Here is a 141954-nt window from a genome sequence, read left to right as displayed (position 1 = left end):
ATGCTCAGTTAAATTTGAACTTCAGATCAGCAATAAACTTTTTTTTAGTATACGTATGCCCCATGCAACCTTTGCAACATACCTATACTAAAATATTTTCTTCCTTTATCTGAAATTCTACTTTAACTGAGCACCCTGTATTTTATCTGGTAACCCTACCCACATGCTTTGACAGTGGCTGTCTAAGGGGCTTGCATTTGAGTTCAGGTTCCTCCTCTCCTGCTTAGGTGATTCGGGGTAAGCCCTTGACGTTCTTTGGGCTTCTAATTGTGCATAATAAATAACAGCGTGAAGACTCAATGAGACAATATATGCAAAGAGCTTAAGACCAAGCCCGGCTCCCTGGACGCGCTCCGGAAACGTCGGCTTCCGTCTCGTCATTGTTGGTGCCTACCCAACAGCCACCCCTTTCTTCTTGGCTGGCCGAACCCCGGTTTGTGCCAACCGCGCTGTGCCCCGCCCCAGATCATGGATGTGATTGGTCTAGCCACCACGACACGCCCATTCTGGCCTGCCAGTGATTGGTCCGAGATGAGCACGTGACCTGGTTCTGACCAGTAGGACGCACCGGGGGCAGAGGCAGGAGGAGTGCTCCCGGGAGATTTTCTCAGTCGGGGAGGCGTGGCCGTGCTGCCCCCGCCCCACTCTTCCCGCCTTGGCCGCAGCTGTGGGAGAAGGGGACCCTTGACCCTGGCTGCCATCTTATGCCAGTGACGTGGCACCGGGCCAGCGTGCTGAGGATGGCAGAGGGCAAGGTCGGAGGGCTCCGTGGCTGACCACACCGAACTTCTTTTAAAAGAAATGATAGATTGGGGCGCTTCAATGGCTCAGTTGTAGGAGCGTCCGACTTCGGCTCAGGTCATGATCTCAGAGTTCGTGAGTTTGAGCCCCGCCTCAGGCTGTGTGCTGACCCCTCGGAGCCTGGAGCCTGCTGCAGATTCTGGGTCTCCCTCTCTCTCTGCCCCTTGAACTTTGGAGTCAGGTACCAGGCGTCACGTTCCAGTTATGTCACCCCAGGTGCCCTGTGCCTCAACTTCCCTATCTGAAGAATGGAGGAAAGATAAGTATCTCCTTAATGGGGCTGTTGTAAAGATGCAATGAGTTAGTGTAAGCGAAGTGCCTGCGAAAGTACGTGGCAAGCTGTACCAAGCACGTCGCTGTTAGTCATCGTGATTCTTCTAGCGTCAGAACCCAAGTCAAACATCCTCCAAATGCTGCGCCACTCCGAGTTGATAATTCCTCGAAGAATCGAAGCTCCAACGTAGAAGCAAATGTTGCACCCCTTGAAGTTGAGTAAATGTCGAACGTCCTCCCAAGGAATGCTTTGTAGGTTTCTTTATATGTCATTCATCCTGCGAGGATCCGAGCAGACTCATTGGACTGCTCTCCATTAGCTTCCAAGGGAAGGGTAGGGTGTTGGCCACTCACGGAAAGAAGGGACAGTCCTGCCATCTGGGATTTGGGCAGAAACTCCAGGGCCAAAATATGATGGGCAAAACGTAAGTGTACCAGTTAGGAATGCCTTCGTCCGAAAACTTCAGAACATTCCACTAACACTGGTTTAAACAGTAAAGGCATTTCATTATTTCAGAGGATGAAAAGCCTGAAAGTAGATGGTGTCAGGGTCAAGGCAGCATCTATGTCGGTCATCTGTCTGTGTCATCCAGTATCCAGCCATTTGCAACCCATCTGCTTGGCCATCCTGGGTTTTAGCTTTTGTCTTTGGTCTTGTTGCCTCATGGTCACAAGATAGTTGCTCCAGTTCCAAGTGTCACATCATTTAAAAAGTTCGAGACACGAAGGAAGGGTTGGGGAACAGTGGAATCTCCCTTCTCCTCGAGCTCTTTCAATCTGGAGAGGAAAGTTTTCTCCGCAATTTTTTTGGAGGGATTTCCCCTTACGTGTAATTGACCAGAACTGGTCATGTGTCTGCTCCACACTGCAAAGGAGGCTGGGAAAGTGAGTTTTAGCAAACGGGAGGTGTGACAGCAATGGTAACGTGACTGTTTTAGCCCAATCTTAATCCCTCCTCTGGGGCCGAAACTATCCGCTCGTATCCCTAAATAAAATCAGAGTGTCTGCATGTAAACCTCAGCTTCTGCCAGAAATCCCACTAACACCACAGTAAAGAGATTAAAACAGAAGAGGATGTAAACACACAAAGGTAGAGAATAGGCAATGAGAAGGTGAACGAGCAATGGTGTGGCCCAGGTTTTGGAAGCTGGATGACAGTGTTTCTCCGGGGCTCCTCATCCGGGGGTCTTAATCCTGTGTCTGCCAAGAACAAGCTGTGCAGCCTGGGGAAAGATGCTTCCCCTCTCTGAGCTTCAGTTTTCTCGAGGTTCAGGGGAATCTTTCTGGCTGGGAATTTGCCTCAGCACATCTCCTACTAGGGAATGGAGAAGAAAGCAGGGCCATGAGTCCCTTGCTCTGCTTGAGAAATGATCCTGAAAACGAGGTCACACCTGGATGACCTGAAAGGTGTGGGTTTCAGACGCTGAAAGAAACTCATCAGTCCGGGAGGTGCAGGGAGACTTCCAGCGTCGTCCCCCAAAGGAGACCCTTGAAACTGATAAATTGCAGTAGACGATACTAAAAGGATGTGTGTGAATGGGGTTGAAGGATAAGGCTCGCTTTAGGCACCTACGCTTTATATACATGTTTTTACTTTATTTAGTTATTCTCTGTGGGACCTTGAAGAAGCCACTCAACTGCTCTCTGCCTTACTTTCTCCATCTATGAAATGGGATGTGGTCGAGACTGCCAGTTGTCGCTTAGTATCCATCCTCCCTGGTCGCCTAGCAATAGATTTGTAGCAGATCCTGGCACTGCCTCGATAAAGACTACATTTCCCAGCTTCCCTTGCAGTTAGATGTGACCAATGGGATGTGATCCTAAGATCTGGGGCCAACTTCCAGGTTGTAGTATACAGGGGAGGGAAGTGCCTTTCCCCCTTTCCTTTTCCCACTGGCTGGAGTGTGGATGTGAGGTCCAGGCATCTTGCACCAAGAGACCAGGGCAACACCCCAAGGGACTGTGACCGCATCACGCTTCTGCGGCTACCCCCCGCCGTCCCCAACCTCTCCCAAGGCGGTGAGGGACACGTTCAAAACCCTGCCTTCCTCCCCACCTGCCCGTCGCCACCCAGGCCAGTTTCCGGGTGGTGGGCAGGGGGCACGGTACCACCCAAGTGCGCTCCAGCATTCCCAGGCAGGGGAAAGAGAGCAGGGCTTTGCTCCTGGAATGCAGGGCCCACACCATCAGGCCGGCCCAGCCGAATAAGAGAGGGCCGAACGCTGAGAAAGCCTTGTGGACTGTTGGAGAAACTGTGTCCTAGAGAAAAATGCAGAATTTCCTCTTCCCAGTTTCCCGGGGTGTGGTGAGCCCAGCCTCCTGAGTTGGGAGGGGCAGGCTTCCAGAAGCTTCCATCCTGGCCACACAAAAATCAAGAGACTGGAGCAGCAAGTAGTCCTCCAAGGAACTCTGAGGATTCACGAACACTCGAGAGGAAGTGGTGCCCACACTAATGTGCTCGGAGGCACTTTTCTCTCTGTTCGTCCATCAGTAAGTAGTCATTTATTTACTTAAATATAGACTGCGCCCCTCTGCTCACCGACCCAATGGCTCCCAGTCACCAGCGCCTGCGTCTGTTTGCTAAGGACTCGCTTGGGCCACCAGAAAACCCTTGGAGCTCATGCGGGATGAGCAGATAATGCCCAAGGGTTCATGCGTCTGGCAGCCACCAATGACGGGTGGGAGATAGTGGACAGAAACCCCCGTTTCCTCACCTCTTGGTGGGAATACCATGGAGGCATGTTCACACAGGTTCCAGGGCTCCCCAGTGGGATAGAGCCCCAGTTTCCCAGCAGTAACTTGTTCAGAATGTACCCTGGATCGGCTGCCTTCCCTTCTCTGTCTCCTGTCCCCACTCCCTTACTTCCTGGGATCACCTCCCAAACAGACAACTTGAATCCTTGCCTCAGTGTCTGTTTCCGGGGGCACCCAGCCTGAGACCTACATGTACTATGAGTCAGACACACAGCTAACTTGGGGATCAGAAGGGACATGTGTGTCCCATCTGGGAACTCAGAAGGAGACCCAGACAACACCCCAACAGTTATGCAGAAGTAGAATTACAAATCATGATGAAGGTTGCAATTGTGAAGAAGCACAAGACCTCGTTGTTAAAACCCTTTGATGGCAGCCCTCTGCTCTAGGTCAAAACCCAGAGTTCTCACTGAGGGCCCAAGGCCCTGCACAACCTGCCACCACCTTACCTTTCTGGGCCCACTTCTCCCTGCAGTGGTCCAGCCACAATGACCTCCTAGCTGTTTCTCAATGTTCCTGCCTCAGGGCCTTTGCACTTGCTGTTCTCGCTCACTGCTATGCTTTCCCCAGACCTTCCCATGACCAGCTGCTGCTTCTTGATTCAAATCTTGATTCAAACATCACCTCCTTAGAGAGGTCTCCACCCCCTCCCACCGGTCATTCTCACAGCATCGCCCTTTCGGTTTCCTTCTCAGCACATGTCTGTGTACTTGTTTATTGGATAATCCCTAAATGTGAGCCCCGTGAGGGCAAAGGTGGTGTCCCCAGTGCCTGGAACGAACCCTAGGGCTGAGTAGGTGCTGTTCATTGGGTAAGTGGTTGGATGTTGAAGTGATGGAAAGAAACAATGAATGAATGAATGACATAAGAACATTTGACAAGGGGACCAAATCTTGTTCGGAAAACCAGGGAAGGTTTCCCTGAGGAGGTGACATTGGGGCTAAGATATGAACAGGGATGGGGTATTAACTGGGCCAAAGAGGCTGCAAAGACTACCCAGGCAGAGAATGTAGTGTGTGCAAATGCCCAGAGGCAGATCTCAGAGGTGACATCAAAGCTGTGCAAGGTAACAAACCAAATATAACCCAGGACTTTTTAATATTTTTTTTGAGGTACAATTGACATGCAATATATTAGTGTCAGGTGTATGACATAATGATTCAATATACAAATATACTGCAAAATGATCACCACATAAATGTAGTTAGCATCCATCACTAGGAATAGTTACAAAAATTTTTTCTCGCCTTGAGAACTTTGAAGATCTCTTAACAACTTTACGACATGCAAAACAGAATTATTAGCTATAGTCACCATGCGGTATATGACATCCTCATGACTTAGCTTATTTCATAACTGGAAGTTTGTACCTTTTGACCCCTTCGGCTCCCTCCCCCACTGCTGGCAACCACCAATCTGTTCTCTGTATCTATGAGCCTTTTTTTTTTTTTAAGATTCTACATATAAGTGAGATCATATGGTATTTGCCTTCTTCTGTCTGACTTATTTCACGTATAGCATTATGTCCTCAAGGTCCATCCACATTGTCACAAATGGCAAGATTTCCTTCTTTTTATGGTTGAGAAATATTCTATTATATATGCAGATGTATATATATACATATAGATGTATATCTATGGAAACATCTTTATATCCATAGATCTATGGAAACATATCTGTATCTATCGCATGTTCTTCATCCATTTATCTGTTGGTAGACAGGTTGTTTCCATGTCTTGGCTATTGTAAATAATGCTGCAATGAACATGCGAGTGCAGATATCTTTTTAAATTAGTGTTTGCATGTTATTTGGATAAATACCCAGAAGTGGATCTGCTGGATCATAGGTCAGTTCTGCTCTAATTTGTGGAGGAAGCTCCATACATTTGCCCCAGTGGCTGCACCAGTTTACATTCCCCCCAACAGCGCACGAGGGTTCCCTTTGCTCCGCGCCCTCGCCAACACTTACTATTTCTTGTCTTTTGGACGATGGCCATTCTGACAGGTGTGAGGCAGTACCTTACTGTGGTTTTGATTCGCTAACGGTCGGTGATGTCGAGCGTGTTTTTGTGTACCTACCTATCGGCCGTCTGGATGTCTCCTTTGGGAAAATATCTGTTTAGATCTTCTGCTCGTTTGTGAATCGGATTGTTTTTTTGCTATTGAGTTGTGTACGTTCTTGATATAGCTTGGATATTAGCTCCTTATCAGATGCCGGAGTTGCAAGTATTTTCTCCCATTCGGTAGGTTGCCTTTTCGTTTTGGGGATGGTTTCCTTTGCTGTGCAGAAGCTTCTTTAGTTGGATGGAATCCCACGTGTTCGTTTTTACTTTTGATGCCTTGGCTTCCGGTGTCAGGTCTAAAACGTCACCCCCTAGGCTGATGTCAAGAAGTTACTGCCTGCGTTTCTTTCTAGGAGCTTTATGGTTTCGGGTCTTACATTCAAGCCTTCGATCCACTGGCATTATTTTTTGTGTATGGTGTACCTTCACACCTACACACGGGAGTACCCGGGGAGCAAAGCAAGCCTGTTGCTCTGCCCCTGGAGGTACGAGCAGGGAGGGCAGACCGCAACCAAAGAGCTGGAAAGATGTTTGTTCCCAAAGATGGAGTTGCCCTGCAGAGTGAAATCACACTGTAGACTCTCATTTTCTAAAACACCCAGCTAGATGCTGTATAGAAACACACGTAACACACACACACACAAAACAAATGAAGAACTCCCTGAATTTTCCCCATCAAAAGGAAGTACTGCGCATAGTTCCTTTTCGTTTTAGTAAGTCATTTAATCATCCTGCACCAGTGCGATCACTGTGAACACGGGGTTGCACTTTCCTAAGTTCAAGGAGAAACGAAACAGGTCTGCACCGTTTAGATGTGCGGCATAGGCCCACAGACGTTCTCCCCAGTTCCGCCCTCCAGTTTGGCACGGCCAGGCCCAGTCACCTAATGGGTTCTACATGGAGAGCTGGGAAGGTGCCAGGTTCCATCTCCTGGCCTCCCAGTTTGGAGCCCACATCTTGCCCCTGCCAGCAGCCAGAAAAAGGCTCCAGCTGGACAATCAGGCCTCCCCTCCCCTGTGCGGCCACAGCAGAATTGGCCTCACTCCATGGCCCCATTTCCTCCCAGTGTCCATTACCAGCATCTCCAGAAGGGACTTTTCCCCCTGCCTCACTGGGGCCTCCAGGAGAGTCTGCCGGCCGCGGGCTTGGAGATCAAAGATGCTGTCTCTTCCCCAGGGAGCTCAGCAACTGGCAGGGACCAGAGGACTCTGAGACCATCAAGCCTGACTTTCTTCTGTCTCCCGGAGAGGAGGAGTCACTTGCCTCCACACATTCAGGTCCTTCAACAGAGGGAATTTAACATGGGAACTGGTTACATGTAGAGACTGTAGAGACAGGAGACAAGACAGAACCTCAGAACCCAGCGGGCCGCTGAAGGCTAGGACAGTTTGCAGGCACCAAGGAGCATGTCTGATGCCTGAGGCATGGGTGGGGGAGAAATGCCCTGGCTTCTCTCCTCCCCTCCCCTCCCACCCTCCCATGCCACCTCCCCCAGGCCAGACCCCGGAGGAAGCCAGAGGGCAGGGCTTGCCATAGACATGCTCCTCAGATCTCCACCCTGGACCTTCTTACCAGCATATCCTGGGGATCGAAAGCCCAAAAGCCTTTAGGAGCCTGGTAAGAGTGAAGGGGGCCAGGTGTAAGGAAACCACGTGGTACCGAACAGCAGCTGACTCTCATCTCGAGGTGGAGCAGACAGCAGGGAGGGGTAGAGACTGGGGCAAACTGGTGAGCGTGTGTCCCATCTGAAGGGGCAGCTCCTCCCCAGCTGCACGTGACTCCTGCCAGTGAGGAATGCAGGCCCATGGCTGCCAGATCATTCCCTTTTGTTCCAGAGAAGACGGGAATTCAGATATTTGTAGGAAGTCTCCCAATTTCTTAAGGTTGTCAGTCAATCTAATCCCTGTGTGTGTGGCTTTTCAACACTGTGAAGAATAACCCAAATACGCATCCGTGGCTGGAACTGGCAGTTTGTGACATCTATCTCACAGCCTTGGGAAGGATGGTGTCCCACCACAGCCTACCAGACAAGACTATGCACTGGATGAATGTTTGTTGACTGACTGACTGACTGACGACTGGCAGTGGGCTCCCTGAAAATCTCTGAAATGGGACCATCAATCCAACAATCCCCATCTCCATTCCAACGCAACTTTACTTTTCCACGTCACCCTGTCAACCGTGTGCCTTTGCATTTCCATAACTACTTAGGTCAACAAGTTGTTGAACTTGTTAAATACCTACTCTGTGCCAGGGTCTGGGAAACAATTCTGATGTTAAGTTGAATTAGCTGAGTCCCTGCCTCCAAACTGCTCAGAGTGCGGGACCGTCCCATGAATAGGTGACCAGAGCCAGGGGCTGCGTGTACCACGTGTCCTCTGTGCCTAGAGCAGGGCCCAGCACGTGGTGGGAGCACGACGCATTCCGTACAACCGGGTGAACGCAGGACAATAAGTTACACTAGCGTGTATTCTCAATAGGGGCAAAAAAAATTGGGTATTACAATGGCCTGTGGCCCTCCAAAGGACCAGAGCACATAAGCAGGTACATAGTTTTTCTGTGTATTAAAATTTCACTGCGGGAGAGGAGACGGCAGTTAGGAAAAAAGTATATTAAAAGGCTCCTGGAGTGGGGGTAGGTTGAGAAACACTATTTTAGAAGGAAGCGTGGGGCTATGGGAGCACATAGTAGGGGCTCTTAATCCAGCCTGAGAAATCACAGAATGCTTCCTGAAGGAGGAGGCATTTCAACCCATTCTGAAAGGATGTGACGGTCACCTGGGTGGCTCGGTTGAGTGTGCGACTCTTGATTTCGGCTCAGGTCACAATCTCATGGTTCGTGGGATCAAGCCCTGTGTTGGGCTCTGTGCTGATAGCACGGAGCCAGCTTGGGATTCTCTCTCTCCCTCTCTGCCCGTCCTCTGCTCACGCGTGCACGTTCTCTCTCTCTCTCTCTCAAAATAAATAAACATTTTGTGAAAGGATATGGAAAAGTCAGCTAAATCAGCAGTTAACAAACCTTGTCTGTAAAGAGCCAGAGAGTAAATATTTAGTCTCATCAGGTCCGTTGCAACCACTCCATTCTTCTGTTATAGATCAAATGCAGCCATAGATAAATACGTCGACAAATAGATGTGGCTGTGTTCCAGTAAAGCTTTACTTACAAAAGCAGGTGACGGGCCAGACTTGGTCCCAGCCTGTAGTTCACTAAACCCTGATCTGAATGAGGAGAAAGGGAAAGACACCAGAGGGAACATCTTGAGCAAAGGCACAGAAATGTGAAGGAGTGTGGAGAATTAGGGAAGAGTCGATGTGGTTTTTCTTGTCCCTCAGGCACAGAGACACTTATATTTACACAAAGACTGTGCTCTCCCACAGGCTAAACACAGCATCCTGAATTAGTTCAGTCCCCAAGTCTTTATCAAGTGCCTGCTACATGCCAGGCACTGTTCTGGGCACGGGGGACGCAGCAGTGAACAAGATCACCCAGTGTCCTCAGGGCCTAAAGCCCAGCCAGGTACACAATTTTTGTTAAGTTAATGTATTGAGTAAATGGGTAGATGATTGGATGGATGGATAGATGGATGGATGGGACAATAAACATTCAGACAAATGAACTAACAAATCAGCACAGTGCTTCCTCACTAGCTGTGTGACCTCGAAGAGGTTATTTAACCTCTCTGTGCCCCCAGGAGTTGATACGAGCGAAATGCAAGACCAGCACACCCGTGGCTGCTTTATAAATATAGCTGCTGGTATCATTGAAGGTTGACATGCTGCTAAGTAAATACGTGATTTAAAAAACTGCTAAGTGCCACACAGAAACAGAGCAGGTGCGCGCACGAGAGGTGAGGAGGGTGAGAGGAAGAGGAGGGGACTGCTTTGGATCAGGTAGTCCGGGAGGGCCTCCGAGTGGGTGGCGGTCAAGGCCGTCCTGGCCACATCCTGTGAGCATATCCCAGAATTGGAGGCGTTTGTAGCCCCATGCCCTGCGGCCTTGCAGAGGCAGTTAATTACAAATACCTGCCTCTTGGGAGTGCAGGAAGGTGTCTTCTCTAATTAGAGTGTGTGTGGAAAGTGCTTTGAAATCTGAGGATAAAAGGGAGGAAGGGGTGAAGCTCTGGTCACAGGGCCAGGTGAGGCCCGGACTCATGCTCTCTCAGGCCTGTCCGGAGCTGACCCTCTCTCAGGTCCTAAGCGGGAAATACACCCTCTTAGGGCAGGGGCTGGGGGGGTGGGGGTGGGGGGCAGCAGCGCAAGGGTGTTGGAGCCAAAGTGGGGATCACGCACTTAAAGCGGCGGGCCCAGCGTGTGCCCGCTCGGGTGCTACGTCGGTATTAGATGTTCCCGACCTTTTCACGTTATCGCTTTCATTGTTAGTGTTACTGTTGTTGCCACCTACTAGCTGGGCAACACCGGGCGAGTCACTACCCTCTCTGAGCCTCAGTTTTCTCTTCTTTAAAATGGGCTGATCATGGTACAGCAGGGCTAGATGCAGGCAAAGCACGTGGCACCGAACAGAGATGGGAATGCTCCTCTTGGTGGACACTCAGGAAACCACTGCCCTGCACCAGGCACCGCCTCAAGCGCGTTGTGCATGTTAACGCATTTCATCCTTGCAGAGACTGTCCTCGTTTTCCAGACAAGGACCTCAGGGCCACCAGGGCCGGCCGTGCCCCGCCCAGCTCAGGGGGCACCGATCACACAGACCATGACAAGAACACCACCCTTGAAGCTCCGACGCACAGAGAGGTTGAGTGACTTGTTCAAGGTCCCACAGCTAATGTACAGCTCAACCGGGATTCCGGAGCTTGGCTCCTGACCCTGAATCGCCATTGGCCATCAAGACGGTTGTCGTCATGGCGGGTTTCTGAGATGCAGGGAAACTGGTGTTCCCTTTGCCCGGCCGGGCAGGCGCCAAGTCTCAGTCGGTCTTTTGTTTCTCTCTACCCCAAAAGTCTGCATATTTCTGGGGACTTTTGATATTTTTCTTGTTTTTGAATTTTACAAGAGCAATACATCTGTGCTTTGGTTTGTTGTACGTACTGTAATCTAAGGAAACGTGTGAAAATGCCAGGACCTCAGACCTCAGACCCCGGCACTGGCCGGGTCCCCCTCCATAATCACGTGCATAAGGCCTCCATCTGACAGACGGGTTTAGAGAGGCAAGGAGACTAGCCCAAGGTCACCCAGGTAGGAAGCGGCAAAGCTGGAACGGACCTACCTGATGCCAGCCTCTCCTTAATCCCCGTGTCTTCCCTCTCACACTGGAAGCCCGTGAACCAAATGCAGCCTGCAAACTATCTGATTTGCCCGCATGGTGTTTTCATAAATTTAGAACTTCTCATCAGCATTTAAAGAAAGGGATATTTCTAGGAAGAATGTTCAAAATATTTAACCAGACTGGCATGGGCATCGGCTGTTCAGCGTGGACACTGGCAGTCCAGTCACAGCTGTGGGTATTGCAAAAAAAAAAAAAAAAAAAAAAAAAAAGGTCTAGAAAAGGTGAAATTATGGGCACAATAAAAAGATGAGTGGTTGTTGCTCAGGGTGAACTGGGAGAGGACGATGGATGGGCAGAGCAGAGATTTGTAGGGCAGGGAAACTACTCTCTATATACAATGACAGTTACACGTCATTGTACCTTTGTCCAAACCCACAGAATGTGCGACACCAAGAGTGAACCCTGACATGAACCAAGGACTCTGGGTGATAATGATGTGTCTGTGTGGGTTCACCGATTGTAACAAAGGTCCCAGCCTGATGGGGGATGTTCACTGTGGGGGGGCCTGTGCCTGGGGGGGTGGGGGGCAGGGAGTATATGGGAACTCCCTGCACTTTCCACTCCATTTTTCTGTGAACCTAAAACGCTCTAAAAAATGAAGTCTACTTAAAACAATCAGGTCGGACTACCCTGCTCCCACATTGTCATGGGGCCACAGTGGGCTAGGGCCGAGCCCCAGCTGCCCCCTTAGATGGAGTGTGTATGCTGGGTCCCGCCTCCCTCCAGACGTCACCTGCCTGGTCCCTGCCCGTGACTCAGGCACAAACAGGATCCTTCAGAAGTTCTTGGTGTAGAAGAGAACGGGACGCGAGTGTGAGGAGGAAAACGAGGAGGAAAGAGACCCGGTGACGGCTGCTCTCTCAGACCCTGCTCATCACCTCCCTGGGCTAGAGGCTCCCGTGTGCTTCCCATGGGTTAGAGTGAGCCACTCCTGATTCACCGACATCTGTCCGGGCCTGCGGCGGGCGGGGACCCGCTGTGGGACCGACCATGAGACAGCGGCGCTCTGCACCAGGGTGGGCAGAGTCCAGGCTTGGCAGTTTGGAATGATGCCAACCTGTGCGTTTAGAATAACAACAAACAGGGGCGCCCGGGTGGCTCAGTCGGTTGAGCGTCTGACTTCGGCCCAGGTCATGATCTCGAGGTTCGTGAGTTCGAGCCCTGCGTCAGGCTGTGTGCTGACCCCTCGGAGCCTGGAGCCTGCTTCAGATTCTGTGTCCCCTTCTCTCTCCACCCGACGACCCCTGCTTGTGCTCTGTCTCTCTCTTTCAAAAATGAATAAACTTAAAAAAAAAAAAAAGAGTAAAAACGAACGGGATGTAGGCAATCAGAAGGTGCCTTGCTCCTCCGAGGAACTTATCCCCAAAAGCACGCCCTTCCTGATAAATCAGATGGACTTTTAGTAGTTTACTTATACACTCACTCGTTCATTTAAGAAGCACTGAGCTCAAAGCATGTCCGAAAGAGGCCCGGGAGCAGAGATAATAGACAGTTGAGGGGGGGTGTTCAACTGTTGTTTGTGCCTGACCACCGTCCATCCCCTCACCTTCTGGAGCAGCACCCTGTTTTCCTTTGGAGAACCACTCCTCCCCAACTACCACTCCACGTGGCTCAAGAGGGAGCAGGCATTCTTTACTACAGGAGCAGTAGGACAGATCAGGCGTGGGTAATGACCATATTCCATCCCCAGAGCCCGGAGATTGGTTCTGACAGGACATGTGACCCACGTCAGGCCAACCAGAGTCAACCCCCAGACATGCGCTGGGGCAACACAGAAAAGTCTGTTTCTATCTTCTTGGCTGGCTGACCTGGCAGAGTGGGAGCCCAGGGAATGCTGAGGACTATCTTTGCCACCCTGTGGGGTGACCCTGACACGAAAGAAAAAGGGGTGAGAGTTGGAGAGAGCATGAAAACAATAGGGACGCGTCTGGATCCAGCCATTCCTGAAGCTGAAGCCCTCTCTAAACTTCATTTGTGTAAAACCAATGCGTTCATACACACGTTTTTGTTTTTGTTTTCCTTATGTCACTTTGAGTTGGGGTGGTTTCTGTTGCTTTTCAACCAAAAGATCCAGACTGTACAAGTGGGTAAAAAGCTATTTCCAGGCTGGAAAACAAATAGCTACAGCAAAAACAGACCATGAGAAATCCATGTCAAGTGCTCTGGGAGTTAAGAGGAGAGAAAACTAGACACGCTTCAGGCAAGGGACAGCCCTTTGTTTTCATCCCACAAAAAATGTATAATTCATTCAGAGTTTTGATATTCTCCTACCAACTCTTTGCTGAATGGCTCACCAGGCATCAGACCCTGTGCTGAGGCTTCTCCCAGTCTCTTCATCCTCACAAGCACCGTGAAGTAAACACCTCTGTCCTTGTTTTGCATAAGACAAAAACTGAGGCTCAGAGAGGTGAAGTGACTTGCTCAAAGCCACACAGCAAGATGAGGAAGCACGGACTGCAAAACCCAAGCTTTTCGCCGCTCTGCCGCCCCGCCCCATTTTCACGTTGCCAACCGTCTAAAGTTCTGCCCCCAAACGTGTTACCAAGCGGTGGGAAACAGACACCTGGAAGCAAAAATAAAGTAGGCATGGAGATGTGTCACCCACAGCCCCTTCCAGGAAAGGCCTTGCGGGCTCAGCCACGGCGACGGTGGTCCGCACGCAGCTGCCAGCTCCTGCAGGGAGTGCCTCGGCTGCGGAGTGCCACCTCACCCCGGATCATGCCCTTTGGAGGTGACCGCTCGGAACATTTAGAAGAAGGGTGTCCAGCGGGAACGGAGCGAGCGGGAAGTAGGGGAGGTCAGGAGACGAGGCCAGGGAGGAGCAAGGAGGCGGCTCACGCAAGGCCTGGAGAACCGTGCGGCCCCCCCCCCCGGCGCAGGAGGAGCACGCAGGGCCCCCGGCTCCGCAAGGAAGAATTTCTAGATGGCGCTCGCAGAGCATTAGCCCAAGCGCAGGGCCCCGGGAGCGTGGGGCGCCGTGACGGCCGGGCCGCTCCCCCCGGAAGCCAGCCTCGGAGTCACGGTTTAGGAGTCGGATTTTATTTTCCGTCCAAGTGAGACACGACGCGTCGGAGGCGGGATTCAAACTCCGGTCTTAACTCTCACAACTTAACGCCGTACCCGGGAGGCCCACAGGTGGAGCGGCGGCTCCAGACGCCCAGACCTTGGGGGACCAGAATGTGGGGTTTGCTGCCCTGGGACCCTGCGGTCGGCAAAGCCCACAGCCATCGCCTCCTCCCGCCTCTCGCCTTTCACAGCGGGGCCCACGTCCTCCCTTTCCCAGCATCCCCTGCAGCGGAGGCGGGCATGTGACGGGTCATGTGACGAGCTCTGCCCAATGAGACGCGAGGAGAGCTCTTCCCAGGGTTCGGGAGAGATTTCCCTTCGGCGTCAAGGGGGCCGGGGTGGGTGGCGCTGCCGTCCTTCCTCCTCCTGGTGCGACAGGGCCTGAAGCGGCTGTCCTGGAGCCAGGAGGAGAAGGCGTGAGAATTGCGGAGACGCTAGCAAGAGCCCTCATTTTCTGGAGCGGCTAACTCGAGACCAACAGCCGCCTCCCTCTGAACGTCTTAGTACGTGGGGGAAGTGAACTCTGGCTTGTTTGAGCCGCAGTCAGTTGGATTTCCAGTTCCTTGCAGCCAGATGCACTTCTCTCGGTCTCAGCCACCTCCTCAGAACTGTGGGTCGCCCTGGGTCCCCGCAATCGATATGGGGATACTGAGGTCTGGCACGGAGAGAAAACTTGCTCGGATCACATGGTGGAGTCACAAGTTTACTGACTCACTGTCTAGTGCTCGCTCCTTCTGTTCACGCCACACCTCCTGTTCTGTTTCCTTCCATTCAGGCTGCCCGTAGACATGACCAACAGCTGCTTGGTAAAGTAAACATAAGGCAGAGATGACCTTGCTCTTGAATCCTTCCAGTCTCTTACATAAATAGCCCCCAGGCCACTGTCACCATGCCTTTGGACCCAGGACAGCTTCCCACTTCCTTTAAAAAGATGAGATGACCAAATGTAGGGCCTATGCTCCTGGAAAGGTGTGAGTCATGAATCACGGAGCAGAGAGTTCACAGCCAGGATTCTGCCGATCACACTGGTGGTCCAGTCCCCCGGGCTTGCTCTGAGCCTGTTCTCTGAAGCACTGACTCATCCGCAGCTTGCGGTCAGCTCTGACGCTCAGATCATTTTCTGCTCTTCTTGTGCCCAGCTGGTGGCCTTTAGTGAGGGGCTGTCAACTTTCTGTCTTTGCCCATGTTGCCTTTCCCCTGTTTGTAGAGGATTATATGAATACTAGAGAAATCAATATCATAATAATAACAATGACTATATTGAAGCACTTAATTTTTTTTTATTTTTTTTAATGTTTATTTATTTTTGAGACAGAGACAGAATATGAATGGGGGAGGGACAGAGAGAGAGAGGGAGACACAGAATGGGAAGCAGGCTCCAGGCTCTGAGCCGTCAGCCCAGAGCCCGACGCGGGGCTCGAACTCAAGGACTGCGAGATCGTGACCTGAGCTGAAGTCGGACGCTTAACCGACTGAGCCACCCAGGCGCCCCTGAAGCACTTTAAATGCATTAAAATTTTTTCATTAGAAATCACTAAGATAAGTATCGTTACTGTTTTTTTTGGTTTTTTTTTTAATGGACAAGAAAACAAAGGCTTTGAAAAGTTAAGTCACTTGCCCAGGGTAACAGAGCTAGGAGTATTTGGTGGAACTGGAAGGTGACCATGAGTGTATTTGACCCTAGGGTTTAGCTCTAAAGGACAAATCCAATTGGATCCATTAGGGCAGTTCAGACACCTCACTAAAGCAGGTGAGACTATAAAAACTTTGTTTATGTAAAAGACATCTGGACACTCTAGGGTGTATTTGCCATGTTAAGGTTGTCATAAAGGACCAAGGCTCTTTGTACCCTCCTTCTCCCCCCCCCCCCACCTCCCATTTAACATCAAGTCAGCAACTTATCCTCAGGCTGGTCACCTAATGGCACAAGATGACTGCCATAGCTCACTCATCACCTCTTCACACACCAGTGTTCAAAGCAGGAAGGAAAGGAGAGGAAGGTCTCTCTTCATGTACCTCTTTCTTATCAGAGAGGAAATTCTTTCCCAGAAGTCCCCAGCAGAGTTTCCCTTGGGCCAGAACTGGGTCATATGACTACCCCTAGACCAATGTCAGGTCTGGGAGAATAGGTTGGCCATACTTGGCTTAAACCAAATGTGGCTTAATTCCCCAGTGCTGGGCAGTACCTTCCTCAGGGTTCTGTCAGCAGGAAGGAAGGGGGAAATGGCAGTTGGCAAGGCAACCCCTAGTGTCTGATACCCCAGCACTTAAAAATATTTAGGACAGTCGCCACTGTTGGTTTGCAAGATTATTGTAGGTGGTACACGGATGAAGTTGTGTGTGTGTGTGTGTGTGTGTGTGTGTGTGTGTGTCTGTGTTTTAATTTTAGTATTTATTAAGTATTTACGAGCATTTGAAAAATTACATATATAACTAATTCATCAGAATCGTGAATTCATGGATATCACTTCTCCAGATGAAACTATCTAAGGGTCTTAAATATACATATATGCACTAAAGAAAAATGTTCAGTAAATAATAGTTCATTTACCTCAAGATATGGCAATTGGAAGGGTAGGAAACACTGTTCTATGTTAGCCTGCTTGGCATTTTTTCCAGCTTCTCAGAGGCCTTCTGCCTTCAACCTCCCTCTTGAGGAAAATAAACACCCACAAAGATTTTTGCATCATCTGCAAATATGATTCAAATGAAGCCTCCAGCTCAAATCTAATCCAGGCTTCCTCGGCCGGGAAGGGCAGGCTTCTTGACTCCCAGCCTTTGCTGGTATTTCACCTCTGCCTTAGTGGTTTTATGGTTTTACTGGGTCTGCCCCTCCTGTTGTAAGCTGCAGCAAATCCTATTTCTGAAAGAACGAGATATAAATAATAAACAAGTTGACCACCTGAGATTTCTTGTTCTTGTCAGGAATTGTCAAGCTTTCTTACAACACGAACTCCTTTCCACTTAAGAATTTGGGGCTTCGTTGTAAGAACCGGATAAATAAAGCATGGCCCAGCACTACAGTGAGAGATGCAGGAGCTTTTGTTAAAAGGAATGAGGTAGATCAGTGCGCTGATTCCAAAGATCTCCAGGCCCCCAGGGTTATGTGAAAAAAAGGAGAGCAAGATGTATAGCCTACACCAGGAGCCAGAAACTTTTTCTGGAAAGGGCCACACTGTAAATACTTTGGACTTTGCAGGCCATGTGGTCCCCGCTGCCACTGCTCAACAGAAACAGTGTTACTACGGCTCCCAGCCCAGGAGCAGCTGCAGATGACACATAAACACACGGACAGGACGGTGTGCCAATAAAACTTTATTTATGGACGCTGAGATTTTAATTTCATATAATTGTCATGCGTCATTATGGCACTTTCCTTTTGATTTTTTGCGACCGTTTAAAAATGTAAGAAAATGTAAAAACCGTTCTCAGCTTGTAGACTCCACAGAAGTGCACAGCGGGACAGATTTGGCCTGAGGACTGTGGTTTGCTGGTCCCTAGTATAAACCTTTATGGTGCAAAAAGACATGATAAAGAAACATAGGAAACGTAGGGTGCTCTACTGCGGCACGTACACGTGTGTGTGTGATGTGTGTATTTGGAGGAAGAGAGAGGAGAGAGTTGTTTAGATATCTAAGGACACACAAGAAACTGGCAACGGTTAAGTGTTTCTCGAGAGAGGATCTTGGAGAGGTCAGATCAACGTACGAAGGACACATTTTTCACCTCAGCCCTTTTATACTGTATGGATTTTTCTCCGTGTGCTTGGTTCCTTGTGCAAAGCAGAAAGACTTTGCCGAAGCAAAACAGGATTCCACTGGCGCCATCAGTGAAAATGGAATGATCTAAATAGACACATACAGGGGCGCCTGGGTGGCTCAGTCGGTTGAGTGTCTGGCTTCAGCTCAGGTCACCATCTCACCGTTCATGAGTTCGAGCCCTGCATCGGGCTCTCTGCTGTCAGTGCAGGCCCGTTTTGGATCCTCTGTCCTCTCCCTCTTTCTGCCTCTCTCTTTCTCTCTCTCTCAAAGGTAAATAAACATTAGCAAAAATTTAAATAGACACCTATATAGGCCACAGCACAACTCCAGGGGGCGCCACTTAGCAGGTCATTCCTAGAATGGAGCCACCAGAGTTGTGCAAAGCCCACCCTGCATAGCAGCCCTGTTGGCGACAACATTAACACCAAGAATTCGTACCAAGTAAAATTAGTGAGCAAATATTGTGGGAGTCGATTTGGAGTGGAAGCGGGAGGAGGATCAATAAAATCTCTCCGTTTCCGTTTCGTGCTGTTCCTCATCCGGGCCACAGGAAAACTAATGTTCTGGCAATGTTCTCTTCTGATCTTTGCTCCAGGGTGGAGGAGAGATGCCCGGGGCCCCGTACAAATATGAGGGTGGGATCATGAGTTTTGAGAAGAAAAAGGAACCCGCCCCAAATAAGATCATCTCAAGAACCTAAATATGAAAGTGTCATTTGTTTCCCAAAAAACACTTCGAGGTCAAGTCTACTCGTTCAGCGCCATATCTTGGAACTCCGGCCAGCTTCCCCAGAAATTCGAGGTTCTCTAAAGTTCACGTGGAAACATTTTGACCCAGGCGAGACCATGAAAGGCAGCCCCCCACCTAGGTGAGCAACAGGTGTGGATTTTTGATCAGCAATGGTTTATCGAGACATGTCACATAAATATAGAGGTTCTGGCTTCCGCTGAAATGGAGCTCAGCCACCTGGGCCCACATTCCCACCACATGGAAACTTTAGGCTGTGGGCAGGCGGGAGTGGCTCCTTTCAGATAGGACCAAGGCCACCAGCCTGCCAACGTCCCCACCATTCCCCATCGCCCTCCATCAGAACTGCTTCAGTCACTCCTTTTTTATTTACTTCTAATTTTTTTTTAGAGAGAGAGAGAGAGCACACGTGAGAGTGGGGGAGAGGGGCGGAGAGAGAATAGCAAGCAGGCTCTATGCTCAGCGCAGAGCCCGACGTGGGGCTTGGTCCCACAACCCCGGGATCATGACCTGAGCGGGACTCAAGAGTTGGATGACTGAGCCACCCAGGTTCCCCTTACTCCTTTTTTATTTATACTTCATTCACTGAGTACTGTGTGTCAGGTACTGGGTTTACGTATATGAACAAAACGCACAAAAATTCCCTACTTCATGGAACGTACATTCCAGTTGAAGAGCAGACAGAAAGGGAACACGGACAATGAGTTAAAAAAGAGAAGAAATTGTGGCGCCTGGCTGGCTCAGTCAGTGGAGCGTGTGACTCTCAATCTCGGGGTTGTAAGTTTGAGCCCCATGTTGGATGTAGAGATTACTTAAAAATAAAATCTTTTTTTTTTTTAAGAAGAAACAATACATGTATATTTAATGCTAGATAGTGATAAATTCTATGGAGAAAAATAATACAGCAAAGGTGGAGAGGAAGTGTCAGGCCAAGCAAGGCCTGACTGGGAAGGCGACATTTGAGCAAAGACCTGAAAGAGATAAGGAGGCGAGTCTTGAGGAGACCTGTGGGAAGAATGCTCCTGCCACAGAGAATAGCATGTGCAAAGGCCCTGAGACAGGACTGTTCCTTGTATGGTCTGAAGAGTAAGGAGGCCAGTGCATCTAGAGAGGAGTGAGAGAGGAGGCGAATGAGAGAGAGAAGTCAGGGAGGTGACAGGGGTGTGATTCTTGAAGGGCTTCATAAGATCTTTGACTTTTACTCTGAGTGAGGTGGGAGCCATGGAGGTTTCTGAGCAGAGGACATGGTTGGGCTTAGGTTTTGACAGACTCTGTCTGGCTGCATGAGGTGCATGGACTGTGTGTGTGTGTGTGTGTGTGTGTGTGTGTAGAGGGCAGGGTGGGGGACAAGACCAGAAGCAGGGAGACCAGTGAGGACCTACTGTAATCATCCAGGCACAAGATAGCGGAGGTGGGGAGAAGAGGTTGGATTCTGGACATACTATTTCCCACCTGCCCCCTTTTGGCTTTTGTCAGAAACTTCCCTCACTGACTCTGCTCCAGCCACAAATGTCCTTCCATAATGAGGCCTTTAATCCCCTGAAGACACAATGAGTTCATTTGATTATTAAATAGTCCCATTTTACAGATGAGGATACTGAGGCATAGGAAAATTGCTCCTGTACGCATCACGTATGTTCTAAAGAGACTCACGGAAGCATCTCCTCTCCCTCATGATATTTTTCTTCTTCATTTTTCTTCAATAGCTTCATTGCGATAAAATTCACATACTGCAGGACTCATCCTTTTAAAGTATACGATCCAGTGGGTTTGGCATATTGTCAGAACTGTGCAGCCATCACCACGAGCTAATTTTAGAACACTGTCATCACCCTGAAAAGAAACCCTGTGCCCTTAGCAGTCACTTCCCATTTCCCCCTCTCCAGACTCTGGCAACAGCTAACTGGCTTTCTGTCTCTGCGGATTTGCCTCTTGTAGACGTTGCATATAGTACTGTGTGTGTGTGTGTGTGTGTGTGTGTGTGTGTGTGACCAGCTTCTTCCACTTAGCGTGTCTTTGTGGTTTGTCCGTGTTGTGGCATGTACCTCATTAGGTATTCCTTATTAGGGCTAAATAATACTCCATTGTATGGGCATGCCACATTTTGTTTTTCCATTCATTTGTTTTTGTGTGACATCCATTTCATTCCTCTTGGGTGTGTGTGTGTGTGTGTGTGTGTGTGTGTGTGTGTGTGTCTGTGTGTGTTCCTAGGAGTGGAATTGACTGACTGGGCACAGGGTACCTCCGTGTCTAACCTTTTGAGGAACTGTCAGACTGTTTTCCACAGTGGTTGCACCATTTTAAAATCCCACTGGTCGTGTGTGGGGTTCCAGGTCCACCACATCCTCCTCCTGCTTTCGTACAGAGTGTCTTTGAGTGGTGAGGTCTCTCCCTCCCTACTTGTCTCCTCCCCTTGAACCTTGGGTGACCTTTACGACTACATCAACTGACAGAGCACAGTGGAAATGATCCTAGGTGACTTCCAAGATCAGACCGTAAAAACACCCTGCACTCCCAACTTGCTCTTTGGAAAGCTTGCCCTGGGGACCCAGCCGCCATGTTGCAAGGAAGCCCAAACTAGCCCGAGTGAAAGGGACACGCGGAGAAGTCACATATAGGGTGTCTGTCTTGGCCCAGGCAAGGAACCAGTTGCCAGTCAAACAAGGAAAGGCTCCAGAGGATGCCAGCCCCCGGTCACCACGTCATCCCCAGCCTTCAAGTCTTTCCGCTGAGACTCCAGACCTCGTGGAGGAGAGACCAACCCTCTTGCTGGGCGTTGTCTGAATTTCTAACCCGCAGAATCTGAGAGATACAAATCCGTGAGACTAGGACGACTCTTTTACGCCACTAAGTTTTGGGGAGTTTGTTAGGCAGCAGTGGTAACCAAAACACACAGCGGGCAAGGGGCAAGGTCAGATTCCATCCCCAGTCTCTCTGCCCTCAGGGCCGCCCCTTGAACCACCATAACGGCTGGTGACCCGATGGGTACCACCCCACAGCACAGGCCGGGAGGAGGAGGTCAATGCTCCCTTCCCTGACCTCAGTGTGCCTGGTGACAGACATCCCCTGTCTCAAGCTGACCAGAAACGTCTTCCTTTCGCGTGTCAGTTTGTTGCTGCTGCCGTGGTTGTTGTTCAGTACACAAGAATGGTTATTCTTTGTAGAAAATCCAGAATAAACAAATAAGGAAAAATAAAGTCCACCGGTCATCCTCACCAGGCAGGAAGAGTCTCCACGAAACCGTCGACTCTGTGGTAGAATCATAACATACAGGCATTTAATTCACACAATGTCACCTTGCATATGGGGCTGAAAAGGGAGGGGGGAGGGGCAAACGAGAGGGAGGGAGGGGGAGAGAGAACGGATCTAAACAGTGCGGGTGAGCAGACAAAGCCTGTCTTTTCTCAGCCTAGTTCCAAACACAGAATACCCAGTGGCTATTTCGATTTGCTCGGAGATCATAGCGCACCATGGCTGAGAGAAAATTTGTTTCCCAGGACCACTTTGACTCGACATGAAAAGAGACCTCCCCCGCCCCGCACCCCGCCAAGAAATGGGACTGCTTTACACGTATAATTTTGTACCTGCCTTTTTGCTGTAATGACATGCTCTGAGCTGCTTCCTGTGTTAGCTACTTTCTCCCGGCCTTCTTTGCAAAGAGGGAAGTTTTCCTGGGTTCACGCACTAACTTGGTCCGTCCCGGAACACAGTAAAAGTAAAATTCTACTGAAATACCGTGAATTTCCCCATCATAAGGTTCAGTGAAGGACACCAGACAGGAAAAGAGCACATGTTGTATGATTCCCTCTATATAAAGTTCAAAAGCTGTAAAATTAATATATGGGGTTAGAATTCAGTACAGTGGTTAGCTGTGGGGGGAAGGGGGATTTAAGGGGAAGGGACATGAAGGGGGCTTCTGGAATGTTCTGTGTTTTCATCTGGGTGCTGAGTTTGTCCCCCTGGTAAGGAATCGCTGTTTGATGTGTGCACTTTTCTGTGCACTTAGAAAACACACACACACACACACACACACACACACACACACGGTGTTCTCAGAATATGGGCTGTGCTATCTGGAAATGCGTGTTTCATGTTTGTGCCACATGAATACATATGTGGATGTTTAGAGGACTGGATATGGAGTCGGGAAAGCCCGGTCTGAATTCTGATTCGGCCACTCTTACATGTGTCACTGTGGGCCAATTACTTAACCTCTCTGAGCCTCAGTTTCTTCATCTGGACCCCTTACCATGTCCACAAGGCCCAAAGGATCGGCCTCTGCCCAACCCCCCAGCTGGATTCCCCACCGTCTGTCTGGCTCCAGCTCGAAGCTCCAGCCACACCTGCCATCATCCTGTTCCTCCCACAAGCAAAGCCTACTTTCAGGGCCTTTGCACTGGAACTACTCTCGCCCCGATTGTCCTGTGGATGGTTCTTGTTTTTCATTCATGTCTCCGTTCAAGGGTCCCGTCAGCCATCCTCGACTACATTCCCTGGTCTCGTTTTCTTCTCAGGGGCTCTAACCGTCTGAAACCGTCATATTTGCTTTTTGTGTGGCTGTTTCTATCTACTTGTTACTGTTCAGTACTCCCTGTAAACCCATCCACTCCATGAGATCAGGCATCTTGATGAACTTGTTCTTGGCTGTGTCCTCATCACCTAAAACAACGTATTTGTTGAATTAATTAAGCAGTCTACACAGTGATCTGACTCCACTTTATAGAATCCTCAAGAGGTTCAATGAGATGATGTTTGGAAAGTGCAGCTTAAGCAGCTAGGTTTATAAAACGCAAGAAAGCACGAGAGAGCTTTGAAAGCCTTGTTTGAATGTGGTTCCTGCCACTGAGGGAATCTAATGACGCTTAGGTTTCCCCTTAAGCTAGACCTTCAATAAACTGATCTGTGCAGGGGCGCCTGGGTGGCTCAGTCGGTTGAGCATTCTACTTCAACTCGGGCCATGATCTCACGGTTTGTGAGTTCAAGCCCCGCATCGGGCTCTGTGCTGACGGCTCAGAGCCTGGAGCCTGCTTCGGATTCTGTGTCTCCCTCTCTCTCTGCCCCTCCCCTGCTCATGCTCTGTCTCTCAAAAATAAATAAATGTAAAAAAAAATTTTTTAACTTGATCTATGCAAAGTCTCTAAACCTTCTGCAGTCATTCCCCGCCCCCTCATCTTTGATGTTATTGGCCATTTACCTAGAATAAAAATCACTAATACTCTTATTTAGTTTATTTATTTAGATAACAGTACGTTGCCATGGTATTCAGTAATTCAAAAGGTACAAAGAGTGTATAATGAGAAGTCTGTCTCCCTTTGACTTCTGCCCTGGAGGCAGCTAATACCTCCAGACACCCCGTAAATGCTTCCAGAAATTTTTTCTGCATAAACAGGCATGCAGAGATATATGTGCCCACCTTTTCTGTTTATACAAAAAGGATCTGATTATACACAAGGCTTTATGGCTTTGCTTTTTTCTTCCCCCCACTTTACAACCTAGTTCCATATCACCGCCTATGAAGTGGTTTGTTCTTTTTAAGGGCTGTATGCACTTTATTATTTATTGATCCGTCGTAGTGACAGACGCTGGGGGCGGCCGGTCTTCTGCCAACGTGAGCAGCGCTCCGGTGAACGTCTGGCACAGGCATCTGGGCAGGAGAGTCCTGGCATCCTCCTGAGCCCGGTAAAGGAGGAAGGAGCCCTTCCTTACCCTCATCTCCACCCTTGCCCCCTGCATCCACCCTCCCCGGTGTTTGTGTTTGGTCTTTTAAAGACTTTTTCAAAATTGACTTTGGCTTCTTGGCCTGAACTCTGAAGTGTTTGAGCTGATAAGATAGCGTGCTTGGCTGAGGGGGACTGGAGTAAATAGTTACCTTAGAGGCCCTGGGCCCGAGCGGAGCGGAGGAAGGGGCCGCGGCCCTCAAAGCCCCTCCCCACCTCTAGCAGTGGGTGGTGTGGACGGGAGGAGGCCGAGCCCCAGCCAGGTGCCAGGTAGCCTGGGGAAGGGGAAGGAGTGGGAAGGTGGCTGCACGCAGGCCCACTCCTCACCCCTTCCTTGCCACCTTCGAGAGCAGCACGGAGAGGGCCCAGCAAAGGTTGGCTTATTCTCCCGGGCTTCTCCTAAACCCAATAAGACCTGTGGGCAAGTTAGAGCAAAGTCTTGGCACACCTCGAGACCCGGGTACATCGTGAAGAGGCCTGGCACCCCGAGGGGCCCGAGGGGGCCACAGAAGGGGCCCTGTCTCCACGGCTGTGGCAGAGAACATTGGCACTATCTTGAGACACCTCGTGTTGTCCGCCGTTGTCTCATTCCGAGGATTTTATGTGCGCAGCGTTGATCTCGGTCCTGGGCCACGGTCGCGAACAAAGCAGTCCAGATTCCCACTTTCCAGAACTTTCTTCACTCTGGAACAGCAGACAGGCGACAAACAGGCAAGAAGTGCCCAGGGGGCTCTGTGCTGCAGTGGGGGACAGACTGGCCGTGGGGGCCAGAGCGAGTCGGGGAAGGCCTCCCCAGTCCCGCCACACCCCAGCTTCACAGCCCTCTGCGGCTCCCCGGGGTTCCCAGGGCCCACAGCGCCTGCACGATCTGACCCTGCCCACCTCTCCAGCCGGATTCAGTGCCATCAGCTTGTCAACCCCCCATGCGTGCCCCTCCCTCAGGTTCTCGTGTCACAGCCGCCCTCTGCCTGCAGCGCCCTCCCCTCCTACGTCCCCCACCGGAGTATCGTCTCCTCCAGGAAGACTTCCGTGATGTTCCTGCACGGACCGGGAGCCTCCTCGGGGCTGACACGTGTTCCTGTACATTCCCTGTTCCAGCTCTGATCACTCTGGGTAGGGGTCACCTGTTTGTGGGTGACAGAGTGGCCCAGCATGACCAAAATCTGGATTCTGTGACCGGCCCACCTGGATTCAAATGCTGGCTGCTGGTCTTAGCTGTGCTGTGTCGGGACACAGCTTTCTCATCTGAAGCTGTGGGCATTATGGTGAGACGCACCTCACAGGATGGATGTGAAGAAGAAGAGAGATCATGCAAGTGATGAGAACAGTACCTGGCACAGAGTTTGCACTGGGTAAAGGTTGGCTCGATCGTGACACTGTCCCCCTCCACAGCCTGTAGCTGGTGCTCGCTTCACGTTTGCTGGAAAAATAAACGCAGCCCTTCAAATGCGTTTATGAAGATGAGCCATGGAGGGAGAATACTTGGGATAGAATGGAGAAGTTTCTAAAAACACAACACCAAATAGTTGGGCAGTATGTTTTCTAACTATGCGCACACACACACACACACACACACACCCATACCCCGGTGTAGGAGAAAGAAAAAAACAGAACGTTCAGCGTGGTTGAATTAGAAGGATAGGACAAAGAATAATTTTTCTTCTTTCTTGTTTGATGTGTTTTTTTTCTAATCTTTAATAAGCATGTTTTCAATTTAAAGGGGAAAACATAACAACAAATCTGGAGAAGAGAGAGCCCGCGAGCCCTTTCTGTTCCATACAGTTTTCCCACAAACCCAGGGCGGGGTGGGCGGGGCGGGGCGGTCCGAGAAAGGGCTGCCCTTTAGAAGTGAAGCAAGAGTGGGAAAACCAGCGCCTTCGGGGTGGCGAGGGTGTCGGCCGACCAGGAGGAAGTTGTGCGGAAGGAGGACACAGCATCCCGTCTCCCAACATGGGGCGCCGTGGGACAGTCTGGGCGCCACTGCCCCCAGGAAGCCTCCCCAGACCGGGCAGCCACCCTGCCTGCCGCCACAGCCCGTTTCCCTGCAGCTTAACGCGTCGCATACCGCTGTGTCTGTCAAGGCCTGCCTTGTGCCCCACTCCACATGCATTGCAGGACCTCCCCTAGTCCTGACAGCCTGCCGGGGAGCGAGTGGGAGGTGACAGCTGCTAGCCCCATTCCACAGAGGGAGAAACTGAGGCTCAAAAGATTTAATACTTGGCCCAAGGTTGCCCTGCTGGTAAATGTCTGAACTTAACACCGTTTGGTTCCATCCTCGTCTGTGATCGGCTTCCCTCTCGTTTCTCCTAAACTAGATGATGAGTTTCCAGAGGAAAGGAACTGAGTCACAGTTTTCACTACGTCCCCAAGGCCTGGCCTAGGGTCGAGCACACAATGCGGGCCTAATAATAATGGTTGAGTAAATGAACCAACAAATGGATAGGTGACTGATGGATGGATGATGGATGGAATGAATGGATGGCTGAATATGAAAAAGAATTAATTACATAAAAGACGATGAAAGGCAGAGGACTCTAAAAGGATGAAAATGTTTGTTCCTGTACATCGAATATGCCCTTCCAAAAGGTTGCAGCTGTCAACTCTGAGGCCAAGTCAGGCTCCAGACGTGTTCTGTCTGGTTGTTGCAGGGTTTTAAATATTTTAAATTAATTGCCATTATATAAAAATCAGAAAAGTTCACATTAGAAATCTAGATGTCTGGCTTCTCTTGAACAATCAGGCCAAAGAGACTCTTAAAAACTGAGAACAAACTGAGGGTTGATGGGGGGTGGGAGGGAGGGTAGGGTGGGGGATGGGTATTGAGGAGGGCCCCTTTTGGGATGAGCACTGGGTGTTGTATCGAAACCAATTTGACAATAAACTTCATAAAAAAAAAAAAAAAAGAAAGAAAGAAAAATCAGGCCAGTGCATATACTAGGGACCCCAGGGCCAGGGCTGGTGGGGCCACGCCCTTTAGGACACCTCAGGCTCCCCCGGTCCCCCCTGCATCGCTGATCTTGAGGTTCAGTATCAGCTGCCGTGTATCATTACACTTTGCGCTCGTGTTTTCTCATAGCACAAGGATAAGGAGACTGAAAAATCTGTTGTACATGACTCTCCATCAAAAGTGGGAAAATGAGGGGCACCTGGGTGGCTCAGTCAGTTGAGCATCCGACTTTTGGCTCAGGTCACGATCCCACGGTTCGTGGGTTCGAGCCCCACGTCGGGCTCTGTGCTGACAGCTCGGAGCCTGGAGCCTGCTTCGGATTCTGTGTCTCCCTCTCTCTCTGCCCCTCCCCCACTCATGCTCTCTCTCTGTCTCTCCCTCTGTCTCTCTCTCTGTCAAAAATACATAAACATTTAAAAAAAAAAAGTGGGAAAATGAGGGGTGCCTGGGTGGCTCAGTCAGTTAAGCATCTGACTCTTGGTTTTGGCTCAGGTCATGATCTCACGGTTTGTGGGTTCGAGCCCCACATCGGGCTCTGTGCTGACAGCATGAGCCTGCCTGCGATTCTCTCTCCCCTCTTTCTCTACCCCTCCTCTGCTCTCTCACTTTCTCTCAAAATAAATAATCTTTTTTTTTTTTTTTTTGAAAAGTGGGGAAACGAAAACAGGTAAAGAGGAAACCTGAAAGAAGTCTTTCTTTGGAGACGTAGAGGATATTCCTGCAAATCTGACCCGTGAGCCGTGCCTATTTTCCCGAGGGCCAGGAGAGGCCAGTGGTTAAGGGCACAGATGCCAGAAACCGACAACATGGGTTCAAGCCCCGGTTCCAGCACACACTGCTGCTTGCGTGGCCTCGGGCAACTCACCGAATCTCTCTGGGCCTCAGTTTCCCCCTCTGTAAAGCAAAGATGGTGTCGGTCCCCGCCTCCCAGGATGTTAATGAGTAAGTTCCTATATGTGAGGCTCTCTGTGTGCTTACTTATGCACCACTGGCTTTGGTCGTTGATGGGAACTGCCTGGGCCCCATGGGTCCACAGCAGGGGTTCTCAACCAAGGGCCATTTGGCAATGTCTAGATTTGGCAATACCTAGAGACATTTCGGTCTGTCACAACTTGAGGGGAGGTGCTACTGGCATCTAGTAGGTAGAGGCCAGGGATGCTGTTAAACATCCTACATCACACAGGACAGACTCCCACAGCAGCAAAGGATTATGCAGGATTCCTGGTCCCAAAGGGGCCACATTGGGGTCAGACATGTGGAAGGCCCTAGGGCTGCCAGCGGTGGTTCCCTCAAGGGAGATCAAGGCTGAGGCCACTGCCTTGGGGGGTAGCAGGAGATACTCCCTCTGGCCCTGAGCCACCCCAGCCTCCAGGATCGTCAGACCCCAAGGGTGGTCCCGTTCCAGGATGCCTGGACCCAGCCTGTTCCCAGAGCCACGGACTGGGCGAGCGATGTGTCCCTGGCGCCACCTGGTGGCTCCGTCCCTGAACTGCATGATACTCCCCAGCCTGAGGTAGTGGGAGGGAGGAGAGGAACTTGTCCCAGGGCCACCTTCATCCAGGTTAGTTGGAAATATGGGGATTTAAAGTAATGGAAGGTGGCAGCCAAGGCCTGGGAGACAAACTGACATGGGTTTGAGCTCCAGCTCTTCCACAGACCAATAGGGAGAACTTGGACACATCCCACCGCCCCCCTGGACCTCAGGTCCTCTCTGTAAGACAAGAATGATGTTACTTACTTCACCACGGAAGATTAGATTAAGTGACAGACAGAATAGATGGCACATATTACATGCTTCCTAAGCCTCCTCTCTGACACTTGTGTTCACATAAATCCATAATCTTGTACCTTTGATAAACTCCCAAGGTACCCAGGGGACTTCTAAGTAAATATCAAGTACGTAATTTTGGTGCCACTGACACATCCACTGACATGGAAAGGGATCCACAATATATTGTCAAATACCCACAGGCCTCAAAAGCATTGTGCACAGTGGGACCCCCATTTTTGTTTGATAAATCCATATTTTTTTTAATTTTTATTTTTTTAGAGAGAGACAGAGAAACGAGCAGAGGGGATGGGCAGAGGGAAAGACAGAATCTTAAGCAGGCTCCATGCTGAGCGTGGAGCTCGATGTCATGACCCTGAGATTATGACCTGAGCTGAAATCAAGAGTCGGACGTTTAACCGACTGAGCCACCCAGGCGCCCCGATGAATCCATATTTTAAAATACGTACATTTGTAACATATACGAGAAACAAAGACCTCATTGTCTTAGTGTAGAAAGAGCCCTTGCAGATGAATAAAAAAGATGATCACGCGACAGAAAACCAGGCAAAGGACGTGAGTGCTTTGCTACCAAAGAAATGCAAATGGCCTTTACATATATTTTTAAATTCTGAATGTAGCACAAAAGGAAAGACTATGTGCATTGGAAGTATGATACATGCCTTTATCCCCATCTGCAGGGCAGAGATGGAGAAGTCTGATAATAGTTGGCCTTGGCTGGAGTGTGGGGAAACCAGTGCTCACGTAGGTTATTGGTCTGAATGTCAATTGGTAGGTATGACCTTAGAAAGCATTTAGGCAATAAGTGTCAAAATTTTAAAATGCACTTGCCCTATGACTGGGTAGCTCAGTTACTAAGAATTTATCTTACAGAAATAGATCCACATACATAGAAAGACTCCTGTGAAAGGAACACTAATGGCAGCATTGTTTGCACAGCGAAAGACTCAAATCGCCGACCTGACTATCACCAGGGACTGTTTAGATAAATGATTATATTCAGACAATGGACTATGTGAAGAATGCTCTCCTACTGCTGATCTGGAAAGATCTCCAAGGTATATTGTTAAGTTTAAAAAAAAAAGAAAGAAAGAAAGAAAACCAGCGCAGAACAGGGTGTGTAGTGTGCTTCTATTTAAAGAAACAACCACAGGAATTCATGCACATGTTTGCTTATCTACATTCTGGATATCTCTGTGATGATCCCCAAGAAGCAAAACCAGGATGGCTTCTGGGGAGGGAGCTTGGAGTTTTGGAGCTGCTGGTGGGGGCAGAGGAGGGGGGTGAGGATTATGAGATTATCCACTACAAATCTTTGGTACCCTCTCAATTATTTTTCATATGAATATGTTTCCTTATTTATGTTTTAAAATGTTTAGGGCACCAATCGATGAGAGAAAGAGAGAAAGGCCTGGAAGGATGTGCTCCAAAGTATCTCTGGGAGGCTGATGTTGTGACCTTTATTTTCTTCTTTTTACTTCGATAGTTTTCTAATTTTTAAAAATAATTATCAAAGGGGCGACTGGATGGCTCGGTTGGCCAAGCGTCCAACTCTTGACTTCCGCCCAGGTCACAATCCCAGGGTCGTGGGTCTTCGCTGACAGCATGGAGGCTGCTTGGGATTCTCTCTCTCCCTCTCTCCCCCTCCCTTTCCCTTCCCTCCTTCTCTCTCAAAGTAAGCAAGCTTTTTCTTAAAAAGTGAGAAATAATGCAGCCCTCCTACCATGCACTCGCTAGGTATTAAAACCCAAGCTTCTAACTCAAATCTGGGTTCAAACCGAATTCAAATGGGCATTTTCTCAGCTGAGCATGTGTTCTAGGCTCTTGACCTGCGTTTCCTCCGCTCTGATATGGGAAGACCATAGAGGTGCAGGGAGGCTTGTGGGAGACAAAGCCGGTCAAGCACTTAGATCCTGGTGTACGCAGCGCGACGCGCACGATGGGCACACAGGGAACAGGAAGGAATTCTGCGCACGCAAGGGCGACAGGACGGATGACAGGATGGAGGCCCTTTGCTTCCCTGGGGATCAGTTTGCATCTACTGGCTCTGTCCGGAGTCCCAATTCCGCGGGGCAGTCTCCCGACAGTTTGGAGAGAGTGACACCAAGTGGCCAAACTTGGAACTACACCCTCAGGCGGCAGGTTTCCCCGGAGCAGCTCCCAGTCCCCTCCAGCCGTGGTCTTGGCGCTGGGCCTGAACCTCCCTGGATCTCAGTGTTCTCAGCTGGAAAATGGAGATAATGCTGCCTACCTGGCAGAGCAGAGGCGAGGATTAAATAAGGTAACCCGCAGACCTCGTCTGCGGGACCATTACGTCACGCAACTTAGGGTGGGCCCCTGGGGGAGGGGTGGGCATTCAGGAAATTGCGCAACAGAGCAAGCACCTCCGATGGTGGGGCCTTCGAGATCATCGTCCCTCAAACTGTTCGTTTCCTTCCACCCTCCCCCCAGAGTGATTCTAAAGCGGAGTCGCCCGAAGTGTGGACAAGTACCAACGGTGCTTTGCGGGAAGTTTTTAGTGGGTACAGAGCTGCCCCCATCAAATAACATCCCATCTTCCTTCGATCTTTCTGATTACATCTCGGCAACAGTGTCAGATTGATACTGGTGTGCCTTCATGCCTTTCCAAGGCTCACCCATCTCCCGTTTGAACGGAAGGAGAGCAGGCCTTAGAGCCTTCGGAAGGCACGGCTGTTTGGCCACAACTTAATAAAGTAAATGTTTTCATAAATATTTATTTTTTGTGGTCACCTTCTACTGAGGGCAAGTGGTGCTGGTTTTCCATTTGTAATAGATGTGGTAGATTGTGTGATGGTCAATGTTTATCAGTCCTTCCTACTGGCAGTTCCCTGGTGACTCTCTACTGACGTCAGGCTTGGCTGCGTGACATGCTCTGACCAACAGAATGCGCGTTCAGCTTCCAGGCAGAAGTCCTGAGAGCCAGCATGTGCTTCTGTCATTTGCCCTTTTGTGTCTGTCAGAGAGATGGGCAGGGGGGAGGGCAGGGATGGGCTGCTTCTTCAACCTGATTCCCAGAGTGTAAAATAGACACATGGACCACAGCTGCAGCCAACCTGCAACCAAAATGAAATATGCATGAGAAACACACCTTTGTGGTTAACAGCCCGCTGGGCTGTTTGTTATTGCAGCCGAACCTAACCTGAGTTGCCTGCTACAGTAGAGATAAAATGTCTCCATTGAATATAAATACACTTAAGTAAAATTGCCATGTTCATTTAAAGAAAAACATTAAGTAGATAAGGTGACATGCATGAGGAAGGTCGTGGGTGGATGACTAAAGTTTAGAAAACACCGGTGCTGGAGTTTTAAATGTGAAAAATTGTTACCCTAGGTTGCAGGTGGCTCATTCCAGAGCCCCCAAATGCCTCCCAGCTCACATTTTAAACTCCCGTCCTCCTCCTACCACATAGCCAGAATGAGTTTTCTAAAGCGCCGATCTCATCGGTTTCCTCTCCTGCTCTAACTTCTTTGATGACTCCCTCGTGCCCTCAGATATGTCCTCAATCATCCTCATGGCGTACCAGGCCTATCATAGTCTGTCCATTCATCTACTTCTCTCCCTCCTGTGCTCTCTGCTCTAGCCACACTGATTTCTTTGTTATTCTTCAAACACAGCAAGCACGCTCTTGCCTCAGGGCCTTTGCACCTGCCATTCTCTGCACTTGTGATGCCCTTCTTGGAGATAGGAACATGACAATTCCCACACTCCATAAGGTGTCTGCTTAAATATTATTTACTTGAAGAGTTCTTTCCAGACCATGCAATAAAAAATAGCAATCCCTTATTCTCCTGCCTCCGTATTCTGGATTCTTTCTCCATATCACCAATTACCTTCTGACCATTTTACATATTTCTCTCGTGTCTGTATCCCCCATTAGAATATTTGCTCCCTGAAGGCAAGCATTTTGTCTGGTTTTTGTTGTCATTTGCTCGTTTGTTTGTCTTTTTGCTGTTGTAGTCCCAGTGCCTAGAACACCACCTGGCACATAGCAGGTGCTCAGTAAGTACTCGCTGAACGAAGGGATGAATACGAGTTGGCAAAGATGGGACACCAGCAGTGCTAGGCCCGTGGCGCCAGCTCCAAATCCCTCTGATTAAGAACTCCTGTTGCTAATGGTTCAGAATTGAGTCTCATTGGCTACCTCAGATCACATGTCTCCCTGAACCAATCGCCACGGCCCAAGAGAATGGAATACACTGATTGGCCAGGCCCAGGTCCAATGCCCATCGTTCAGTCCAGAAGTAGGCTGGGACCGAGGAGAAGCAGGAGTGTTACCATGAAAACTGTGACGCTGTTGTCGGAGAAAGAGGAAAGGGATGCTGGGTAGGCAAAACCAAAAAGGTAAATGATTCACCTGGCTGAGCCCCCTCGGACTTAGCGAGGGTTCTGTGAATGAGTAGCCTTATTTGGGATAAAGTTGTAGTCAGGTGGGGGGTGGATAGGTGTGGAGAAACTCTGTAAATACCAGAGCCAGAGCTAGAGTAAGGAGCAGGTGAGCGCGGCAGCCCCTAGATGCCAATGTATCCATGGCATTAAAACCTTGTTGAAAGAGATTAGAAGTTTGGATCTAGAAGTAATCTTGGGTTTCCGCATGCGCTTCTTACATAATCAACAAATATTAATCTCTCTTCTGACACTGAGGATGACACCCTTGAGAAGAAATTTAAAAATAGACATTGTTGGCTCTAATCTGTTACTGTTGATTAGTTTGAGAACCCACATGTGCTTATTGCATGATATGACCATAAGGCAGACCACAAACCCCACAACCAGCCAAGTGGGGCCTCCTGAAATTGGCAGTCATGGTCAGCTGAAATTCTGAAACCATATGGCATCGTGCTGTTATTGGGAATGAGTAATCTATTTGGTTCCAGCATCGAAATTCTGAGCTCTTTAATAATGTCTCCAGTGGTAGAGTCTGAGAGTTGTCCCCCGATATCAGTTTTCCCCTTTTATAATTATAAAGCAGCACATGGCTGCTCAGAATGAACTACACTTCCCAGCCTCCTTTGCAGCAAGGAGTGGCCATATGACTGAGGCGTGGCCAATGGGATGTGAGCAAAACCTGGAAATGCAAACATGGCGGTCAACCATTTGGCTTTCGGGATGGGGACAGTATGCCGCGGCTGCTGGACAGCAAGTTAGGGGCCCAAGCCCCTGACAACCTCATGGTGTAGAGCCACCACCTTAACGCAGGCTTTTGGGGGAAAATGCACCTTGTATTGTAATTTCTGTCTCATGTCTCTGGACCCCACAGATGAAATTGTATCCAAAATAATACACCTCTGAAGAAGTTGGTCTGGCTTGGAAAAGCCCAGAAAATACACACATGACAGAAAAAAAGGAACAGAAAGAAGCACGCAGCTTTGATTCCCGTGTACCAATGTATTCCTTTTCAATACACACATACATAATACATACTTTCAGTACGTGCTTAACACCATCTCAAGGGACATACCGGGCCCGGGGCCCCCCTATAACTTAGCTTCTGTAACAAAACTGTGCTTTGGGACCTTTAACTTAAGTCCTCCCGCCTTCTCATTCCCAAAGTTGGCCGGCTACCGGTTGCATATGGGCTGTCTTTTAGAAATACAGATTCCTGGGCCTTGGCCAATTCATTTGAAGACGTGGAATATTAGGAATTTGTAATCTTAACAACACTCCCCATCTCACTAGCTGTGTGGCCTTGGGCGAGTTATTTAACTTCCCTGTGCGGCTGTTCCCTTGGCAGTTGGAGGGAGACAGTCATCGTGCCTGCCACCGCGGAGCTGTTGTGAGGGCACGTGTATGTCCCGGGTACCAAACACCTAGCCTAGTAGCTGGAACGGAGTGGGAACGACATGTGTTACCTACCGTTACGCCCGTTGGTGGCAGTATAAATCGATGCAAACTTTCTGGAAACCCATTTGCACTGTCTACCTGTTGAAAGCTTAGCCTGCGATCACTCTCACCGTCTGCGTGCACAAGTACACAGCACACACTTACTCGACGAGGGTGGATTGAGCACCCACAATTTAGTCAGGATGAAAGAGGCAAGGCTGCAGTAACAAACCCCCAAATCGCAGTGACTTAATACAGCCAAGGTCTATTTCTTGCTTTCGCGTCATGATGCAGGCTGAGTACCCTTCACCTTGTTGCCGTCTAGAACAGGTGGTCTTGGAGGTGGACACGGTGGGCAGAGCGAGCTAGAAGGTTTAATGGCAGGTTTTATGTTTTTTTAATTTTTTTTAACGTTTTATTTTTTGAGAGACAGAGCATGAGCAGGGGAGGGGCAGAGAGAGAGGGAGACACAGAACCCGAAGCAAACTCCAGGCTCTGAGCTGTCAGCACAGAGCCCGACGCGGGGCTCGGACCCACGGACTGTGAGGTCATGACCTGAGCCGAAGTCGGAGGCTCGACCAGCTGAGCCCCCCGGGCACCCTTCTAATGGCAGTTTTTAAAGACTGGGCCGGGAGCTTACATCACTTTTGCCCATCCCGTTAGACAGAAATGAGCCGCACGGTTGTAACCTAATTGCAAGGGAGGCTGGAGAAAACAGAGAGAGTATGGATGTTGAGTGACTGTCGTCTCTGGGATATCTATTTACAGGGGACTGTTGTGGGAGCTGGGGACCCAGAGGTGAGCAAGACCAGGAGGCTCCCAGCCTACACAGAGCTTCCCTTATAAAAACCTCTCTTCTGAACATGACTCCAGGTATATATCATTTTGTGCTTGAGCAAGATTATCTAAAGGAAACATTTGCAGAAGACATATACATTTGTCACTTTGATAGATACAGTCCAACTGCCCCCCGGTAGGATTGTGCCAGTTTTCACTTCCACCGACAGGGACAAGAGTGATTCTCGTCCCGCAGCTTTGCCAACACAGGGTGTTATCAGACTTCTGGATTTCTGCCAATCTGATAGGTGAGAAATGATCTCTCTGTGTACTTTTAATTTGCATTTTTCTCATTGTAAAGGAGGTTGAACACCCTTTCGTATGTTTATGCGCAATTTGTATTTCCTTCTCCGTGAACTGTGTGTTTGGGTCCCTTGTCCATTTTCCTACCAACATTATTAAAAGACAAAATGAAGGGGTAGAATAGAACGCATGTTGGAATCACTGTGGTAAATTAAGAGCAAAGCAATATTTTGGCATACACATGTACGTATTCTTGCATAAAAGGTTGCCACAAGCAACCACGGGAAAGTGTTAAGAAGGGAATAAGCTTGATGCCATTTTTTTAAGGCGTGAGCTTTAAAAAGGTTAATTATTTCCCGGCCCCCCGGGGGGCTCAGTCGGTTGAGCCTCCGCCTTCAGCTCAGGTCACGATCTCACCGTTTGCGAGTTCGAGCCCCGCGTTGGGCTCTGTGCTGCCAGCTCGGAGCCTGGAGCCTGCTTCCGATTCTGTCTCTCTCTTTCTTTCTGCCCCTCTCCTGCTTGCACTCTGTCTCTCTGTTTCTCAAAAATAAATAAACGTTAAAAAAATTTTTTTAAGGTTATTTCAGTTCCCTGAATTTGAGGGTGATTTGTTTACGCCTGAGTGCTATTTTTTGAGCCTTTCTGAATGACATCACTTTTCTAACCATGTACAAGCATTACTTATATTTTTTGTTAAATGTCAATAAGGGTTATCTGAACTTTGTTTTGCCTTTATATTTTTTTCTAGTTTAAAAGTTCTAATATATGTTATTTTAATTCAAAAGATTTTTAGAAGCACGCTGTATCTGCAAAGAATCACCATCAGGAATTGAGGCCAGCCCCAGAATTCAGCTCAAGTCCTACACTTTATAAGTGCTCAAGAAAATTTGTTGGATCGAAAGAAATGGAAGCTTCTCTTTAACTGAAAGATCCCAGATGTGGAATTGCACTATTCTTTTATTTTTAAGATCAACAGGAGAGAGAAACTGGAGTTGCCTCGCCTGGGTTTTTTCTTTTTTTTTTTTTTTTTTTTTTTTTTTTTTTTCCCCAGGTGAGGAGCCTGGTGCCTTTGTCCCGTAAAGTCAAAAGCTTTAGGAAACACTGGAAGGGAATCTGAGAAGGATGCCTCCCTCTCAGTGCTGCCTGGGAGTCCCGAGGTTTTATATCATTGGTTCCATTGGGGTCACGTGCCCGCCCCAGCCAATCACCAGGGAGCGGACCACTGATTGGTCACACCCCGTTCCTGAAGCCAGAGGTGGAGTTTACACTGCCCAAACCAGGTGGACCAGGGAACCCTGGCTGTGTGGGTTTTGCCCAAAGGAAAATGGGAGTGCTGATGCCGGAAGGAACAACAGATGCTGGAAAGCAAGGGCAACGTCATCTCTGCCGCCACATCACCTCCGCCGCCACAGACACCTACCATGCCAGCTGCTGGGGACGTGGTGGTGAACAAGGCAGACATTGTCCCAGCCCTCAAGGAGCGAACATCTTAGAGAGACGGCCGGGGAGCGGGGGGGGGGGGCACCCAGATGTTTTTCAGCTTACAGACTGCAGTCAATTCTGCAAAAGCCACAGACAACGGGCTGAGTTAGAAGATGCCTTGACTAGGTTGGTCAGAGCGGAAGTGAGACAGGACGGATCAGAAGAAACAACCAAATAGTCACAGATGAAAAAAAAAAAAAATCAAGGTGGATTCCTGACTTCACACCTCAGCCAGGACGAACTCCCAGTAGATCATAGATTTGAACATATAAAGTGAAACCACAGATGTAGTAAAATAACTCAGGTATTGAGTATTTTGGAACTTCAGACTGTAAAAGACGTTTTCAATAAGGAAGCAAAGCCCAAATGTCCTAAAATGAAAGATGGACAAATTTAACAGCCTAAAACTGTTAAAAACAATATTTATGGCTAAAAATAACCTTACTAGATGAAATGCCAAAAGACAAATTGGGCTTATTTGGGCTAATCACAAAGGGCTAATTTACTTAACATACAAAGTGCTCCAAAAAATTAATAAGAAAGAAACCACAGACAACTCAGTAGGTAAATGGGCAAAAAAGACTGTTCACAGAGAAGGAAAAACAAATGGCTTGTCAGGTATGAAAAGATGTTCAATTTCATGCATAATAAGAGAAATGAGATATCATGTTCCTCCCCATTAGATTAGCAAAAATCCCAGCTTGACAATCCACTGTATTGGGATCAGAAAATGAGTGGGGCGCCTGGGTGGCTCAGTCAGTTAAGTGACCAACTCTTGCTTTTGGCTCAGGTCATGATCTCCTGGTTTGTGGGATGGGGCCCTACACTGGGGTGTACTCTGACAGCTCAGAGTTTGCTCGGGATTCTCTCTCTCCTCCTCCTTTGCCCCTCCCCGGGCTCATGCTCTTTCTCTCTCTCAAAAATAAACAAGGAAACATTAAAAAAGAAACTGAGCCACTCCACATTAAAAAAAAAAAAAACAAAAAAAAACAAAAAAAACAAAAAAAAAAACTTTAGCAATATTCGTTCAATGTAAAATGCCCATATCTGTTACCCTGACAATTCTAGTTTTAATCATTTATTTTACGGGTTCGTCGATACATACACTAAATGACGTATGTATATAGTCATTCACTGTCATGTTGCTTTTAATTGCAAAAAAAAAAAATAGGAAACTGCCTACTGATAGCAGAATAAATGAGAGTCTGTCTGCACGAGACAGTGTTCCCTGGTATAAAAGAAAGAGGTGGCTGTGAGCGGGTAAGTGAAGCTCATGCCAGGGTTTCCTAAGAAAACAAAACAACTTGCACAACCATGTGCTTGGCATGTCTCATTTGAAACATTTTAAGGGAGTGGAGGGGAAAAGAATATGTATTCGTATTTGCTCATACATGCAAAAAACATATTAAAAGGACAAGGAAGGGTCTAATAACTGGGTGCTAGAGGAAATAGCATATACAAAAGGCCCCAAGGTAAAAAAAAAAAAAAAAAGTGAGGGCGTGTAAATTCCAAGGATTAAGAGTGTGCCTGGGAAAGATGACATATGTTACAGGTGGTGGCCAGATGCTCCAGAGCCTTGTAGACCACCATTTAGGAGACTAGTCTTGGGTCCACATGCAGTGGGAAGACATTCCAAAGAACACGACCCAATTCAGATTTTAAGAACATCTTGCTATCGTTCGGGAGAAATTGTTGGAGAAAAGCAAATTGGAAGCAGGGGGACCAAGTAGGAGACCGGACAGTTTTCTACCGGAGAGAGAAGGTGGACTGGACCTGGCCGTGGCCATGGAGATGGCGAGGAGTGGACAGGCTTAAAAGAGAGCTCCAAGTTGGAATCCGGGTTTGGATGTGGCACCAGAAGGGGCAGTAAAGCCAAGGGAAGGCTGGAGCCTGACCTCTGGCTCACGTGTAGGTGGTGACAGTGTTGACTGGGCTGGGAAGGGGCCTAGGGTTGGCTTGGGATGGAGGTGCCCTCCAGGATGGGGCATGTTAAGGTCGAGATGTCAAGGTCGGTAACACGTCTAACTGGAGACATCGAGTGGGCAGTTGGGTGCTTGAGCCCGCAACGGGGGAAGCCGGGAAGAACTGACGCGACCTTCAGAAAATAACAAGGGCAGACCCTGCGTGGATTCCAAGTTGGGGCCCCACGCCTACCCTAGACAAGGGTGGACGCACACCTACCCAAAGTCAGGTTCCAGAGTGTTCATAGCAGCTTTAGCCACGACAGCCCTACGCTGGAAATGGCCCAGGTGTTTTTCAACAGCAGATGGATAAATAAATTAGAATAGAGAAAGAACAGATAGATAGAGATGATAGATAGGAGATACAGGCTAAAATAATGAAAAAGAAAGCTACTGACACACCCAACGCCATGAACGAATCTCACAGACTGTGCAGAAGAAACCAGGCCCAAGGAATACATACAGTATAATGCCAGTTATACAGGGTTCGAGAATCAGCAAAACTAATCTCTAGTGATAAAAGTCACAACACGGGTTATGTCAGGTGGGAGGGAGACAGGGAATAGACTAGAAAGGCAAGGGGAATTGGGGGGTGGGAGTTGAATGTTCTAGAAATGAGTGGTGATTACCCAGGTGCGAATTTATGGAAGAAGCGTTTTAGTTATGTTATACCTCAATTTTAACTAAAAGAAAAAAAATCTTAAAAGGCGGGGGGCGGCGCCTGGGTGACTCAGTCAGTTAAGCGTCCAACTTCAGCTCAGGTCATAACCTCGCATGAGTTCGAGCCCCGCGTCGGGCTCTGTGCTGACAGCTCAGAGCCTGGAGCTGCTTCAGATTCTGTGTCTCCCTCTGTCTCTGCCCCTCCCCTACTCATGCTCATGCTCATGCTCTGTCTCTCTCTCTCTCTCAAAAATATTAAAAAATATTTAAATATTGTTGAAGAATAAGTGGACCAGCATTATCATCTTAGTAAAAATCAACATAATTCACTTCAAAAGAGAAATAATTTCAAAAGTGCTGCAATTATCTTATTATTTTTATATCACTTTTCCTCAACTTTAGAAAAAAAACTAAATACTTCTAGGGATAAAAGATTTTTTTTAATGTTTATTATTTTGAGAGAGAGAGAGAGGAAAGAGAGGGCATGAGCAGGAGAGGAGCAGAGAGGGAGAGAATTCCAAGCAGCCTCCATGCTGTCAACACAGAGCCCGACGCGGGGCTCAATCTCACGAACCATGAGATCATGACCTGGGCCCAACTCAAAAGTCGGATGCTCAACAGACTGAACCATGCAGGCGCCCTGGGATAAAAGTTTGTTTGACTTGAATTTTGAAAATTCCTTCATTGTCATTTCTTTTTCTCCTGTTAAATGAACAAAATTAAATTTAAACATTTTTTTCAATAAGTCATGTCCTCCATTTAAAAAATACTATCTTGGTGGCCCAGATGCTTCTGAAGATGGGGGGAAAGGGCCAGACTGAGCATAGGGGCCTCGGCTAGAAGTTGGCGTAAGGCACCCAATCCCCCAGCCAGTCTGTAGAGCCAGGCGACTGCCCCTCCCTCTTGGCAGAGGTCTGGGGGCCACGTGCTGCAGACACTGGGATAGAGAAGAGGTGGGCGTTGGGACATCAGCCATTGCTGAAGCTAGGAACGAGGCAAGGAGCTAAAAAACAAAAGGGTCAGACCCAGCTCCCTTTCCTAATTCAGCTTCTAGAACACAGGCAGCCTGGCTCCAGCAGGAACCCTGGAGAGCCCTCTGTGGAGAAGTAGAAGTGGGCCCACTCAGCAAAAAGTCTGATCGATAATGACATTCGGGTCCCAGAGTGAAAAAGCTGGCTCACTGCCCAGCCACATTACAGGCAAACACATGCAGCTTCCAGACAGTTCTTAGAGCCTCTCCTCAAATACGAAAAGAGCTCCAAAGAGTCCCTGACATCTGAGAAACACTTCTAGCATGAAAGACAGAACAGCATCAACGAACAGTAAAAGGGGTCTGGGAACAAACGGAGACGTCGCAGGGAGCAGACGAAAGGGCACCCAGGGAGGAACCCAGAGTCCGAGATCTGCATCCCAGCTCCGTACCCTTGGGGTTGCACAGTGCATCACTGTACATGGGACCCTGTGCCTGGAAAGTGTTGACAATAGAACCCCACGCTGAGGGGCTCCTGGAGGGCAGAAAACCATGCTGGCTGTTTCGTAACACCCAGGTCTAACATAAGTCTATTGAGTTGGCTCCTTGTAAATGTTTGTTAATCAAATACACGAATTCATAAGTGAATCGGTAGGTGAGGAGAGAGTGAATATGTGTCCAGTGAGTACGGTGTCCTTAGCACTCCCACAGCCATCACAAGAGCATCGTAAAACAGGCAGCATAATATGGTAGCTATGCACACAGGCTCTGGAGGCAGAACGCCTATTTCAAATCGCTTTGAGCCGCTGTTCCCTCATCTATAAAATAAAAGTGATAAGAATGATGGAAAGTGTCATTGTGAGGATTAACTGAACGCATAATAAGCACTTAACAGGGGTCGGACCAAATCTTGTCAGTTAGAATTAGATCTGGCTATATAAAACAGGAAACCCAAATCAGTGACTTAAACAAGGTGGAGCGCCCTCTCTCCCTCCGTGTCCCTGTACACACGTACGTAAGAAATCAAAAGGTGTGGTGTCCAGGGTTGGGATGATGAACAGTCATCGGAGTCCTAGACTTCTATTTTTTTGCTCCACCAGCTTCAAGATTGCCTCATGAACCAGAACAGCTGCCAGAGTACCAGCCATCAGGTCCACAGTCCAGGCAGGATGAAGAAGGAAGCAAGGGTGTGTACCTGCCAACTATCAGCTCCACCCACCAACTTCTGCTTGCTTCTCCCCTAGCTGCATGGGAGACACATTACTGCCCAGAAGGAAATCAGGGTCTGTTAATGGGGAACGCACTGAGAGAGCAGCCAGCCATCTGGCACAGGAAGGCTCAATATTCACTGTTATTAGTGTGGTTAGCCCAATTTTAGAGAGGAGAAAAGTCAAGCTCAGAGAAATTAGGGAATCTGCCCAAGGTCTCATTCAATTCATTCAAGAAGTGTTAACTATATGCCTACTATGTGCTGGTCTCTTAGGATACAAACGCGGAATAAGACATGGGCTCTACTCTCAAGGACACGAAACCCAGTCATTTTCAAAGAGCATGGCAAGAGCCCTCGGCCAGTGGCCCAAAGGACGGAGCACGCAGCCTGGAGTGAGGGCATGGTGCTGGCGTCAGGGAGGGCTTCCTGGAAGAGGCGGCGATCCTCGCCACGGGGATAACAACTACACGTATTTCACAGGGCTGTGGAGATTAAATGAGATCTGTGAGTGCAAGCTCAGCACAGTGCTGGGCACACAGTGTTCAAATCAAGGCAGCGCTTACGCTCCTACATCGTCCTCATTATCTTGCTCTCTTTGCAGAAGTAAAAATGGCCACGTCTTAACTTCAGAATATCTTACAGCTGAAATTGTCGTCAAAGGGCATTGACCTCTAATATGTATTTAAACAGCAGAACAACAGGAAATGAAAATTCCTCCTTTTCTGTTGACTCTAGGCCAGAAACCGACCTTTAGGAATGATAAATTCATACCCTCTCGGGAAAAGTTAGATTTTTGAAAGCCGGTATCTGAAGTTTTTATCTTAAGCATTTAACCACCGTCCTCTCTACTCAGTCATAGGAAAGAAACAATAAAGGATTAACAAAAAAAAATTTTTTTAACATCAAAATAAGGTTTGGTCCTCCAGAAAAGGCCAGAAGGACTGAACCTCATTCACATTTTACTCAAGCAAGCCCAAGAGAAACCAAGTTGCCTAGAAGAACAAAAGGCAAAGTCAGGAGCTGTTTAAAAGCAAGCTCAAAGTGAAACCAGATTACGTGGGGGCCACGGGCGGCCTTTAAGCTGAACCTCAAAAATAGCGTCTGTCCCTGGATATTTTGGGAGTGTCCTCGGCAGAGCGTGGCAGGAGCCCGGGGCCTCTTTGGACATCTCCAAGGACGCACCCAAAGAATGTATCACCCGGCCTCCCCTTGACCCCAAGCCCCACCCGGGGCCTAGCGCTGTGTCAGCAGCAGCATAAACAGTACAGAGATAAAGGGAGATATTTAAACACCCAGAAATCATCTTCTAATTTAGGAACTGAGCTACAAAATATCTGTCTCCCTTAATGGCTTGAGTTCAGAATTTGGATTTTGAACCTCTTCCCCTGCCAGGCTGCCAACGCATTTTCATGTATTAATAGACAGCAAGCGTGAGGCTTCAGGGACAGGAGGGCTGTTGGTCTTGGATGGTCTGGAATCAGAAGACGAGGCCCATCAGAGCCCTTTCTGGGCCTCTTTGTTTACGCTGCACCTTCCGGTGCGGCTTCGAATCGCCTCATCGTGGCTGCTATTGTCACTGTGATAGATTAAGTACTTTAAAACTTGGAGTGTGGAATCCTTTAATTACGTCCCTCCCTGCATCCTTGTCGGAGGCAAGTTAGAATTGCTCTCCCTGTTTTGCACAAAAGAAGATGAAGGCCTGGGTGAGTGAACAAGTTCAGGGTCAAAAATTAGCACGAGGGACATGGCAGGATGTGGGTGGGAATCGGGCAGGCACTGATTCCAGCCCAGTTTAAAATCCTGGCAGGTCTAAATTCGAGACGTGTGCTTTATTCCCCACAAGAGGCGGTTGAGGAGTGTGTGCGTGTGTGTGTTTTCTGCGGGTGTCTGTGTTTCTATGTGTGTCTGTGTGCCGGGATGCCTGTGCGATGTTATGTGAGTTGGTTCGTGTGTATTTTGGTGTTTGTGTGTCTGTTTGTGTAAAAGGAGGAGGAGAGGGAGGACGATCCAGAGACAAGGAAGAGAATCAGTTAGTAAAGTTCAGAATGGCAAAGCCAGAAGGCCCTTAAGAATCATCTGGTCGAAACTAAGATCTCCCTGTTAATTTCGGCAGGTGTGAGAATAGCAAGGCGATTTCATTAAAAATGTGATTATCACATATTTACTGGTGAAATGACAAGGTCCCTGCTTTAAATTTGCTTTAAAATACTCGCGCAAACTGAGGAGAAGGAATAAAAATGAGATGGGCAAAACATGGGTAATTATTGAAGATGGATACTGAGATGTTAATTACATGATTCTATTTTTGTGTATGTTCGAGATCTTTCATAATACACTGTGTTTTAAGTTTATTTATTTGTTTTGAGAGAGAGAGAGAGAATCCCAAGCAAGTTCCACACTATCAGCACAAAGCCCCACACGGGGTTCCATCTCATGAGCCATGAGATCATGACCTGAGTCACTGCAAACTATCATCCTGCAAATGTCACTTGCCAAAACCTTTGTAAAAATTGAACTAGTTGCCGGTGCATACGAGGGGGGGGGGGTGCACCTGGATTTCCAGCTTTTCTGGAAAAAAACAGAAGCTCTAGTGACTCTGATCCCATACTCCCTTTCAGTAACAAAGCTGGAAAGCACCCCTTTTAGTTGGGAGCTTTTGTTCTCAGTTTGCCACAGTCCCCACCATCCTCTATTACCCCTGACATTAACACTGCCTGTCATCATTCTTCTGTCACTGTTTCTCTTTTAGTAGAAATAAGAGGAAAGCGAACACATTCTCTTGGGACAAAGACTGTTACTTGCCACCCAAATGTCCAGTCTCCGCTTCCTTCTTACTAACAGAAACTCCTACGCTATGACGGGTGATGGACGGTATATTCAAAAATCACATTGCCCAGCTTCTCTGGACTCCATGAGTGCCCTGATTTTTCTCTCTCTCTCCTTTTTTTAGAGTTAGCTAGGTTTATTTTGTTTAATATGAAATTTATTGTCAAATTGGTTTCCATACAACACCCAGGGCTCATCCCAACAGGTGCCCTCCTCGATGCCCATCGCCCACCCTCCCCTCCCTCCCACCCCCCATCAACCATGCCCTAATGTTTCTCAATCAGGGATGATTTTTAGTTGTCACAACTGGGGAGGGGGAGACTACTGACATCTAGTGGGTAGAGGCAGGGATGCTGCTGAACATCCTACAAGGCACAGGACAGCCTCCCATAATGGAGAATTATTCAGTCCGACAGGACACGTCCCTAGTGCTGCAGTGGAGTGGCCAGTGTGTTGTAAATTAAGCTGATGGTGGGGCTTCCAAGAAAGGCCTTTGGCGTCTTGCCATTCTCCTCCATTTTCCCTACGACGCAAACGTGGCTGGAACTCAAGTAGCCGTTTTGTGACCTCAAGGAGGGGCGTTCCATGCTAAGGACGGAAGAATGATAGCCCCGACGACATCACGGGGCTACCACAACTGCCAGAATGCTCGCCTCCAGCCTGGTTTTATGTGAGAGAAATGCATCTCTAACTTGTTTAAGTCACTGGAGTCACGTCTCTGTTACTGTCAGCCAAGGGCGGAATCTACATGATGTATCTCTGTGCCTGATTCTCTATGCTAGCGAGGCGAGGAAAGATAGACAAGAGGGCCGAATGTTTACAATAAAAAAAGGGGAGGGGCGCCTGGGTGGCTGTCGGTTGAGTGTCTGACTTCGGCTCAGGTCATGATCCCACGGCTGGCGGGTTCGAGCCCCGTGCCGGGCTCTGTGCTGATAGTGTGGAACCTGCTTCGGATTCTGTGTCTCCCGCTCTCTCTGCCCCTCCCCCACGCATGCTCGCTCTCTCTCTCTCTCTCAAAAATAAATAAACATTTTTCTTAAAGTTAAAATAAAAAAGGAGGAAGCATTTTTCTCTGTGGCAATGACCCAGCCCACTTCCCTCGTTGACGTCACTTTTTGGCCCCCACAGCATTTGGGTTTGCAGCGCCTGGACGGGTCCCGCCCCTTCACCAAAAATATGAGGAACAGAGACCCTTAGCAAGTTTCTGGTGACCTGAGGGCTAAGCCACAACTGGTCCTTCTCCCCTCACGTTTCTAAGAAAGCAAGTCTCAGGCAGTGGTGAAGCATGTGGTTTCCAGAGGGGTGGAAACCTGGGTGGCTCAGGTGGTTGAGCATCCGACTCTTGACTTCAGCCTGTTACGTCCTGCACTGACCACACGGAGCCTGTTTTGGATTCTTTCTCATTCTCTCTGTCCCTCCCCTGCTTGTGCTCTCTCTCTCTCTCTCTCTCAATACATAAGTAAATTTGAAAAAGCAAAAGGAGAAAGAATGTGGTTGCCAGAGCCACGCTGCCTTGGTTCAGACGCTGGTGCCACCATTGACCGGCTCTGTGACTTAGCTCACTTCAACTCTCTGTCCCTCAGTGTCTTATCTGGAACATCGGGATGATGATAAAGGCATCTACTGCTTGGGATTGTTAAGAGAACTCACATCAGCCAGGGTCCCGGCAGGAGGAGAATTGTAAGAATAAACTGTAAATGAAGGTGTGGACGGGGTGCAGGAACCTGCAGGGACACAGCAACACCCCAAGGCTAATAACAGAGGGCATGTTACCACCAGGTAGCAACTGGGGGGGAGGGGGGGCTCCAACCCCTAGATAGAAACAGTGGAGTTGTTATCACTTGGGCCTGAAGGGCCAGATCTGGAGAGAAGGAGCCCTATGGAGAGGGAGTCTGAAGGACTTGTGGCCTTCAGTTGAGGGACACAGGAGCCCCTGGTGACCCAACAGGACAGCTGGGCAATAAATACCCAGACCTTCTCTGCTTCCTTCTTCCTATCTCTTGCCAATGTCTCTCATTGGTCAAACCCAACCAGAAGCCAGCAGGCATGAGAGCCCGTTGGTGTTGTCCACACAGGCCACTGAATGGAGTGCACCGAGGAGGAGGCTGGAGACCAGGGCTTTGCATCCCCTACTGTGTGACCGCAAGCTTCTGGGTTGTGCAATTGTAGGGAACAGAAATGGCCTCTCCCTCTCCTTTTCTCACTCGTAGGAAGGGATACGGATATGATGGCGGGAGCTCAAGCAGCCCTTTTAGACCACAGAGTGGAAGTCACGTGTCGAGGGTGCTGAACAAGATAGTAAGAATCTGAAACCCTCACCAGGTAGAACCACTGAGGCCTACCGGACACTAATCCCCAGACTGTTTCACGAGAGAAGATTAAACTTTTATTTTGTTCAAGCCAGTTATTTTGGCTTTTATTACAGCAGCTGAACTGATATCCTTAGTAGTACAGGATTTAAATCAGGGATTTGCTCAGCTTTTGGAACTATTTTAGGCTGAGCTTTTTAAAACAAGAAGTGACTGGAAAGTTACCGACTCTGCTCAAAAGTACCATTAAGGAATCTGTTCTCCAGGGAAATGCAAAATAATACAGTAGGGGGCAGTGTTTGGTGAAGAAAAAAAAAAAGGACATCAAAAACTCCTTTGGAACTGAGATGGTCAGTAAGTCAAGATCACTTGCCAGGGTCGCAACCACTCCAAGCTCCCAGGAGATAGCTCCCTCCCGCCAGCTACCAACCAAACCCTGAGATGAGATCAGCTTGCACCAGTGTATTGCGGGCGTCCCTGAACCCATCGTGACGGCCATTGGACTTCAACTGCTCTGATTGGCTGGTGCTAGGTCACGTGCTCTGTGGGCGTGGGGTGTAGCAAGAGCCTCCTGGACAGGGAGCCCTCCAGGCCTGGGTAGTTGGGCTCCGGGATGGCAGGGACTTGGCCCAGGAGGGACCGCGGTGGATGCAGGAGAGTCCCAAGTAGCCAACATCGTTTATACTCACCTGTAGAAAAGAAGCAAAATCTAGAAAATAACCTAAAGTATCATGGTGGCGGGAATAGTTGCTGTGGGATTTCCCATCAGCCGCTCTGCAAGATTTGTTTTTGGCAAATGAGAGTATTGAGCCAGACTGGCTAGAGACCCAAGGGGCATTTCCAAAGCTGCAAACAGAGTATCCCCTGTGTTTCCGTAATTTCGTCAAACTCAACAAAGGAGTTCAAGGGAAATACAGGAGGCGATCATGTACCCAAGGGGAGGGTGTGAGGCTTGTCATGAGGGCTGTCCACCCAGTGAATGAGAGCCACTAGCTTCGGCTCCAAATGCAGTTCCTACAGGAGTGCGGTTTCCTTGAAAAACGGCATGTTCCGCCCTGTTCTTTGGGGAGATTTAAAGCAAGACTGCGATCGGATCCAATCGGTATCTTAGTCCGGAAACCCCCAGAAGCCGAGCTTGTGTCTTCCTTGTGGTTTCCCCAGAGGAACCCTCCGGGACAAAGATTCAAGGACAAGTAATTTACTTGGAAGGCGAAAGATACACCAACAGGGAAGAGGAAAGTGAGCCGGGGAAGGGAGGGCAAAGGAAGTCAAGCAAGTTATCAAGACAGTTACTCCTGTGGGCAGCTGAAGTCTAATCCTGCCAGTGTAGAACGTGTGCCTAGGAGTCACCGTGCCTGAGGGAGCAGGGCACCGGGATATCCATACGGCACCTCCTTCCAGGCGCTGGTTGATGGCTGGCTGCTGGGGGCTGGGGGAGGGAGCCCGAATTCTCCAGCACTTCTAGCCCGCTCGACTCCAACAATGGGGGGAGGGCAGGTGTGCAAACTCACGCAAAAGAATGCAGATGCTAGCAACTGGAAGCTGGCACATGACCCAGGGCGTACAGATGGTCACTGCTGGTCCCGAGAGGCAGAAGTTTCAGGAGACAATCTCAGGGAGTGGGAAAGGGAGATGGGGAAGGGAGGACCGCCAGGAAAGGGCATGTCAATGAGCTGGTTCCCTTCCTGGGCACCGGGGGCCCAAATCCCAGGGGGGACCTTTGGGGGACGATGTGGAGCGTCCTTCAGAATTGTCTAGCGCAGCAGCAAGGAAGCCGGGACACTTAGGAACAGCGCCCGTCTCTCCGGTGGAAGGCTGTGGCTAGCGTCATCACCTCTCAGGCGCTTCTCCTGTGACCTGCCGTGTGCGCGCCAAGCACACAGACCCTAGGCAGGGAAGCCGATGCTGGAGGTTGGAAACCATACGCAGCAAGCTGCAGGCAGTCTCCCACGGTGGAGGGGTCAACGGGCGCCCGTGCTTGGCCAGGAAACACAAGACGAGGGGGGAAAAGGCACAAAACCAACATGGACAAAGTGCAGAACACTTGACATCCCTTAGCGCACTTAGGCGTGTTTTTATAATTCCCATTTTACGGATGAGAAAACGGGGTCAGACGGGTGATGGGACTTGCTCTCGGTGGCCTGGCGGTTAATGGGCAGCCCGGGGAACTCCAGCTTCAGGTGTACCTGTGGCCCACCCAAACCCCAAGCGAAGTTCATCTTTCCAAAATTTTCTTTAGCGTTTGTTTATTTTTGAGACAGAGAGGCAGAGCACGAGCGGGGGAGGGACAGAGAGAGAGAGGGAGACACAGAATCCGATGTGGGGCACGAATCCACAAACCGCGAGATCATGACCTGAGCTGAAGTCGGCCGCCCAACCGACTGAGCCACCCAGGGGCCCCGAAGTTCATCTTTTCAAATGAGATACTTCGGTGCCGATAACAATAAAGACGAATGAGTCAATGACCCTTGCAATTTCAAAACTGCAGTTTTCGTATTATGGCTCATGGGGACTTTCTCAGTGTTGGCACTGGAACAACTAAAAGAAATATAAATCGTATACTCGTGGTATTTGTGAGCATAACCATAAATGGCAAGGTCAGCATATGTCCCTGGCTCTGCCATTTAATAGCTGTGTGGCCTGAGGAAGTCCCTTCATCCCGCTGAGTACCAGCTTCCTCAATTCTAAAATGGTAGTAAGACCTGCCTCATAGGGTTGTTGGGAGAATTCCGAAAGATTCTGTGTGTAAGATGCTCAGGGCGCGATATGGTAGTTTCCTGTGGCTGCTCTCACAGATTAGCACAGATTTGGTGGCTTAAAACAACAGAGTTATGATCTTATACTTCTGGATGCAGGAAGTCCAAAAAATGGGTCTTAAGGATCTCAAGTCCAGGTGTTGGCAGATCTGCATTCCTTCTAGAGGCTCTCGGGGTGAATCCGTCCCCTTGCCCTTTCCAGCCTCTACAGACCAGCTTGGCTCACGGCACACCCTCCATCCTCAAAGCCAACGGCATGGTGTCTTCTGATCGAATATTTGTGAACATTAAAATGGAAAAATCTTAATTATATATGTATTTATTTGATATTTATGTCGATTATGTATTGTTTTGGCGGTCAACTGATGCAGGGCAGACCACCCCAAAACTCAGTGGCTTAAAAACAATTAGTGATCACTCACAGTTCTGTGGGTTGACGAGGCTCAGCTGAGTGGTTCTCACTTGGGGTCTCTCATCCGGTTGCAGACTGATGGAAACCAGGGCCCGTGCCACCTTGACTTGGATGGGACATCCAAGGTGGCATCTCAGTGCTCTCTCACTGGAGTAGCCTGGACTTCATCCACCGTGGCTCAGGGCTACATGAGACAGGAAGCCCAGAAATGGCCCAACATCAACTCTACTGTGTTTGATTGGTCCAAACAGACACAAGGTTGTGGCCAGTCCAGATTCAAGGGGGTGGAAAACTAGACCCCACATCTCGAGGGGAGAATTGATGGCAGCCATCTTTGAAGGCAAGTTAATGTCTGTTTTACTCTTCCTCAACCCACCCCTCCCCCATACCATCCCAGGAGGTTACATGCTATCCCCCTTCCCCCTAGCATTCTGGGGTGTCTCCCTCTTCGCCTTTGAGGGGAATACCACTGAGGAAGTGCATCGCAGTTTTGTGGGTTTCCGGACAAGACATGAAACTTGCCCCCTCCAGCAGCATCAAGAGTCAAGTATTCTTTGAGACATTGAGGTGGGCTTTTTCGCTTTGTTTTGCTTGTTTAGTATCCCTTCCCACTTCCTGTCCCAGGATCCCAATCTTCCTGTGGGGGAACTTGGGGGGGGGGGGTTGCACTCTATTAGCCTCTGAATGGGCAGGTGACCTAGACCACCAAAAAAACCCAAAAAAAAAACCAAAAAAAAAAACTCTCTGAAATTTTCATCTCAAATGGAGTGACAAAAAAATTCTGAAAAAAGTTTGCAATGGACACTGTAGGTGACTCCCCACCAGTTATATTGTACCCCAGGTGCAGAGAGGGCCCGATTAGTCTATCTAGAGGTTCCCCAACCTCTGTACTGTTGACATTTGGGACAGATCATTTTCTGCAGTGTGTGAAGAAGGGGAGGGGCTGTTCCGGGCCTTGTGGCATATGCATCTGTGTCCCTGACTTCCACCCGTGAGAGGCCACTGACACGACCCAAAAATGTCTCTCCACGTTGCCAAATGTCCTCTGGGGGGCCAAGAGTCACCCGCTGTGTCTCTTGCTGATGACTGATTCAGGGGTGAACAGGCCCAAACCAGCTGGGCCACTGAGACACCTGGATAGATTTCCTGGGCCTCTCTTTCTTCCCTTATTGGATGTTAATAACGTTACAGCCTGATTACTACTGGCAGCCATTTTGCAGGCATGAGGGAACGAGCTTTCAAAGGAAGTTAATATGTGGATGGTAGAGGGAAGAAAGAAAGAGAACCTGGGTTCTCAAGTACATGCTTAAACCTCTGAGTCAACCAGCCCCAGAATTGCCCTACCTACCAACTTCCTTTCTGCTTGAGCCAGTTTGAGTTGAGTTTTCTGTTACTTGCAGCCAAAACATCCTAAGTGACACATCCTCAGAGAAGAGAATACTAGCCAGTTTATGCAACCAACCCCCCACCCCCACACCCCTCTCCCCGCCCAGGGCATCCTCTTTCCAATCCTTTCCAAACTTGCTTCGGGAGCTTTCCCTCCAGAAAGTTCTTTCTCTCCTTCCATTTCTACAAAGTGCCTTGCGTCCTTCTAGCAAGTTCCTCTTCTGTTCCTGTTGGTCAGAACCAATTTCGTGAGTTGTAGTGGGAGAATTCTATTACCTCAGTTGACTAATTTCAGCCCCAACCCGCGCCCCTCCCACCATTCCCGGCCACCATAACACCACCACAGAGCTACCTTGGAACCCGTTTGCTGAGTGTGACCGACTCACCTCGTAATTCACACATTTCTTGAGACCTCAGAAAGACTGAGCCTCGTGTGATCAGGTCGATGGGCAAATCAACACAGAAAACAGTCTGGTAAGTTCTAAAGACAACACCACACAGCAGGGTTCGTGCCAAAGGCAGCCCGGTGAAGTCACCCCAGAGCATCCGGAAGACTGCTAGATCCAGCAGGGGCTGAGAACTGGGTCAAAGGGCAAAGAGAAGGGCAGGATTCCATGGTCAGAGAGAGTCCCTGGCTCCACCATCAACCCCGTCTATGGAAGGAGCTGCTTCGCCCTCAGACCTTCAGCTGCCTCGTCTGTCAAATGAGCATTATTGTATTAGCTTGTCAGGGTCGATGTGCACATTCACTGACATGACATGTCAGACCGGTTTAGTGATGTGTCCTGACTCGTTGAGGTGCAACTATGAAATCGTTTTCTTTTTATGATAACTATTACCCAGTATTCTAGCATTGGCAGTAGAGACCAGAGTAGAGGTAGCAGCAGGCTCTCACAGAGCGCCCCCTAGGCACCAGGCACTTCCTTTCTGCGTGAGCCAGTTTGAGTTGAGTTTTCGGTTACCTGCAGCCCAAACACCCTAAGTGACACATCCCCAGAGACGAGAACACTCAAAATGACCTTAGGAGGTAGGGATCCACGTTATTCCCATTTTATAGAAACAGAGACACAAGAAGGTAGGTAATTTGCCCCGAATCGTGCAGCTCTCTTGGGTTGGGTTTCCTTAACCTACTTTCTGCAATTCCATGACTCGTCAGGCTCTGGTGGTTCAATTCAGCTTTTAAAGCTCAAAACGCTTCAGGGCACCTGGGTGTCTCCGTTGGTTCCGCGTCTGACTCTCGATTTTGACTCAGGTCACGATCTCACGGTTCGTGAGTTCAAGCCCTGCATTGGGCTCTGTGCTGATGGCATGGAGCCTGCTTGGGAGTCTCTCTCTCTGTCTCTCTGTCTCTCTCTCTCTCTCTCTGCCCCTCCCTGCTTGTGGTCGTTCCCCCCTCCCTCTCTCAAAAGGAATGAACTTAAAAAAAAATCAAAATGCCTCAAATTAAACTAGTAGTCTCCACCACTGAGCCACAACTACCCCCAACACAAATGAATCTCATGGCCGTGATGTTGTGTGAAAGAAGGCAGAAATGAAAGTGTGCACGCTGCATGATTCCATTTACGTAAAGTTCGAAACCAGACAAAATGACTCCAGATGTCAGGATCATAGTCGTCCTTGAGCAGGGGAAGGGATGGGAAGGGGTGCAAGGTGGCTTTCTAGGGGGTCTGGTAGAGTTCTGTATCTTAGTCTGGACGCTGGGTATAGGAGCATATTCAGTTCGGGGAAATTCTTTCAGCTGCATACTTACAATGTATTTCTTCTTCTGCGTATGCGTTCTGTTTCAACAAGGAGCACTTGAAATAATTTCAATCTCAGATTCAATTCAGAGTTCTTTCACACCCTCCTTCCCTTCCATCACTCAGTTCGAGCTAGACTCACAGCTCTAGGGACTTGGAACCGGGGGCCAGGTAGGAATGGGATGGGATATGCCATTTCACTGAAATGGCTGTACAGCGAGCCCTGAAGAAAGGCGGCTGTCCCCAACTGCTGGATGACCTCTGGACTTAGCCGAGTGATTCAGAGGGCCAGAGGGCTCCTAACATCACTTTGTTGTATACGAAAAGAGCCTGGCACAAAGCAGATATAACTGGGGACCCTAGATGAAAACCCAATATTTGTAACATCTTGAGGACTAGAGGCTGGGATGCAGTGCTATTTTAAAGAGGCTAGAAGTTTGTGGAGTCAGAGTTGGTCAAAGAGGTCGCTTCTATTTGAAACCTGTCTGTTAGACAAAAGGAAAAGTCAAAGTGTTCTCTCTTAGGCTGAGTGCCTCTAAAAGCCAACTCCGAGGCAAGGATTTGAATGCAAGTAACTTATTTAAGAGGTGATCTCCGAGGGCACCAGTTCAGGAGCGGGGAAATGAGATGGGGAAGGGAAGGGACATTCATGAGCAGATCTGCCACTCTGGGCAAGCGGGGTTCCCTCCCCTGGGGGGACCACTGGGAGACATTGCAGAACCCGCCTCTGAGTTGCCCCACCTGAGGAACGAGAAGCTGGGGCACTTCTTCACCAGCTTCCACGTGTCACTGGTTGAGAGCTGTCTCTGGAGACACGAGCTCCCCAGCACTCCCGGCCAGACCCTGAGGGGAGCCGAGCCCGCTCCTGTGGCCAGAGAAAGCTTCCAGCCGGGGAGCTGCAGGCACGCACACGGTGTGCCGTGGACGTGCGGGCAGGTCGTCAGCACCACCGCTGACCACCTACCCCCAGACCTCTTCTGCGGAGAAAACAAACGCTGACCGGCTTAAGCATGAGTCAGACTGGGTGTTCCTTGCGGCCAAAAGCATCCCACACCGGTACGTGAAGGGCAGGGAGGAGCTGGAGAGGAGACTGAAGCAATGATTTAGAGCCAAGAAGAGGCAGCGGCAGCCAGAGTTCGAGGACATTGTATTTGGATTTCTAGAAAGCACCATGGAGCAAGGTGACTTGATTTGCAGCTGCCTCATAAGATGGGAAGTAGGCCACACTGATTGGTTCTTTTTTTTTAATTTTTTTATGTTTATTTTTTGAGAGAGAAAGAAAGAGAGCAGGGGAGAGGCAGAGAGAGAGAGACACACACACAGAATCCGAAGCAGGTTCCGGGCTCTGAGCTGTCAGCACAGAGCCTGACGCGGGGCTTGAACCCATGAACCGTGAGATCATGACCTGAGCTGAAGTCGGACGCTTAACCAACTGAGCCACCACACTTGATTGGTTCTTAAATGGAGGAATGACCCCCTCTCAAGGGCGAAGAGCTTGGAAACAGTTAAGTTTGATAGAGAAGAAGAGAAAGTGTCAGAGACCTGGAGAGAGACAGAGAGAGACAGTGGAAGAGAGGAGAGGGGCTGAGGTGGGGGAGACGGAGGGTAGAGAGGAAGAGGCAGAGAACTCAAGCCACATGAAGACACACACACTAAAACGTTCACAGTGAGCCTCATAAGCGGTGTCTCCTTCACATGCGCTTTCCAAGACTTGTTCATTAAATGTGTATTACTTTTGTGATTAGAGAAAGAACTGAGAAAAAAAACGAAAAGAAAAGAAAAGAAAAAGAATTGAGAAAAAGAAAAAATGCCCCGCCTCCAATGCTAGAATTACAACCCTGAGCGGAGGGAGAATGCCCGCTCTAGATTGCTTCTGTCCTTACTTCCATGTTTCTGGAAGTGCCTTAAATTCTCTCCCCCCTCTCTTTTTTCCCTTTTTTGAGAAGACCTGGATCAGAGCCAGCTCAGTGCTGAATCAGAGCTGAGGCTGACCGTGGGTGGGTTAAAGGGATTTTAAGGAGAGGATTAGAAGCTGCTTTGCATGGAGAGTTGGATTAACTTTTTCTTCCTGGCTCTATTTCTGCAAGAACTGGCTTGTCCCAGAGTAGCGTAGGAGGACAGTGGGGAGGGAGATCAGCTCTGCTCAGGGAGGTGATAACATTGGGTTTAGATGATTCATTCTTTCATGTATTCATTCAACAAGCATTCGGGGAGCACCTCCTCTCACCCAGGTCCTGAGCTACCCTGGAGATGTGCCAGGGTGAATACCAGACAGTCCATACCTGTGAGGGGCTCCTAGTCAGCTGAGAGGGACACTTGGGGGCCTGATAGGACCAATACGAGAGGATCGATCCATTCCAAAATAGAAGTTTGCACGAAGGCTGAGGTTCTGCTTTTACTCCACCCCGATACAGATCTCACTCCTGAAATGAAGAAGTAAGGAACGGCGGGAGGTTCTTATGTAGGACAGTGGTGATAAGTTGGCACAGCTGGTTTCCAAGAGATCTTGACTTCCAAAAGAAGCTGGTGCTCTGGAGAAGGAATGCGGTTAAACTTGAGACCCATAGGGCTGGAGGAAGGTGGAGACAGAAGACAAAGGCAGTGGATCAGTTAGCGTGTTTTAGGCCGCGAGTAACAAAAAAGCCAACCCCGAGTGGCTTTAACAACAAAAACACGTATGGCCTTTACAAAGGGCCGTACGTTGGGCTCAAGAACCCAACGGGGTTGCCAAGGATTCGGGTGCTGACTATCTCTGTGCCCCTCCAGCCTTAGCCTGGCAGAGGCACACTTCGTCTCATGTGTCTCTCTTACAAGAGGGAGAAATCGTTCCATGGGACCGATGGGTAGGTAGGCAACCAAAAGTTTCTGCCACAGCCCGGGTGAGGCCAGCTTCAGAGCATTAACATTGGTTGGGCGCTGTTTATGACTCCAGCTATCCCCCAGAGTTCCAGCGTCCCCTTTAGTATCTAACGAACAATAGGATCCCATGACTGTAAGAAGACCACACTTTTATCAGGTTCTTCCTCAGAGCCTCTGGCGGGATGTTCACAGGTCTCACCGACCATCCCTGGCACTGCTTGGCAATCACAGTGAGCCTCCTCTCTCAGGACTTCTACAGCCCCCATCTGCCATGTTTTAGCTGCCACCATCCCGACCCAGCGGCAGTACCCAGCTCTCTTCCCTAACAGACCCCAAGATCATGCCTGGGTTAATTAGAATATAGGTTCAGCTACTATAGCTGAGACCACCACTAACAGTGGCTTAACCAAAGCAGTTCATTTCTAACAATCAGAACAATGAGGGGGCGCCTGGGTGGTTCCATTGGTGAAGCATCCGACTTCTGCTCAGGTCATGATCTCGTGGTTCATGAGTTCGAGCCCCGCATTGGGCTCTGTGCCGGCAGCTCAGAGCCTAGAGCCTGCTTTGGATTCTGTCTCCCTCTCTTTCTGCCCCTCTCCCACTCACCTCTCTCGCTCTCTCTCTCTCTCAAAAATAAATATAAAAATTTGTTTTAAAAAAAGAACGATGCTCGTAAGCAACCAGGATAACCAGACCCATGCGTATCGATCGAATATCAGCTCTTTTTTTTCTGTCTCTCTCGTGTAACAATCTGTGTGTGATCAGTCTGGGGATGATAGGGCAGCTCCACTGAGTCAGGGTCCAGGCTTCTCCTACCTTGTTCTCTTCTTTCCCTTGCACTGTTGCCCTGGAAGGCCCACTATGTCCACATTCCAGGCAGCAAGATGGAGGACAAATGTGAAAGAAAGAACTTCCCCTGCCACCCACCCCCAGGACCTCCTGAGTGTGATTTAGAAGTGAATCACAACAGGGGGGCCTGGGTGGCTCAGTTGGTTAAGCATCTGACTTTAGCTCAGATCACGATCTCGTGGTTTGTGAGTTCGAGCCCCGTGTCAGGCTCTGTGCCGACAGCTCAGATCCTGGAGTCTGCTTTGGATTCTGTGTCTCCCTCTCTCACTCTACCCCTCACCCACTCACATTCTGTGTTTCTCTCTAAAATAAATAGACATTTAAAAAAATTATTTAGAAAAAGTGGATCACATCACTTCCGCCCATGTCCCATTGGCCAGCATGTAGTCGCATGGCATATCTAGCTGCAAGGGAAGCTGGGAAATGTAGTCTTTTGCTGGGGAGCCATTTGCCTGGCTACAATCCTATTTCTAGAAAAGAAGGGGAGATATGATATTGGTGACAATATCTGACCCAATTGGTGATAATATCTGACCCAAAAGCTAAGACGAGCTCATAGCAGGGAACGAAATTTTATTGAAGCCTTGGAGATAACAGGTGGGAGCCGCAATGCAGAAAAGGAACACAGAAAAGGAAATTGTAAATAAATAGCTCCCGCAGCCCATGTACCTAGATCATGCTTTCCCCTCCCACCAGTCTTTACCCTCCCTTCTCTCCAGCCTGCCATCACGATGCGGGAGCCAGCCTGTCTCTCACGGAGAGAGGTTTCCTGATCCTTTCTTTCTAGAATTTTAGAACCCTCCTCTTCCTCACCTGCCCCAGATATGGGCAGTGGGGAGAGCTCTATCCACTGTGTGGTCTCCCACAGCTAGGTGAGGCCAGCTTCAGAGTTTGTAAGCACATTGCCCCTAGTCTGGGTCCCTCTGCATTCGGTCACTCCAAGGGTGGGTCCACTGGACCCTCCCTCTGGAGGGGTCCATATGTCTCCCTCCAACAAAGGGGAAAGAAAAGTTGGGGCCAGCTCTTCCCTCTCTGCACAGTCGGGTCTCAAATGGAAGGCTACTCCATCTTCAGTTACAGAAACTACTAGAACAAAAGCCTGATCAGAAGACACACATCTCTCCCAAGGATTCCCAGAACATTCCTATCTGAATGTAAGCTTAGAATTTCATTCCTTTTCTCTAAAAGGCTGCTGTCTTTAGACCCACTCATTATGCCAATCCTGCTGCGTGACAGTGGACAGGTTACATAACCATCCTGTTTCCTCATCTTGAAATGAGGTTCATGACAGCCCCTCCCATAGGGTTGCTGGGTCCAGAGAGATGGTGGAGGTAAAGTACTAGCTTAGCACAGAGCAGGACCCACAGCTAACACCCAATACACGTAGCTAGTCTAATTTCTGTTACTAAACAGTAGTATACAATCCAATATGGGGAATCTGTATCTGAATAATGTCACGGCTTTAGGACTTCCCCCAAGTGCAGTGGTTCCTCCCAGAATATAGGGGAAAGACCATTCCCATTTTCAAAGACAGAAACTGTTTCTAACCCACTTCAAGAATTTGAAAATCTAGGGGCGCCTAGGTAGCTCAGTTGGTTAAGCGTCCGACTTCGGCTCAGGTCATGATCTCGCGGTCCGTGAGTTCGAGCCCCACGTCGGGCTCTGGGCTGACAGCTCAGAGCCTGGAGCCTGCTTCAGATTCTGTGTCTCCCTCTCTCTCTGCCCCTGCCCTGCTTGCGCTCTGTCTCTGTCTCTGTCTCTCTCTCAAAAATAAATAAACATTAAAAAAAAAGACTTTGAAAATCTAGACCTCGCCTCCAGGACTAGCTACATATCCAGGACTAGCTACATAATTTGGGGGCCCAGTGCAAAATGAATACACAGGGTCCCTTGTTCAAAAATTATTAGGAAGTTCAAAATCTTCATCAGGATGTACACAGATTGCACACCCACGAAGCAGGACAAAAATTAGAGATGGAAGAAAGCAGAAACCATGGTGTGAAAACATCTCGAAGCCCGTGGCAGCCTGCTTTTTCCACTCAGAACACAGTCATAATAGCAACAGCCACGTTCATTAAGTCCTTGCTGTGAACTGGAGGCTGGGCTGGCACCATTTCGTCTGACCGTTACATCCCTGCCCGAATGGCAAAGGTGGAAATCCGAGGATCACGGAGGATAAGGAACCCGTCCAAGGGCACACAAGCCCAAGTCAGCCGGATTCCAGGACCTGCGCCCAGAGCCACTACCTGTGCCATAAAAATGCCTCCCCCCCAACCTCCACCCCTCTAAACTGGAGGGTAGGGGAAGTTACAGTGGCCTCTGGAAACCCTCTCTGACTCCTCCTTTGCTGAAAGCATGGGGCCTGGTCTATTTCCATCCTTGGGTCTAACTTCCCTCCTGGAACCTTCCCCCCTGCCTCTGACCCTCCTTTCCCAGAACACACGTGATTCCCCTAGCTGTCCCTGAGTGCCTTTCCCTCCCCCCGCTGGGCAGGGGCCCTGTGCCGGACAGGCAGCTCCAGATCAGATTTATGTATTTATTTTTGTTTTTATTTTTAATGGCTTGGGGTAAAGTCTAAAATATTTTCCGGGGGGAGTCTTCATAAGGGTGGGGAAGAGCCCAGTAAGGATGTGAGTGAGGAGCTTCTGGAGTGCAAACCTTGCTCCGAATTCTGAAACCATGTACAACTTCTGTCTATTGACAGAATTTCAGACGTGGGAGCAGCATCTAGAGGATGAACCTGGGTTCAAATCCTGGCTCCACCCTTTCTCAGCCACGTAACCACACCACCATGTTGTCTTGTCGTAAGTGACAATTATTATCATTATAATTACCTCTTCGTTGTCATGATTATTTGTTTAGAGCTCAGGGGAGTTCTTGAGAGACGGGACAGCATCCATGGCTGACAGCACAGGTGCTGAAACCGGTCTGCCTGTATTTAAATCCCACCTCACTATTGATAGCGGTGTGACCTTGGTTAAGAAGTTGGCTTCTCTGGACCTCAGTTTCGTCATTTGCCAATATTTCCCTCGGACAGAGAGATTGATGTAGAGATAGCATGTGAGACTCAGTTGACCAAGGAGATTCAAGACCAGACTTGTGCTGAGACCACCAGGGAAAAGAAGTACTCTTTCCATTGGAGCTGCTGGGTCACGTTGATGACCTCAGGGGAAGAGTCTGAACGTGAAGGTAACACAGCAGGAAGCAGATGAGAGAGCTGGAGAGACAGCCATGACAATATGGCTTGAGCTCCTGGATACAGCTATACCTGAAGCAAGCCACCTTTGGACTTCTCAGTTTCATGAGCCGATAACTCCCCATTTTGTGAAAGCCACTTTCAGCTGGGTTTTTCTCACTGGAAAGCATCCAGACTGACACCAGGGGGTTAAGCAACTTGCCCAAGGCCTGAGAGCAAGTAAATAGGAGAGGCAGCATTTAAAGGCTTCTAATGTGCTGTGCCCAGGCCAGTGTTCTGTATTTGGGTATTCACTGATTTTGCCTCTTTACGCTCCCTGAGCAGCCATTTTCTCATCTGTAACATGGGATAATGCCAGGTTTGCAGGGCTGCTGGGAAATATAAAATACAAGATCACACTATTATGTAGTGCTGTCTGTGGCTGGAGACTGAAACGCTGCGCATCCAGTCTCCAGTGAGTGGACCTTGACTTTGTTCCCAGTTAGCTCTTCAGTCTCAGGGATGTGTTTAGCCATACGTCCAGTCAAGGTGCCCAAATGTGTTAGGTGCCCAACTGTCTGTGTGATTTTCAGGCAGAAGGACCACTTCGTTTCCTGGCCCTGTGTCCTCATTGGTGTACAAAGGGACCTGGGTGACCCTGAGGACTCTTGAGCTCTGAGTCTGTAAAGTAGAGATAAGCCCTAACATCTTGTTCCGGAACCTTCCAAGGATTTGTGTGTTCATGTGGGAATGACCTGTTGCTCAAGAAAGACAGCATTGAACCAAATCAACGTAGTCTCTTTACCTTATGATGTTTACATTTAACACATAAAACACATAAAACAATATAGGACATAAAACCACACGTTAGCAGAGGGAGAAAATATGTCCTCAAATGCCTAGTAAGTGCTAAGAGGGAAAAGTGATAGAGTGACGAGACATCATTTATTAGAAGGCATCAGAAAGGGCCTCTCTGAGGAAGTGACATTTCATCAGAGTACAATTTGGTCTCGCTCTGGATTCCAAGCTCTTAACCCTGGGCTATCTCCCAGAAAAATGACCAGGACAGATTTTATCAGGAAACTCACTGCCAAGTTAGGAGCAAATGATCCTTTGGAGGCTTGGTAAACAACCATCCTTCTCCACTGACAACTCTTTAGGACTTTTTAAAAAAGCTGATTGGGTCATTGATTTCCTTCATTAGCTAAATCCACAAAGGAAAGGCCCAAGAAATTGTGTGAGCCCATTCCTCAGGCATGTTTGCCGGGAAAAGGTTTTAGCTGTCATGACACATGGTCATTTGTTTATTTTCTAAACAGTCATCACTAAAAGATTCCCAATCATCACCATCAAATCTCTGAGGGATACCAGGACTTGGCTGGTTCTAGGCCAGGCCTTGGCAGGAACTGGCAGAGCTTTATAGACGAGAGGCAAGCCTCAGAGAGCCACAGAAGACCTTGGGTCCCTCCGCCCGACCAAATATCAAGTGCTTAGGACACAGACAAGAAATCAAGGTCCCGGCCCCCATGGAACATTATAGTGGCGGGCAGGAGAGGGAAGCAAGCCAACAAATAAATAAACAGGAGAACTTTAGACAGAGATGAATGCCGTGGTGCATGGGTCAGAGAGTGGTCAGAAAAGTCCTGTCTACAGAGGTGACATTTGACCTGAGACCTGAAGGGTGAGAAGATCTGTAAGAAGAGTGGTCCAAGCAGAAGTTATAGCTGGTGCCAAGGTCCTGAGGTGGAAACTAGTTTGATGTATCGAGGACTGGACCGGAGTAGAAGAGGGGAGAATGTGGGGAGGTGGGAAGCAGCCAGGTCACATGGGTCTTATGGGTCAGGGTTAGGATTTATTTGGGTTTCCTTCTAAGAAGGATGGGAAACTATTGGAGGGTTTTACCAAGAAGAGCTTTATGATCCAAACATTAAAAGCTCTATCGGGCTACTAATGGGATTAGCAGATACCTGAAATTAGGGATTTCATTCAGGATCAATATTTGTAACAAAGTTGCACCCTCTGCCACTGCAATAGGTTGAGGGGGGCCTCCAAAAAAATATGTCCAAGTCCTAACCCCCAGAATCTGGAATATGATCTTTTTCAGAAGAGGGGGTTTTGCAGATGTAATTAATTTAAGGATCTTACGATGAGATTGTTTTGGATTAGCTGGGATTGCTAGATCATCCTGGAGTAGGGTAGGTCCTAAATCCAATGATGGGTATCCTTGTAAGAGTGAGGCGAAGCGAGATTAGACAGACAGAAGAGGAGAAGATATAGAGAAGAAAACCATGTACAGATGAAGCCAGAGAGACACCACAAGCCATGGAACATTTGAAGCTGCAAGAGGCTTCAGAAGGAGCATCCCCGGCAGCACCTTGTTCAGACTTTGGGCCTCCACAACTGTTTGAACATAAATTTCTGTTGTCTGAAGCCGCCACATTTGTGATCATTTGTTACAGCCGCTCTAGGAAATTAATACAGCCACTAAACAGCCCAAACTTGGACCCTGCTAATGTTAGCTTCTTGCAGCACCCCCCCCCCCCCGCCGCCCCCCACACACAAAGAACCTGTACATAGTTTTGGATCCATCCACGTTGAGACAGTTCCAGTAACTGGCTGGCACTCCCTGCAGGCACTTGGGCCACCTAGACTCCAGAGTGATATTTGACTTATTTACTTAGCTCAGCTCGGGAGGACAGGAATGAACCAGCTCTGTTCTCTGTGCGTCCAAGGAGCTCTCAGTTCTTTGAGTTCCAGACAAACTAGCACTCAAATAAATAAGGGCAGGGAGAGTGCAGGAGCCTGGAGAGTCACCTAAACGGCCAAGATTTAAATCAGGCAGTTTCCAAATGTACAGGTTCCCAAACTTTTCACCAGAATGGGCATCTTCTATTAATTTTCCCCCATGGAATACTCAGTTTCTAAAGACATTGGCTATGAAATCAATTGCATTTATTCAATAACCACTCGTTTACCTCCGCCATTTGTTATTCTTCGTAAGTATATAATAACGTGGGCTATTTGTTGATCCACTCACTATACTAAAAGCGGTATATATAGCAATGTATATACTGTGTGTTTAAAAAAAATTTTTTAACGTTTTATTTATTTTTGAGACAGGGAGAGACAGAGCATGAACAGGGGAGGGTCAGAGAGAGGGAGACACAGAATCTGAAACAGACTCCAGGCTCTGACCTGTCAGCACAGAGCCTGACACGGGGCTCGAACTCACGGACCGCGAGATCATGACCTGAGCCGAAGTCGGCCGCTTAACCAACTGAGCCACCCAGGCGCCCCTATACTGTGCGTTTTATATACAGTCATTCTGTCTTCACACCACCCCTATTATCTTCATTTTACAAAGGAGGTAACAGAAGCAGAGAGGTTAGATAATTTGCTCCAAATTGCACAGCGAGGATTTAGTAGAGCTGGAATTTGGACCTGGGCAGCCTGGCTCCAAAGCAAACGCTCCCCTGGAGACCTGGTGAGAACCTTGGCTTCCGCGCCAATGTGCAACGCTGCTAAGGACAAGTGATTTTGCCTCAGTGCACCTCAATTTCCTCGTCTCTAAAATGCGAATAATAATAGTGCCTACATTGTGGGATTACTGTAGAGATTAAATGAGAATGTGTACTTGGGATGCCACACACAGTGCCTGCCACAAAGCAGTCAGGGAAGGAGCTAGAATTCAACCAGTGATATCAAGCAGCTTCTCTGGGCAGGCTGGAGATGGGAATGACGAACAAAAGATGATTTGGTTCTTTAGGTTCTCTGACCCCATGGAGTTCACCATCTTCACATAATGTGCAAGCTCAGAAATGGAGGACTTAAAGTAGAACCCACGGGAAGGCAACCTGAGAAGTCTTTCTCATACGTGCTTCAAGGATCACAGGTACAGTAGCTGGAGTTGCTGGTGAATAATACAGATTCCTGGTATCTGAATCCTTTTAAGGTGATTCCAGAAATCTACATTATTCAACGCGTGGATGTACTATGGGATTTGTGCTCCACCGAGTCCAGTTCGAGCAGGAGTTCCTTGCTACTTTGAGAAATACTGACAATCATTCCAAGACCCCAATCCATTCATTTCTGTAGCGCCCAGGCTAGGAGACTTCAAATAGAAATCTTGCGTTTCAGACAAGGCGCGTACCCTCAGAAAAAGGGGCAGACATCTGGCCTAGAGATGGAAGGCATGCAGCCCTCGGCCCATACTCCAGCTTGCAGCACTAAGGCCAGGGCCTTGGCGCTGCAGGAAAGATGCATGACTACTTCAAGGTCATTCTGACTCAACCGGCCGCGTCGAGACTTGAACCCAAGTTCCACTGGGGCCTCGCAAACGCACGCTCCGTGGGCGGGACTCCCGGGGTCGCCTAGGCAACGGGCGCACGCCACGCCCAAGCCCCGAGCCCCAGGTCTGGAGGCGGGGGGGAAGGAGGGAGCGCACGCTGCTGGATATCTCGCGGGGCTGAGGCCACTTCCCCAGCCCCTCCCCCCGACTCCGCCCCGCGGAAGTGCTTGCCGAGATTTTCGAGTGCTGATTGGCTCTCTCACGCGAGGGGCGGAGCCTGCGGCAGAGCGGTGCGTACTTCCGGCTGCCGGGTTGACATGAAGAAGCAGCGGCGACCAGGACGGCAGTAGCGGCGGGAGTCGAGGCTTGCCGCGGGGCTCGGAGCTGAGAGCGCGGCGCGGCCTAGAGCGGCAGACCGTGCAGTGGGCCCAAGAGGAGGCGCAGCAGCCGCCCTGGCCCGTCATGGAGATGGAAAAGGAGTTCGAACAGATCGACAAGGCCGGGAGCTGGGCGGCCATTTACCAGGTGGGGTAGCGCCCCGGGGCGCGGCAGGCCCCTCGCTTAGGCCGCGTGAACCTTCCCCTCAGACCCCCGGGCCCCGTCCTCCCTCTGGCTCTCGCCCTCCGCCTCGGCCCTGCCGCTTGAGGATTCGGTCCGACGGCGACGGAGGCCGGCCGCCTCTCTCTTTGTCCCTCGGGTGGGCCTGCGTCTCTCCCGGGCCTCACAAACCCCTTTGATCCCCCCCACCCACCTCATATCCTCCTGCCCGGCTGACCTCTCAAGCCTGGAGGCCGCCGGTCTGGGTTCTCAGCGCGAATCCCTCGCACCCTGACCCCGCCCCCCTGCTTAGCCACTCTTTGTCCCCTGGGGTTGGTAGAACACCCCCACGACTTCCTTTTCCAGACCGGACCACCCCAGGCTCTCTTCCTTTGTCTCCCTGGGGGAAAGGGTTACTCCCCCCGCCCTCCTTCGCATTTCCTTTCCCCTAGTCTCGGTGTGTGTCAGGTCCCACGGATGACAGTCCCCTTCCCCCTTCCCGTTCATTCATTTAGTGGACATGCATTGACGCGCCTGTTCCATGCCCGGCATGGCCCTGGAAGTAGTATTTGCAGAACAAGACAGACGAGACCCTGTTTCTCGCGGAGCTTAGAGTCGAACAGGGCCGTCAGACACACGAGCAAATAATTTCGGGTTGCGGCCAGTGCTGTGAAGGAAACAACACCGCATACCGGGGTAGAGTCGCTGCGCGGAAGGTGGGTGGGCTACCTCGGAGGGGATCAGGGGCGATCTGTCCGAGGAGCAGACCAGCTTTGAGCCGAGTGAGAAGCAGCGGCAAACCCTGAGATGGTCTGGCTAAAGCGCTTTGCAGCCAGAAGGCCTGCAATACCCACTCCTCTTGGGCCAAAATGAAATACCTTTCCAGGCAGGGAAGGGCAGCGTTGTTGCCCTCTCTAAAACCGCTTCTTTCCCCAACGGACGTCTTCTCCTCTTTGGCATGGCTGAGTCTTCCCGGTCCCCCTTTCCTTGTGGGTTGGGCGGTCCATAAATGAAGGTTAGGAAGGTAGGATCTCACCTGCCTCTGCAGCACCCCATTGACAACACGAAAGGGCCTGCTTCCGCAAGCAGCTAGATCCTGTAAGGAAAATACGCGCTCCCGATTAAATGTCATTGCGGGGGTTGCGAGGATTCACCAAAACCACACTTGGCATTTTAAGTGAGCGATGGACAGAATGGAGAGATTTTGTTACTCGTGCAAAGGGAGAATGCACTTTATTCTGCTTTCAGCTTATAGGCTCAAAGGGCAAATTGTAAGATCCATCAGCTGGTAGCATTAAAATCTATTTTGAGCTCCACTTAAAAAGGAAAAAAGCTTTAAGCAGTGCTTTGGTATGCTTGACTAACAAAAGCCTTTTTTTGGCAGGCTGGGCTTCATGTGGATTTGCATCAAGCTTATTTGACAGGATTCTTCTTACTAGGACTGTAATGGATACTAACTTCTGATAGACTAATATTTACAACCACTGTAATCTATATAAGTATGAGGAATCAATATATAAAATTTGTATTCTGTCTGGTCTCTGAGTTAATTGAATGAATTCCACTAGTGACTTTGAGAATGTGTAGACAGATTTTCTGCATCAGATTTAATGCAGTAGAATCCCAAGTGGCTTTAAATGAAAAAATTGTTAGTTTGAAGTGTTGATTGTGACACAGCCCATCACAAGTGGAGGTGGCCTCTGGGAAGCGCTGGGGAAAATCTTTTGTAGTGGAACTGGGTTGGCAACGACAGATTTATGTTACAAAAAGTTCTTGGTTGATTTTTATTTCTTACTGTTTTAGGGCAGAGTGGGAAACCCATCACCCAAGCATTGTCAGTACTGTGTTATCCGTGCCACCAGCTTGAAGCATGTTGGTCTTCGGTTAATTTCCCTCCCTGTTTGTATGTTAGCCTACCACTTTTGAACACCAGGAGTTAGTCAAATGGCATCGTGTGGAGATTCTCCCAGCATCTTCGTGGATTGCACATTCCTGGAGGTGGTTTCTTTAAAAAAAAAAAAAAAAAAATTTTTTTTTAATGTTTTTATTTATTTTTGAGACAGAGACAGAGCATGAGTGGGGGGAGGGGCAGAGAGAGGGAGACACAGAATCTGAAACAGGCTCCAGGCTCTGAGCTGTCAGCACAGAGCCCGACACAGGGCTTGAACTCATGAACTGTGAGATCATGACCTGAGCCGAAGTCGGACGCTCAACCGAGTGAGCCACCCAGGCGCCCCAGAGGTGGTTTCTTTTTATTTTAGAGAATTGTCTGCTATAGGATTTCTCACTTATACCAGACAGATATTTTTCTTTTCTAAAATTGAAATCAGAATCTTCGCTCCTTTTCGAGTTTGGAGGCGGCTCTTTATTGGGCAACTGTAGCATTTTTAAAAACATAGAATACAAATGACCTTGAGTCTCAAGTGGCAAAGTTCCCAAAGTATGTGTCAGTTTACCAAAAGCCATTATTTTCAAGCATTCAGAAAAATGTATTTACTGTTTGGTAGAAAATAGAAGTAAAAAAATTAATATTTTACAGCATGGCACAATGAGGGTAGCCTTACACGAAGTCATTTTGAGCTTGCTTGTTGGTCTATTGTGATGAGAAAAGTAATATGCAATTTTGGCTTAAAACTTTGTAAGTGAGGCAGTGCGGTTGTTTCTCACTATACTTTCCTAACTAAAACAAAAGATGCAAAAACTTGGAAGCAATTGGGAAAAGAACAAAGGGCGAAGTAGACTTTTGAATGTGGAGGAATGTGGCTGCTCAGAGAACAAATGCTCAGGCAAGGATTCTGTGCTGCTCAACCTGATAAACTGAGCAGAAATGAGTGTTTAATTGTCAATCCTGACAGCACAGGTACCAATAAGCATTTAGTATCTATAAAAAATGAGCTTTGATCGCTTATGTAGATGGCTTTAAAACGTGTTGTCTGTCATTTAAGCGATTGTCTGTTTTGAACAGTGGACGTAAGACTTAGGGAGCCCGGAGTTTGAGGTGGGCTGGCTGGCCGGAAGAGCAGAGAGACTGCAGACGGGGGAAAAGGGATTGGTATTGGGAGCTCGAATGAGAGGGGAGAGGGCTGCAATGAATGAAAACGGCTAAGAAGCTGTCCTCCGTGTGTAGTTTAAGGTTTGGGTCAGGTGTTTTGCCGTGTGTCTTTTCTCCCGTTCTTTGATTCTCTGACACCATTTCTGTTCACCATTTTCCGGCGTGAATGACTTGATTGTTTCAGATAAAGAAGATTGCAACAGTAGCTCGTGACTTGAAGTCAAGGTTTATCCCATGTTAGAGGCAGGCTTTGTAAAATGGGTCACTCTTCCAGTTGACATTTGTTTTTATAGCTGCTTTCATTATGAAATGCGATCTAATGCCTGACTAGGTTAAAACCATGTTGTAACAGTAGTTCACTAAAATTCCTACTGCTGTATGCAGCTTATGTTGTTACAATTCCAAAATGATGAATGTTAAAATTTGCCAATAATTTTTATGTAAATACCATTCTCTTCAGAGAAAAACTGTATTTTGTGTAGAGGAGAAAGATCTATACGCTATGACTCACTTAAAAAAAAAAAAAGACAAACGGAAGTGACACGGAGAGATTGGGAAGTTCTAGTCATCTTGAGTGACCCATCAGATCTAAATGTTCTCGTGTAGCCCTGGTCTGAGTGAACTAAATTTAGGTGTCTGATCACCACTTTGGAAATGGTGTGAAAACCTTCTTCATTGTCTGGACTCAAATTAACGGGGAGCACAAGTAGAAAGAGTGGAGGAGAGGACGCTTTGTGATCATTATTTCTTTGGCATCCCTGGCATGCTTATAGGTATACTTTGGTACTTTGGGAAGTATGTAAACTGTATCAGGAGGCTCTGAAAAGGCAGCTGGGCCATCGCGGTAATACGGCCGTTTCATTTGCCGCGATCTCTCGTGGGTGGGGAGAGGGAGGGCACTGCATTTGCATTTCAACATGAGCAGCTTCCCCAAACCTGTAAAAATGCCTAGGATTCAATAATGTAATTGAGTGTATACTGCATTTCATCATAAAGGCACATTTAAAAATGTCTTCGAGGAAATTTTCAGACTATCCAGTGTTGAAATAATTGTGCCTTTTCTCCCCCCTCTCATGCCCCCCTTCCCCCCACTTTTTGAACGGCCTATTTTCTGACCTTTAAATTGCAATTTAAATCCTTTTGGCGATTTATGTCCTATGCCGTGGTTTGAATTGCAGGTACTTTTTTGTCAGCCTGCCTGAGCCCATGCATATCTTTGCACGAGCTGGCAGTCAGTCCTCCCCGGTGTTCATGTTTATTTGTTCATTTTTGTTACTTTGTCAATTTGTTAGTTTGTAACCAACAATACTGACTAGTAGGCTGGGTGTGCTTCCTCCGGCTGCCCACGTTCTGGAAGATGGGAAGCCTCGCTGGGTCCTTCTTCCGGAAAATGGGAAGTCTAGCTGGGTTGTTGTTTCCAAGACAATGTAGTTTGGTACCAGTCATTTGATGTGCGTGTTTTGAATATCCATGAATGCTGGGGACAGTTCTCGATTCCCTCTACCGCCTCGCGTGGATTGGTCACCGTGGCGTCCTTCCTACTATCCCAGTGGTCTGAGTTCTCAAATTTTGCCTATAATAATTCCTGTCGTTTCTAGTTTCACACTGCAGAAATGAGGGAAACCAGTCATGAATTGGTACGGTGCCCACATGGTCTCCTTGCACCTCCTCCCCGCCCCTGTCCCGACCGTGTATGTTCTTCACAGTTATCACTAGAGTAATTGTGTCTAAAACAGACCCCAGCCTGTCACTCTGCGTAACTGCTTCTTGGGCTTTCTTGACCCCTGTAAGGTCTAGACTGCGTAGCATGGCAGCCGGGTTCCGGCCATCCTCTCCCTGGCCCCTCTATTGTAGCCACGCCAGGAGTGCAGCGTCCTTCAGACTCCTCTTCCGCTCGTGCGTCTTGACTTCCCCCTTTGTCCAGGCTGCCTTTCCCACAGTCCGGCTTGCGCTGCCCGGCTCAAACGTGTGCCTCCTTGCTTTGGATTTTGCTCTCTCACCTGTGTGTGTGTGTTTCCAGACAGCTTCGTACGTGCCTCATCTAAAGCCACTGTTCCTTTCTATCCGGGCCTGTGTCCTCTGGAGTCCACGCTGTTGAGGTCAGCTTTTCCCCTCTCTCACTCCTCTTGGCATCGTCTGTACCTGGCACCAAGTGCCTAAGAAATGTGGGGATTAAATTGGTTGGCAGCACTTTGCCAGGCCCTGGCAAAATATAAAGCTGAACAACACATGTTTCCCAGCTCCCATTCTAGGTGGGGAAGGAATGATAGAAACAATTAGATTATCCGCACTAGTACTAGGAGCAGAGGTCAGTCTTGGAGAAAACCACCAGTTTTAAGGTACGGCCTCCTGAGGCAATTTAGTACTGCCTGTGGTGGTGGCTTGGAAGAAAGGCTTCAATTCTTACCTAGGAGGAGCGGACACCGCCAGCTTCTTTGCAGGAACTTTACATTTAATAACGAATTTGCGCTTGCCCTCAGGCAAACTTAATGGGAAAATTGGAGGTGCTAATATCTAACATTTATTGAATTACTCTGTCCTCCTCCCTGTTGACTTGTTCTCATGTGCCTTCTAGAAGGGCTGTGCATGTAGTTGGTTTGTAAAGTATTTTTGATTATGGCATATAAAATACGGTTCTCCATAAAGTAACATCCCTTATGAAGTCTTTGATTTTTTTTTTTTCAAAGTGTAAATGGTAAAGGCAAACATTCTTGGTCTTTGATCAGACCACCCTTCTGCCCGGGAGAGTAGCTTAATCTTTTGCTTTCTGTTTGGTCCCAGCTCTGTCACTAAGTATGCTAAATGGGCTCCTTCCTTTCTTCTTTAGTCCGTTCCTTTGTCAAAAATGATCCTGGCCTAACTGATCTGAGTTCATGTCAAGTAATAAAAGTCTTCAGTGTACTCACAAAGAGAATTTAGTGTTCCCGAAGTAATCCTTGTAAACGCTGCAGTGGTTACTCGGTTTTGTAAGGTGTGTGGGTGTTGGTGAGCACAGTTAGGCTCAAAAATTTATAGGAGTTTTGTTAGCATAGCTGGAGCTTCAGAAGAATTTAGTCTTTGTTTTTTTCCCAAGAGGTATTAAGCACTTTTAATAAGAAAGGTTCATTTGACCTGACACAAGAGATATGCTTGCAGTTTTTCTCTAAGTAGCAATTGGGTGGTTTTTCCTGTAAGAGATAGAGGAACTGATTCTTGAGAATTTACGAAAGATTCAACCCCAGCTAGGTACGCGAAGAGTAGCTGCCCTTTATGATGTAATTTTAGAAAGAAACCTACATGTGGTCTAAACTTCATTTGAATAGTATGATAGTTTACACAGCTGCCATGTTGGAGAAGAAAGTACCTAAGTCTCCAGCGTTTTAGAAATAATTCTTTGTAGAAGTGGGCTTCATGGTTTCCTAGCTGCTGCCCTTTTAACTAGGCAGCTTGACATAATCACGAGTGTCTTACTGACAGTTTGTAAATTGTGAATGTCTGAAAACTGGACCTTTCCAGTTTCACATGGTAGATTTTTTTTTTTTTCTTCGAAATAAACAGCCAAGGAAAAGTCCAGTTCCCCAAATCCATTGATTGAGGCGGACGAGTCACACTGCAGACAAAATAGTAACTGTTGATAAATGATTTCTGGTATTAAAAAAAAAAACTGTGACATGATTCAGTTTGTAGTTCTTGAAGGCATATGATTCTACCCAAGGCAGTAGGTTTCGCAGACAGTCCTTGGTGATTAGGTAGAATTGGTGCTTCAAGCTGCCATGTGCACTGACAAAGTACACATGGCTTGTTAGCAAAGTGACACTTAAGGGCTGTATTTTCTCCGGAAACGTACATGTATTCCTTACTACTCTTAATCTGGTACTGTGCCAGGAAATTCAGGATCCTAATTGAGGGTTAACCACTTGCTGAAGTAAACCTTCGGGCCCGTGTTGGCTTGTGTCCTGGGCTCCTTCTCTTACTTGCAGAAGCTTCTTCCCAAAGACTGGGTGAGACATGTTTTCTTTTACAGATGAAGAAGGAAAAGCCTCGACTGTGTTTGTGGCTTTTGTGGGCAAGCGACACCACTTGCAAAGATAAGATGAGCATAGCAAAACTAGGTTTCCAAAATTGTGTTTTTAAAACGTATTAGTTAGTGATTGGAGAAGGAAAAAGTCTTCCTGATCGCTGTTATTCTCATGAAATGGCCCCCCACCCCCGACTTTTCTTACCTAATGGATCTCTTACTGGTGTATCTCTTCCTTTTGAGGAATCTCATTTTAAAATTGCCACAGTAAGTTTCACTAAACAGCTTAGCTAGTTTTTATTCTAATGAGGACTGATTACTCAGAAAATGATACACTGTCGTAGATGGCTTACAGGAAAGCAGACATCAAGTCATTATTCCAAAAAGTTGGAGTTCTCTTAAGCACAGGAGGTTACTTAAAAATGTCCGTGGGTGAAATCATTTCTGAATATAACTTCACTCAAGAGAGCAAATAGGCAAGCTGCATTTAACATAATGTGGTAAATCAGCTTTAAATTCCCTTGATGGTTAAACATTTGTCACGGTTATATTTATCTTCTAGATTTCGTACCGCTTCAGTGTTCAAAGAGGGCTTCGTTTGCTTCCGCAAGGGTGAAGGAAAGAAATGCCTTCACTCGGTCATAAATATCCATAAATATCGTAGATATTTGTGTGGCTTGGAGAGAAGGTGCCTCTAAGGAGACACTTTGTGGTCTTCTTGAGGGGAGGAGATTTTGTTTGTTGCTTCTTGGTTGTTGATTCCCTTTGGTTTTCCTCTGATTTGAACTGCCTTTTAATGGCGTCTTAAAGTTAGGAGCCTTGCCATTATTCTTCTCCACGACATGGACACCCACGTCCCTGTTGTCAGGGTCGTTCTGATCATCCTCGGAGGTGGGGTGAAGGGGTGAAGCACAGGGGTGCGAGGTCAGGTTTCAAGCCCCAAGCCACATTTCTGGAGCAATCTCTTCCTAGTACGCCAGGTGATGTAGCCACACTGAGGGATAAGCTGGTCATGTCTGTTACGCCTTCCTTGAGAACCCACGTCCCTGTGATGCTGGGTTTTAATGAGCCCTTTGTGTGCCCATCATGGTACTGTTTCCAAGTGTATTAAATATTCCTTCACATCCTACTGACAGTTTTTCTCAATATACCCTGGGAATATCAGCATCACCAGTGGTATTTTATTTCATCTGTCCCTGCTGCGGGTCTGCCCAGGTCTTTCCCTTGTCATCCTGCCTGCTAATGAGAATGCTCCTGGGGCTTTGGGTGACAGTGTATTCAGTGCGCCTCAGACAGAGGTGGTTGGCAGATCCTGTACTCACCTTTATTTGACCACTTGTTTCCATCCTTTGTGAGCTTGTATTTTCCCCAGAAAACTTACCAGAGCATAGTCATCGTGCAGAGAGGATGACTGTAAAAGAAGCTGAAATGTAACCGAGTCCTTTTTTTTTTTTTTTTTTTTTTTGCGAATGTGTATTTGTCAACTACGCTTCCTTTTGCAACTTGTTCCACTACTTGATGACAAGAAACTTTTGTGTTTCCCAACCGACTTTGTTTGTTGGAAGCTGTTGTTTTTGAAAGTAGGAAATAAGTGGTTTTGGGAGATGGAGGCAAGCTTTGGTTTGAAGTAGGAGCTGGTGTGTCCCTAGTTCTCGGTGTGAAAGGCAGCTGGAGATGGGTGTGGTCCGTCATCTAAAATTTCCTATCTTCAGTTTGAGGAGGTGGTTACCATTCTAACCACTTAAGAACAGCTCGGTACTTGCTGGTTTATTTACAGGGCAAAACTTAGCTCGAATGGTTTCCCTCGTACTTGCCTTCAAATTAATAAAATGTCATTTTTTAGTCATGTTTACAAGTCAGGGCTGTTTTAGAAGGAGGAAAGGATACAGCTGGAGTTAAAGGGGTAAATTAGCATCACACCCCTAGTTTTGTAAATGCTTCTAGTGTTTGATTTTTGTAGGTTGATCATAAGGAAGTGATAAGTATGTTAGGTTATTTGTGGTTTGAGCTAATTTTAGTCCCTGTTCACAGCTTGCTTTATATCCTTTGACATTAAAACATGCTTTCTAGAAAGACACATTTTGAATGTAGGACACAGTCTATATTCTCCACTGGCCTGCATTTCACAAAACATTTTCTCAGGACTTTGGAAGTTGGACAGTTTGAAGCCTAGTAACATTATTTAAAATCATTGATTCCTTTGCTTAGGGACATACATCTCTGCTTCTCCAGTGAGTGAATTAGATTCTCTCGTAGAGGCTTGGGGCTCTTGCTTCAAGCCGGTGGCCAGAAGGGCACAGTTAATGTTAGAGGATTTTCAAAAGACCACGACGGACTGTGAGATGTGCTAGGCAAGCTCGGCTCCTAGTGGCTGTTTGTCGGAAGCCTTCCCCACCCTGCCCCCGCGGTCGATAGGATGTTTTGCTCCTAAGGGCTGGGCCTTAGATCTGCCTCCCGTGCTGGTCGGTTTCACACAGAACAGTTGTGTTTCCCAGCTCTAGTCCCAAGCTGCCCTGCTGCCCACCCTTAACCAACCGCCCTGAACATACATCTCCCCCGGGATTTGTGAGGTAATGGAAAAAGACGCCTGGGTCTGGGTTCTCCGTAGGCCTTTGACTGTTGTGGGGCCTTGACAGAGGTACACGCAGAATCTGTAAAATGTGGTGATTAGACCGGATGGCCCTACAGCATGACCGGGAGCTGGCATTCTACAACCGCACAGTCACATGAGGAGCCAGGAGAATGGGGCAACTTTTCCGGAAAACTTGGGGCTTCGTGTCCTACTCTTGCCGATTTGGCAGCTTTATATGTTATGTGCTCGCCTTTACCTAATGGTGAGATGGATCTTTAAATTTTCATATTTGCTCAAATTAAAACTTTAAAAATCCACTATTACGTCTTTAAAAGTAATGGAAACGCCCGTGAGAGCGTAAATCAGATTATTTTATAAAATTGCTGCTTACCACGTTGATGAATGTCGTTTCTTTAGAAACTGCTTCCTTAGAAATTCTTTCTGTGTCTAAAAAGGATTATCGGGTTTTGTAATTGGACTGAACATCGCCCATCCAAGGGACAATCGCACCGTCTGATCCATGTTCTCTCCTCATTCACAATAAAACCCCGCGAGTAGCCAGCGTTTACTGGGTTCTGTTATGTGCCCCAGGCAGCGTGCAAAGTGCTTTACGTGCAGTCCCGTACGTGGCACGCCACCAGTTGGTCTTTAATAGCAGGAAACGTTTGCGGAGGACAATGAGGTGTCGGAGCCTTGATGTTCTTCTCTGCCGGATCTCCCGTGTCCCGTATCCAGCTTGGCAGCAGCTTCGTGGCCGTGTTCATGCTGGCGCACGGCTGCCACGAGAGACGAGGAATTGTGCGAAGCTTCCTGATCTGTTAGGACATGGAAGAGATAGTCTGTAGATTTAGACCGTTACTCCGTTTTCTGTCCTCTTGCCTACCTGTCACAAACTAGCCACCCACAGCCCTGTTTTGCTTGGTCCACACAGTGGTTTTTTCCTTAAAAAAGTTAAAATTTTTGTCATTATTTCTAACTCAGGAGAAGTCACATACAAATCTGAATTTCTGGTCTTCTCCTGAAAAATCTGAAGACTACACTGTCTGAGCCTACCTTGGCCGTGGCCTGCTGGGCTGAGGGGTACCACTCCCGCCGGCCAGACGTGTGTGTCCTTCAGATGACCGCAGCTCCACGGCAGGTCACGCTGTCCTCCCTTATATGAACCACCCAGTCCTTGGAGGTGCTTGGGTTTGCGGCCTCTAGTCCAAGTTGGTTTGCTCTTTTTTTCTCTTGGCATTTGATATTGGTATTAGAATTAAGATGATTTAAAAAGTTTAGCCTTGCCAAGTAGCTGGTACATTATCATTAGGTGCAGATCAAAGCACAGGAAGGCTAGCCAGAGATAAAGTTTGATGACTCGTGGGAAAATGCCCAGGAGGGTGCCCTTGACATTAAAATCTTAAAGCAGGTGCTTCATCCTGCCCTTCCTCTTTCCCTTTTCATCTTTAGCCCCCTTCTGCTATTTTGAGGAAGTTGGGAGCCGCCACTTTTTTCCACCTCGGGTGACTGAATGTAAGTGTATTTTCGTCCCATGTTCAGCTCTTTCCACGAACTATTTTTGATGAGCAACTTGGAAATTGGGTGGTTCCTATGGGACTTGATAAAAAGAATGAGTTGCCCAAATATGCTTGCATTGAGAAATCGAAGAAGTGTTTTTAATGACTCGTTTTGTGACTTGGATAGGGATGATACGTTTATCATGTGTCTGAACTCATGATTAGATGGCTTCTCTACCAAGGGATGAAATAAATGGCAGCCATCATAAAAGTAAAAGAAATATAACGGTTACAAAGAAGGTGTGTTGCTAAGGGCTCTAGCCCTGTTCAGCAGCAGCAGGACAGGTTGTATTGTACGTCATGCTTTTTCTGTGACCCATCTCGAGCATCTTTTTTACTCCGTAGAGGTATGTTGTAGAGGCCGAATTAGACCAAGCAATGGATTGTTTACCATTCGGATTCTTTACCATTCGGAAACAGTCAAGGCCTTCGTTCCGAGTTTTGTACCTTTCCCCCCAAAGCTGAATCCCAAAAGGAGATCCCAAGACCAGGTCAATGTTTCAGCACTCCTAAATCATGTGACGTGATGGCATTAGCCATTTTATACTTTTCTGTATTAGTGAAATGAAAATCAGTAACCCGAAGGCCAATTTCTCCATAAAGCTTTTCATCCACCCCCATTTCCTCTTCTGTTCTTAGATTGTAAGCTCCTTGCAGGCAGAGTCCATTCATTCAGTCATTAAACAAATACATGAACAGCTCCTAGGTGCCAGGGCCTGCACTAGACAGTGAGGATAAGCACTGACCAAGATACAGTTGGTTCTTGCCCTTAAGCTTAATAGTCCAGCCAGCAAAGGGGCTGAATGGGGACAATCCCAGTTCGGAGCGATGAGAGCTCTCGCTGACCCAGGCCCAGGCCACGCTCAGGAAGAGGTAGCCAATCCAGACTGAGAGCAGGAAAACACAGATGGAGGAGCTGTCAGGCAAGGATAAAAGATAAAAGTAATGTCTAAGTGGAGATCCCAAGAGCAGGCAGGAGTGAGCCCCGTATGTCCTCCCGACCCCTAATCTGGGCATACTCCTTCTTGCCCTTCCTTCCCGTTCAGTATTACATTACCTACATTTGAAAGCATGGGAACATGTTTAACTTTCTTCCTCTTCGGTTTTAACCCTCCTCCTTCCATCTCCAACACACAATTCATGTGCGTTTGTGTGCCACACCCCCCCCCCCCCCCCATATATTTCCTCTCTCCCTTCTGTTCTGTTTCCTGTGCCATTACTTCTTACCTTGACTGTGCTAATCGCCTCTGAACCCTTCTAATAGGGTGGAATAGTGGAGGTTACATCATGCCATTGACCACATGCCACCATGTAGTGAAGTCCTCTTCCTCGGGGTGGGGGTGGGGTGGGGTTTGCCTGCCATCAGCTTACAGCCCGAGAGCACTGGCCTCTGTGTGCTGCGCTTAGTGGGCAGGTAAATGCAGTGCGTTCACTGCAGTGATGGGTAACTTTGGTGTAAAGAGTGTATGCAGAGCCTCGTCAGTCTGTATAAAGAGCAGAATTATTATATATTTTAACAGGCATAGTAAAGCTTCCTCAGAAGAATTAAGTCTGGGCCTGACTCACTAAGAATAAACGGAAAATACGTGGTTAGACCCCTGATTTGCAGCTGATACTATGAGAGTAAAGGTCTCAGTTCTTCACTGTGAATTTTAAAGGATATTTTTAATGATGTTGGCTGGCTCATCCCATTATGTGGTCTATTATTTATTAGCAGTTTTTGGTACACAGATGGCTTTGGGTGATTTCTTTCAAGTCAAGTACCTTATAAAATAACATAAATTTGCTGGTAATTATTCTCCTTTTAAATGGCTAAGTGGTAGGCTTTAATTTTTAGGCATTTAAACATTTTGGACGTGATTACAAATTGTGAGACTACGATTGCTTAAATTTAAACATGAAAACGATCATGTTGAGAAATTCTGGGGATTTACTGGTTGCTGCCTGTTTGTCATTCACACACTTACTACACCCTTCTCGCTCTATAGAAGCGGTCAGAATTAGTATCTGCAAACCATCATGGTTGTGAAACCTTTTCCCTCTTTTCCTTCTTGTAATTCTAGCTGTGAAGATTACGTGCAGAAGTAGTCCTGGATTTGATAAAAAATAATTATTGATTACTTAAAGAAGAAGAGCGTTTCCTTTATCAATAGATGGCAGAGTAGAATAAAAAGACATTTTGGCTATTTTTTCTTTAACCGTGAGCAGGATGATTGTGTGTGTGTGTGTGTGTGTTCGTTCTTGTTTTATTTTGGAATCATGTACATGTATGTAGAATGTACAGAGCAGAAGTAGATGTATGGAATGTGAAAAGAATAGTTCACAAGCCTGTCAACAGAATCACTAAGATCTAGCCATTATATGACCAAAATACTGAAAGGCAGGGGGAGGGAAGCAACCATTTTTAAGATAGATGTGAATGAGAAAGAATTATAAAAAGGCATTCTTTATATAGAAGTCTGGACACTGGATGTGACCCCTGGTTCGTTGATTTTGCTTTGTCTTCAGATTTGCCGAGGAACGTGAAAACACTTGGGTTGGAGGGGAAGTTTTGGGGGCGGGGGGGTTGTGTGTGTGTATTTTGGGGGGGGGTTTTTTTCACATTTATTTATTTTTGAGAGACAGAGACAGAGCGTAAGTTGGGGAGGGGCAGAGAGAGAGGGAGACACAGAATCCGAAGCGGGCTCCATCCAGGCTCTGAGCTGTGGGCACAGAGCCCGACGCGGGGCTCAAACTCACGAACCGTGAGATCATGACCTAAGCCGAAGTCAGAGGCTTAACCGACTGAGCCCCCCAGGCGCCCCATGTGTGTGTCTTAATCGTAGGAGTCCTTCAAGCTTTTTTCCTCCTAGTCAATAAATGGCCATATTGGGGAATTGTTTAATTACTTGCCTTTATTATGCTAGTTGTATTTTAAATGGGTCCCTCTGCATCCCTCCCTCCTCCCCTTAATTTACCTGGGTCACAACATGTCTTCCGTTCCAAGGCTGCTGTCTCCCCTGGGCCATGTCAGTGTTCATTTGGGCGGTCCCCCCGACATCCCTACCTCATCCGTGGGGACTGCATGTCCCTCTCCTGTCACTGCCTTCCTCTGGTAGGCAGGTCCTGGGCCTCGGGATCTGCTCTCCCTTAGACGTATCATCCAACCCAGACCCTCCTGTGGGGGTCACAGCCTCCACTCTGACCCTCCATTCTGCAGTCACAGCCTCCTGTGCTCCACACCCTCTGCCTCTGGGTTTTCTCCTTCATCTGGTTTCAGCCCCAAGCTCTCTCTTCCCTTCTTACATAGTTGTCATTATTGGAGTTGTCCCTCCAACTTGGCCTGTCTGCTCTCCATTGGCATCTGTGACCAGCTGTAGCCCTGGACCAGCTTTTGTCTCCCTGTGCCCAGGCTCCTAAGTGCTAACTGAAGAAAATCTGTGTGGGGAAACGGACCTGGTCTCAGAGGTTGAGCCACTAGGAATCCCGTCGTCAGCCTCAGGCCTGTCTCTCTCAGCTCCGGGCCATCAGGTCTGAGACTTGCCGCCATCCTCTCTACTGCATCTGTCTCACGAGGTCAAGGAGCCTTTGCTCTGCACACCTTCTGACACCTTCCCCTGTCACCTGGTCAAGGCATCTTGCCCTAACAGTCTAGTGTCACACTTTAGCCCTCCCTCTCTATTGCTCTTCTTACTTCTAAGCATTCTGAGGCTTTCTTCAGCTGGGACTGTCCCTCCAGCCACTGCTCTTTAGTTTCCTTCTCCAGTGGAAATGTTTGAAATAAATAGGTCACTGTGTCCATTGTTCACCTTCCAGGCACCACTACTCCGGGAAGTTAGGGCCCCACCCTGCCAGGCCACGAAAATAATTCTTTTTTTTTTTTTTTTTTTTAATTTTTTTTTTTTTAACGTTTATTTTTTTTTGAGACAGAGAGAGACAGAGCATGAACGGGGGAGGGGCAGAGAGAGAGGGAGACACAGAAACTGAAACGGGCTCCAGGCTCTGAGCTGTCAGCACGGAGCCCGACGCGGGGCTCGAACTCACGGACCGTGAGATCGTGACCTGAGCCGAAGTCGGACGCTTAACCGAGCGAGCCACCCAGGCGCCCCGAAAATAATTCTTGAGAAGGTCACTCTTAGCCTCTTTGTTGCTAATCCAGTGGAGTCTTTGCATCCTTATCATAGTACTGTTTAACATGGCTGACCTGTTTGCTTCTGGAATGTTCTCTAATCCCTGTTTCCATAACTCTGTCTTATTTCCTTTTTCTCTCCTTTTAATAGCTTCTCTGTCTCTAGCTAGTCCTGGCGCTCCCTCTGGGGCTGCTCCTCTTATCCTCTACTGGGGAAGTTCCTCAGGGGGTCATCCCGTGTCTCCCTCTCCCCCACCCCCCCTTCATCTGACTCTTGTTCTTCCGGGGGCAGTCTCAGTTAGTCAGGAAGTAGTAATGGCCCTTGATCCGGGGCATGCACACACACATTCTTGCACTCTGGTGTGCCTTTCAGAACCCCCTTAGTTCCTGAAATGGTAATGCTCTCTGTCTCTCACAGAGCCTTTGCATACACTGTTTCTTCTGCCTAGAACCTTCTCCCTTGCTAATCCTACTTCTTCCCTTCAGTCACATCTTGGGCATCCTCTTTTTGGATGCTTTCCCTGACTTCCCCTTTCCCCGGATCCGAGTTAGGAACCTCTCATAGGTCTTCCCGTGGCCCCTGTATTTCCCTTTCATAGCATCTTGGGTGATTGTACTGTGACTGTATCCATGGTTCTGTAGCTGCTTGCTTATTGCTTTGCCTATTTTCATGTAATCTGTCAAGTCTTCAAAGGGGCAGGACTGCTTTTGTCTCAGTCATTTGTATCTTTTCATACCCATTTTAGCACCTGATGTATAGAAAGTACTCAAAAGTAGTTCCCGACCCAATAGATGAGCTATGCTGTTTAGAAGGTTCATGAATTTGAAACTGCTTGGTAGGGAGACATCGAGCTTACAGTATCGCACGAACCACGCGTTACTTTGTTTTCTCTACTACACTTTATGTTAGTTTTCTGCATCTGACATACCCCCCCTTCCCCAGTGAGATTAGAAGCCCCTTGTGAGTGACAACCGTGTGTAATTCCTGGTGTCTCCCTCACAGTGCCTTGTATGTCCTTGGACTTCATTTCACTGGGCCTGATCCCGTGTACATACGTACGTACTAATACGTGTGTACGTATATGCAGTACACTTAATGGAACGAAGTCTCTTCTGTAATCCGTCCTTGTCTTCCTCGGGTGGCCCGCCTCTGTGCCGTGCACAGACCCTGCCACTCCGGAGGGGCACTTTCCCTGTGGCTTAGCAGCTTGCTGTGTTCCAGCATGCTGGCCAAGTATGAGCGACAGCTGTGGTATGAAAGTCTCCCTCATTCAAATTTCATAGGTTTGGTAGCTGAGACTGACCAATGCTGACAGGAAATAGAGGCATTTATTAAAAAGCCAGAGAGTTGTCAACTTGCAGGAAGCAAAGCTCTTGTTAGCATATGATTTTGTGGTTGGTTTGGTGCAACTCTGTAAAAGTAAAGAAGGAGGCAAGAATGGGGGCTGTGTGCTTGGGTCTCTAAAGTTAGATCCTTTTTCCTAAGTAAGTTGCCTTTAGAGTTTCATTTGTTTGGAATTTCCTGAGATGTTGATCTTGCCAGAAAGTTCATAGCGCAAAAAAAAAAAAAAAAAAAAAAAAAAAATTCTGGGCAGGTGAAGCATTTGCATTTGAAATGACATCTCTGTTTTTGTTTTCAAAACTTTTTCTTAACATATTATCCTTGGTTCAGCCCTGAAGATTATTCTATTATTTATGGATCTCAACTTTTCCCTCATCTTCTGGATCTTACGAAACGAGTGGTATTATTTGAATGGAGAAGAGGAGGAAGGGAATAAAAATAAATGTGAAAGTCTTGTTCTTGCCTAGGCAAGCTTGGCTTCATAGCTTGGAGCGCAATGACACATCCTCGTCTGGTGAAGCCAGGGGTATTTAGGGTTGGTTTGGCTTCTTATTGTATTTGATTTTTCTTTAGGTTTGTCTTTTAAACTGGAATTTTTTTTTTTTAATTTTTTTTTTTCAACGTTTTTTATTTATTTTTGGGACAGAGAGAGACAGAGCATGAACGGGGGAGGGGCAGAGAGAGAGGGAGACACAGAATCGGAAACAGGCTCCAGGCTCCGAGCCATCAACCCAGAGCCTGACGCGGGGCTCGAACTCACGGACCGCGAGATCGTGACCTGGCTGAAGTTGGACGCTTAACCGACTGCGCCATCCAGGCGCCCCTAAACTGGAATTTTTATGTGAGTGTAGTCAAATTTAGAATAAAAGCACTTAGTTTTGTAATTTCCAGAGCACTTTTTGCAGAGCAGCTACTTTAAATTTTTTTTAAATGTTTATTTATTTTTGAGAGAGAGCGCGCGAGCGAGCAGGGGAGGGGCAGAACAAGAGGGAGAGACAGAATCTGAAGCAGGCTCCAGGCTCGGAGCTGTCAGCACAGAGGCCCACACAGGACTCAAAACTTGTGAACCACAAGATCGTGACCTGAGTCACCCAGGTGTCCTGCAGAGCACCTATTTTAAAACACGGTCATTATGGTAAACGGGTTGGGGCAAGGATTGTTCTTCCAGTGAACTGAGACCCAGTGTGATTCAGTGGTCACAGAGCAGATCTCTGACCCTGACCAGAAGGGAATCCTGTTCTTCCTGGTCCACTGTGTTACTTTCCTGGAGCCCCGGGATTGCCTTTTGTCAGAGTAACTGAGTCTAAACAGAATGGAGATTTCCTGTTAGATTATAGCACTTGCCTGCCTTCATTCTGCTTATCTCAGTTAGAGCAGCAGATCTGAACCGTCAGTGTTATTTACTGAGATTTTTTTTTTTTTTTAAAGTAATCTCTACAGCCAACGTGGGGCTTGAACTCACGACCCCAAGAACAAGAGTGGCTCTACGGACTGAGCCAGCCAGGCACCCCTATTTACTGAGATTTTTGTTACATATGAAAATGCCTATAGATAAGGTTGAAGGCCAGAGGTAGAACAGTTGAGAGCAGAGTAGAAATAGCTTTAAAGACGGGGTCGTGGGCAGGAGTCTCACAAAACGTGTCGAAGATTGTGTGGGAAGCAGTAAGCGTTTGTGTTCCACTGTGTTGGGTTCGAGCATACTTACTCAGTCCCCACGTTGCAGGCTGTGTGTTGCTGAGTCCCCACCCACGGTCGTCCTCTTTGTCTCGTTTTCCCCCTTCCTTGCTTCCCCTCCTCGCCACCCTCTCCCCCCGTGGCTGCCGCAGCCACCACTAGCAATTACCGACATGTTGGATCTTGAGGCTGCTTCCCTATAAGGATACAGGGCCTGTGGTGTTGGCTACAGACATGGTAACCAAGCTCTGTGGGTTCCCTCCCGTGTACCTCGTGAGTCTGACTGCCTGCAAGCTAGCAGTGAACTGCCTCTTCCGCCGTCTGATCCATCTGTCGTTGCTTGCTGCCTCTGTATTTAGGGTGCATCTAGAATCTGCCAGTGCCAGTTGAAGAAGATGATAGGAGCAAGCACATGCTTCAGCAGGTTGGGAGGGGTGTTCATCAAAAGCCGGAAAATCAATTGCAATGTCTGTCAAGAAGAACAGGGTCGGTTTGTGGCAGAATTTTGTGAGTTTGGTTTTTCGGTTTTTTAATATCCCCGTAGAGTCCTTTTTAAGTCGACGGGCCTAGGGAAAAGCCATTGCCAGTCATATGTGTTCAAGAGTGCCTCGAAATGTGTTCCTCTCCGAAGCGTCCCCTTCAGTCTTATTTGGGTCAGTACGCAGGAACCACGTTCAGATGGCTGTTTCTGGCTGGCAGAGACTCAAAATGGTAACCAAGCATGAAAGTACAGACGGGCCCTGATACACAAATGTGTCTGCTTCGGAAGTTTGCAAGTTGGTTGTCTGGGACTTTGAACGTATTTTTCTATAGAGGCAGTGTTATAAATAGTGGGTAAGCTCCAAGCTCACCCATGGAACCTTTTTAATCTGGAGTACATCTGAAATATTCCTATTAATATAACAGATAATCTCCCCATTGAATTAGTGTACATGATAATGATTACATACTACTTAATATTAAAATCACATGATAGTGATTTCACAAGTAAAAAACCATTCTGGATTCCATCTAGGGGGTAGTGTGTGTGTGTGTGTGTGTGTGTGTGTGTGTGTGCACGTGTGTGTGCGCATGCACGCGTGGAGGGTGGGGATGGATATGTATTGATACATCCTTTCCCTTGCAACGCTGGCACTCAGAGTGATTTTTCTCCTCACCTCCATGTAAGTATGGACTCCTGTGGCCTTTGGAGGCAGACTGGATTCAAGGTTGCCGGGGGTAGATGAAAGCTGAGAGGAACACACTTAGGCTGGAGTTGAGGCCTAATCTCTTCCTTACCCCTTTTTTTCCTCTGGGGTCCCCAGGCATTGGCCTGTTTTTGCTTTGGTTGCCATTTTTTGTTTTGCTTCTGAGCAGGGTTTCTGCCTCTGGTCTATAACTGAATCCCCTGTCCGTCTCCTGCTTTTGAAAGAAATCTATAGTCTTTTTGAGGTTTTCTAAATTAAGTGTTGCGGCAGAGTTATCACATGTTATTTCTGCTGTGAGAAATTATAGAATCCCAGATGACTAAACTTCATAAACTACATGTATTTCATTCTCGTTCTCCTCTATTGTGTATCCCATTGCAGAAAATAACGGCTTTTATAATTAACATTGCCGGGCGCCTGGGTGGCTCAGTCGGTTAAGCGGCCGACTTCAGCTCAGGTCACGATCTCGCGGTCCGTGAGTTCGAGCCCCGCGTCGGGCTCTGTGCTGACAGCTCGGAGCCTGGAGCCTGCTTCAGATTCTATATCTCCCTCTCTCTCTGCCCCTCCCCTGCTTGCGCTCTCTCTCTCTCTCTCTCTCAAAAATAATAAAGATTATAATTAACATTGCCTCCCTCGGTTGTATTTCTGATTTCTGATTCGTTTTCACAGGAGACCTTGCCAGGACAGGACAGGACACTGCAGTGCACTTCCTACTTGCGGCCTTTAAAACTGTCGCCGCAGTATTTCAGAGTCCAAGCTGTCTGCTGCCAGGATGGGATAAACCTTGGGTGGGGCTTGTCTATGGTCTCTCTCTCTCTCTCTCTCTCTCTCTCTCTCCTTTTTTTTTTTTTTTAAAGTTTATTTATTTTGAGAGAGAGCAGGGAAGACGGAGAGAGAGAATCCCAAGCAGGCTCCACGCTGACGGCACAGAGCCCGATGTGGGGCTTAACCCACAAACTGCAAGATCGTGACCCGGTCAGATGCTTAACTGATGGGGCCACCCAGGCGCCCCTTGTCCGGGGTCTCTTAGGGCTTGATTTGTGTTTCCTAAGGTGTAAAGACAGTTGACGTTTTGGGGCAGGGACTGGCAGCGTAAGGCGGTATGCAGGCCGGGCCTAGGGAAGGACTGAATGGCATGGCAGGGCCTGGCCCTGGCAGTGTTGTGGAAAAGCATTTGCTCCAGAGCTCTCCTCTCCTGCAGATATCCTCCCCCGCCCCCCATCCCGTAGCCACTCAACCTGTACCTCGCTTTTGTCCTCAACCAAACACTGCCAGGATGCCGGTGGGTTGGCTGTTAGCTGGAGGAGAGGGTGAGCCTGAGTGTCCCCCTTTAACAGCTCACACTTTTTTTTTTTTTAATGTTTATTTATTTCTGAGACAGACACAGCGTGAGTGGGGGAGAGCAGAGAGAGAGGGAGACACAGAATCCGAAGCAGCCTCCAGGCTCCGAGCTGTCAGCACAGAGCCCGACTCGGGGCTCAGACTCACAAACTGCGAGATCGTGACCCGAGCCGAAGTCAGTCGCTCAACTGACTGAGCCACCCAGGCACCCCAACGGCTCACACTTTTAAATGGGCTTGTGGAGACCAGAGCTGGAGATTTCCCTGCTTATTCACACGCAAATTTTGTCCCTGATTTGATGGCTGCCATTTCCCTTCTCGGCAGACAGGGACACCGCGCACACCAGAAAGGAAGGCCTGATGTACCATTTCTGAAAGGCGCAGTCTGGCATCATTGTGATCAAGACGATGGGTCAGGTGGAGCCGCAGGAGGAGCGTGGCTGTTCCCCAGAACTACAGATGGGGTCACAAGTGCGTTCTGGTGTCGTGTGGTGGAAGTTCCTGGCATTATTTTTCCCCCTTAATAATCATGGGCAAAGGGGTGCCTGGGTGGCTCAGTGCTGACAGCTCAGAACCTGGAGCCTGCTTCAGATTCTGTCTCTCTCTCTCTCTCTCTCTCTCTCTCTGCCCCTCCCCCACTCGTGCTCGCTCGCTCTCTCTCTCTCTCTCTCTGCCCCTCCCCCACTCGTGCTCGCTCGCTCTCTCTCTCTCTCTCTCAAAAATAAATAAACATTAAAAAATTTTTTCTTTTAAATCACGGGCAGAGAAGAGGGGGAGGAGGTTGTCTGGTCATAGAGGCTGTCCTCTTAAATAGCACATCTTGCTTTTAGCAAGTTTTATCCAAATGAGACTTTACATTTTTCTCTGATTTACTGGCAGTTCTGAAAATGTGTAATTATTTTTGCCAGAAAATCACTCAAGCACTTAAGTCTTTTTTCTACCTGTGCAAATATGCTGCGTTCTTTTAAAATATATCAGCCATGGGTTACCCCTAAGATTTTATACATTTTCGAATTCTTTTTGTGTTAAATAGGTTTCTGTAGACTTTTGCCTGCCTTTTGAGGATATGTTTTGCGATATAGAATGACTGCTTTATCTTGTCTTGTAACCTTGGTTATTTTTCTAACCACTAAGCATTCTTGTTTCTGCATTGAGAAATCCATTGGGTAATTATAAAATCAGTAGATACGTACAAGTATCTGTCCTTAGTCACACTAACTCAAAACCTGATCTCCAGCTCTCTGACTTGCCCTTACATCCAGCTGGTTGCCCAGTACTCCACCTTCATTCTTTTTTTTTCTAATGTTTATTTATTTTTGAGAGAAAGACAGAGCATGAGTGCGGGTGGGGGCGGAGAGAGAGGGAGACACAGAGTCCGAAGCAGGCTCCAGGCTCCGAGCGGTCAGCACAGAGCCCGATGTGGGGCCCGAACCCACGAACCGCGAGATCATGACCTGAGTCAAAGTCGGACGCTCAGCCGACTGAGCCCCCTAGGCGCCCCTCCGCCTTCATTCTTAGGCGTATGTCTGAACTGCCCTCATTTCCTCGTCTCTTCCCTTGACGGCATCCAGGCCTTCCTGGTCTCTGGCCTCTCACAGTGGCCTTCAGCTGGTTTCTTGTTCTCTTTGTCCCGGTCCACCTGAGGAATCCTCTGCCTAGGGGAAATTCAGAATTTGGTTATAGAAAGAAAGCCACTAGAAAGAACCTCATCAGCTTCTGATGTGCCAAGTAGTGGTTTTTTTGCAGCACGCTATTCCTTTTTATACTTAGCAACATTTTATATGAAGTAATGTTCTTGTTCCTCATGTATATTTATTTTCTTCTTAGCTAGCATGTGAGCCCTCTAAGAACATTGGGCTCGAGTCTTCACATCTTTGTGTCCTCAGTACCTCAAGTACTCTGGTGTGTGGCCCACATCGCCTCGTGGACTTGTATCGCACCCACATTTAACCTTCCGTAGTTAAACCGTACGCAGCGTTACCCTCCACACCCCCCGTGGAAGAAGAGAGAGAGGGAGAAATTCCTTTAAATGCCACATTGTCCTGTCAGACTACACCGTGATATCCTGTGTAGGGAAAGAGAGGCCACGGTTGAAAGAGAAACAAAAGAGGTTAAGATCTGAGCTTTACAATATCTATGGCTTCTATGCTGGCAATTTACGGTATTTTTTCCCAGGTCAACCTTAATTGCATGCAGTTTCGCTTCTTGCTAACTATAGAACTTAGTTGCTGTTCAGAAATGGTTGTGGAATTAAATAAACCATATGAAGGACTCCGCGCTTGAGAGTACTCTACCTAACAGTTATTCTTGCCCAGAAGGGTCCTCTAATTTCCCTAGAAACCATTACGACGGTCTTCTGCAAATTTATCGAAGTCATGCTGGCGCGAAATTCATCACAGCCTAATTGGGCAGCTCTGGTTGCCAGGCAGTATGCTAGGCACTGACGAGGACGGGAGTGATCAGGAGCGTAGACCTGTGGTCTTTTTCATGGTCACAGGGGGTAGACGGCATGTAACAGTCACACCGATGATTAATCTTGTGGAGGAAGTGCCGTGGGAGAAAAGTAAGAGGTGCCAGGAGAGTGTTGAAGCTTGGGGCTTTCAGCTGGTTTGAAGGGGTCACTGGATGCTTAAGCGAGGCCTGAAGGAAGGGGTGGTGAGCCCTTTGGTTAGAAGTGGCTTAGCAGTTTGCAAGGACACAGGGGAGGCATGTGTGGCCAGGGTATTGGTCTTTAGAGTATGTCGTCTCTTGACGTAATGATTCCTGGAGGTTTATTTATTGCTAGAAAGTCCCTTGGATTATACAGATTTTAGAAATTAAGGATTTGTTTCGTACTAGAAGCCTGTGATTTGTGAAGTCATATCACTTCTACTCCTTGAGATTTTGTAAGGTATTTGAAAAAAAATTTTTTTTAATGTTTATTTTTTGAGAGAGAGACAGCGTGCGAACAGGAAAGGGGCAGAGAGAGAGGGAGACACAGAATCCGAAGCAGGCTCCAGGCTCCAGGCTCCGAGCCGTCAGCACAGAGCCCGATGCAAGGCTTGAACCCACGAACCGCGAGATCATGACCAGAGCCAAAGTCGGATGCTCAACCAGCTGAGCCACCAGGCGCCCCTGAAATTTTTTTTTAGTGTTCATTTTTGAGAGAGAGCGTGTGCAAACGGGGGAGGGGCAGAGAGAGGGGAGACACAGAATCTGAAGCAGGCTTCAGGCTGCCAGCACAGAGCCTGATGCGGGGCTCGAACTCACTAACTGTGAGATCGTGGCCTAAGCCGAAGTCAGATGGTGAGATCATGACCTGAGCCGAAATCAGATGCTTAACTGACTGAGCCACCCAGGCACCCCTATAAAGTATCTGTTAAAAGTCTGAAGTCTTGAATATCTCCTTTTAACCTTGTTAAGAATGATTATATTTCTAATTTATACTGGATTCCATTATAAAGTAATATGTTCACTATGGAAAACAAAGAAAAGAGTAAAAATTATCTTTATCCCTATCACTGTACAATATAAGTACTATAAACATTTTGTCTCTAATTCTGTCAACCGTTTTTTTTTTTTTTTCCTAAAGATTTTATTTCTGAGTGATTTCTACACCCAATGTGGGGCTCGAACTTACAACCCCGAGATCAAGAGTCACATGCTCTACTGACTGAGCCAGCCAGGCACCCTGTCAGTCATATTTTTAATTATCATTTTTATGGAGATAATTGTAGATTTGTGTGCCGTTGTGAGAGATAATACAGAACGCCTTGCACACTTTGTCCAGCACCCCCTGCAAAAGGTAGCATTGTTCAAAACTATGTCACAGTCAGCAGGATAGTGACATTGATACAGTTTGCCCATCTTATTCAGATTTCCTCAGTTTTACTTGTACTCAGTTGTATTGTTTTCCATAGACTCTTGTATCAGCAAAAAGCTATTTTTGATGGTTTACTTCTACTTTTTTATTCTGCTCCTTAAGAGCGTCCCTCCCCCTAATCTTATATCCCTGTCATGCTCATGTGTTTTCTCTAAACCTGTTTAAGAAAGCAATTACCTATGAGAGGAATAAATAGGTCGGAAACAGAATTGTCCACCTGGTTGTACTTTACTAGCCTGCTGATTGTTTATGGACTGTTAAGCTAGCTTATAGTTTCTGACCTGGCTGCTGAAAGATCCTCTGGATCGTTTCTAACCGAGAGAGAACCATTTAGTGCCATTCGGAATGGACTAAAGTCAACATGTCTGAAAAAGGCCCAACGGTGATAGAAATGTCAAGTTGCCTGTAATTAAAAAAAAAAAAAAAAAAAAGTAGAAGAGAAAACATATAGGGAAAGTACCAGTAATACAGGAGGCTTTGAGAATCTTTGCTGTCACTCTTGAGTGAATGTTCTCAGGTGGTAACAGATCATCTGACGATCCATGACTGCTGCTCTGTGGGACAAATAACCCAAAAGGTATGCGCCACCCACGTTGTTACAGATACGGGCAGTTGACTTTCAGTGGTCATATGATTTTCACGTGTCATCTGGTTTTCAATGTTGTTCAGATTTTCTAAATGAGGATTTTTCAATGGGGGGGGGTGTAAAAAGGAAAGAAACAGTAGATGGGTGAAAAGGAAGTTGTTTTAGAGTGACTGAGTTCAGAAAGCATGACGAGAGCAGGAGAGAAGCCATCGGGATGGTTGATACTGCTTGCCCAGTTGTATGGGCTAGCTCGAAAGCACATCGGGCAGATAGTTGACTCGAGAAAATGTAAAAGCAGGGATGACAGCCATTAGTGTCTTTATCCAAGCAAATGGGAAAAGCCTGAGGAGAAAAACTAGTTAGGTATGATTGTGAGGTTAGAGTCTGGGCAGTGAGAGAAGGCAGAGAGCTTTTTCTGTCCAGAAGGACAGAGGTTAGGCTCTCCCTGGTGAAAAATAACTATTGAGTTCTAGCTGGCCTTGTTCAGCAGCTCTTAATAATTAAAATGTAATAACATAAGAATAGAAGAAAGCTACGAGAACCTAAATCTCAAACCTGTTAAAGTGCTCAAGTTTTGCTTTAATCAATCCAGCTCTTATTGAACCTTGTTATGGAGGTTCTAGGTAAAGTAATACGACAAGAAAATTAAATTATTGCAAAAATATTGGGGGAAGCAGATTTAGTCTATTTGCTAACGTGATCGATATGCCCGGAGAACGCAGTTTTTTAAACAAACAAACTACGAGTAGACGAAGGCAGGTGAGGTGGCTGGATTACGAGATTCTCTTTATTCTAAGATAACGTGTGTAGTGTGAGCCTGTGTGTAAAAACCAGCAGAAAGAATCCATGATTTATGTCTGCATGTGTTTGAAGAGAAGTTTGGAAGAGCAGACACTACTAGATTGTTAACCTTGGTTAAGTTTTTTAATTATAGCTTTGTATTCTCTACTCTGGACGTGTTATTTTTATAATTTTTGAGGAGGGACTTTATAAATGGTTAAGTCCTTTGGTATTTAAGAATTTTTGTGTTTTGTAATGATTCCTTCTATACCAGTATCTTTATTATGTACCCTGAGTGTTTGGCTGTCACTGGGTTTCCCTTCTGTGAGCAGCATTGACATTATGTAGTGGTCATTCCTGTTCTCTTCTTTCTTCCCCGGCATCTGATTTGAGGTACTCTCAGGTGATATTTGAAGATTCTCAGTTGATACCCATAAAACTGATCAGCAAGATAAAAACTCTTCCTGGGATGCCTGGGTGGCTCAATAGGTTGAGCACCCAACTTCGGCTCAGGTCATGATCTCACGGTTCGTGAGTTCCAGCCCCGCGTTGGGCTCTGTGCCGACAGCTCGGAGCCTGGATGGAGCCTGCTTCGGATTCTGTGTCTCCTTCTCTCTCTGCCCCTCCCCCGCTCACACTCTGTCTCTGTCTCAAAAATAAATAAATGTAAAAAAATAATTGAAAAAAGATAAAAATTCTTCCTGTTCTGCTTCCCCCATTCCCTTTTGATACTTGTTCTCTACATTATGACACAGTACATTGTCCTCCTTACCGCTGACCTTGTGTCTGAAATCTAGTAAATACTAATGCTCACTATCCGTTCTTCCCTAAGCTTCCCTCCTCGGTTTGGTTGCCTGATGCTCATTCTCTACCAGACTTCTCAGGAAAGGTTTATGGAATTAATGGTGCATGTTCTTAACAGTGTGTCTGCAGCCTTGATATTTGAAGGCCACTTTGAATATAAAAATCTTTGGATCACATTTTATTTCCTTACATAACTTAAACGTGTTACTCCATTATCTTCTGGAGCAAAAGCATTGCTGTGGATGGTTGACAGCCACGTTAGCCTTCCTTTAAAAGTAACTGGGTCTTTTTGCTAGATTCTCAAAGGATTTTTTAACCTTTTATTTCAGAGTCTGATTCATTTATTAAGTCATGCCATGGTGGTAGCTATTTCAGTCATTCTTCCCCCAAATCTATGTGTTTTTTCAATGTACAGTTTCAAACCTTTCCTTTATTTAAATAAACCTTGGGAATGCCTTGAATTAGAGTTTTCAGTATTTTGTTACATTGCTTTGGTTTCTTTTTTCAGGGACTTAGCCTGTTATGTCTCTGTTTGATCTTCTTTGCCCATCATCTGTTTCTTTCACTCTCTCTCAAAAACTTTTTAAATATTTCATCATTTATTTAAAAAATAAAAAACTATTGGGGCTCCTGGCTGGCTCAGACAGTTGAGCATGTGACTCTTGATCTCAGGGTCATGAGTTTGAGCCCCACATTAGGGGTGTAGATTACTTAAAAAAAATTACTAAATACAATTTTTTAATTTTTAAAATTTTATTTCAAAAAGTTTTACAGAAAAAATTGTAGTAATAGTGCAACAAACCTATTTGTCTTTATTTCTTTAAAAAAAAAAAATTGTATTCAAGTCCCCCTGATGTTTCTTTTAAGGCGTTAAACATGTTTGTTTGCTCTCGCGGTCCTCCTTGTTGTGTCTTCATTTCTGAAACTATATCTCTGTTTTGTTTTTAATTCTTTCCTGATTTCTTTTCCTTCTCTTTTCAAATCATTCTTTTTTCCGGCCACCTTGATTCTTGATTCCTCACTCTCGTCTGTATTGTTCTTCTATAGCTTCTACTGCTCTCTTAATCTCTGTTGGCTTATTGGCTTGGTTTTCGTCTGTCTTGGGCGTCTTTCCAGCTGGCTTTTATTTTCTTCGGAGATACTGCTGTGTCCCTTATTCTCTTTCGTCCAGTGATGCTGTGTGAGAAGCTCAACTACTCCTTGTCTTCAGATCATTTTTAAGCGAACGGTTTCCTTGTAGTTTGAGGAAGGAAGGGGTGGGTCCCATACATGCTCTAGCTCAGGGCTCTCCGGCTCCCTCTTGAGATGCCTTTGTGAAGTTATTTTAAACCGACCTTGGACTTTCTCTAAGATCTGCTTCCCCTGTTCCTCCCATCTGACTTATCTTATCTCAGCCTTCTCTTTCCTTAGCCCCTTTTCCCCATATCTTGCTCACTTTGTTCTAGTCCTAGACGTTTCTCCTCCGTGCAGGGCTTTGTCCTAGAAGGGCCTTTCTGTGCTCAGTTTTGAGAGTCTGTGGGACCTGGATGCCCCAGCGCCTTGGGTGGAGGAAGAGCCTGGCACAGCCCGGGAGTTGGAACCCGCAGAATTTGTTTCCAGTTTGGCCGCTAACACAGACTGGCTGACAAGCTTTGCGGTGAGCACCTGCTGGTGACCTGGGGGTTCCGCTGATCCCAGAGCTGTCAGAACCCTCTGGGGTCTTGAGTCTCCTTCCTCCCACACAGGTGCTATGCCACTGTGGCTCTCAGTGTCTGGTCCCTGCGTCCTGTACTTTCAGGACTGCAAGGGTGCCTTGCCACTGGTTTTGTCTTAGTTGTCCGAGTTAGTCATCTGCCCTTGTCGCTTCGTGTCTCTGTGTGGAGGGCTCAGGAGGAAGGGAAAACCGTGTCACTGGGGCTACCACCTCCCAGATCGTAAAACCAGAGTAAGCACTCAGAAACCTGCATCTCAGCCTGTCATCCCCCTACTTGGAAAAACTGAGTCTTAAGAATCTTCTTCGTGAAAAGTTTCAAACGTACAGAATAAGAGAGATGAGTATAATGAGCCCTGACCTATCCGTCACCTGGTTTGAAAAATTACAAACTCAGGGCCTGTCTTCTTTCATCTAAACTCCCCACCCCCCACCCCATTAACCCCTCCTAGCCCTGATAGGTTTTGAAGTAAGTCCTAGCATCATAACAAATACTTCTTTTAAAAAAGAAGACCAAAAATTGAGTACTCAGGGATAGGAGAAGCCAGAAGCACCTCTCCTTTGGCCTCGGAGAGGAAGATGAACTGTCAGTGAAAGGAGACGATGATACCATCCGGAGTCTGGGCCAGATGCCCGTCGGCCTGGAAATGTGTTCAGAATACAGCCTCTGGGGGGCTGGTCACGGTGGAAGCTCTGCTGGGCACAAGGAGCTAGCAAGACAGTGCTTCCCATTCCTGCCTGAATAGTGTTGCTAGCGGAGGGTCCCCGTATGTCGTGATTTGGGAGTGCTTTGCACTGAGTCCCTCCCCGGCCTGGCTTGGCAGCTCCCTGTGAAATCCTTCCTGTCGTCCCAGCCGTTGACCCTGCTGCATCCCAGATTTGAGGGAAGGGTGTACATTCTGATGGAGCGTATCCTTCTCCGGGAATGTATCCCATCAGAAAATGGTTCTGCCTGCAGGAGACATGGAGGTGGGGGTGGGGGAGAGGCACATCCTTCCAAGAAATGTTTCTCTCACACCCAGCCATTCCCTGGGTATCCTAGCAGGAAATTACTCATTGCTGGAAAACCACCCTTGTGCCCTGTGCTGAGGAGGTCAAAGAGAGAGCAGAATTCTCGAAGTTAGTTGGGTCATCACTACTTTCTTACTGCAGTCATTATTTTGTATTCCACGGTTGTCCTCATGCTGTTGCTCTTTTCTCAATTCTGGATTCATAGCTCTCCCTTGGTGGTTCTGACCTGCTTATCATTAGCACACTCACCTAGTAACTCCTTATTGAGGGCCCCGCTGCACGAATCGTGCTGTGCTGGGGAACAAGCTCGACCTGGTGTCTGCTCCTTTGAGTGGCGGAGACCTCTGTATCATCTTTCCCGGAAAGCCTCTCCAGCCCCGTTGAATGCAGGCAGGAAGTTTAGGAAGTGTTGTGTGTGCCCTGGGCACACCGATGTGGGGCACAGGCCGCTGTAGTGTGGTACGGGCCTCCTCTTCTTTCTGACCTTGCTGTGATTACAGGAGCTGAGTCAGTGGCCCAGGCGGCGAACTTCTGAGGTTGCTCTGAGGAAGAATGGTCATCCCTTTTGCACCCCAGGCCTCAGTTGCCAAGGTTTCCTGTCAAGCAACGTCGCTGGGACATACTGGGCAAAACAGCTTGGATATAACCGTCTGATTTATTTCCTCCAGTTGACGCCAGTCCAAGCCTGCAAGGAGAGGCGACTGGTCCGCAGAGCCAGGGCGAGCTCTTTCCTCTGCACCAGGTCTGGCCGCTCCGCCGTTAGCTACTCCTGAATTTACTGTTCCCATTTTTGCTAGCCAGCCTTGGTGTCTTTCCCCTTTTCCTTTGGAATAGATTTCCCGTCTGATCAGTACTTTCTGCAGTATTTGATTGTGACTACAGGTGCTCTAACCCCACTCAGTGGGAAATTCATTGAGGAAGGGACCGCGACCTAACCACCTGCCTCATCAACATTTGGCACAACTTGAAACGGAAGGGCAAAACTGGGCTTGCAAGTACAATGATATATTGTGGTCTTGATCCTGAAAGTCGTTGTCAAAACTTGACTTTGGTGTCTTGTGTAAGAGTTTGCTTGGCAAAGCCAATTACCTTTAAAAGAACTTTACGGTTCTGGCCTTTTAGCTATCCTGCCATCTAGTGAATGTATCTTAGGAAAATTTTATACTGTTCACTCTGAGTAGTCTTGCCAAGATTGCTTTTCGGCACAGTAGGGAAACAAATGTTCTGCTAGTGATTTGCTTGAGTTTATATAGTGCTATTACATGAAAATGTCACTAGATTTAGTGTCTCTAAAGTTCTTTATTTGAAAAAAAAATTTTTTTAATGTTTGTTTATTTTTGAGAGAGAGAGAGAGAGAAAGAGAGGGAGACAGAGACAGAGCACGAGCAAGGGAGGGGCAGAGAGAGGAGAGAGAGAGGGAGACACAGATCCAAAGCAGGCTTTGAGCTGCCAGCACAGAGCCCGATGCGGGGCTCAAACCCATGAACCGTGAGATCATGACCTGACCCGAAGTCGGACGCTTAACCAACTGAGCCACCCAGGCACCCCTAAAGTTCTTTATTTATCCTGATTGTTTGATCCATTTGGTCCTTTGGATTTGTTTTCCTGCTAGTCATTTTGTGAGAAAGAATATCTAGCTAATTGTAATATCTTTAAAGGATATTACCTCTCCAGTAGCTTTCAGTTATATATGTAATCATAGTGACTCCAGTTTGTATCTAGCAATATGTGTATGGATTTTGGTTTCTGTATAGTTTTAGTTGTGGCATTAAGATATTGAGCAAACCCTCTTGAGGAATGGTTGGGCATCCATCAGCCTTCAAAAGCTTCTAAAAATTGATCATATGTTATTAGCAAAGGTTTACTGCCTCTTTCCATTGTGTAGAGAATGTACTTTTTATATATTCAGCTCTAAGAAGGGAGAACCCAAAAGCCCAAGGCTTTTGACTGGAGAGGAGGAAGGGATAGAACCTTTAAAAAAACAAACAAACAAACAAACAAACACCTCATCTCACTAAATATGTTGAAAAGGTGGGAAGATGTACTAATTTAATTTGCTAAGATACTGCTACTTGGATATTATCTGAAAGTTGCTTTTTTAATGAAATACACTTAATAAAGTAAAATAAAGTAAAATTTGCTTTGACCAGAGTTAGAAGTCAAGCAGCTGACATGATGAGCTATGTTTTGCCATTTTGTTTGTAATCGAACTGCTTATGAACATGGTGAATAGAAATAACTTTTTAAATTGTTATATTTGGTACAAGTTTATATGCATGGTAATGCATACTAGGTAAATATGGGAGGGGGGGATTTTTGTATCAGAGCCGTCTTGCCCATTCTTTCCTTACGGAAGAAGAACGAAGTAACAGTATTCATTCTAACTACAGAACTACTATTGTAGGTTTTAAAAACTCCCTATTATTTTAATCTCTTATGTTCCTTTTGATTTTTAGTTTGCTAAATAGTTGCAAAAAATGAGTCTAGACTGCATCACCATCTTTAAAGAACAACTCTACCTAATTGTAACGGTTCGTCTATCTCTGAAAAATAGTGATTTGTTCATTCTGGAGTCAGAATTACCAAATGCAGCTGTGTTTTGTTACTGTTTGAATTTAGGAAGAGGAAGGAGGAGCTTTCTGTAATATACAATTTGAGCTGCTGTAATACACAAGCACAGATTGCACTAAGTGCGGTGCAGCTGGTAAACTGACTGAACCAGACTCAGTGTGAAGTTTAAGGGCTAATAATGGGTGTAGTTGATAATTGTAGCAGGAAAATAAACTTCAGATAGATTAAGATTAAATGTTTTTTTTAAAAAGTAACATTACCATAATGAGGAAGAAAGATTTTCTACTGCTACGAGCAGTAGAGGAAATTGCACAGGAAAAGGTCAATAGATTGGAATGCATACAAATGTAAAACTACTTTTAAACTTCTAATTGCACAGGCAATGCATATTCCCTGTAGGAAATACGGGAAAGCAATAGGAAAAAAAAAAAAATTCATCATCTTGCCAACTAGCAGTAGCTGCTGTATTGCTAATATATTGACAGTTTTCTGATCATCCTCCCACATTTAAATTTCATTTCCCATACATAAAGGGTTTTAAATGTACAAGTAAATTGGAAAAGTGGTTTCCAGCACTGACAGAATTGATGGCTTTAAAATATGTAAAGAGGTTGGGGCGCCTGGATGGCTCAGTGCGTCAAGTGTCCAACTCTTGATTTCAGCTCAGGTGGTGGGTGATCTCACGTGATCGAGTCTCACGTCGGGCTCTTTGCTGACAGCTCTGAGCCTGCTCGGGATTCTGTCTCCCTCTCTCTCTGCCTCTCCTCTGCTTATGTGCGTGTGTGCACGTACTCTCTCAAAATAAACAAACATTAAAAAAATGAAATATGCATCGAGGTTGTATGAATAAGAAAAATGCTAATATTCTCAAAGATTGGTAGGCAAAAGACAGAGATCACTGTGTGTACATCATCCAGCGGACCCTTAGCACCTGCTGTGAGAGCTGTGCTTCCTGGGCACGCATACAGCTGCTGCAAGGGATAGACCTGTGACATTGTTGTCTGTGTGTTTTATGCCAACGTTCTGAGGCATAATCAAGATACAAATTAAAATGAGTGGACAACGTATTTCTTCTTCATTTGATTTTCAAAAACCAAGGTAGGTGAATGTATCTATGAGCTTGAGATGGGCAAATATTTCTTAAGACAGCCCAAAAAGCGAACCATAAAAAGGAAAAGATTGATAAATTGAACTTCAGTGACATTAAGAACTTCTGTGCATCGAAAGCGACCATGAGGTTGCAGAAGTAGCCCCAAATTCCTCTCACCCCTGTCTGCCTGCCCCTCCCAGTGTGATTCCCAAAAAGAGGCAGAGAACCACTTTCGAATTTGTGTTTGGCTGTGTGACTTGCTTTGGCCGATGGAATACTGGTGGTCACAACACAAGCAGAGGCCTGAAGAAGTACTTGAACATTGAGCCTTGCCCTCTCTTGCTGCTTTCGACAATTCTACAATCACTACTCTGTTAACAAGCTCAGGCTAGCCTGTTGGATGATGAAGGACATGTGGCTTACTTCTTGCTTATCATCCTTGTCAGCAGCTAGTCAAGCATCAGGTTTGTATGTGAGTGAGGCCTTTGGGCCACCAGCTGACCACAAGTGCATATTTGAGTCCAGTCAGTAACACATGGAACAGAGACAAGCCAGCCCAGCTCAAATGGCTGACTTCTAGAATCATGAGCAAATAAGCAGTTGTTGTAAGCCCTGTGTTTTGGGGTAGTTTGATCCACAGCAAAAGCCAGATGATCCAGAGGAAGATACTTGTGACATTATATGACCACCAAGGGACTTGTGCCCAGAGTCCATCAGGAACACTGCATATTGTTAAGAAACAGACAGCCTAATAAAGCGAGGTGGACAAAGGCTACACAGGATGTCACTCCAACTATATGACATTTCTGCAGTAGGCAAAACTACGGGACGGTAACAAGATCAGTGGTTACCGGGGGTTTGTGGGGAGAGAGGGCCAGCTGACTAGGTAGAGCATGGGGATTTTAGGGCAGTGAAAATACTCTGTTTGATATCGTAATGGTGGGTGCATGCCATCATACATTTGTCAAAACTCCTAGAATTGACAAAGCAAAGAGTGCACCTTTCTCCAAAAACGCTTCAAGGGCTCCTCTGGCCTATAGCAATGTGCCAGTGCTGCTCCTCGTCCAGATGTGTTGGGAGTAGGTGCGTGTGACGTGTGCCACTAGTTAACGACTTTTCAGTGCTGATGTAATGAATAAGGGACTTTAAAATAACTGCGTTAAAGTGGCTGTAAAGTCATTCCCATGGTGTTACTTGCTTTCTTGGGTAGTGATTTCAAGTAACTCTGCATGTTGCATGACTTCATGGTACAAAAACAAAACTGCGGGCTGTGGGCTCAGATGGGTTTTTGTCTCTTGGAACCCCATATTAAGACTAGCTTGTCTTGATATGGTAAATAGTAAACAGACGCCAAACCGATGACTTCAGTTTTTGTCAGCGGGTCCTCTCTCAACAAATTGGCCTGAGGAGATTTTCTCCTAAAGCCCTGAAGTTTTGGGGACCTTTGCTGTTTGTGTAGCAACATCCTTAAATTAGCTTTATGTCTGTGGCGTTGCATCTCACTTATGAATTAAGGTCTAAAGAAAAAAGATGAGAAATCTGTGCTTAGATCAGGTTATCTTTAAATTGCCCATAATGTCTGATGCATGTGATTTTTTACCTGTAGTGTGGTACTGTTGCTCTCAGGCACATTTCAGTGCTGGAACCCTAAACTTAATCCACAGGAAGAAGCAAAAAAGACAGATGCAGGTGCCCGTAGAGGCAGGGGCTTTTGAGCCAGTCATTCCGCCTTCCCAAGAGTGTTCAGACCCTGACGGTGGGGAGGGGGGGGGTAGGTAGAATAACGTCCAATTGCTTGGGGGCTTTAATCTGCCTGTGTTCTTGTTAATCCTGTATACCCCTGATGAGTCGTCCCAGATGTGTTTGTGAGAGGTCCACATGACAGCACCTAGCTCGAATCGAGCATCTGTTTATCTGGCAGTCTTCCCTAGGGGAATGCAAGGTCCGTGATGGCAGGACTTTGCCTCTCTTGTTCTTCTTTATATCCTTAGTACATCCTTATATGTACTGCCACATAATCAGTACTCAGTAGATACTTAGATGAGTTGAAGGGACTCATAGTGAATCTAAGCCTTGCTTCCTTAATCCTTACACAGAGTTCTTTGGAAAGCCATATAGGAGAGCGTGGTTACCTGCTTCCTCTCTTCCCCAAATTCTCACTTTATTTTTATGGCCTCACTGAAGAACTAATCACTTCATAGTGCTTTTAGGCATTGGTAGTGCCTTCCTTCTTCATCCTGATCCTCTTAATGGTGTCTAGAAAAGCATATTACATCTAGAAAGTATTTAGAAAATTTACTTGTTTGGCGATGATAATGCAGAAGCCTTGGTTCAGGCAACAGAAACTTGGAATATTAAAGAAATTCTTAACCAGCACTGTTCTCATTTTGATGTTGTGTTTGCCTCCTGTTCACACTCCTCAATTATCCACGGGAGTATCCTAGCAATTTTATAAGCGTTGTTCTCCGTCGTTTCAGAGTGGGAATATTGTTTGGGTTCCTAAGGTCCCTCCCTGTGACCCCTGAGCTTAGGGAAATTAACCAGGGAGGGAGGAAGCTGGTGGTTGGCAGTCTGGTTCCCTGTAAAGGAAGGTGTGAGCCTTCCGCTTTCATGTGTCTGCCAGGACTTGTGTCCTTACTCAACTGTAGCCCTGTCCGCCAGCAGAGTGCCAGAACCCCAGGGCCTGAGTGAAGTACTTAAACTGTCCTTATGGAAAGCAGAAGGTAAACAAAACAGAAGCGAAAGTAGGTTCCGTTTTTGAGACTGTTCTCTTACAGGAATGGCTTTGTGGTTCTCAGCATTTAAAAAGGTACTGGTTCCAGTGTGTTTTATTGACATCAATTACTGTAAGTCTGATTCATCTTCTGCCTATTGATTTCTGCCCAAGGGGAAAGTCATGACATTTAACAGAAAACGTAAGTGATTTAAAAAAAAAGTATTCTTAGGACTGTGAAAATGAAGTTTAGAGTCCGTGACACTTAAAAAAGCAGTTTTTATACCTCTTTGTTAATGATTCTATTTCATGTACAAATAACGTAAAGGTCGCAGTAGCTTCCTATAGTGAACTCAGTGTTGTTTCGGAATTAATTTTATCTGCGTCAAAAGTTTTCAGTAGTAGAAGACCATGTCAATATGGTCTCACTAATCACAAGGTTTTCTCAAAGGTAAGATCCTTCATTTCTAAATGAGTCCTATGACTGCAGCTGGAAAATAATTTTCAGTTCTGAAACTGCATAAGACCTTACAGAATCAAAAATAGCTATGAACCACAAATACATAAAGTGACTTTGTTCTTTTGTAAATGCCCGAGGGTCATCATCAGTGACAGCGGTCCCTTTCTATGTTTTTAAGATCTCTTACTTTAAATGGCTATGTAACCATGGAGTTGTTAAAAATGGAGTGATAATGTTAAAGCTCTGTTAAGCTCCCAAAAGATACTCTAATTTAAAGATTCTTTATCCTTAATAGTTTGCAGCTTAACCCCGACCCCTGCCGCGTCTGGGTACTGACTTACTGTTCAGGTTGCCCTGTGGCCGTCCTCCTCTGTCTAAACTGCTCCTTCACGTGTCCTATTTCTCATACTCTGTTCCTCCCTCCTGGCTTTCAATTTACTCCTCCTTTGACCGTGTGCAATATAGCGTTTATTAACTGTTGAGGTTTTGTGTTTTGTTTCTGTTTTTAAATTTCGTTTCTAAGATTTCTCATTTGTTCTTTCCTATCTACTTCTTCTGGTTTCATTTCTCCCTCTTTTTACTCATGACATCTTTTTAAAAAATGATTCCTTCATTTATCCCCGGTCTCAAATACGTTTATCTATGAAGTGCCTGACAGGGTGTATAATAAATTTCACGTGGGATGGACTTATTTTCTAGCCGATTTGTTGGTTTATCTTTTTCAGAACCAGTACTATTCTGTGTGTTTGGTATTGTGGCACAGGCCATTTTGAGTGGGAGGGCTTTTGTTTCCTTTGCATTCATTCTTGTTCTGTGTTTGAGCCGAGCTCTGCCTTTGTGTTTTTCTCTATATGTAATTGACCATTTTTTGTATTCAGAGCAGAGGGTGTACATCAACACGTGGAATCTGTTCCACCTTCTCCACCAGATTGTTCCCCTAGCCAACTTGATGAAGGGTATTCCATACCCCCCATCCCTTATCCCCTTGCTGGGGGGGCGGGGGGGGGGGCGCTGGTGGTGGTTTGTAAAGCAGTTTGATTCTGCTTTTTTCCATGTCGTTTTCCAGATGGACATAATTGTTCTGTTAGTGATTTGTAGCTCCATTATTTTAACCTTGCCCCAGACCAGCGACCCAACACAGCCTCAGATGCTGGCAGGGATGATTTTTGTATATCTTGCTGCCTTTTACGTGCTGACCAGTTTTCCCTCCTTTCTCTGGCTCTCTTTCAGGCACCGCTGAAGATTCGGAGGTGATGGGTTTACTTTTCAGCATCTTTCTTTATCTAATACATAGTCATTTTAAAACTTAAACCAAAACAGCCTTGGTATTGGTTAGCTAAATTTTAAGCTCTTGCTTTGTTATCTAAATGTTGTAGTTTGTCCTTAAATTTAATGATACTGAGTATATGGTTTCTTGTATGTCAATTTTATAAAGGTAAATATAATAAAGACATTTTCCTAAGGTTTTTGTAGTAAATAATATCGTTCTAGTAACTTCCATATATAAAGAATACTGTATTGCTTTTAACTCGAAATACCTTAGCCTCTGACTTGGATGATTTTTATATTTCTTAGAGTTACACAGAAACGCTATACTTTGTCAGACAGAAATCTTATGTTCTCCTTAATAATGAGATTGATGATTAACAAGATTTGTCCCACATGTTCCTTTGAAGATTTGGTATTTAAAATTTTAGGCTGGCACCCCCTCCCCCTGCTTCTATATATATCTCCCTGTTCAGCTGGCAGCCGCAGCAAGTGTCCAGGAAACGTACACCCCTGTATGCTCACTTACTGCATTTTGAATTCTTGCCTTTACTGCGCGTCAGCATTTCCCTTCAATCTAGCTTGCCTTGTCCATCTCTGAGAGCCAGGACCTCCATAAAGTACTAGGCAACAGCTCGAAAAATCAAATTAGGCCGCCGTTTGTATAGTGGGGGTAGGGGGGCATATAGATGTTGAAGGTGCTAAGGGACTTGGTAGTTCACCTCAGTCCTGGTGATGAGTGCACAGCACTCCTGGAGGTTTTTCTTCCTTTAGGCTTTTAAAACAGATCACTGTCAGAACCATTAAAAGCTAGCCCTTTCCGCTTTGAATCCATGTATTAGTAGCTATTCCAGTGCTATCTTATCGTAAGACTCTATGTCCCAATTGCAAAGCAAAATAATAATTATTATTACTCTAGTAACTTTCATTTTGTAACATGATTGAAAATAGGATTGGATCAGACATTTGCTAAACAGCCTCCCTTTCAAGTACATTTCTGTCCCACGATGAAATGAAGCATTTGGTGTAGAAGCAAGGACTCTGATTTTTGGGAGCCTTTGGGGCCATTCGTTAATTCAGTCCACAAAATCTAGTTGAGTCCTCTGGGCCTGGGCCTGGGCCTGGGCTTAGGAGGGGTGGAGAGGCAAGGACCCAGGCACTTCTGTCAGCCTCCCAGCTGCTGATGGATGCCATGCTGCCTACCTCGTCACATGTCAAATAGTTTAAAAGTGACTAATGCATTTTACCGTGGAGCCAGTAAGGGACACCCAGTTGTGGGACTGAAGACAAAAGGGTGTTAAAACCAAACCTGTATTTAACGCAGTGATGTGCTTACTATAAACAGGAAACTATGTCTGCAAGGCTGGGCTGGCTTTTATGCCTGTGTGTTTTAAGATAAAAATTAGAAATCTCAAACAATGTCAGCTTTTCACCCAAGTTTTACTTCACCTAATTGGATTTGGGAGGTATTTGAATAATGGATGGTGAGCTTTCATGAGTACATACAGAAATCAATTCACTCTGGGCCCTAATTCGTTCTGTTACTGGAGCTTTCTAAGTATATGAGTCCTTCGTATTCACTGGGAGGTTGTCGGTTACCTCGTTAAATGAGTGGGGCAGGATAGGAATCAAGAACTAGCCTTAGAAATTATTCAGGTAATGTTACTTTCTGTCCTGTTCCCTTCCTTGCCTTGTGTAGAATTTCTGGTTCAGCAGATGTTTTGTTTATCATTTATCAAGCATTTGTAGCACAACTTTGTAGCCCAGCTCAGTCATACTTTTGGAAGAATTTAATTTTTTCTCGTGAAAAATTTAATTTTCTTCATGAAAATAGTTCACTATGGAGATGATTCAGATCAGTTTGAGTGCCCAGTGCCTGTATAAAATGATAATGTAATTTCAGTCATTTACCTGTAAGCTTTGACCAAACTTGAGCCTGCTTCAGTAACCCATTATCGCATTATCTCTAGGAGAGCATGAACCTTGGACATCTATTACACATGCTGTTGTCTTCTGTCACATTTCTGAAATCTACACTAAGAATATGAAGTAGGCTCTTGAAAAGCCAGTAAAGAACTGGCTAAGAGAGGGTGAGGGTAGGTAAAGAATCTATTTGTTCTGCGTTGGTATATTTCATGAAATGAGATCCTGTCTCATTTAAAATGCTGAGGTACACTTTGATTTGGAAATGTTGGCATTTCTCTTCAAGGGATGCTTCTGGAAACCTGTTTAATGGCAAGTTTTTTATTTCCCTCTTGGCTCCCACATTTCCCCTGGCATTCAGCTTCTCATCATCCACTTTAAGGGTTTTATTTTATTTTATTTTATTTTCTCTGTGGAAATTTTACACACTTGTTAAGATTACTTAATCTCGGTCAGCATAGTAAATGATGTAAGGATATTTTATGCTAGCGATGGAAGTCTCCTTAAACTTGTTCATTAGTCAGTGTTCTGCTCTTTCTACAGCTGTTGGAAAGTTAGCTTACCTTCACTACGGTTTTACATTACAGAGATCTTATTTTGCTTTAATTCTGTGAAGGTTTTTGGTACAGTCCATTTTACTTCCAAACTGCTGTTATTAGTTGCCTTTAACTTTAAAGGTACTTTATCACTCCTCAAGTTTAAGACTGTAATCCTGGCATTTTATTTTACTAAATGAAACGTAAATGGCTTGTATTCAGAACATGCATGTATTTCTCATATGATAGATACTGTAATGTAGGGAAACACTTAAATGGGTATATTTTCTTATTTGTAGGTTAAAGTTGGTTAGAAAAACTTTACTGCACTTAAGATCTGTGCGTTTCACTCTTATGAGTTTACCTTCATTTTAAAATCAATTTTTAAAAAAGTATTGTATGAATACCTCTTATTTTCTCAACATCTTGACCAAATGACCACTCCAAATTCTACTTCCTCTTCCTCAGGCAACAAAACAGTATATATTAATATAATCCTTTGGCTGAATAAAATCAGTTGCCCACAGTTACTCATATCTTGGCCCTTATTTCCTCAGAGTGAATATTTGTTGGTTCAGTGGTGTAACTGGATCAGTTATTTCTTCGGTCTTTATTCAGTCGCACCAGCTGGATTGACCAAATTTTTTCACACACACACCCCCCCCCCCCCCACCCCCAAGGCCGAATTTGTATCTGCTGCTACGTGCTTCCAATTAAAGAGAACAACAAATTTGAGACTTAGATTTTTACTCCTTTGAGTTATTTGTGTTGTATAGCATTTCCCTGCAAGCTTAATTTCATCCACAAATGATGTGATGAGTGTGTTCTGCTGGGTTATTTTGCTTAATCTCAGATAGGTTTATAATCCGTAAACATGCTTTTTCAAATTATTAGTTCATTTGTAGTGTGAGTCAAAAACACCTCCCGCCATTTTGCAGTTCTTTAAATAAGTAGAATAGCAGAATGGGGAATTTTTTTTTTAATCCAAGTTGATCTACACGTGATCTGAGAAGCGAAAGAGGACCATAATAGGTCTGTGATAAAAGCCGTTGCTCTCTTGCCCACACCTCAGCCCATTACCGCAGTCTCTTTGCTTGAAACCATTTTCAACTCTGCTGAGTCTCATTTGTCTATGTCTCCCTATTTCCAAGGAAAATGTTTATTTTCTGATTCATTCATTTAGACCTTTACACAGGCAGAGAGGATTTCATTTTCTTGAACAGCCATCCTTTCTGTTTTTTCCTCCCCTTTGCTTCCCCTTCCCCATTTTCCCAGTATCTTACACCTTTTGGTTAAAACGATATTCATTTCCATTATTTGCCTACACACATAGTCACAGGTAGCATTGTCCTGTAGTTTCCTCTTTAAAGTTTTCCCGTAGTTAATAATTGCCGTATGTACTTTGATTCGCGTGGCGTTCTTTCTGCCTGTTGATTCTTCCTATGCCTCTTGTAGCCTCTTGGACGGTTTTCCACCAGGTCAGTCAGCACTGACCAGTAGGAATGCACCCCACATGTATAATTTCACCCTTTCTAGTGGCAAAAAGGTAAAAAGAAGTTGAGATTAATAGTAATTCGTTTAGCCCAGGATGTCCAAAATGTTACTTTAATGAACACCACTGAAAATACTTACGATACTTTAGTTTCCTTTTTGAATACTGTCATCAAAATCTGATGTGCATGCACTTCAGACTGCTACTATTTACATGCTCTCAGGAGCCACATGCAGGAAGTGGCTGCTGTAGTGGACAGAGCAACTTCAGCTGATTTCTTGGTTTTAGTTTTTGTCTTAGAGGCTTTTGTACTGGACAGACACCTCCATTCTCTTGGATTGTTTGGTCTCTGGGCCTGACACACACAGCTGTCATCTTAGGAACTCCTTCTGCTTTTCTTGATTGGATTCCCTATTTCCTGGATTTCAGGTCTTCTCCTTACTTTTCTCTGGTGGTTTCATTCAGTCATGGTGGGTACAGTGGACAAAGGCATGTCATTGACCCATTCAGTCTCTCGAGTCACACTGCTCCAGTCTGGCCCCCTTGCTCCGAGGTCTGGTATATACTCATCATCCTGCGAACACCTCCCTCCACAGTTTCTTTGGAAATTTCCTTTGCCTTTGCTCTTGTGTCAGGTTTTTGGTTGTTTTTTGTTTTTTCTTTACTACATCTTCTATTTTTCTCTTTCTGGGCTTATTTCTTCCCTCACATGGAAGACCTGATGCTCAGTGGATTGCTGAGGACCAGAAGCATGGGTGGTAAGGTGTTTGACATCTGCCTCTGTGCAATGTTTTTATTACACCTTCTCACTTGATGACAGTTGGGCTGGATATAGAATTCTAGGTTGGAGATCATTTTGCTTCAGATTCTAAAGGCATTGCTCCATTGCTGTCTTGCTTTCAGTGTTCTGGCAAAGTCTGAAGTCATTCTGATGACCTTATCCTTTGAAAGTGCATTATTTTTTCTTTTCAGGGACTTATAGGACATTTTCTTTGAGAGATTCTGGAATCACGTATTAATGTGCCTTAGTATAGATCTGTTCTTACTATGATGAACACTTGATAGGTCTGAAGATTTCCTTGAACTATTCTTTTTTTTTTTTTTCTTTGTATTTTGTTTTGCCTAGTTTTCTATCGGGGGTTTTTGGGGGATAGGTGGTGCTTTCCTTTCTGGGAGGATTTTCTTCTACCTTTACCTAACATCTTGTTCTTAATTCATGGATACAATATCTTTTCTTATCTTACTGAATATATTCATCTCTTTTTTAAAGTTTGTTTTCTCTGCAGTTTATTTCTTCCAAGGGGCTTTTTTCCCTGTCATTTTTCTTGTAAATCTCTTTGATATTAGAGGCTTTCCTCTTAAATCTTAGAATCAGTGGTTGTCTGTGCGTGATGAAGAGTCGGGGCTCACAGGGCAGATTCAGAGCTCTGACAGGTGGAAGGGGCTCATCATCCCTGACCCAGGCGCGAGCCCTCTAGCGGGGCTGTTGATTGGTTGTTGGTTATGTGCCCTGGTGATAGTATCTTCCGGTCCTTCCTCTTGTCTGCTCACATCACCTAGAAAGCACTCTGCCTCCTGATTTACATCCTCCAAGAAATGATTCTCCAGAGTTCTGTGGTGCGTGGTGGCAGTCACCCAGCAGCACAGAAGGGGTACGGTGGGGTTGGTGGAGATCCCTTTCTTCCCAGACAGCCCCAGCCCTGAGCCCTGTGGCGAATCCCACCCTTCCATCCAGAGGCGGCACTTCTGAGCCTCTGCAGGAGTCTGTGCTGGAAATCAGGGTGGTTCGCTGCTTTTCCCCATTGCTGGCTTGTAATCGAGCTTTCTCAGACCTGCCAGCTACTAATAAGATTCCCAGCTTCCAAAATTCTGTTGTTGCTGTCTTCTCTTGTTCTCCCTTGTGAGTTTGTCTTTTTTTTTTTTTTTAATTGTAGTGAAATATACTAACAAAATTTACCACTGTAACCATTCTTAGGTGTACGGTTTAGTGGCAGTAAGTACATGTACATTGTTGTATGAGCTTATCTTTTAATAATAATAAAATACAAGTTAAGAAGAAAAGATTTCTAAATGGGAGTATGGTGGTGTTTTAGGAAAGCAAAGTTAGATGTGTGTGATCAGCAGGAGGCATACTTTGGGTCTTCTGTTACTCCAGACGCTTGCTGTTAATCAAGACACTCTCTTTCCGACCCGTTTGGTATAGTGGGATTTGTCCGTCTCCTGGGAAAGCAGTCGAATAGTTGTTGGCATAAAGGTGCATTTTATCTGCCCTCAACAATTGTAGCTTTACACGAGGTTACAGATGGAACTCCCAGGCATGACGTTCAAGGCTCTCCGCGATCTGGCCTACCCACCCACGTGCTCCAGCCGTCTGTCGTTGCTCCCGCCAGCCCACTCACTGTTCCTTGCAGAAGATGTGCACTCCAGCCTTCGCTGGGCCGGATGTTCCCGAACGAAATGCGCCCCCTCCCCTCCCCGCCCCGCTCCTTTGCATCTCCCTGCTGTCTTCCGCGTCTTTCCAGCTCCCAGCCCCACGCCTTCCTCCCACTGTGGCCATGTGGTTGTTCCTCTTCTGTTTTCCTCTCATGACCTTGTACGTGCCTCTGAATTATCACCGTGCATTTCCCACACTGCCCAGCTCTCTTTGATGTGTGTTTCTCTACTGGGTCTTCTCAGTGCCTGGCACATAGCCCGTGCTCGGTCAAACGTCTGGATGGATTCCTGGTGCGAGAGAGTTCAGAAGAGAACTCTTTATCTTTTTCTTTAACTTTTTTTTTCTTTGCAGGATATCCGACACGAAGCCAGTGATTTCCCATGTAGAGTGGCCAAGCTTCCTAAGAACAAAAACCGAAACAGGTACAGAGATGTCAGTCCCTGTAAGTATTCACATCGCCATTACCAGTCTCACTGCTTCCACTGCGTCGGCTTCTCAGTCAGGACCCTTGAGCCCCAGGGTTTGGCAACAGATTGATAGCAGTAGAGGTTTATGACTTGATTGTTTCCTATTATAAAGGCATTAGAGACTTATAGTGATGGTTCATTTTTTCCACGAGTGTAGAAGGAGTAAGATTTCAGTTTCTGGAAAATGCAGCTGAGTTCAAAGCACCGTTTTTAGCTTTGACTATTTTTATGATGAATCCTTTTCCTACCAGCTGAAGCAGAGTAGAGTGGGCACGATATAACCTTTTCTGGATGACTCAGCAACAGCGTTATTAGACCCCGAGTGAGCGTCATACTGAACTGTGACGGTGCCCCGCCCGGGCATTAAGGAGCCGGAGCCGGTCCCCCTCCACTGAAGACAGCTCTGCTCCTCACGTCCCACCCCTACCGCCAGCACCGGTCTTCTAGCCCTTTCTTGCCATTAGCTCTCATTGTGCCTGCCTCTGACAACCTCCGCCTTCGGAGTGACCGGCTCTGAATCTGCTGCTCTCTCGAAAGGAGAGAGCTAACCGTGTTAGAATTTGGGTAAAGCGAGAAAAACTGGAGCTGAGTAAAGAGCACGACCTTTGCCGTTTCCTCTAGGCCCCACAGAACCTTTTGCCTCCCCTCCAGGGTTTCTAGACCCTGTCCGTCAGGGAGGGTTGTGGCTGCCACCGTCCCCCGTGGCGGTCCCTTCCATCTGCCAGGGACACGGACGACTCCGGCCGTCATCGCTCACGCTGGCACTTCCCGCATGCCTGCGAAGTCACGCCTGCCCCGCGGCAGTGGGTGCCGCTGCTCAGTGCTTTCCAGGGGAGTTGGCAGCGCTCCCCCCCGTCCCCGCCCCCCAACTGTACAGCAGCAGGTTCCGGGGAGGGGAGCGGAGGTGCGCCTAGGCTGGCACCACGCGGTCCGCCCGTGAGCGCTGCCCCGGTTCCCTGCCCGGGGGTGCGTCTCAGCCTGCCGCCTACAAGCCGTGCGGCTTCGGGCGAACGGTTCCCTTCTCCGGTCTTCAGTAAAGCGGGAGCCGCGCGGGTCTCAGGACTCCGTGAAGGTGAACTAGAATAGCATGAGCCGCTTGGCTCCGTGTCTCGCTCATAAAGGCTGGCTGCGGTCGAGGCGGTTGCTGACGGGCGAGCGGAAGGTGCACGCCAGGGGCGGCCGCGGCGGAGGGCGTCAGGTGGCACGTGATTGCGCTCCAGCCCCCGACGCTCTTGGCTAAGCGTGTCGCGGCCGTGGCGCCTAGTGGGCTTTAGTAAAGAAACAGCGCTCTCCTCCGGTGACGGTGCTGTGAGGTCCCGGCCAGCTGCGCCGTGTGTCACAGAGCAGTCCTGTCGGCGTCCTTCACGCGGAGCGAGGACACCTCCCCCCCCCCCCCCCCAGCTTTGCTCTGCAGTACGACGGAGTAATGTCGTCTTAATACTCCTCTTCTGCTTTCTCCTCAGGACTCCTCTAAATGGATTCCTGAGCCAGTTTTCCACAGAGAAAACACAGCATTTGAAATACTCTTCCCGGGAAACAACTCGCAGCTTTTCACCCCGGTGTCCCTCCCAGTTTTTCTTTTTTTCCCCCACCTCCACTATCCAGCAGGACAGATAATTGGCTTTTTAGGGCCATGGGGGATCGGGGGAGAATGAGTCAAGGTGGAAAGTGAGCTTGTCGTCTGTCTTCCGTTTGGCAACTTTGAAAAAGCCCCAGCAGCTGTCAGAGGAGTTGTTTTTCCAGGGTCACCCGGTGCTGTGGGAGCCCAGTCTTCTAACCCACCAAGGAGTTGTATGGTCTCATAGCCTTTTGGGGGATCTTTTGTCTCCATGACTTAAATGCTACCGAACTATCCCAAGTTGTATTACTCCTCTCTGATGAGAAACATTCTTCCAAATGGTGGCTAATTTTTCAAAACATTTCTTAGAAATCTTTTAAAAAAATGTTTAATGTTTATTTAATCTTGAGAGAGAGAGAGAGAGAGAGTGCGTGAGCAAGGGAGGGGCAGAGAGAGAGGGAGACAGAGGATCTGTGCTGACAGCAGAAATCCTGATGCGGGACTCAAACTCCCAAACCGTGAGGTCACGACCTGAGCCGAAGTTGAACCCTTAACCAGCTGCCCCCCCCCCCCCCCGCCAGGCACCCCTTCTTAGAAATCTTTTACAACAAAAAGCCCCAAACCATGTGTCCCCGTTAACTTGTCCTTTCCCATTGGGCTAGGGAAGAAAAGATACTATTCATGAGCGGTCACCCGAGTTCATCATCCCTTGTGTCAAACCAGAAATAAAAATGCCCACCTGCTCTTGTTAGTTGCACTGGCAGGATAAGGAAAGTGGCCTCAGGGAAGCACTGCTTTTGGGACAAAGTCATAGTAGAAGGGGGAAAAAAGTGGCCATGTGTTTTCAGTAACCTGGGGCAGAACTTCCAAATGAGAATTTCTTTTTAAAAACCATCCTGGGGGGCGCCTGGGGGGCTCAGTCAGTTGCGCATTGGACTCTTGGTTTTGGCTCGGTCGTGATCCTGGGGTTGTAGGATCAGGCCCTGTGTCAGGCTCCGTGCTGCGCATGGAGCCTGCTTGGGATTCTCTCTCTCTCTCTCTCTCTCTCTCTCTCTCTCTCTCTCTCTCCCTCTCTCCCTTGCCCTCTATCCCCCCCCCCGCAGAAAAAAAAAATTAAATGAGAAAAAAACCTATTCTGACAATTACATTTAATGTACCTTCAGAGTTTTGGATTCAGGGTTTAGTTTTTCCAGTGAAAAACTCTCTTTTAAATGTCTTTGGTCATGACGGTTTCTGAATTTGAAATATTTAGAATCACTTAAGTATATGTTACACTTGAAACTTAAAAGAAACAAAAACAAAAAACCTTATATGAAGGAATTAAAGATATCACTTTTCACACCACTCTATATTTAGGTCATTTTCATCTTCAATCCATTAGACCCAGGGTAGGTGGAGATAATGATCATAAATCCTACCAACTGCAGCTCATTGTACCAACTAGAGCTGTAGGGGCTAGGTGAAATTTTTGGTGGATTTTTTTCTCTTAAAGACTGAAGCCACTATATTTGATTACCTAGTAAAAATATATATTAGGCATCTGAGAACAGATCCCTTGACACCCTCTCCCCATAATCTCCTGATTTGTGGTGCAGTGATAAGGAAGATCTGACCTAAGAACAGGTTGCCCAGTTAGGACATAACCCATGTTTTAATGTAGTTTGTCTGTTACTATTTAGCATTAGCTTTGAAACACTTCCAGAAACCTTTCTCAAAATACTAAGTTGTCCCCGTAGTGATGACTAATCTCAATTAAAACACCATGGCCTCAGCCAGTGTGAACGCCCTTAATGCCACCAACTCACCTTTTTCACTTTCCCCATGGGGTGCGCTGCCTGTGTAGACACTTCGGTCCTCCAGGACTAACCTTTGAGTTCTGGTTTGCCTTTCAGTTGACCACAGTCGGATTAAACTACATCAAGAAGATAATGACTACATCAATGCCAGTTTGATAAAGATGGACGAAGCCCAAAGGAGTTACATTCTTACGCAGGTGAATGGATTGTCCACATTTTTTTAATGGCTCTTGGCCTTACTTGATATCAGCCTAAGAACTTTAGAGTACTGTCATTTATACCTCAAATAAGATCCACCGCATCCTTTCAAAGGTCAGGTTTTACGCAATCCAAAACAGCAACGAGGAAGGAAAAGAATCTTCCTTCAGAGATTCAGGTTGGTTGTCACCCGCGTCTTTTCTGGGAAGTATGCCACTTGCTGGGCTTCTAGAAAACAGCACGAAATGCCACAACTGCCTGTGGTCTGTTGATAGAGGCAGCAGAGCCGTGGCAAGAGAAGCGCCCGTACCTGTGTTGATTCCATAATTGAAGAGGGTTAGCAGTAGACCAGTAATCTCTGCCCAGGTAGCTACTCAGAATTTCTCAGCATGGTCCTCATTCTTTGGCCCAGAAAAAAAAGCATCCTTAGATTATGTGGACAAGCATGCAAAACCGTTCAAAATTCCCATTGGCTTTTGACATTTTTATGGGAACAAATCATAAAAATGATCTAACACTTGATCTTCTTGTGAAACACTTACTGGCATATGACCCCAAGACCACGGGTATCTAGGAAAGACGATAAAGAAATTTCTTTTTACTTAATTTTCTCAAGTCTTAGTCTGTTACCTGTAAGTTGCTCTAAACACTCTGTGTTTCTCTTTTTTTTTTTTAATTTTTTTTTTTAATGTTTATTCATTTTTTTTTTTTTAGAGACAGAGCATGAGCGGGGGAGGGGCAGAGAGAGAGGGAGACACAGAATCTGAAGCAGGCTGTAGGCTCTGAGCTGTCAGCACAGAGCCCGACACAGGGCTCGAACCCACCAACTGTGAGACCAGGACCTGAGCCAAAGTTGGATGCTCAACTGACTGAGCCATCCAGGTGCCCCTATGTTACTCCCTGTCTTAATCAAACAGCAAGGGGAAACTACTGGAGTGTTTATTTATTTTTTTTTTTAACGTTTATTCATTTTTGAGAGACAGAGAGAGAGCATGAGTAGGGAAGGGGCAGAGAGAAGGAGATACAGAATCCGAAGCAGGCTCCAGGCTCTGAGCTGTCAGCACAGAGCCCCATGCGGGGCTCGAACTCATGAACTGCCGAGATCATGACCTTGAGCCGAAGTTGGAAGCTCAACCAACTGAGCCACCCAGGCGCCCCTCTCTCTCTGTTTTTTAATCATAATTTTTGCTTTCTCGTTCTATATCAGTTTATCATTCTTTAAAAAAAAATTTGGGGGGGCACCTGGGTGGCTCAGTCGGTTGAGCATTCCGACTTCGGCTCAGGTCATGATCTCACAGTCTGTGGGTTCAAGCCCTGCGTCGGGCTCTGTGCTGACAGCTCAGAGCCTGGAGCCTGCTTCGGGTTCTGTGTCTCCCTCTGTCTCTGCCCCTCCCCTGCTCATGCTCTGTCGCTCTCTGTCAAGAATAAATAAACGTGAAAAAAAATTCATTAAAATTTTTTTTTAGTGCTTGTTTATTTTTGAGAGTGAGAGAGGCAGAGCGTGAGCAGGGGAGGGGCAGAGAGAGAGACACACACGCAGAATCCGAAGCAGGCTCCAGGCTCCGAGCTGTCAGCACAGAGCCTGACACGGGGCTCAAACCCACGAACTGCGAGATCATAACCTAAGCCGAGGTAGGACGCTTAACCGACTGAGCCACCCAGGAGTCCCAGTTTATCGTTCTTTTATATGGCTTTGGCATATAGGGTGATTTTGAACATCGTACTTCTGTTTAACATTTAGAGATTAAAATAACGGTGAAGCCAGAAAGCATATGAACAGAGGCTGCTTTAGGGCAGGGAGCTGGGTCAGAGCAAATCTACCGTGGCCCTGCTTTACTGCCCTGTCTTGTCCCGTTCCCCTCCTCTGTGTCCATGAGGACAGTCAGTCTGAGTGCCTCCCAGTGTACAGAACAACAGCCATGCTGTGTTCAGTCCTGGGACCCATTCAGGAAGTTCTTGGTGTATGCACAGGGGGCGGGCCTTTACAAGGCCTCAGGTCAAAGTCTTCCCAGCACCCCTGGGGTGGTTGGGGTAGAGTGATAAGGAAGGAGATCCTGGTGGTGGCAAGCTGGCGGGAAGAGGTTGAGGGAAAAGCAGCTTCTTGGTAACTTCTCTTTTTAGAAGAAGCCAAGTTTTTTACTTCCTGATTTCGGCCGTTCAACTTTGGTGTGGGGTTAGGCAGTCCAAAGCAAAGATAGATCGGGGTATAAAGTCAAATGGAGCGCCAGGGTGTCACCATGGAAACTTTTACACCACTGCCTTCCCCACCCCCGTGCCCTAGCAGTTACTTGGCACATCTGAAGGTCTCTCTGTTTTGTCGGGTGGTACCATGGACATATCTAGCTGCCTGCACGTCACCCTTTGCCCTGGGATTTATAAAAGGGACTGAAGTAACCTGGCCCCAAAGTTATACCTCTAGACAGTAGGAGTGAAACATTTTCCAAGCTACAAAACCAAGAAAACCCTGTGCCCATTTTTTATTTTCAGTGTTCATGATGCAAATAATACAAGTCTATAGTCTTTTTTTTTTAAGCCAGTACAGAGAATGATGGCAAAGGTGCCTCTGTTACCTTCACAGTGAAGTGTTGGCTAAGTTGCTGTGTCTCCTTTCAGATTTTATAGGATTTAAAAAAAATTTTTTTAACGTTTATTTATATTTGAGAGAGAGAGGGAGAGAGACAGAGCATGAGCAGGGGAGGGCAGAGTGAGACAGAGACAGAATCTGAAGCAGGCTCCAGGCCCTGAGCCGCCTTCACGGAGCCCGACGTGGGGCTCGAACTCAGGAGCCGTGAGATCGTGACCCGAGCCGAAGTCGGACGCTCAGCAGACCAGGCCGCCCAGGTGCCCCACTTACATGATTTTTCAGTCCCTGAGACCCACCCTAAACTAGGGTGACGGGAGGCGGGGAAGGTGGCAGGCTGGGACCTGGTGGGAGCCGCCCCTGTGAGGCCTGGCCCTCATGCCCAACTTGCAGGATGAGAGGCCTAGTTGGCCAGCCGGGAGGCCTGGGGCTGTTGTCTGAGGCTCCGGCTGGAGCGCAGATGTGTCCGGTTTAGGCAGCAGGAGGAAGAGGAGTTCAGGAAAGTGAGTGGGCACCGAGGGCTCATGTGGTCAGCGAAGGTGTGGTGAGACTTGAAGGGAAAGGAGGCAAAAAATCAGGAGAATTTGGATGAAAATAAGTGAGACTGGAAACCATTCCAGAAGTGGTGCTGGCCGGAGGAGGTGATGCGTTCTGTCACGGAGGTGAAAGGTGATGTCCTTTCCAGGCAGTACTAACAGTTGAGACAAACTGGAGGCGTCCATACTCTTGTATATCCAGTAAACACCTACGCCTACTGCCAGTTGGCCCGTACCCCACCATGTCCCGGTGCCCACGCTGGACCCCTTGGGCTACCTAACTGATCATCTGTGACTACATCTTTTATGTTCTTTGGTCCAAGGATGAAAGTGGTCCGTAGTCAGGCATCATTTTTTTTTTTAAGCTTATTTATTTATTTTGAGAGAGAGCATGCATGTGTGAGCAGGGGAGGGGCGGGGAGAGAAGGAGATAGAGAATCCCCAGCAGGCTCCATGCTGTCAGTGCAGAGCCTGACGTGGAGTCCGATCCCACAAACCGTGAGACCATGAACTGAGCCGAGATCAAGAGTTGGGTGCTTAACCGACTGAGCCACCCAGGTGCTCCGGGTTCATCATTGTTTATTTTTTTTAAGCTTATTTACTTTGAAAGAGAGACAAGGGCACCTGGGTGGCTCAGTCAGTTTAGTGTCTGACTTCAGCTCAGGTCATGATCTCATGGTTCATGAGTTCGAGCCCTTCATCGGGCTCTGTGCTGACAGCTTAGAGCCCGGAGCCTGCTTCAGATTGTGTCTCCCTCTCTCTCTGCCCCTCCCCGACTCGTGCTCTGTCTCTCTGTCTCTCGAAAATAAATAAACATTAAAAAGGGAAAAAAAAGAGAAGAGGGACAACACGAGTGGGGGAGGGTCAGAGAGGGAGGGAGAGACAGAGTCCCAACTGACTGAGCCACCCAGGGGCCCCTCATCGTTAGTAATAGTGATAATAGCTAACATTCCACTGGATGTGTACCATGTTCCAGGTGCTACGGTAAGACCTTGACATGAACGGATATAGTTAATATTCCCTTCACAGCCTTGTGAATAAGCACTATGATTGGTTGAGTGAGCTGGGTGGAGAAACTGAGGCATAGAGATGTGAAGTGACTCATCCCAGGTCACGCGGACGATCAGTGATTGGAGCTGAACTGAAGCCACCAGAAGTGTCACCGATGATCACTTCCCCATACTGCCTCTTCCCAGCACCCACTAGCTTTGTGCCATATTCCACTCACCGTCAAGAGGGGCCTCAGTGGAGCCCCTCTGCTAGCCAGCTCAAACCGGAAAGCAGAATCCGCATTTTCTGTCCTCTGCTGGTCAGCCCGGAACCAGCCCTGAGAGGCAGATACAACCTTCCACCACCACTAGGCAGGGAGGGTGGCACCTGTCCCAGCCTCAGCTGCCCTCGTGCCTAAGGGCACTGTCGTCGGCCGACCGCCAGTGGTGAGCTCTCGGTGGAGCGAGTCAGTGTAACATCACGCGCGCTTTGTGGATTGTGTATTTGCAGGGCCCTTTGCCCAACACGTGTGGTCACTTTTGGGAGATGGTGTGGGAGCAGAAAAGCAGGGGCGTGGTCATGCTCAACAGAGTGATGGAGAAAGGCTCGGTAAGTGACGGATTTATCTGCTCTTTACGTTACCGTCCGTAAGCGTGCCGGTCCGTGAAGTTGTCATTTTTGTCTGAGTCGATTTCTTGAAATTGCTTTTGTATTTCTTTTATGTAATGTCCTTTTTAGTAGAAAAATTTAAAGAAGTGATATACACATACGTGTTTATTGTAAACGAGTCAGAAAAGTAAATGAATTAAGAAGAGGGGAAAAGGTCCCAATTGCCCTTGACCTATCCCTCACTCATCAGTCAGTCTCTCTCCAGAGTGTGTTCATATTTGTTCAGGAGCACCCTAGCCTGCGTGCATCTGTCCCTTGAGTCACCGCCCTGGCCTTTCGACTTGTTCTCCTCAGCGTATCCTACACCGAGACCAAGTGTCACCACCCCTTTTCCCAGCTGAAAACCCTTGTGGGGCTCCCACCGCCTCCTGGGATGTGCCCGTTGTGGCTACAGGACCAGTTAACCGGGACCCCGGTTTCCCACATCCATCCCCGGACTCCAGCCAGAACACACGTCTGTTGTTTCAGTTCTCTGGACCAGTCTGAGTCACTGTCCCACCCCAGCCCTCTTGCAGGTATCTCCAGTGGCTTCCCTCGAGTCAGCCACGGCTCATGCTCTCCCGCCCATCTCATCGTGTGGGTTGCCCGTTACAGGCCCGTCTCCCATGCGAGGTGGTACAGTGTGCGGGGCATAGTGGCGTCAACGTAGCGAATAGACGCCACACCCCTGCTACCTGGCTCCTTCCCTCCTCTCCCGGCGGGGGGCTCTCCAGCCTCGGCAGTGGAGGCCCTGGGAGAAAGCGAGCGGAGGAATGCGGACACCAGTAGGAGTGAGTGGCCAGGAGCAGAGAACGGCGTGTGCCCAGGCTTTGCCAGGAGCCGGCCCTGTGCTCTGGGGCTCACCCGGGCCACTGCGCTCACAGCTGTCCTGGCCGCCTCGGGTCCCGGCTTGCCAGGAGAGCAGAAGGCTCCAGAGAAGCCGACCCTCCAAAGAAAGCACACTCGTGGCCCTAGAGGGTAAAAATACAAGTGCAGAGAAGTAACATCGAAGGGGACTTGAGCAGTGAGACAAAGGGAAGCACCCCCCACGGAGCCCCCCCCACCCCGTCCCCCCCCCCCAAGAACCATTCGTAGTTACAGCCCACGGCACGACGGCGCATGTTGAAAATCAGGCTTTTTGCCTCTGCGCCCTTTTCTTAATCTTAAAGTATTTATTTGCTCGATAACAACAGAAGGAGAACTTACCTGAGCGTTCAAAGAATGAAATCCTGCTTCTTAGAAAATTGTTTTCAGTGAAAGTGGTTTTTCATGTTTTCTGCTTCAGTGGCTTGATTAGTAAAATGTGAAGTTACAAATGTGGAGCCACCTCCCACCTGTCACCACTCTTGTCAGCAATTCAGAATAAAGAGACAAATGTTAGGTTCCCACAGTATACACTCTCTGCAAGGGAAAGTGAAACGTGGTGGCCTGGCCACACGTTCAGCACCCGGTAGCATCCAGGGTCTCGAAACATCAGCACCGCTGACACGGGAGGACACGGGAGGCTGCTGGGCAGCGGCCCTGGCCTCCACCCACGAGATGCCGCTAGCCTGCCCGCCCCACCGGCGGCAATCAGAAGGTCTCCAGACATTGTCCAAATCTGTGCAAAATCGCCCCCAGTTGCGAAGCATTGTTCTGGATGGTATTGAGGGTTGGGAAGTTTCTTTTTTATAAATTTTTTTGAGTTTGTTTGTTTTTTGAGAGAGGGAGGGAGCACGAGTGTGAGCGGAGGAGGGACAGAGAGAGAGGGAAAGAAAGAATCCCAAGCAGGCTCCACACAGCGCGGAGCCCGATGAAGGGCTCCAGCTCCCAAACTGCGAGGTCACGACCTGAGCCAAAACCAAGAGTCAGACGCTTAACCGACTGAACCACCCAGGCGCCCTGAAGGGTAGGGAATTTTAAATCGAGTTGTTGATCCAGAAATCATTGGATATGGTAGCATTTCCTTTTTATTTGGTACTGAAGGTTTGGGCGAAACCTCTTTGCCGCTGGCACAGCCCCGCAGGGGCGCTGTCGTGACGTCGGCACTGCATGCTGCTCACCGGGCCTGTGCTTGGTTGCCCGCCGTCCAAGGCTGACCGTAAATGGACCATCCATCCTCTGACAGTTTTTCCCCTTGGCCATTGAAAGAAAAAAAGGAAACCTGGCTAGTTGATTCTCTCGTACTTTACTGTGATCGTGTGACATTAGTCTCTGTTTTCCTTTGTAACTGTCCTTCCCGCTCAGGGTCATGCACACCGACGTGGAAAGTGGTGAATGGTTTGAGGTTCTTAAAGCTTCTTGGGGTCAGCAGTTTCAGTCCAGCGTCGATATTATCATCCCCATTAGAGCTGACTGGGGAAAATTGTAAGAGGCTGCAGTGCCTTATTTGCTTAGCTAATCTAATTATAAACCGTGCAGCCGTCCCACGGTACGAACCAGCTTGCAGAGCGTTTCCGTGTGATGCGTATTTGTTTTCTGGTTTCCTTCCTTCTCTGAGTAGTGTAGGACATGCCCCTCTTATTTCTGGCAGAGCTGGCCGTTAACCCTTTTGGGACCTTGTGCTTCCTGGAAAACAGTAGTGCGGGAAAGGTGTGTTAGACTGCGCTCATCCAGGTACCCGAAGGTCTCGGTTCGATTTCCAGCTTGAGCGGAGACGTGTCCGTGAAGAGTGTGTATGTGGGGAAGGGCAGGGGTGGTGGCTGTTTAGGCAGGGCGGACAAGCAAGGTGCTGTTTAACCAGAAGCACCGCCTGTATCTCTCTCCCGAAACCCCAGCTAAAGGTGCTGTTTGATTTCAGTGCTTTTGCACACGAGACGCTCCGGATTTGTATCACGGGAACTTCAGGCTTCATCCGTCTGCTCAGTTAGCTCTCTGGCTTGTCACTCCTTGGGAAAGCCGACTCCTCCGTCACAGGGTCACCCCAGGTGTCATTCATGGATTTTTCTAAAGGTGCCTGGCTGTTTTGGAAGGCCGGGGCCTCTGTCGCCCATCCAGCTTCCAGGTGGTAACGGCAGCCACGACAGCCACCGGCGTGTTGGTGCTGCCACGGTGACGTTTGGTGCCGACCCAGGACGTGGCACGATTTGAATCCTGGTGAAGGACTGCTTTCGAGTAAGATAAATCTCCTTCTCGGGTTGGTGTGTGTCAGTTTAAAGGCTAGCAGGAAGTAGTGATCTCGTGCTTCAGTTTTTTGTTTTGTTTTATTTTGTGTGTTAAAACAAAAATTCGTACAGGAAATGACAGCAAGCAGAGCATGGCATGTTACCGCGAATGCCTGAGAGCTCTTAAAAATAAACACTGCTCGATGCACACTTCGTGCGTGCCAGGATTGCACACTTCTTGCGGACTTTCTTTGGAAGTAGTAGGCGTCCAGAATCTCGGGCTTGTACCTGATCGCGGAGGTTTCTTAGGCTTTATATGCAGTTTTGAAAGTGAGTGTTTGCTGTGTGGAGGTGAAATTTGAAAGACTCTTTCTTCCCTGCCCATGAGACCCGAAAGCATTGGCCTCTTCTTTGGTAGCGACCGGCCGTTCTGCCTTCCCGCTTCTCTGCTCGCTCGTGGCCCTGGGTGCGTGCTCCAGTTTATGGGGTGTTGCGCCCGCCAGGGCAGGCTCTTTGGTTCTGGGGTCTTCAGGAACTGCATGGCCCTAATGGTTGGAAGCGTGGAAATAAATGCATCCTTTAAACCTCTTCTGTCGCCAGTGCTGGCTGCCCTGCCCACTTTGGCTGAGCACGGGGCCTTGCCTCGTCGCTGATGCTTTGCGTCCCAAGCGGCAGAATTACCTTGAGGCCGACAGATTGGCCGTGTTCCGGGGGTTCATCTTTGGCGTTCAGTGTCAGGGAGGTGATCTGGGTGAAACTGGCCAGGTCTTTCAAACAGGCCCTGTCCGGGCTCTTTCGAAAGCCGTGTGGGCCTTCTGTTTCGGAACGGTGACGTCGATGCTACGCTGACATCACGATCTGGTGTCTGTTGGGGTGTTTCTCCTTTTTCTGTGGTTGCAGAACAGCTGCAGCTGGGCCGCGTGCGGCTTCGTTAGAGCAGGCCTGGTGGGCCTTCGTGCTTCTGTCTCTGGTCTGCTGAGGAGCATCCTGGCTCTTTGCTGCCCAGGGGACGCCGTGGGCTCCTGGGCCTTCTGCCAGAGTCACCGTGGTCTGTCCCTGCCCCCCTGTTGCTCTTCTGGCACTGGCTTCTGGGCAGTCACTGCCTGGGAAACCCCAGTCACCCCCCCAAGTGCACCCCTGTCAGAGGCCACTCCTTCCGTATGGTTTTCCCTGATCTCTTTCCTGTAACCTCAGCTGGCCTGGAACATTATTCCCCTCTTCTGAATTCCCATTGCACGCCCACAGGGGTTCCTCCTGCCACACCACCTCGTCACTGCTTAGCACGAACAGTCTCTCTCCTGACCGGCAGGCTGGCCCTGCAGGGTTCCTTCCACCTCCTGTGGCATTTCAGACACAGCACCCTGTGCCTCGGAGAAGGTACTGAGTGGGCCAGCGCGTGTTCAGTTGCAACTGGCTTGGATTTGTGCCATTTCCCAAAGAGCTGTTTACGTCCACTGGTACTTCATGTGGCGGAAATCATGTCTTTGGGGTTCCCTCTTTCTGGGCACCTTGTCTGACCTTGTGGTTCATAGACCTTCAGCTTAGCCCCCATCTATCAGCTGTTTTGGTCCAAAATGTTCACCCACAAACAGAAATGTCTGCCGTGGAAACCTAGTTGAAGGTATGCCACTAAATTTGAGTCCCATTTTTTTCTTGAACTCTAAATAAAACCAAATTTGGGGGGTTTGCTTACTTTGAAGAAAAAGTTCATGAGCTACATTTAAATGAAGACCTGAAATTATTCCTGAAATTCTTAAACTAGAAAATCAAAAGGATTTTTCAGCACCCACCCAAACCAGAATGAAAGGGTGGGATACGGCAGTGGGTGATCCCGAGCCCCGGAGGAGCCCGTCTCCTGCCTTCTCTAAACATCCAGCCTGTTCACCGTGTTCCACTGTCTCCTCTAGACGTGGTTATTTTCCCCAGGGTAAGGAGTCTACGTTGTGCCAACGGCACTGACCAGTTCTTGGTAGAGTCTTCCAGATGGCTGTGCAAGTAGAGTCTGTGAGAGACTAAAACTTTTGTACGGTTTGACTTCGCTTCATAGATGGTCTGGAAGGACCAGACCCCGGAGCGCCTCATGGGGAGAACCAGGGAGCGGCTGCGTTTGGAGGTCCGAGCCCTCTCTGCTCAGCTAGTCCCGGTTTGGGTCTTCACCCCCTTCCCGTCTCCCCAAGAGGCAGGTTGTGCTGACGGTGACTTCCAAGGTCAGAAAACTCCCGGTTTCCCCGTTGGGTTGTCCTAAAGCGCGTGGAAGGCACCTTGTACCTCCCTTCATAGGAAAACCGTCCGTGGCTCACAGTAATGCATCCTCTTCTCTTCTAGTTAAAATGTGCGCAGTACTGGCCTCAGAAAGAAGAAAAAGAAATGATCTTTGAAGACACAAATTTGAAACTAACCTTGATCTCTGAAGATATTAAGTCGTATTACACGGTGCGGCAGCTAGAATTGGAAGACCTTACAGTGAGTATCGCGTGCTGTTCCGTACTTTGACGGGCCCTGGCTGAGATGTCTTTTCACCTGGGTCATACTGCCTAACCCCGGTTTTTCCGGTCCCTCCCTCGCCACAGAGCTCCCTCCCTAAACTGGAACGCCAGTTCATCACGGCTTTTAGGGAAAGGGAGGTTTCTCATCTAAAACTTCTCCGTTCCTGTCTTTGCAACCGCAGAGGGACTGAAACGGTGGCCTGCATGTTACGTAGCAGCCGCTGCCTCTTTTGTCGTCCACGGTCTCTTTAGCACGAAGCGCGAAGCGAGGGAAGAAGGGCCCTTCTGGGGCTGAGTTCACGGTCGATGAGGTCTTGGGTTTACACGTTGCGGAAGAATTTATAACACCAGCTGCTGGCTGTCATTGCAAGCTGGTCTTGAAACGGGCCAAGGCGCGGGGCTGAGAAGCTGTACCGCACAAGGCCCGCGTGGGGGTTCCAAACAGCCCAGCAGGAGCGCTCACCTTGTGGGGGACCCTCTACCAGTACTCGCAGCCGCGGGCGGGAGCTCCCAGCAGCTCCCGGGGACGTCCGCAGCGAGGGCGGCCAGCCACCACCTTCTGGAACGTAGCTGCGTGGGGTGGATTCCTGGCCCCGCCGTGTCAGACTGTCAGACTTCGGGTGGAGGGGCATCGTGTCTCCCCGTGTCTCCGTTTCCCCTTCGCTCAGAGGGGGGTTTTGTAAGGGTTCAGAAGGTAACATAGGGGAAGAGGTAGAACAGCACTGGGTCAGCAGGTACCGTGGAGTCGAAGTAACGGGTTTGGCCCGGGAGCAGCGCGCACCCACAGATGGAAGGGCAGGCGGGATCGCGGCTCGCCGGGCTGCGCCGAGGTGAGTCTGCCCCCGAGGTTTATTCACGTGCCAGTTTTAAACCTCCTGCTTTCCAGTGCACATGACTCCTGTTGTTGCATTGCTAATTGAAACAAGATCTAGCCCTCCGCGCGGGTGACCACGAAGCAGAGGAGAGGTTGAAGTCGCGTGGCTTCCGCGAGCACCGCGGGGCACTTCCCGAGTGCTGTCTCTTCTCTGTGTGACGGCTCTGCAGCCGTGATCCTGCTGCAGCCACACACGCGGGCTCCAGGGCTGTGATTTATGGAGGGGTTTGACGGAGGATTTTCAGGAATAATGTTGGCAGCGTGTTGGAATGTGCCTGGAGGATTATGCACTGGACTTTCTTCTGCATGCTCTTTAAATTTTGCAAGCCTCACACGAAGCGCGACTTCTGGTAAACTCTTGAGACGCTATCTCCGGCTCGTTGAGGGAAATGGAATTCTGACCGAGCAGAAGCGGCCCGTGCTGTGTTTGCAGAATACGTGCAGCAGTGTGGAGGTTTTGATGTTGAGAAGATCTGGTCGTTCTAACAGACTTTGTTTTGAAAAATTCTTTTCTCAGCCGTGTGTCTGTTGAGACACAGGTCTAGAATGGATTCCTTGAGAAAGAGGTGGGCAGGTGTGTGGGAGGGGATGAACAGGAGATAACCATCCCTTTTTAAGGATTGAAAGAAAGAACTTGCTTTTGGTATATTTTCTCCCCCCCCCCCCATTTTTAAATCTATTTTTAAGTGTTTTTCTTTCCCTAAAAACCAGAAAGGGCATTTCTCATTTTCAGCCACCCAAGGAGACCATTTTCTAGGGAGGAAGAAAATGGCATTGCCTAGTGTGGTTCTATAAATCATCTTCATGTCACCGGCAGATTCTTCCAGTTCAACAGAAGGGTGTCTGTGTGTCAGAGCTGGTGCATTGTTACATATGTATATGTGTTGCTGATGTGAAGTCACTGGGGTTTTCTGTAGGCTCTCTCATACGTTTTCATCCCACTGAGCCCCAGGAAGGCGGTCACAACTAAAGCTAAGCTCTGGGAGGGCAAGGACAGTGTCTTTGCCACATGGCTGGCACATGGCAGGCACTTTGGGCACATTTTGTTAAGTGAGGGGAGGCATGGCATTGTTGGTGAGCCAGGCCTCTGGCCCAGGCCCAGGCCTTTGCCGCCAGCTGCTCTCCAGGTGACCTAGGCACTGACGTGGCCCTTGGCACTGCGTGGCAGGGAGATAGATGCTCAAGGCGGTGTGGTTCCTGTCTGCATGTCTTCTTCCTGTGCCCACTTTGGCGAGGCCGGCGGGCGTACCTACCCCATAGTAAGACTGGCTCCCGTGAATGGTGTGCCCTTCGCCGAGCAAAATCTTGAGTGCTCTCCTCCCACTGAGAACTACGTTTTGATCATTTCTGCCGGAGGCCAGGTGTCCACCCTGGGGGTGGACTCTTTGTAGGTTCAGAAGGAGGAGCAGAGCTGAAAGTGGCACCAGAGGGCCACTCTTCTTGCTGTTGCACTGGGAGCAGACCGGGCCAGGGGAGAAACACTTGGGGACGAGGACCAGGGTCTTCCTTGCAAAAGTTCCTGCCGCAGGCTCTGAACACGGGCTCTGGAGTCCAAACTTAAACTCCTGCTTCCTCACTTAATGGAGGGTCAGCCTCCGAGCCTCAGTCTCCTAACCAAGAAGAGGGGAATAGTGGGCGTACACGCCCCAAAGGGTTAACGTGAGAATTCAGTGAGCTGATGCGTCTGGCGCTAGAACGCGGTGGGGCCGGTTGGGGCTGGTGGGGTCGACACCCTCCTCCTCAGCTGGGTCATCGAGCCACACGTGGCAGCCACCGAGCCTTGGAGACGGAGCTGGTTCCTTTTTTTCTCTAAAATGGCAAGAAGCCCGGGATGACCCAGAGCTGGTGCCACATGCACAGAGTTACGTTTTTCCTCTTTCGTGGGAAGCCTTACAGGGCTCGAGGACAGGACTGCCGTGGGCGGCGACGCGGCATCATTGTGCCTCGTGGGGCAGAGAGAAATCACTTGTAACCGTGAAGACGGCAGAGGTGATAGGGGCACCGGAGGAGAGATGTGGGTGAGGATGTTCCATATGCTAAAGGAAGGGACGTCAAGGCAGGTGTCCAGTGTCGGGCACCTCAGTGCTTGGAATTCCTTGACTCGGCGAGTGGACGGGAGGAGATCCGGAAATGTGAGAGGTGAAGCTGCTCTTAGAGTGAGATGGGGGCCTGGTGGGGGCGACTCTTCGTGCTTACTCGGAAGCAGTGATTTCTGTACAGATGATTGTCTCAGAATTGGCATGAGGTGTCTTTTTGGTTTTGTTTTTGTTTTTCTTTCAGTCTCAAGAAACTCGAGAGATCCTACATTTCCACTATACCACGTGGCCTGACTTTGGTGTCCCAGAATCGCCAGCTTCGTTCCTGAACTTCCTTTTTAAAGTCCGCGAGTCAGGGTCACTCAGCACGGAGCATGGCCCTATCGTGGTGCACTGTAGTGCGGGCATCGGCAGGTCGGGGACCTTCTGTCTGGCTGACACCTGCCTCCTGCTGGTGAGGAGGCCCCTGAAGACCCTGGGAAGAGAAGGGAACCCACTGAACATCTCTTGTGGCCTCTGCCCACGGCTTCTCTGCCATGGTCTCTGCAGTGAACTAGCAACAATCTTCCATTTTTAACACTTGCCCTCCTGTGAAAGTAGCTCTACCCTAAGAAGCTTTTGTTCAGGGGGATATTCTTCAGTTGAATTGCAGAATCGAGGAAGGTCCAAAGAATGCTCTTCTCTCATTCTTTCCCCTGTGCTCTGGTGGTCCCCATTTTGCTGCATTTACTCACATTGTCTCCAATTCCGCCTCCCCACGGCCATTTTTGGCTGAGTAGAAACCAGAGCACTCCTCCAGAACGTGGAAAAATCACATTGTACTTGGGAGTCGGAGCTGACTCGGGGTGTCTCCTCTCTGGCTTTCAGATGGACAAGAGGAAAGATCCTTCTTCTGTTGATATCAAGAAAGTTCTGTTAGAAATGAGGAAATTTCGGATGGGACTGATCCAGACAGCAGACCAGCTCCGTTTCTCCTACCTAGCTGTGATCGAAGGTGCCAAATTCATCATGGGAGACTCTTCAGTACAGGTAAGCATTGCTTCCGCTTTTCATCCGGGTGTGTTGATCTCGAACTTTTGTCTCTGAAGAAGGAGGCTGTCAGCTGTGAAAGTTCAAACCCTAGCACGTGTCAGAAGAAATAGCTGTCCTTCGTGTTTAAAAAGCTAGAAAGCTGCGGAAACGTTCACCACGTTCCGGTTTCTGCTTTTGACGTGTTGACGTAGAGAACGTTGATGGGGAGAGTAGACTTTATTTTTGAAAGATTTCACCTTCCGAGTGTATGTGTCTGCAGCCCCAAGGAGCAGAGAAAGCCCCTCACCTCTGCTCGCCTAAAGGGGAGCAGATTTCCTGACACATCAGCCCAGTGTGAATACGAATGGAACTTTCTCTCGCTGCTTTCTCCAGGAGCAATGGAAGGAGCTCTCCCACGAGGACCTGGAGCCCCCACCCGAACACGTCCCCCCTCCTCCCCGGCCGCCCAAACGAATCCTGGAGCCACACAATGGGAAGTGCAAGGAATTCTTCCCAAACCACCAGTGGGTAAAGGACGAAACCGGGGAGGATAAAGAAGACTGCCCCGTCAAGGAAGAAACCAGAACCCCCTTAAACGTCCCTTGCAGCGTGGAAAGGTAAGGCGAGGGGGGCCTGGCTTATTGGGGTGAGGGGATGTGACCTTCCACTTGAGAGACGCGTGTTGCCATTGAAACCCTGTGGACACAGCCTCCTCTTGGCAAGCATAGCTTCTGTGTCTTTGAAGAATGAGGCCCCAGAGACTTCCAGCCACAGGTTGGTCCGGTGAAGTGACCCAGTTCGGTGGGGCTCTAGCACCACCTTGTGGCACCCATTGGAACCAGAGATTCGCAGGACAGTCCTGCTCGGAAATGACCTTGCCCTCCCTCAGGCTTCCAGCCAGTCCTGAAACGTGATATCCAGGTTAGACCGTTACACTTTCAGCCCCCAAATGGTCCTTCTGGAAGTTTCACCTTTTCGTGTGCTCTTGATTAACTTAATGCCATTTAACCAAGATTATTGAGTACCTATTGGTACACGTGAAGTACTGAGATCGCTAGAACATGGCCCCTGGTCTGTGTTCTAGAAGATTTTGTGGGGACAGAGACCGTAGGTTATGGTTGGGAGCCTGGGGACAGTAAGGAGATGGAAGTGCAAGCTGCGGCGGTCAGCCCTAGCAGCGAGACGCTCAGCCTTCTCCGGGTGCTCAAGGAAGGCTGCCCACATGAGGCGTGGAAGCTTGGAGAACAAAGGGAGGCAGGCCTGAGCCAGAGCCTCTGGAGGCAGTGCCCTTGGTTCCTGATTTTTGGATGAGTGTGTGCTGTGCCCCCAGCATCTGTCCACGTCTAGAAATTTAGTGCGTGGCAGTTCGCAGACAGGTGTGCAAGAGATATACAGGTGGAGGTGTTCGTTGTGGCATCGTTTGCAATGGTGAAGAATCAGAGCTGAGCCAGTTGTATATCCAGGGATTTGATAAGTTGTGCTTTCTCCTACCTTGGGATGTTCTGGAACTGTTAAAGGACAGGATCGGGAATTATACTCAAGAAAGCAGGTTGTACGTGGTGGGTGCCCCAGTGGTCCTCTGGCTACATCGATCATCAGAATCTTAACCTGGGCACCTTGCTAAATGCTGGTTGCCAGGCCCCAGTCCTGACCTATGAAGTTGAGTCACCAGGGTCCTCCTGCAGCTGGGTGCCTGTCACAACAACATCCCATCTGGTTCTAGGGCTTGAGGAAGGTCTGTGCAGCGGGGCCTCCCAGAGCAGGTCCAGGTGACGTGCAGAGCGATAGCTCGGTGACGGTCCCCCAGGGAGACTGTGCCTAGCTTCCAAGGGCCTCTGGTGACGTTCTCAGGGCGGGCCAGTGTGCTGCATCTGAGGGCCTGCTGAGAGTCGAGGGTGAGAGAGGAGAGAGCTGACACGTGACTGGTGTCCAGTTTGTCACCTGTACTGGTTGAGACTGGCGAAGAGTGGTGGCTTTCACACTGTGTATGTGAAGGTGGTAGGGAGGGAAGGGCGGATCTGGGAAGATAGAAGCCAAAGAGCTCCAGGAAGAAGTGCAGCCATGCTAAGAACGTACCTGCCTCCGGACAGCAGTGGGGGCCCGCGTGCACACAGACCTGGGCCCCGCGGCCAGGGCTTGCGGCTGCGTGCCAGAAAGCAGGTGCTTTGTACCGCCTCCTCCTGTCTCCTGGGAAGGGGGTGCCTCAGGGCGGTCCTGCCAGTCACACAACATGCTGCTGGGGTAGAAAGACCCTGGAGTGGCCTGTGAGAAGCAGGACGTCTTGTGGTCAGGGCCTCTCGAGGGAGGCCAGGGTGGAGGAAAGGGAGAGGCCTGGAGGAGGTGGTGAGGAGAAGAGGGGCCTCTGCTGGCCTCTCTGAGACAGCCCTGGAGCGAGAACACCGTGCACATCGTCCCCGCAGGGTGTCTCTGGCTCGCCACCAGAAGGGCAGCCAGGGTCCTGTGTGCAGGATCCCTGAGCAGCGGTGCTCCTGGCAGGATTGGGTTGATGCTGGGGACGCGAGCCTGGCACAGGGCGGGCTGAGGGGCAGAGGGATGTGTGATGTCCCCAGGTCAGCCAGCAGCGACAGAGGCTCCTGGGGAGAGGGTGGTAGAGTGTGGGCCACACCATTGCCTTCTGTGATCTAGAACAGAACGTTCTCCAAGCAAACCCCAGGACAAACAAGCACCTGTCTTTGCACCAGTGGCTGTATTTGTCCTCGGAGTCTTACCCACCCCCATCACCAAGGAGTCCACTGGTCTCCGGAACCATACCTTGGCGATGGAGACCGCCTGGGTCTCGGGGCGGGTGGCTGTGGGGGTGCCAAGTGGGCTTCAGGTCAGTGTCCCCATCGCCAAGGTTTTTTTACACATGGCTCGTTTTTTTCTTAGAATTCCAACTGTCATCATAGCGTCCTCGGCATCGTTTTCCCTAGAGTGGGTAACCAGTGTCCGTCCCTCTCCTCCCTCAGCACGAGTCCAGACACTGAAGTCAGAAGGCGGGTCATGGGGGCAGGTCCCGCCCAGGGGGAGCCATCACCGCCCAAGGAGGAGCAGGACCAGGCGCTGACTCCCTGGAAGCCCTTCCTGGTCAACATGTGCATGGCCACGGTCCTCACGGCCGGCGCGTACCTCTGCTACAGGGTATGTTTTCACTGATGGACGTGCTGGCAAGACCTCGTGTACAGAAAGCACTGGCCGACAGCCCGGCGTTAGCATTCAGTGCTGTGGAAGGATCTGAGCCAGTCTCAGAAGAAACAGAGCAGAGGTTTTTAAAGTCTGGAACTGTGAAGGGCTAACGAGAGAATTGAGGATTGATGCACCGGGGTTTTAAGGAGCCCTGTGGTCCCAAGAATATACGAGTCTAATCTCAGGGCCTTAACCTATTCAGGAGTAAGTAGAGAAAATGCCAAATACGTGTCTCTCTGTCTCTCTCTCTCTGTCTCTCTCTCTTTTTTTTTTTTTTTTGCGTGTGTTATTATTTGTTTTTGAAAAAAAATAGAATTACAACACATTGTTGTTTTTAACCTTTATAAAAAGCAGCTTTTGTTATTTCTGGAAAAAAAAGAGACTAGGCACTTACAAAACTTTCTTGTACCCTTAGGTGGTGTAACCAGATACACAGTTTATATTTGATTTCCCAGGGAAAGTCTCCCACACTTTCCCGAATGTAAACTCCTTTGGAGAAGAGGGTTTAAGGGTTTAGGGCACCCTCTTGCTCAGTCGCTTCCTCCGCTGTGTGCATACTGAGCTTGGACGGTGCCCGCGAGCTTTCCTGTCGTAAGAAGACAAACAACAAAAGGCCATCTCTGGAAAACAAAACCCAGCTTCTGCTTTTGCTCAGGGTGTCCCCGCCGGTTTTCCATTGTTCATTTCTCCGTTGATCCCTTTTTGTTCCAGCCATCTGGGTCATGCCCCGCCCTCGTCACCCCGCCTCCATAGACGGGGTTTCTCAAGGCCCCTGCCTCAGGGTCAGAGGTCACAGCAGGGTGGCCACCAGCTTTGCACCCTGCCCTTGAGATCCAGAAGGAGCAATTTCCACTTCCTTCGGAATATAAAGTGAGGGGAGGAGGGAGGATTGGCCTCAAGACACTGCTCCTAGAAATCACCTCCCAAGACACTTTTAAATCCTTTTGAACATCCTCTTTCCCAGCGACCGTCTTTGAGTAGATCAGACGGTTTAGCAACGCGCAAGCCATTTTTTTCCTTAGGGGTGATTTTGGGAAGGGGGCCATTGTAAAAGAAAATCGAAACCCCCTTCCCTGGAGGCCAGCTTGGGGGCAGTGGCGTGGCGGCCGGGGGGGCGGCCTGGGGCGGCCGGGGTCGTGCAGGGCTCTGCAGCTCCGTGGGGGTGGGGCCGGGCTCATCTGAAAATGTTTGGTTTCATTCCAGTTCCTGTTCAGCAGCAGCACATAATCTCCTCCACTCCACCTCCACCCCACTGTCCGCCTCCGTGCGTAGAACCCGCGCCCGCCTAGCAGGCACGCCGTGGTAGGTAAGGGCCGAGGACAGCGTAGCCGGCCGTGACCTGGACGGACGTTTGTTCTGCACTAAAACCACCCTCCCCGGGCTGTTGGTCTTACCCCTTTTGACGGTGTCCCCCCTCCCTTTCCTTTGAGCACCAAATCCGCAACCCGTTTTTTGAGGAGAACGAAGGAGAGTACGGGGCCGGTGGCCTGTGCGGGTCGCGAGGCTCGCCCTGCCCGGAGCGTGCTCTCGGCGTGGCCGGCGCGTCCGGGTGGGCGGGCATACGCTGTCCTCCCGCGGACCTCTGCGGAGACTCCACTCCATATTTATTGTTTGGTTTTTCCCCAAAGGCGTCCGTAGTGCACTAGCATTTTCTTAAACCAATAATGTATTAAGAACTTTTGATGTCAGCCTTGCATCAAGGGCTTTATCAAAAAGTACAATAATGAATCCTCAGGTAGTGCTGGGAACGTTAGATTTTGCCATGAGCCTGCTGCGTCAGACCAGTACTAGGAAGGAGGACGGTTGTAAGCAGTCGTATTTCGTGGCATTGTGGGTAACGTGAGAAGAGGTTTGGCATATGTTTATAGGACATGGGATAATATATAACGAACACTTGGATATTTAAGATACGTGGTGTGAGATTACTTTGTCCCAGTTACCCCCTCCCAGTTATCTGCTAGAACCTTGTTCTCAATCACTGCTTTCCCTGTGTGTATTAGAATATGCATGTATGGTCGTCTTGTGTCCTGATCCAGTACCACGTGCTTGAAATACTTAGCTCTCTGCTTATTAATGTGCCCCGTGTACAAGTCCAGTCTACCTTCGCATGACCTGATCGTTACGTGGCTGTGGTTCCTAAGGCTGTTGCTGAAATAATCACCATTCCGCAATGGGGTGATGTTTTTCAGTAACAGATATTTGCCTAATACCTGGCATGGCACTCTGGTGACTTCCTGGTGAGGCCCCGGCCTGTCCTTGTCCAGCTGGGTCCCACTGTAACTCAGACATTCCAAGGATATGGGAAGCCATAGTCCCACCTCACGCTCTGGACGTTTAGGCAAGCACGGTCCCGTTACCACCCCCCCCCCCCCCCGCTCCCCCTCCCCGACACCTTGGGGATCAGCCTCCACTGTCAGAAGTTGACGCTCTTCTCGAGCAGACCATGATTCGGAACCAAGGCAACTGCTGGAAACCGCACTTCCTGAAGCAACCCGGGTGTCGGGCCCTCGGAGTCCGCCTGCCGCCATCCCGGTCCAGGGGCCTTGCTGAGAGCCACGTCTGCCCCCGCCCTTGAACCCTGGGGACTGATGGTGCTCACGACTCTTCCTGCAAGGGAACTTAAGACCTCCACGTTAAGTGGCTTTTTTAAACAAGAAGAAGAAGAAAAACAAAACAAAAAAACAAAAAACAAGGCAGCTGTAGCTCACGAGCTGCTCATTCGCCAGCATTTTCACGTGTTGCCTTTCACGTGTTAGAAGCCCGTGCAGAGAAATTCTGTGGTGGGAACGTTTGCGGCATCACTGTGCAGAGCCTTGGAGAGGTGCGGGTGAGGCTGAGATGCCAGGCTGTCAGCATTTTTGAGTTGGGCTTGTGTGTTTGTTTTTAAAGTCCTGTATATGTATGTAGTAGTTTGGGTGTGTGTATATAGTAGCATTTCAAAGTGGATGAACTGGTTTAAGCTCCTGTCCTTGGAAAACAGACGGCTCTCCATCTTGTTACACGTATGTTAGAGAAGTAGCGAGCTGCTCTGCTATATGCCTTAAGTCAATATTTACTCATCAGGTCATTATTTTTTACAATGGCCGTGGAATAAACCATTTGTACGAAAATAAAAACAAACGAAAACAGCGAGGCGTTCTGGTATAATACCTTTTCAGGTGTATGTATACACGGCTGCATGATGGGGGGAGGGAGGGGGCGCGTCTCAGGGTCCTGTGACCTCACAGAACTATCAGACTGTACAGTTTTCCAACTTGCCATATAAATGATGGGTTTGCGTTTTAGTTGCAACAATAAATTTTTTTTTCTAAAGAACACGGATTTGGGGTGCCTCCCATGCCTTTGTTTAAGGGGCCTGAAGCAGGACGGGTACCTCCTGTTTCTTTTCTGCTGCCGCCCGCGGGAAGCAGGTGCCGTGGGTCGGGTGGCCAAGGGTCACTGTGGCCTCCTGTGGCCTCCTGTGGCCTCCCGGGGTTGTGCGCGCCATTGGGCTGGGGGAACGCTCCCTTCCTGGTGAGTTTATTTGGCACTCCGGGCCTCCGCCCAGCTTCTTCGACAGCGACACCACCCACCTTTTGAATGTGCAGGCCCCTGGCTACCATGGCAGACGTGCACAGGACCTGCTCAAGAATGCGTCCCCTGTCCGGCTGCCTGGGAGACCCAGCGGTTACCGCTTCCAGCGCCTCTGGTGAGCCACGCGTGACGGACGGGTGACGCAGAGGCAACGGGATGGAAAACTCATGTATGCGGTCTGCCTTTAAATCTCCTCGAAAGTGATCTGTTGACTTTCTGTTGTGAAGTAACTTCAGACTCCTAAGATGTTGGTAAAATATTGTAAAAATCGTTCGAGAATTCCCTGTCCTTCGAGGTTGTGTGACTGGATGCCTGCTGCTGAGTAAACGGTTCGTGCTGTAGGCTCCCAGCAGGGTCCACGGGACTGGGGGGTAAAAACAGACGATGGTCATGTGACCTGTGGCACACCCACAGAGGACTGTGGCCACGGGACTGCGGTGTCACACCCACTGTCACCTCAGTCTGTTTCAGATACAAAAAGGGCATCAAAGCGGTCATGAAGCGGTGGGATGCCAGTGTAGCGAAAAAAGCTGAATCTGTAACTTTGGTGCAGAAATCACATGAGGCCAAAGGCTGGACAACGAAGGGCCACGCGGCTCAGTGTCCGTGTAGGAGCGGGCGCTCAGGGAGCCTTCGGCCGCACGGGGGGCATAGGGGGCCCCAGCCCCCCGCCTCCCTCCTCACCTGCTTGTGCGGGAGAACCCGGCCCACGGGGCTGCACATGGTGCAGGAGGGGCTGCTCTTTTCCTCCCTGGGAGGTTTGTGGAAGCAACCACTGCTTTGTGCTTTTTTCAGGTAAAGTGAGACACCGATAAAATTCATTTTAATTGCAATTCAAAAAACTGAACATAGGAACAAGGCAAATAAATACGAAGTTAAACCGAAAAGCACAGAATATATACAGGAAGTTTACATGAGAAGGTTGAAGAGTCCAGAATCCCCAATGCCATGGTCAGGAGTCACGTACCCCAGGTTGTCTCTGCGGCTCAACACAAAAACAGTTCAGGACACATTTGAGGGTTTTGGTTTTTTTTTTAACAGACTTAAATAAGAAACGAATCTTCTTTCTTTAAATACATTCTTCAGTGAAATCTTTCTTCAAACCGGCTGATGGCTTCTGACACAATTTATCAAATCGGCCCTAAGTTGACTTCCGTTCAAAAGTTCGATTCCATTTTGATGAGTGAGGTCACAGTGAATGCTTTTACTGACACGACACAAGGTTTCCTGGCCAATGACGTTTTCTTCCTTGTGCTGTTGAACACAGTGATGATAAGGTCCACGGTCTGCAGGCCGCCACCAGGCTCCACAGCGGCGTTTGGACTACTGCTTGGGTTAAGAGCATGAATCGTGGAAACCCTGGCTCTGTCTGTCTTCCCACCTTGCCCGGCTTGCCAAGGTGACGGCTTGCTGCCATGGAAATGACCCACTGCGTCCTCCTTAGCGAGGTCAGTCAGCCCGCTTGTCTCTTCACTGCCCGTCTTTATTGAACCAGCAGTGCTGAGCAGGCCAACCGGCAGGGAGACTTTGATTCCAGGCCTCAACCCGCCTGGCCTTGGCCCCTTCGGGGTGCAGCTGGCCAGGGAAGGTCAGGCAGATTCTCAAAACTGAAAGCTGGTCGTTTGACTCAAGTCCAGCAGCCTTCAAAGTGCCGCACGTCCCCTTTTCCTGCTCCTATATGCAAAGTCCCATTTGTGCCCCTGGGCTGCGTGACTGGTCTGGGGACTGAGGGAGCACAGAGCATACCCCCACCCACAGCTCTGGCCCTGGGTCAAGGCAAGGCAGCAGCAAAAACAAAGGTGCCAGCTGAGGCTTCTTAAAATACAGTGATTTCAATATCCGCTTCCTGGCAAAAGGCTTCTCCTCTTGGTTCCAAGCAGAGTTTGTCCATCTTCTCAAAAGCTGAGCGTCCTTTCTCCCCTGAAATATTAAGGTGATCGGTCACTGGATTGTCCCCCACCTCAGCGTTCCTGCTCTGGTGAACCCAGCTGGCCTTAGTGGCAGAGGCGGGTGGCATTTGGGGAGCTCCTGCTGGCCACTCGCGTGGAGGGACCCGGTGCCTCCCCCTTACATTCAAGACAGAATTTGCTGAACTTTATTCCTGCCTCGCACCTGGCTCTCACTCCCAAGGATCATAAACTGAAGCTGAAGAGAGAAATAAGGCACTTCATGCCACCTCAATCATGAAGGAAACCCGTCTTGGCCAAGTGCAGTTACGTGGGTCGCCGACAGCGCTCGGCCTCTGTATTGTTTTGCATCTCTGAGGGCTGACCGTGGCCCCTCTAGCACAACCTTCCAAAGGTCGTCGCGAACCCCACTGTATCGCACACAACGTTTGATGCTGGACTTTACCGAATGACAGCGTGGCTTCCCGGGCTGCTGTTCGCACGGCCTCCAGGTCCGACTGGCACAGGCTGGCGATCTGATCGATGCTTTCAATGCCCTGTTTGAGGTGAGGGGAAAGAGGACCCATCAGGCAACATTTTAGGTAGCAGGTGGAATCTACTTTTTTGAGCTCTGTAAGACCAGCCCTAGCATGGTCTTTGGGGCCTCAGGCCCTTCCTTTTCTGAAGGCTTGTAGGTTTCTTATGTAGCCTCAAGTTCATCAGAAGGGCCCCCACCTTTTCGATTCTGACACCTGCTGCTGAGTCAGGCCATCAGCAGAGCTTTATGGATAGATTCCTTCTAGAAGGTCTGTCTTGAAAAATGGGAAGCCCTGCTTCCCTCTGGACCTTCCCACCTCCCCCTTGCTCTCCTAACTCTACCCTCTTGGGCAGGCCGTGAGAACATCAGTCGGAGCCCAGGTTTGGGCACAGCTGGCCCTGGCTGCTCTCCAGGGCCAAGGACCAGAGTGCACTTCAGCCTCTCCTCCGGAGCACCCCTACCCCCTTACTGGCTTGGCTGTTCGATTATAACCAGATGGTCCTCCTAGAACTTCCCTTGGTTTTGTTTTTTTGTTGTTGTTTGTTTGTTTTTTCAGAACGAATGGGGTGAGTTTAATCTATTTTTCATCAAGCAAATTGGCGATGGTTTTTTTTTTAAATGAGACTTCCAGATGCAGGTGGGTTTGAGGCAAGATGGACATCCTCTCATATCTGCTTTAAGTGGGTGAGTTGTACCTGGAGTCTCCAGAAGTTTCATATTCTCTGGTCTGGAGTAACACTTTGTAGAGTCCAGCCTAAGGAAGTAATTCAGAACTCTCTATTTTTTAAAAGCGTTACATGCCAAGATGCTCATAATGATATTATTTATAGTAATAAATAGATGACAAAGCCTAATTTTCTACCACACAAGAGTGGGGGGGATCTGTCAAGGTAAACCCTCAACGGCCCCTTCATAGAGACTTCTAAAGCACTGCCAGTCTACCACTAAGAGTTTCTGTTTTGCTCACTGTTTTTAAGCTATATATGTAGCATGATCAACAATCTAAAGACATTTAAGTTTAAGAGAGTGAGCACAAGTGGGGTAAGGGCAGAGAGAAGGAGAGACAGAAGCCCGATTCAGGGCTCGAACTCAGTGAGCAGAGGGATCATGACCTGAGCCGAGACGAAGAGTCACAGGCTTAACTGTGCCAGCCAGGCGCCCCCAGCATGATCGACAATTTTAAATACTCACACACACCTACAAAAGAAGTGTAGCAAAATGCCAACGGTACTTTCTACTAAGTATTGGGATGAAGGGTAACTTCTACATTTCTGAATTTTACACTTTCTTTCCTATAACGAGCTTATTGTGCTTTTAGAAAATATTAAATCGAGGCCATTAAAACACAATCCTAGACTTTCAAAGTGAGTCCCTAGGGCCACCTACTGCTTCAGGCCGAGCCAGAGCAAACGCTCCTTGACTACTGTTGAGGGGCCTCTGCTGGTAGCACTGAGGTCTGCTCTAAAACGAGCTCTTCAGGGGCGTTTTTTTGTTTGTTTGTTTGTTTTTTTGTTTGTTTTTGTTTTTTGCTGGCGGTAGTTTTGGGGGGAGGGGAGGGGTATTCCCAGTGGAATAATTTTGAAATGAACCAACTGGAACATTAGCCATAAGCAGGCTTCTCTCCGTCACGGGCGAGGACAGGTCAGACTCACCCTGAGGTGTTTTAGCGCCACGCACGCAGCCTGCTGGAGTTTCCCATCGTTCTCCATCAGGGCGTTGGTGTAGAAGACCAGAGCCTGGAGAATAAGGTTGCCGTGAATGGGGGGTCAGCCGAAGCCATGCTGCCTGTGGCTAATCCTTCTAATGCTGGAGGGCTCCTCGAGCCCTGCTTCCCCGTTTCTAAACAAAAATCGGGCTGTGATCTATTCATCTCTGGGCCAGGCGCACCCAGTCCCAAGACGTATGCTGCGGCGTTTGGTGTCTCTCTAATAAACACACTGGTCCCTGGGCTGATGGTAATCAAAATGAAGAAAGCTCTTTTCATCTAATAGTATTTTCCAAATCTAGATAAAATGCTGCATCGGAGCGATCCGATGTCTGGCCAGGGCCACTCGAAGAATTGGACGTGCAGAGGGAGGCCCGAAGGCCGAGCACCTCTTCCCTTCAGCCCTGGTCCCCGGTCCCGGCAATGACCCCGCCCCCTCCGCCACATCCGCCAGAAAAGAGCTGCATGGGCTTCACGAGACTCTGCAGGTTAATTAGGAAGCATGTGAGAAGGTACCCGGCCTTTGGGTGGCCCGAGACTACAGTCAGGCCTCGGTATTGCCCTCCTCTACCTTGGGGGCTGGTACCGTCAATCTAGAGTAGTCACAGGCCCAGGAACCTGAAGGGCAGAGGGGTCCGGTTTCTTGGTTTTCAAACGGACTGAACCCAACGAATCAGCCAGCCACACGTACTAGCTGAGATGAGGCTGGCCGTCAGAACCCTAAGGAAGAAACGCTCTCCGTGCAAGCGACATCTCAGACCAAACGGGAATGTTGGCGTTGGCGGCACAGATGCACGAGGCGGTAAGCCGTGAGGTTCCATGGGTCCCTCGGGTGGCCGCCAGCAACCCCAGGTCCCTCCCCAGGGCTGGCGTCGCCCAGGGCAATGGCCTGAGAAGGACCGCATGCATGCACGTGCCAGGGAACCTCCCTAAATCTAAACATCCTGGGACACCTGGCTGGCTCGCTGGCTCGGGAGGTGGAGCAGGTGACTGGGTTGGAAGTTTGGGTGTAGGGATTACTTAAAGTAGAATCTTTAAAAAAACAAACAAAAAAAACCTCGCAGCGAAGGCAACCCCCTTCAGAACATCCCTTGTTATTTTTTCGAGAGACGAAGCCTGTGTCCCCCTGGCTGTCACACACAGGTAGCCATGGGGCTGCCGCCTCCCCGCCTACCGCCACCGTACCTTCTCCCGAAAGCTCTGGTTCCGTGCCGCGCTGGCCAGGCGAGCACTAGCCGCCCTGCACACCCGGGGGGTCCCGTCCAGCTGCAGCAGTGCCCAGGCCCGCAGCGTCTGGGGCAGGGGCTGGAGCTGGCCCAGCCGCTTCCCCTGCAGCTTCCTGATCGTCTTGACTTGCCCCGCACACTGCAGCTCCTCGGCAAGTGTTACTGGAAGAGAGGAGTGGGCCCAGGGTCCCTCTGACTGCGGTCGGCAGTACAGCTGCGCGTTTGTTTGGCCACCGCCGTGTTCGTGTTCGGGAAGCAGATCCCAGGGCAAGCCCCCACGATCACCAAGGCGCAGCCTGGATCGGCCTCAAGGGGGTGCCTCCTGGAATCTCTAGGAAGGCTTTCCGGCAAGGGGTCAAATCACCCTGAAAATTAATAAAACCTCAGCCCGTACTTTTAAGGACTCCGGCCAGCCACCCGTCACCCTCCTATCCAGCTCTGACCTCTGCCCTGTGCTTTCTAAAACCTCCTTCCCTCGGAGGTCATCTCCCTGCGTGGGCTGAGTGTACAATCTAATTCCATCTGGGGTTTCGAAAGAACAGCCGGAGGGGAAAGACGCAGTGGCTCGAAGACACTGGCTTCCAAAGAGCCAGGACAGAGGGTCCCACGGACGGAGACTCCTTCGTTCTTGGCGTTGCTTTGAGGCGCCCTCCCTCCCAGCCCCTACCTTCTTTGGTGAGCTGGGCAAAGTGCTTCTCTAGGTCAGACACCCCCTGCCTCTGCAGGTAGCTGTGAAACTGGAACCAGGTGACCGTCTGTTCTTCGGGGAGCCCGGCTCCGGGGAGCAACCCACCACAGCTGACCACCTGCTCCAGGAGCCTTCGGCATGCTGGCGAAACAGGAGAAGGCCGTGAGGAGAGACTGGGCCCCGTGGAGCTCCGCCGCCGGGCATGGCTGGGGCAGTTTAAAGGCCTTCTAACGGCATGCGGACGGGTGTCCCTCACTGTGCCTCCTGTGCCCAAGAGAAGGAGCACGCTGCGGCTGGGGTCCGCAAGCCCCACATGTAGTCATTCTTGGGGTGCACTCCATGCCCGAGGCTGGGGACTGGGAGTATTCAGGCCAACTAGCAGCCAGATGCTGCTGGCTGGAGCTTCCAGAGGCCCTGGAAGGGAGGACGGCTGTCAGCTGTCAACAGAGAAAGATGCTCTGCTTTCTGAGGAAGAGTCCAGCCAACACTTTAAGACACCTTTATCCTGCCGACCTTTCTAGAAGCGTTCTTTCCTAACCCCTTTAAGGTTCTGGTGGAAGCCGTGCGGTCCGTCCCCGGACAGATGTGCCAAAAGGCTAACATTTGCAACTTCAGGGCTTCGCAGACCCCTTCCTGTCCCGGGAAGAGGCGGTGACGTGTAGCTGAGAAGTGCCCTCCCTCTGGTGCCATGGAGACAGAGACAAAGACGGGGCTAGAATGAGGCCCTGGGGCGGGAGGGGGTACCTATTTCCAGTTGTCCCGGGTATTTCCCTCGGACTCTGTGCAGAAACGTCTTCTTGAGTTGGTTCAGCAGCGTCGTGCCGGAACAGGACAGGACCCTGCCGGGCTCAGTGCACCCTCTCCACAGCTTCAGGCACCCCTTCCTCCGTGTGGCCTGGGGGACAACTGAAAGCCCGGGTCGGGACCCGACTGACGGGAAGGCCGAGCAACCGGGTGGCCCCAGGATTTCCTTCCGCTGAGGCCTGAGAGGTCAGGGGCGACAGGGTTTCGTGCAGCTTTCCTTCCCACATCACAGCCTGACACGCCAAGGACCGGCGGCTTCGGCCGTGGATGCCTTCCCTGGGCCCGTACCGCGGTCCTCGCAGCTCGGACAGCTGCTGCCACCAGCCTCTCCTCACGGGCAAGGGGAGGCTCCGTGGGGGGCAGAGGCAGAGCGGGGGTCACAGCTGTTTCTGGGAGTGCGTGCCGTGTGCCTTGAACGCGTCCTGGCGATTACCTCACGGAACAACACTACCCAGTGGCCTCCTCTTTAGACAGGTGGGGAAGCTGAGGCCCAGAG

General features: G+C 48.3%; 2 protein-coding genes across 4 annotated transcripts in view; one reads left to right on the top strand and one right to left on the bottom strand.

Annotated features, from left to right (window-relative positions):
- The first annotated feature begins 65295 nt into the window (after window positions 1–65295).
- Window positions 65296–134166, top strand: PTPN1 (protein tyrosine phosphatase non-receptor type 1). 3 transcript variants are annotated; one of them, XM_049649871.1, is made up of 10 exons: window positions 65296–65530; window positions 109940–110030; window positions 113506–113606; window positions 118225–118323; window positions 123771–123908; window positions 127086–127295; window positions 127709–127870; window positions 128246–128469; window positions 130822–130993; window positions 132242–134166. In XM_049649871.1, the coding sequence occupies exons 1-10, from the start codon at window positions 65468–65470 to the stop codon at window positions 132263–132265; spliced, it is 1284 nt and encodes a 427-aa protein (XP_049505828.1). In that variant the 5' UTR covers window positions 65296–65467; the 3' UTR covers window positions 132266–134166. The 3 variants fall into 3 exon arrangements, with proteins under 3 accessions (XP_049505828.1, XP_049505830.1, XP_049505829.1); XM_049649873.1 differs by having other exon boundaries at window positions 65414–65530; window positions 109940–110010; XM_049649872.1 differs by lacking the exon at window positions 65296–65530 and adding an exon at window positions 70449–70693 and having other exon boundaries at window positions 109940–110010.
- A 2249-nt stretch (window positions 134167–136415) lies between these two features.
- RIPOR3 (RIPOR family member 3) overlaps window positions 136416–141954 on the bottom strand; it is a 73469-nt gene continuing 67930 nt past the window's right edge. Inside the window, exons 17-22 of the mRNA XM_049649868.1 lie at window positions 141399–141560; window positions 140634–140795; window positions 139926–140128; window positions 138688–138771; window positions 136964–137054; window positions 136416–136531 (exon numbers count right to left, since the gene is read on the bottom strand). Coding sequence (XP_049505825.1) covers window positions 136428–136531; window positions 136964–137054; window positions 138688–138771; window positions 139926–140128; window positions 140634–140795; window positions 141399–141560 — 806 coding nt within the window. The 3' untranslated portion in view covers window positions 136416–136427. The remainder of the gene's footprint in view (window positions 136532–136963; window positions 137055–138687; window positions 138772–139925; window positions 140129–140633; window positions 140796–141398; window positions 141561–141954) is intronic.

This window comes from Panthera uncia (assembly GCF_023721935.1).
Source record: "Panthera uncia isolate 11264 chromosome A3 unlocalized genomic scaffold, Puncia_PCG_1.0 HiC_scaffold_11, whole genome shotgun sequence".
NCBI classification, from domain to species: Eukaryota; Metazoa; Chordata; class Mammalia; order Carnivora; family Felidae; genus Panthera; species Panthera uncia.
This window is presented reverse-complemented; position numbering and strand designations above follow the sequence as displayed.

Bases quoted from the DNA above. Each gene is read 5' to 3' on its own strand.
- PTPN1 (XM_049649871.1), top strand. From the start codon at position 65,468: ATGGAGATGGAAAAGGAGTTCGAACAGATCGACAAGGCCGGGAGCTGG. The intron at 113,607-118,224 runs GTGAATGGATTG...GTGTATTTGCAG, and splicing joins GGAGTTACATTCTTACGCAG to GGCCCTTTGCCCAACACGTG. The intron at 123,909-127,085 runs GTGAGTATCGCG...TTTTTCTTTCAG, and splicing joins TAGAATTGGAAGACCTTACA to TCTCAAGAAACTCGAGAGAT.